The sequence below is a fragment of the Agelaius tricolor genome, unplaced genomic scaffold, assembly GCF_023055355.1.
Source record: "Agelaius tricolor isolate 1412-34295 unplaced genomic scaffold, bAgeTri1.0.p SCAF_9, whole genome shotgun sequence".
Classification (NCBI taxonomy): Eukaryota; Metazoa; Chordata; class Aves; order Passeriformes; family Icteridae; genus Agelaius; species Agelaius tricolor.
The window spans coordinates 34,878,101-35,022,279 of NW_027269269.1; the positions used below are offsets into that span (position 1 = coordinate 34,878,101).

At 41.7% G+C, this 144,179-nt stretch overlaps 4 protein-coding genes, 1 long non-coding RNA gene and 1 pseudogene across 12 annotated transcripts; 4 read left to right on the forward strand and 2 right to left on the reverse strand.

The window, feature by feature from the left end:
• The first annotated feature begins 283 nt into the window (after nt 1-283).
• LOC139593241 (zinc finger protein 850-like) lies at nt 284-12,088 on the forward strand (annotated as a pseudogene).
• Nucleotides 12,089-18,261: 6,173 nt separating this feature from the next.
• On the reverse strand, nt 18,262-46,244 carry GABPA (GA binding protein transcription factor subunit alpha). 2 transcript variants are annotated; one of them, XM_071433653.1, is made up of 10 exons: nt 46,104-46,244; nt 41,822-41,922; nt 39,220-39,364; nt 38,269-38,353; nt 32,805-33,050; nt 29,199-29,393; nt 28,409-28,465; nt 27,237-27,377; nt 25,747-25,939; nt 18,262-21,155 (listed from the first exon to the last, which is right to left on the reverse strand). In XM_071433653.1, exons 2-10 carry the CDS (start codon nt 41,896-41,898, stop codon nt 20,927-20,929), a joined length of 1,368 nt encoding a protein of 455 aa, XP_071289754.1. In that variant the 5' UTR covers nt 41,899-41,922; nt 46,104-46,244; the 3' UTR covers nt 18,262-20,926. The 2 variants fall into 2 exon arrangements, with proteins under 2 accessions (XP_071289754.1, XP_071289755.1); XM_071433654.1 differs by lacking the exon at nt 46,104-46,244 and adding an exon at nt 45,809-46,007.
• Nucleotides 19,696-21,899, forward strand: LOC139593052 (uncharacterized). The gene is made up of 2 exons (XR_011680187.1): nt 19,696-19,804; nt 20,951-21,899. It is a non-coding gene; the product is annotated as an uncharacterized lncRNA (long non-coding RNA).
• An 11-nt stretch (nt 46,245-46,255) lies between the features above and the next one.
• On the forward strand, nt 46,256-50,309 carry ATP5PF (ATP synthase peripheral stalk subunit F6). Of its 7 annotated transcripts, none has more exons than XM_071433663.1 (4): nt 46,256-46,390; nt 47,005-47,187; nt 48,430-48,554; nt 50,186-50,309. In XM_071433663.1, the coding sequence occupies exons 2-4, from the start codon at nt 47,018-47,020 to the stop codon at nt 50,212-50,214; spliced, it is 324 nt and encodes a 107-aa protein (XP_071289764.1). In that variant the 5' UTR covers nt 46,256-46,390; nt 47,005-47,017; the 3' UTR covers nt 50,215-50,309. The 7 variants fall into 7 exon arrangements, with proteins under 7 accessions (XP_071289764.1, XP_071289757.1, XP_071289758.1 ...); XM_071433656.1 differs by having other exon boundaries at nt 47,008-47,187; XM_071433657.1 differs by having other exon boundaries at nt 46,312-46,445; nt 47,008-47,187.
• Nucleotides 50,310-50,909: 600 nt separating this feature from the next.
• Nucleotides 50,910-91,367, reverse strand: JAM2 (junctional adhesion molecule 2). Its single transcript, XM_071433655.1, has 10 exons — nt 91,075-91,367; nt 69,256-69,321; nt 66,405-66,518; nt 64,774-64,926; nt 61,578-61,783; nt 59,330-59,432; nt 57,787-57,894; nt 56,802-56,817; nt 56,048-56,081; nt 50,910-55,110 (listed from the first exon to the last, which is right to left on the reverse strand). Exons 1-10 carry the CDS (start codon nt 91,127-91,129, stop codon nt 55,078-55,080), a joined length of 888 nt encoding a protein of 295 aa, XP_071289756.1. The 5' UTR covers nt 91,130-91,367; the 3' UTR covers nt 50,910-55,077.
• Nucleotides 91,368-104,432: 13,065 nt separating this feature from the next.
• Nucleotides 104,433-114,620, forward strand: MRPL39 (mitochondrial ribosomal protein L39). The gene is made up of 10 exons (XM_071433664.1): nt 104,433-104,583; nt 105,839-106,045; nt 106,269-106,408; nt 107,050-107,149; nt 108,416-108,483; nt 109,758-109,870; nt 111,389-111,454; nt 112,631-112,784; nt 113,770-113,817; nt 114,489-114,620. Exons 1-10 carry the CDS (start codon nt 104,541-104,543, stop codon nt 114,573-114,575), a joined length of 1,026 nt encoding a protein of 341 aa, XP_071289765.1. The 5' UTR covers nt 104,433-104,540; the 3' UTR covers nt 114,576-114,620.
• Nucleotides 114,621-144,179: the final 29,559 nt, after the last annotated feature.

Consider the following 144,179-nt stretch of genomic DNA (forward strand, 5'->3'; position numbering starts at 1 on the left):
GGGATTTGGGGAGACCTAGGGGCCTTGGGGGCATCCTGAGGGGGAGTTGGTATGTCCTGGGGAGAATTTGGGGAGTCCTGGGGGCCTTGGGGGCATCCTGCGGGGGACTTGGGATGTCCTGGGGAGAATGTGGGGGAGTCCTTCGGGGTTTGGGGGAGTGCTGGGGGGTTTTCAGGGTTCCATCTCTTTCCTTGAGGAGGGATTGAAGAGAAGGAGGGAGGGAAGAGAAGGAGGTGGGGAAAGAGAGGAGGAGGAGGGAGGGAAAAGGAGGGCTGGAAGAGGAGGAGGTGTGGTTTAGTAGGAGGAGGAGGCGACCAGGGAGGATGGAAGAGGAGGAGCGGGAGGCAGAGGAAGAGGAAAAGGAGGGACAAAGAGGGATCAGGGCTGAGCTGAAGCAGCCGTGCGGTGGAACCCTGCCTGTGGGATCATCGCCCCCCGCATCGCGCAGGTGAGCGGCGAGGGAGAGCTCGGCTCAGATATCCCGGGGGGGCTCTCGGTTGGGGTTTTTTTTTTTGGGGGGGGGGGATGTTTGGAGAATGAAGAAGTCCAAAGTTGAGCGGAAAGGGCCCCTTGGGGGGACATCGGGGGGTGCCGGGGAGTGCCGCCATTGGCGGGACCCTCAAGAGCGTGGAGAGGGGCAGGGGGGACTCCTTGGAGCCGCTGCAGCCCAAAGCAGAGAATGAGGGGAGAAGGGATCCCGGGAGCCCAAGAAGCCCCGGCATCCCGAAATGGGGAGAGCGAAGAGGGGGGAGTGCGTCCCCGGGGACGCCCTGGGGGGATCTCTTTGCCCTTGCCCTGTGGCACGGAGGCAAATCCCATCCTCTCCTTGTCCTTCCTCCCCCAGAGCAGGAGCTGAGCATGGAGAGCAGGGAGGACAAATCCCCGCGGCAGAACCTGGTGGAAGAGGCCGTTTTGAGCGGCTCCACGGTGCAGGCAGCCAACGGGGAGGAAAAGCCCCGGAGATCCCGCACGAAGAGGGGCTGCAAACGCAGATGGCGGGGATCTGAGGGGGAAAGAGCCAGCCTGGGCCGGGAAGGCGGCCAGAGATCGGGCCAGAGCTCGGAGCTGGTGCTCCATGAGCAGCTCCGTGATGGGGAGAAGCCCCACACGTGTGTGGAGTGTGGGAAGAGCTTCAGGTGGAACTCCAAGCTCATCGAGCATCAGATCATCCACACTGAAGAACGGCCCTATGAGTGTGGGGAGTGTGGGAAGAGCTTCAGCTTCAGTTCCAGCCTGATCAAGCACCGGAAAATCCACACTGGGGAACGGCCGCACGAGTGTGGGGAGTGTGGGAAGACCTTCAGGACGAGCACCCACCTGATCAGCCACCGGATGACCCACACTGGTGAGAGACCCTACAAGTGTGGAGAGTGTGGACAGAGCTTCAGCCGGAAGTCCAACCTGATGCGGCACCAGGTGATCCACACGGGGGAGAAGCCCTACGAGTGTGGGGAGTGTGGGAAGACCTTCAGGTGGAGCTCTGACCTAGTCAAGCACCAGATGATCCACACTGGGGAGAGGCCCCACGAGTGTGGGGAGTGTGGGAAGAGCTTCAGCTGCAGCTCCCACCTGACCAGCCACCAGAGGACCCACACTGGGGAAAGGCCCTACGAGTGTGGGGAATGTGGGAAGAGCTTCAGCTGCAACTCCAGCCTCATAAAGCACCAGAGGACCCACACTGGGGAACAGCCCTATGAGTGTGGGGAGTGTGGGAAGAGCTTCAGCCAGAGCTCTGACCTCATCAAGCACCAAAGGATCCACACTGGGGAACGGCCATACAGATGTGGGGAGTGTGGGAAGAGCTTCAGATCAAGCTCTGACCTGATCAAGCACCAGAGAATCCACACTGGGGAACGGCCCCATGAGTGTGGGGAGTGTGGGAAGAGCTTCAGGGACCATGACACCCTGATCAGACACCAAAAGATCCACACTAGGGAGAGGCCTTACAAGTGTTTTGAATGTGGGAATAGCTTTCGGTTCAACTCTCATCTTGTCCTGCACAATCTGAGTCACACAGAGGAGAGGCCCCTCTGCTGCCCCGACTGTGGGAAGGGATTCAAGTACAACTCCCAACTCATCATCCACCAACGAATCCACACCGGAGAGAGGCCCTACGAGTGTGGGGAATGTGGTAAGAGCTTCTCACAGAGCTCTCACTTGACCCGACACCGATGCAGCCACCGGTAAGGGAAGCCCTGCAAGTGCAACGAGGCAGGAAGAGCTTCGTGTGCTGCTCCAGCTCCATCCCCCACTGGAGGAACCACATTCCCTGTGATCCATGTTGGAAACACACCTGGCTGCTTCTCCTTTTGGTTGGGCCTTAATTTTTTTATCTTCTCCCTCTCTCTGCACTCCAAAAGCCTAAAGGGATGGATCTGTCACCTCAAAACCACTCAAACACCAGTGAAAACACTTCAGTCTTAAAGGAAAAGAGCTCAGCTCCACATCAAAGTGGCTTTTTCCCCGCTCAAAAAAACTCTAGCTTGTGACAAACTAACTCGATTCCACAGCCACCAGAGTGAGATGGGGTTGGGAGGAGACTGGGAGAAGTGGGATCCCAATTTGGAGAGGTGGGATGGGGATTGTGTGGGATGTATTTGATAGCAAATAAAAGTCTCAGACTTACTGCTCTCTCTCCCGTTCATGTTCAGTCCGTTGCAGTTCTGTTTGCAGAGTGCCGCCTCCCAGAGTGTCCCCTCACAGTGTCCGGCCTTGGCCTGAGCCCGCCCCTTTCCCTGCCCCCTTTCCCCTCACGGTTCCCGCCCTTTCCTCAGCCCCTTTCCCCTCACGGTTCCAGACTGTGAGGGGGGATGAACAGGGGGAGGGGAGATGGAAGAGGAGGGATGAAGGCGGAGAGAGAGCAGCGATGGAAGGAGGAGAAGGAGGTGGGGTTAGGGAGGAGGAGGAGGAGAAGGGATGGAAGGGGAGAAGGAGGTGGAGATAACACAGAGGAGCGGGAGGAAGAGGAGGGACAAAGGCGGATCGAGGCTGAGCAGAAGCAGCCGTGCGGTCGAACGCTGCCTGAATTCGCAGCCCCCACGTGTGGGATCATCGCCCCCCCCGCATCGCGCAGGTGAGTGGGGAGGGGGAACTTGGCTCGAATATCCGGGGGGGTTCCTGGGTTGGGTTTTTTGGGGGGCTGCGAGGAGAATGAAAAAGTCCAAGGCTGAGCGAAAAAGGCCCCTTGGGGGGACATCGGGGGGTGCCGGTGCCGTCCTGCCGGGAACGCCCTGGGGGGATCTCCTTGCCCTTGCCTGTGGCACGGAGGCAAATCCCATCCTCTCCTTGTCCTTCCTCCCCCAGAGCAGGAGCTGAGCATGGAGAGCAGGGAGGACAAATCCCCGCGGCAGAACCTGGTGGAAGAGGCCGTTTTGAACGGCTCCACGGTGCAGGAAGCCAACGGGGAGGAAAAGCCCTGGAGATCCCGCACGAAGAGGGGCTGCAAACGCAGATGGCGGGGATCTGAGGGGGAAAGAGCCAGCCTGGACCGGGAAGGCGGCCAGAGATTGAGCCAGAGCTCGGAGCTGGTGCTCCATGAGCAGCTCCGTGATGGGGAGAAGCCCCACACGTGCGTGGAGTGTGGGAAGAGCTTCAGGTGGAACTGCGACCTGATCAAGCACCAGAGGACCCACACTGGGGAGAAGCCCTATGAGTGTGGGGAGTGTGGGAAGAGCTTCAGCCGGAGCTGCCACCTGATCCAACATCAGGTGATCCACACTGGGGAACGACCCTACGAGTGTGGGGAGTGTGGGAAGAACTTCAGGTGGAGCTCCGACCTGATCAAGCATCAGATGGTCCACACTGGGGAGAGGCCGTATGAATGTGGGGAGTGTGGGAAGAGGTTCAGGTCGAGCACCCATCTGATCAGGCACCAGGTGACCCACACTGGGGAGAAACCCTATGAGTGTGGGGAATGTGGGAAGAGCTTTGGACAAAGAGAGAGCCTGATCCAGCACCAGAGGACCCACACTGGGGAACGGCCCTATGAGTGTGGGCAGTGTGGGAAAAGCTTCACCCAGCGCTCCAGCCTGATCCAGCACCAATTGACCCACACTGGGGAACGGCCACATGAGTGTGGGCAGTGTGGGAAGAGGTTTCAGACCACCTCCAGTCTCCTCCTGCACCAGCGGATTCACACAGAGGAGAAGCCCTTCCTCTGCCCCGACTGCGGGAAGGGATTCAGGCAGAACTCCAACCTCATCCAACACCGGCGCATCCACACTGGGGAGAGGCCCTACGAGTGTGGGGAATGTGGGAAGAGCTTCAGACTGAGCTCGCATCTGATCAGCCACCAGGTGATCCACACCGGGGAGAGGCCCTACCAGTGTGTTGAGTGTGGGAAGAGCTTCAGCTGGAGCTCTGACTTGATCAAGCACCAGAGGACCCACAGTGCTGAGAGCCCCTACAAGTGTGGGGAGTGCGGGAAGAGCTTCAGCCACCATTGCACCCTGATCCGGCACCAGAGGAGCCACACTGGGGAGAGGCCCTATGAGTGTTCTGAGTGTGGGAAGGGCTTTACGAGCAGCTCCAAACTCCTCCGACACTATTGGATTCACACAGAGGAGAGGCCATTCCAATGCTCCGACTGCGGGAAGGGATTCAGGCAGAACTCCCAACTCATCATCCATCGGCGCATCCACACTGGGGAGAGGCCCTACGAGTGTCCCCAGTGTGAGAAGAGCTTCTCCAGCAGCTCTAACTTGAGCAAACACCAACAGAGGCACCGGTAAGGGAAGCCCTGCGAGTGCTCTGAGTGTGGGAAGAGCTTCATGCATTGCTCCAGCTTCATCCCCCACTGGAGGAAGCACTTTGGGCACAGCCCTGGTCACTCACATTCCCTGTGATCCATGCTGGGAACACACCTGGCTGCTGCTTCTTTTAGTTTCACCTTAATTTCTTTTTGTTCTCCATCTCTTTGCACTCCAAAAGCCAATATGGGTACATCTGTCACCTCAAAACCACTCAAATCCCAGTGAAAACAGCTCAATCCCACCCTGGAAGTGCTCACACCCACCTCAAACTCAATGTCATATAAAACTAACTCGATTCCACAGCCACCAGAGTAAGATGGGGTTGGGAGGAGACTGGGAGAAGTGGGATCCCAATTTGGAGCGGTGGGATGGGGATTGTGTGGGGCTGGGTGTGGGGGATGTATTTGATAGCAAATAAAAGTCTCAGACTTAGTGCTTTCTCTCCCGTTCATGTTCAGTCCGTTGCAGTTGTGTTTGCAGAGTGCCGCCTCCCAGAGTGTCCCCTCACAGTGTCCGGCCTTGGCCTGAGCCCGCCCCTTTCCCCTCACGGTTCCCGCCCTTTCTTCACCCTCTTTCTCATCACGGTTCCGGCCTTTGGGAACGGGGGAGGAGGAGGAGGGAGGGAAGAAGAGGCCGAGCGGCTGCAGCAGAAGAGGAGAGGGAGAATTTTGTGGTCCTGGCGCTCCATGAAGTTGCCACAGCCCCTGGAGCATCGCCCCCCATCCTGCAGGTGCCTGGGTTGGCGGAGCTGAGCCCAAATATCCCGGGGGGTGCCTGGGTTTGGGGTTTTTTGGGGGGGATGTTTGCAGCTGGCAGGGCTCCAAAGCTGAGCCGCAGATGGACATTGCGGGGACATGGCGGGGGGGTCCCCAGGAGGTGTTTTTGGGGGGTCCGGGTGCCGGCAATGTCCTCCCAGTATGAGCCCAGTTGGTCCCCCTGTGTGCTTCTACTTTCCTCAGCACTCCCAGTATGAGCCCAGTCACTCCCAATATGAGCCTAGTCACTCCCTGCCAGATCCCAGTCACTCCCAGTACGGGCCCAGTTCCTCCCAGTCATTCCCTCTGATGATGCAATTCGCTGACATGAAGATCCCAGTTTCTCCCAGTTTCATCCAGTGTGTTCCCAGTTCTCCCAGTTTCCCCGGGCATAATAATAGTCACACCCAGCATGGTCCCAGTATAATCCCAGTTGCTTCCAGTCTCTCCCAGTATGGTCCCAGCTGCCTCCAGTGTGGTTCCAGTTGCTTCCTAGATCAGCCCAGTCAGTCCCTGTATGATGCCATGTGCTCCCAGTTGCTCCCAGTCAGGCCCAGTATAGGGGATGATGTGCAGGGTATGTTCCCAGTCACTCTCAGATACTCCCAGTATTAGTCCAGGCCCTCCCAGTATGATCCAAATATGGCCCCAGTGCTCCCAGTCACTGCCAGAATAAACCAGTTTTGCTCTACATGGTTCCAGTTCCTCTCGTTCACCTCCACTTTCCTTCCAGTCACTCCCAGTACCCCCCAGTGTACCCCAGTTCCCTCCAGCATCTTTCCAGTTCCTTCCAGTATGATCCCATTTGCTCACAAGCACTCCCAGTCAGCCTCAGTGTAGTGGCATTCACTGCCAGTATGATCCCAGTCACCTCCAGCATGATCCCAGTTCATCCCAGTATAAGTCCAGCAGTTTCCAATCATCCCCAGCATGCTCCCAGTCACTCCCAGTTGCTCCTGCCGTGATCCCAGTTACTCACAGCTGCTCCCTGTCATCCTCAGCATAATCCCAGTCACTCCCAGAATATCCCATATGCCCCTAACATGGTCTCAAGTGCCACCCGCAGGCTCCTATTCACTCCCAGTATGATCCCAGTCTCCATCAGTGTGATCACAGTCTGCCCTGGTATGGCAGTATGATCCCAGTATGATGTCAGTACAAAGCCAGTACAGTCCCAGTCACTCCCAGTACGATCCCAGTCCAGCCCAGTCCCTGGCAGTGCTGCCACTGCTGGGATCCCCCAGCCCGCTGTGCGTTCCCGCCTCGCGGATGTGCCAAGAGGAGCCCCAAGGGCTGGCAGTGCCCAGGCAGGGTCCCCAGCAAGTCCCAGTTTGGATGTGCAGCCCCCAGTTTGCCTCTCCTTCGGCCCGGGCCGGGTTCCCCCCGCCCGCAGCGGCTGGGAGCAGCCGAGAGCCCCGCGCTGCCCATCCCGACCTGTCCCGGCTCCATCCCCGCTCCTGCCGCGGCTGCGAGGGCTGCGGGAACGGGCACCGAGGGAGGGCGTCGCTGCTGCTGGGGGAGGAGGAGGAGGGAGGGAAGGGGAGGGATGAAGGAGGAGAAGAGGTGGGGTAAGGGGGGAGGAGCAGGGGGAGGGGAGATGGAAGAGGAGGGATGAAGGCGGAGAGAGAGCAGCGTTGGAAGGAGGAGGAAGCGAAGGGATGGAAGGGGAGGGATGGAAGAGGAGAAGGAGGTGGAGATAACACAGAGGAGGAGGAGGGGCAATGGAAGAGGAGGAGCGGGAGGAAGAGGAAGAGGAGGGACGAAGGCGGATCGAGGCTGACCTGAAGCAGCCATGCGGTCGAACGCTGCCTGAATTCGCAGCCCCCACGTGTGGGATCATCGCGCAGGTGAGTGGGGAGGGGGAGCTCGGCTCAGATATCCGGGGGGGTCCCTGGGTTGGGTTTTTTGGGGGGATGTTTGGAGAATGAAGAAGTCCAAGGCTGAGCGGAAAAGGCCCCTTGGGGGGACATCGGGGGGTGCCGGTGCCGTCCTGCCGGCAGAGGCAGCCTGGAGGAGCAGAGCCCTGTGTCCCCCAGGAGCCCAAAGTGGGGAGCCCAGAGAGGGGGGAGCGCCGCCATTGGCGGGAACCTCAAGAGCCTAGAGAGGGGCAGGGGGGACTCCTTGGAGCCGCTGCAGCCCAGAGCAGAGAATGAGGGGAGAAGGGAGCCCGGGAGCCCAAGAAGCCCCGGCATCCCGAAATAGGGAGAGCGAAGAAGGGGGAGCTTTTGGGATTGCTGGGACTGCCAGCAGCCTGGGCAGGGTGGGCACCGAGGAGAAGGGGGACCCCCAATCCAAGCGTGACCCCCAGCAGCTGGGACAGGGGGGAACCCCCGAACACCAGAGGAGAGGGACCAGGGACGGGGAACTCCTGGGAGGCTTTTTCAGGGCTGAATCTTGGTGTTTGGGAGTGTCATGGTTTGACACTGGCACAATGCCAGTGCCCCCATGAAGATACCCTCTCCCTGGTTTCTGCTGTGAGATGTGACCAGGAATAAGCAAAGCAGGCTCCTACTTAGGGAAGAAAGAAAACAAAACTTTATTAACTACACTGCAACTATGGATAAAAAGGAACACACACAGGGAAAATTAAAACCTTACAAATACATTTCCTTCTCCCCCCATCAAATTTCCAATACAATGCATCTATTCCCCAAATCACCAACTCTTAGTCCAGAATCACCCTTCAAACAATCAATCCTCAGTTCATCAAGAGGAGAGGAGTCCTTCTGGTACCATGGGCTTCCCCTGGAAACACAGCTGAAGCCTCGTGTGTTTCCGTGTCACTCGTGGCACCGCCCGGAGTACATCTGCCATCGTGACCTCTTCCTTTCATGTCCAGTGCTCTCCCCACTGAACACGGACCAGAACTGCTTTTAGGGTTGTCTTTTTAAGGATGCCTTGTCCCGATCCAAAAAAGGCACAGTCTCTCCTTTGGGACACCTGTCCCCACAATCTCTCCTTTGGGACACCTGTCCCCCCCATATTTTTTCACCCCCTGGGGCCAAGGGGCACCAACACTGAACCCTCTTGGCTCTGAGGCCATTGCCTCCCCCTAGAATGCAGTCTCTGTATCACAAGGAACATGGATCTGTCCATGGCTGTACAAAAAGAGTCCAGCAAAAGCCACTCCATCATCTCTTCCCACTAGGATTCTTCTCTACTCTTCCACTATCTCTCACTCGCCCAGACCTCTCTCACACTTGCACATTCCTTCCTCATCTTCCACTCTATCTTCCAGGAGAGGTCAATGATCTGTAAAGTTCTCATTCTCCGAAAAGGGGTTAAAAGCTCCTACAAGCGGCCGGCTGAACCCCCCCTTCTTCTCCGTCCCAGCCGTGCTGCCGGCACAGGCCCATGTTTATCAAGCTTCAAGGTTACAGTCTCAGGCACCGGCTCTGTGTCTCTCAGGGGGGGCTGCCCGATGGCTCCCGGTGTCTCTCTCTCTCTCTCTCTCTCTCTCTCTCTCTCTTCCACCCTTCCACCCCGGGGCTCAGGCCTACCTCTCCCGGCCACATGGCTTTCCCCTCCCCCTGCCCAGCCAGCAGCTGGGCCGGGGGAGAGACCTGAACTCTTTCCCGCCGGAGACCCAAGAGGAGCCTCTCAGGGGAGAGCCCTGCTTTTAACCCCATGTTCTCAGAGGCGGATCCATGTCCTAATGGCCAGGTTAGATGCCAATATTAAAGTCTGAATATCCATTGGCCCAAACACAACATCCCAAAAAACACATTTCCTGTCAAACCGCCACAGGGAGGTTTTTATGGAGCCCAGATGGCCGGTGACTTGTAGAGATGGACTCAGGCAGAGGGACCTTCAAACTAAATGTGTGTTGGGGAAGATGGAACAGGAAAGCCTTATAAATATGATTGTCTGGCAAAAGATTTTGAGAATATGGAAAGCAGAAGCAAGATTGAAATTAAATCCAGCTTTTTGATACCTTAGTTACTGAACAACTGGAAAACAATGGTGTAGCCTGACTGAAGGTAATCCCCTTTTGATGAAACAATTCCCTCTGCTTACAGACAGGTCCAGGGGTCAGAGCAGACCCTACTAGCTTAGCAGAAGGGGTCCAAAGAGTAGTTTTTAGGGTTTAAAACGTAACACAGTATGGTGATGTAATGATTTTTATAGGTTGTATGTAAATGCTATAGGATTTGTATATTGTACTAGATCGGTTAGTGAGAATTAGAATATTCAACACAGAAGAAGATTTATTGTATTGTAATGGGAACCTCACTCTCTTACCCTTTTTACTCCCTTACTCTCTTACCCTCTCATCCTCTCTCCCCCTCTCTTCTCTCGGGCCTGCTCCGAGCTGTGGCTGGCAGCTCCAAGCAGGGCCCTGCACCCAGGCCCTTTGCAATAAACCACAAGTTCCACAACCTGGCTTCAGAGATCTCTCGTCTCTGTCTGTCCGGACCATCCTACCCCCCAATGCTCCTACAAATGTGCTCATCCCTTGTTTTCCCCAAACCAGGATTTCCCATTGCCAACCCTTGTGAGACTGCGAGGAAGAGGAAGATGCCCCGGGACACTGAGGCAGGTGAGGAGGAAGTCAGTGCCCCTTTCCCCCTCTGTGCTGCTCCATCTCCCAGCCCAGCAGGGCCCTGGCTGCAGCACAGCCCTGGGGGGATCTCCTTGCCCTTGCCTGTGGCACAGAGGCAAATCCCATCCTCTCCTTGTCCTTCCTCCCCCAGAGCAGGAGCTGAGCATGGAGAGCAGGGAGGACAAATCCCCGCGGCAGAACCTGGTGGAAGAGGCTGTTTTGAGCGGCTCCACAGTGCAGGCAGCCAACGGGGAGGAAAAGCCCCGGAGATCCCGCACGAAGAGGGGCTGCAAACGCAGATGGCGGGGATCTGAGGGGGAAAGAGCCAGCCTGGACCGGGAAGGCAGCCAGAGATTGAGCCAGAGCTCGGAGCTGGTGCTCCATGAGCAGCTCCATGATGGGGAGAAGCCCCACACGTGTGTGGAGTGTGGGAAGAGCTTCAGGTGGAACTGCGACCTGATCAAGCACCAGAGGACCCACACTGGGGAGAAGCCCTATGAGTGTGGGGAGTGTGGGAAGAGCTTCAGGTGCAGCTCCCACCTCATCCAGCACCAGAGAACACACAACGGGGAAAAGCCCTATGAGTGTGGGGAGTGTGGGAAGAGCTTTAGGTGGAGCTCCAACCTGATCCTGCACCAGAGGACCCACATGGGGGAGAAGCCCTATGAGTGTGGGGAATGTGGGAAGAGCTTCAGTCAGAGCTCCAGCCTGATCCTGCACCAGAGGATCCACACTGGGGAACGGCCCTATGAGTGTGGGGAGTGTGGACAGAGCTTCAGCCAGAGTTCTCACCTGATCAAGCACCAGGTGATCCACACTAGGGAATGGCCCTACAAATGTGAGGCGTGTGGGAAGGGTTTCATTCGGAGCTCCCACCTGACCAGCCACCAGAGGACCCACACTGGGGAACGGCCCTACGAGTGCGGGGAATGTGGACAGAGCTTCAGGTGGAGGTCTGACCTGATCAGCCATCAGAGGATTCACACTGGGGAACGGCCCTACGAGTGTGGGGAGTGTGGGAAGAGCTTCAGAGAGAGCTCCAGCCTGATCAAGCACCAGAGGACCCACACTGGGGAGAGGCCCTACCAGTGTGGGGAGTGTGGGAAGAGCTTCAGCTTGGGCACCAGCCTGATCAGCCACCAGAGGATCCACACTGGGGAGAGGCCCTATGAGTGTTCCAAGTGTGGACAGAGCTTCAGCCAGAGGTCCCACCTGATCACGCACCAGATGACCCACACTGGGGAGAGGCCCTACGAGTGTTCCAAGTGTGGGAAGAGGTTTAAGATCAGCTCCCATCTCCTCCGGCACTATCAGATTCACACGGAGGAGAGGCCCTTCCAATGCCCTGAATGTGGGAAGGGATTCAGGCAGAACTCCACCCTCATCACCCACCGGCGCATCCACACTGGGGAGAGGCCCTATGGGTGTGATAAATGCAGCAAGAGGTTTCTGACCAGCTCCAGTCTCCTCCTGCACTATCGGATTCACACAGAAGAGAGGCCCTACAAGTGTCCCCAGTGTGGGAAGAGCTTCTCACAGAGCTCTTACTTGACCCAACACCAACGGAGGCACCGGTAAGGGAAGCCCTGCGAGAGCCCCGAGTGTGGGAAGAGCTTCATGCGCTGCTCCAGCTCCATCCCCCACTGGAGGAAGCACTTTGAGCACAGCCCTGGTCACTCACATTCCCTGTGATCCATGCTGGGAACACACCTGGCTGCTGCTTCTTTTAGTTTCACCTTAATTTCTTTTTGTTCTCCATCTCTTTGCACTCCAAAAGCCAATATGGGTACATCTGTCACCTCAAAACCACTCAAATCCCAGTGAAAACAGCTCAATCCCACCCTGGAAGTGCTCACACCCACCTCAAAAAACCTCAGTGTCATACCAAATGAACTCGATTCCACAGCCACCAGAGTAAGATGGGGTTGGGAGGAGACTGGGAGAAGTGGGATCCCAATTTGGAGCGGTGGGATGGGGAGTGTGTGGGGCTGGGTGTGGGGGATGTATTTGATAGCAAATAAAAGTCTCAGACTGACTGCTTTTTTTCCCGTTCATGTTCAGTCCGTTGCAGTTGTGTTTGCAGAGTGCCGCCTCCCAGAGTGTCCCCTCACAGTGTCCGGCCTTGGCCTGAGCCTGCCCCTTTCCCTGCCCCCTTTCCCCTCACGGTTCCCGCCCCTTCCTCAGCCCCTTTCCCCTCACGGTTCCGGCCTTTGGGAACGGGAAGAGGGGGAGGAGGGAGAGAGGAAGAGGCCGAGCGGCCGCAGCAGAAGAGGAAGGGGAGAATTTCGTGGCTCTGACGCTCTCTGAAGTTGCCCCAGCCCTGGGAACATGGCCCCCCATCCCGGGCAGGGAGAGCTGAGCCCAAATATCCCGGGGGGTGCCTGGGTTTGGGGTTTTTTGGGGGGGATGTTTGCAGCTGGCAGGGCTCCAAAGCCAAGCCGCAGATGGCCCTCAGGGGGTCTCGAAGCTGGCAGTGTCCTCCCAGTATGAGCCCAGTTGCTGCCCCGTGTGCTTTCAGTTTCCTCGGCACTCCCAGTATGGGCCCTAGCACTCCCAGTACAATCCTGGTCACTTCCCCCGCCTCCCTGCATGATCCCAGGCACTCCAAGACGAGGTCAGTCCCTCCCAGTCCTTCCCTATGATGATGCGAATTGCTCCCAGCACAGTTCCAGTTGCTCCCAGTTCCTTCCACTTTCATCCAGTGTGTTCTCAGTTCTCCCAGTTGTCCCTAGCATACTCCAAGGCACTCCCAGTATGATCCCAGTCTCTCCCAGCAGGGCCCCAGTCACTCCCACTTGCCCCCAGCGTGTTCCCAGTTCCCCCAGCACATTCCCAGTTGCTCCCAGTCTCACACCCATATGGTCTGAGACCTTCCCAGTATATCCCAGTTGCCCTGAACATTCTGGCAGCCGTTGCCAGGCACTCTCGGTTACCTCAACATGGTTCACTTGCCCCCAGTTTTATCCCAGTTGCTCACAGTTCCTCTAATTATGTCCCCAGTTGGCTCCCAGCATGGGCCTGGTAGCTCCCAGTAACCCCCAGTCAGGATCCAATCACACCCACTCTAACCCCAGTGTGATTGTAGCCACTCCCAGTATGATCCCAGTCACTTGCAGTCTAATCCCAGTTGCTCCCAGACACTCTGAGTACAATTCCATTGCCTTCAGTGTGATCCCAGTTGCTCCCTGTCAATGCCAGCATGACCCCAGTAGCCTCCAGTATGATCCCAGTAAGTCCCTGTCTCTCCCAGTTTATCCCAGTTGCTTCCAGCTTGTTCCCACTCACTCCCACCTCTTCCCAGTTGCTTTCAGCACCATTCCAGTTGCCCCCAGTGAATCCCAGCATGATTCCAGTCACCCTCAGAGTGATCCCAGTTGCTCCCAGCATGGGCCCAGCTGTTCCCAGTGTGCTTCCATCACTCCACTATGGCTACAGACACTCCCAGTATGGTCCCAGTTGAACCCAGTTGTCCCTGCTATAGTCCCAGTGACTCCCCATATGATCCCAGTCCCTCCCAGCAGGATTCCACTCGCTCCCAGTTGCCCCCAGCATGGTCCCAGTTCTCCACAGCATGGTCCCAGTAGTTCCCAGTGTGGTTCCAGTCATCCCAGTATGGTTACAGACACTCCCAGTATATCCCAGTTGCCTCCGGCATGTCTGTAGTCATTTCCAGACACTGCAAGTGGCCCCAGTAAGGTGTTAGTTCTCCCAGTATGATTCCCCCGTCATGCCCAGTATATCCCAGTTGCCTCCAGCAGGCATCCAGTCCTTCCCAGTTGCTTCAGTTTGCTTGCAGCATGATCCCAGTTTTCCTCAGTTGCTCCCAGTAGCCCAAAGTGTGATCCCAGTCACTCCCTTTCAACCCCAATATGATTCCAGTAAGCTCCAGTTTGATCCTAGTCACATGCCAGCCCTCCCAGTGTTTCCCCAGCATAATCCCAGTTACTTCCAATCTCTCCCAGTATGGTCCCAGCTGCCTCCAGCGTGGTTCCAGTTGCTTCCTAGATCAGCCCAGTCAGTCCCAGTATGATGCCATGTGCTCCCAGTTGCTCCCAGTCAGGCCCAGTATAGGGGATGATGTGCAGGGTATGTTCCCAGTCACTCTCAGATGCTCCCAGTGTTAGTCCAGTCACTCCCAGTATGATCCAAATATGGCCCCAGTGTGCTCTTTTTAGCTTTTTCAACTTCTCTGGTTTCTTTTCCACACAACCCTTTGGCTGGGATTTCCTGTGACCTTTGTTTCAAAGCTAGCTCCTGCAGCCTTTGCTGCCTATTTTTGGCTCTTCCTGGCCTCTTTCTTTTCCAGCATTTTGCTCCATCTCTCTCTGCAATTTCCACGGGTCCTTGGACTGCTTGTCCTCATGTCAGGGGTCACCATGAATAATATAACACCCGTGATGTTCGTGTGTCAGAGACATAATACATGACAAAACTCACCTTAGTCATCAGCAGACCTGATTTATTGTATCAGACACCCTTTCACAGGCAATTCAAAAACTGCTGGTGCTACACAGACATTGGTCTAAACTCTGTTGCCCCACAGACTCTTAACCGGTCAAATGCTTGTGTTTTAGGAGAGCTGTTATTTGTCCAAGCCTCTGTCAGTCAGCCCAAAGGCTGGTTTGTGGAGGTGGGCTGCATTTGTTATTTATAACTGGATTCATGTTCAGCTTGCAATGCAACAGGCAACCAAAGTACTTATTTGGGAAGGATGGGAGTAATTTTCATATACTTGGAAAAATCCTGGATTGAAAAGAGCCATTTTCAACTGATTAATTTAATTCACTAACTGCTGCTCCATCATACCTCCAACAAGGAAGGCAAAATCTCTGTGCTTCCAGCAGCAGCTGGAGGTGGTAGAAAGGAGGAGGAGAGATGTTCACTTGCCAGAAAAGTGGAACCCAACCAGGCAGCTTTGGAAGGGTGAAGGTGCAGCAGTAGCAAATGGGAAGCTCTGCACTTGGCTTTGGGACAAAACAATGTGAAGGGGCATTACAAAAATCCAGTAAAAACAAATGAGCTATTGATACGTCTCAGCACAGTTGTTCCAGACTCACTGCAAATTCAGACTGGGGGTCCCAGGCTTGCTGTTTCATGCTGGGATTTGTTCTTGCACCAGCCCCCTGCCCACACCTGTTCTGCCCCCTCGCAGTGATGCTCAGCCTTCAGCTCTGCTGTGTGTGCCAATGCATCTCCCTCCTGCAACCCTGGGACATGCTGTCTCTGTTCAGGAGCATCACTAGATTTTATAAAGAGTGCTGGTGACCTCTGGGGTGCTTGAATCTATTGTCAGAGTGACATCAGCTGGGAAATCCTGGTAGCGGAGCAGGACTTTTTTAAGAAGTTACTTTCCACCCTATAGTACATAGAAAATCACCTCAGTTCTTCTGAAATCAAAAAATCCTAAGAAAATTGTAACTTTCCATAATCTGAAAAAGCAAGCAATGACCTCCCTCTTCAAGAGCATTTCCAAGATTAATATACAATGAAGTTGTATTTTAATTATTTCTTGTCACTGTAAATTCTTCATAGATGAAATGAGAAAGAGTGAGGCACAGCAGCACAGCTGAGGGACAGAGCTCAGCACAGTGGAGTTTCCTCTTTTAGTCACACAGGAATGAAGCTTCAGCATCAGATCTTATGGCAGGTAGAGGTGACAGCGGTCATACTGAAGGGCTGGCTGCTGAGAATGTTTCTTTCCTGGTCCTTCTGATGATATAATTGTATTTTAATTTACTATTAGGACTACAGGCTCCTCATTAAAAGGCAGAGCAGTTACAACACAACACTACATCAACATGTTTATAATAATTGTTGTCACAGGCTGCCCACATGTATTACTATGCAAGAACCTAATGGATTTCATATGATCAAGGCATAAAGCACAATTGCATTTCTGAAAGCTATCCAGAATTGCTGTAGAGTACCATGGACAATTCTAGAATACACAGACAAGTGGGAAATATATCAGGATTTCTTCTTGGACAAGCAAGAATGCATAATGTGTTTCTGAATGTGTGATAGGTGTGGGTGGAGAAATCCTTCCCAAACAGGAAGATAGGTAAAAAAATTCTCAGAGACTCAGATCAGCATTGACAAAAGGTTTCTTTTCCTTGGGGCAGGAGACTATTAATTTTTTTTAGCCAAAAATCTCTATAGGTACAGCTGAGCTCATCTTTTGGGAAAGAAGCTGTATGAGATCTTACTTGGTAATATCTATATTTGCTTCTCTTACACCTATTATTAGTTTGCTGAACCACTACAACCAGGGTTTCAATTAAGATTTTGTTTAATGACTAAAGATTTACAGTTCCAGCAAGTGACAGGCATTTTTTCATTGTCTAAGTTAAGCCTTGCAAAGGGAAATTGCCTCTTTTCCATATAGAAAACTGATTGCCCTGAAGGTCATGGGGAAAAAACACATTTTTCAGACACAAGCTAGTTTAAAAGATGTTGAAAATGTCTCCTCAAAACCAGTCTGCATGCACAGCATGTCCTTTTGAAGAAAGCAAAAAGCCAAGCTTCCCAGGAGAGAGTGACTCCTGGACTTACTTTGGCACCAATGTCCCTTGGCAAAAAGGCAGGTGCTGAGCTAGCACGCTCCCTGGGACCACTGTCAGGAAAAGGGAATAATTTGCCTGCTGTACTGCCACTTCATTGAAGACTTTCAAAGGTCATATAAGTAAAAGGAAGGAAAAAAGTGCAACAACTGCCACTAGAAGCATTTAATTTTGGTTTTCAGAAGCCCAGTTTCACAAGTAAAAGGCCATTTTAATTAAACTTAGACCTTCAAAATATCAGACAGTATTTGTTTCTCCCTCTTCAGTATTTTTTAACCTTCATTTCAAGTTATGAATGGGTAAGATGTCAATACTCTAAAACTGCAAGATGGTAAAATTTCAGTTTGGTGCATGATTAGATTCTGTGGGCTCCAATAATGAAATAATGAGGCAAAATGTAATGGAGCAAGAATGTATCTAATGCACAGGGTTCCATGTTACAACCCTCAAAACCAGTCAATCATTAATTCCTGTCCTTTAATTAATTTCTTGTTTAGCATCATTCATATTAAGAATTACTTTTCCGAAGGAAAAAAAAGAAACATTATCAACCCAAATATATTTTAACAGCCCTGACATAGCAATATTAAATTCACAACCTTAAAGAATATGTATGACCTCGAAGAACAAGACACCCCAGTCCAGTCAGTACAAATACTCCCCACAAACCTGTGTTAATGGACCACATAACAGTTTCTTGATCAGGCAGCAGAGTTCCATGTCAGCTTATCTTGATTAAGAAAGACATTGCAAGCTGTTAGTTGTAATTCCCTACATTGTTTCAATAACAATTTCTGTATGGTAGGAATCCCAAAAGAAACTCACACTGGATAAATATACTAATAGCTATAAACCCAAATAATAGGTCCTCCACTAATATGATACCAGAGCACTTGTAAGTGAACTTTAAAATCACAGATTAATTTTGGTTGGAAAAGACTTCTAAGGTCAACAGGTCCAACAAGTTACTGAAATGTCTGAAAACCAGTATTTGCTGTCAATTACATGTTGTTGCTGCTAAGCTAAACATAAACATTTTAAAATCAAGTGATGTGGTAGGTATAAACATGACAAAATATTTCAGTCTTGAATTTGGCAGTCCAGATGGAGGAGTTCAAAGTATAATGAGAATATTATTAAATTGTGCCTCAGTAGAAATAAAGAGCAGTACAAACAGAATTTTATCTTGTTTTTAACATGGACAGTACTAGCAGTTTTGTTAGCAGAGCCACATGAAGTAAATGGGGCCATCTGCAGGAATGAAAAAGTCCAAAATTTACAGGTCAACGTGAACCATTCTGACTTAATCACTGATAAAAGCATAAATGGAATAATTTCACAGGGCTCCATTCTGTCCTACTACTGAGTTTTCATCATTTGTTTAATCTAAGCACCATTCTGAGATTTACAATTAAGATGTTAAAGAAAGCTGCTACAGAAATAAAGGACACTGAGTTATAGTTTAAAAGTAGAAACACATAGCCAAATATTGACTCAAAGAAGATGCATCTTCAGAAATATAAGCTGAGTTTGCCTTCTTTCTGTACTGAGCTTCTGACTTTAAGAGAAAAGAGAATAAAGGGCAAGTATGCATCTCAGAACTGCTTGTCCCTGAAAGATACTACAAATGTCTGAAAAATTAAGAAGGCAAATTAGCTGTATAACATTTTTATTTTACTATATTGACATTTTATCCACAAATACTTTATCAGAGTAAAAATAGAAAATAATTGTTTTATGGAAAATTACAAAAAAAAAGTCAAAACAAAGAAATTTGTAATAATTAGCAGAGTATAAGTGTCTTTATTTAAAGAGTAAAAAGTATGCAAAACCCCTTCTGTTTTACAAAAATTGGGAATATTCTATGTTTTCCTTCCGGCAGTAACAGAAAATCCTTTGACAATATATTCTACATCTTTTGTTTTACTGAAGACGTCAAGTTAGTCACAGATTTCTCCCTCAACTACAGACATCGTGATAATAATTTTATACCACTTGAAAGGTTCTTTCTTTACTAATTAGAACATGGTGGAAAAGCAGATGGAGCCACAACAAAGAACCCAAGGACCCTTACTCCTACTGAAAGGCTGCAAAGCAACAACAGGATGTAACCGCAAACAAAGGATGGGAGCAGAAGTTTCCCCCATCGGACTTAACCATGTAACAGGAAGAGGCAGGGGAATGAAGTATTGATACTGCTTTTCAATTTTGCTGTGTGCTTACCCACAGTCCAGTTTGATATAGAAAGCTGGTATTTTAAGCTTCTTTTCTTTTTATCCTGTATTTTAACTAAAAATGCCTCTCTAAAACTCTGCTATCTAGAACCCGTGACTTGTACTGGACTTGTGTTTAGTCACGGAACGTTGTTACAAGCAGAGCTGCTGCCCTCAAACATCCACTTCACATAATTCTTGGTTAAGCAGACCTGCATCTCCTGCACAAGATGCCTCCAACACTTGCCAATCAGTGACACCAACTCTAACAGCAAGAAAAGGGGTGATGTTGACCTTTCATGACAGATACATTTATATTTTTTGCTCAGGGCTTACAATGTTTTTTACAAGCAAAATGACATCAGCATGCTCAGCAGGTGGAGTACTGTAAGAACTCAAGGATGAGAACAACAGTAAGAGTTACCAAAAGAATCCAGCAAAAAACCTTTGATTTTATAATCATGTCAATGATGAAAAAACACAAATTAGAACTATATGCAAACCTTCTAATCAAGCAAAACCTATTTGCAGATGAGCATCCACCTACAAAAAAACTTGTCCTCAACACATCTTGAGGATACACACAAGTCTTTGTATTCTCTGCCTTCTGCCTGCAAGTGTAACCATTCCTGCTCGGCTCAAGAGCAGCAGTGCTCTTGAGAGCAGCAGTGCTCTCACTGCTCAGCACAAACACACTTTGTTCAGAATCTCACTGTTCAAGGACTTCAGATTTAAGGTTTAAGAGCAGCTCGATCCCTAACAGAATTAAAGGTCTTCCCTTGTAATTGTAAAGTGTTACCAGAGGGGGTTTAATTTCTAAAACGTTGGTGAACATCAATGCTGACATAGTAATTATGCTTTTTTTTAGCAGGAAGAGGCAAAAGCAACCCCCAAATCATACCGTTCTCAGACATCAAAAGAAGCAGTCTAACAGACACCAGTATGGAAACTCAAAAGCTGAAGCCTACTTTTCTCTGCATGTGTAAGTTTGCAAGAAGCACTGAGTAGCTCAGAATTCACGATACATCCCAACTATTTCTGACTCATCATCCAGACTTCAAATTGCACCCAGCTCTGGAGCATGCATTTGGCTTAAGAAGCTTCAAAAATATCACTTGGAAGTTCAAAGAGAATTTAATTTTAAATAAAAAGTACCTCTTTGTAGTTAATATACGTTAGACTGTACAATGATTGGGAAATTAAACCACAGTTCTCTGTAAAACTATTTTCAATTTGCTTTCTGTTCCTAACCAGGGACTACTGACTGTGATTAACTTAAGTCTTTGGATACTAAGGTTGACTACCATGCAGGTATAAGCACCTTGCAGAACACAGCATTACTACTCCCCACCAAAACAATCCGCTCTTTGGGTGAGGGCTGTTTTTTCAAGTTTTTGAATTACCTGATGGGGAATGGCATGGGGGGAAGAAGTTCACCTTTGCTTTCTGCCAAATGGCTAATGTCAAGTATGTATTTCAAAACAGGTATTTGCCCTCATATATGTATATTATGTGCATACTATAATGAAATACTCATAATTGGCTTTTCACCTAAGCCATATCTAAACCTGGATCTTCTTCTTCAGCACTGATCTCCAGTTAAGTCTAGTCTTAAGTGTCCTTTGCTTTTAAACACAGAAGCTATTTTAAGAACTTGATGCTTTGTAACATTTAACATGTCTTTCAGCTCCACTTGATTAACAGAATAATGAATATATTGTAAACTTTGAAAGCATCAAATGCCATTTGGTAGTTCAGCAGAGAACAAAAGACTGGAAAAGGCTGCATTCACACAACTGATCAGCCTGGGGACTACAGGGACTTAATTTTTGTTAAAAGTGTTGCAAAAATTACTTTGCACAGCTGTGGTCACAGGCTCCACCTCTCACTAGCTGCAGAAGTTGGGGTGATCCCTTAAATTACATTAAAATATATGCTGTTAAAAGATCCAAATTTATGCACGTCTGAATTCTTTATAGAAATTCATGCTCTATATTGTACAATCAAGAAACAAAAGACGTTTCCAATTCTGATCAAGGTAAGAGCACCAACTGCTCTGGTTATAGAGGAAAGGCCTCAGGTTCCCACTTACAGGTCCCAGTGCTTAATTATCTTTCTCTGCTTGCAGGGATGCTGTAGCCAGAGCCACTGCTGTAACTGGCTGTGCAATGCCATGGAGCTGCATCTTGGCCAGTTTCTTCTGCTCGCACTCCGTGACCAAGCGGTTCAGCTCTGCTGCGCTGTACCCAATCAGAGTCTTCAGGTCGCACACAAATTTGTACACAAACCTCTTGCCCTGCACCTTGCAGATCATGTCTCCATCATAGTAATACCTGCAAAACAGAAATCAGCAACAGAGAATTTTAGCATCTGCAATTTTCATATGCATCCATTACTTACTTAAGGTCACCAGAGGCTAAAATATTATTCTTTTTCTCACTGAGATTCTCATAATTTCATATTCCAAGATATTGCTTAGGCATTTTCTTATATGGGAAAAGGGAAGTGTTGAAAATTGTCTCTGTACCTTGGTATATTAAGGAGAAATAAAGCACAGTAATTATTTTACAGGCTACTGGAAGCATCAGTTCAGGAGAAAGTCCTAGACCAGTTAAAAAACAGCTTGTCAGGGAAGATGTCTTATAGGTAGTGCTTTGCCTTAATAAGAAAATACTGTCTTTCCCCATATTATGGTCCTTTGCTTTGCTTTTCTGAAGAAAAAAATTAATGCTGGAAACGGGTTGAAAATTGCCAAGCAGTTTCCATGCTATGAAAGCAGCTATTCTCTCCATACTGTCTTCAAAAATGGAAATAAAACTATAAAGGCATGGGTTGGATTTGTGGGGTTTTGCTGGTTTAGTTTTTTTGTTTGGTTTGGTTTTTGTTGGGTTGGGGTTATTTTGTTATAATTCATATGCTGTTAAAACTACATCTTTGCCTTTACAACTAAAAAGGGAAGTCTCTAACTATAAGTATCTTTTATATTATGTGACACAAGAATTATCAGTCTGGGCAGAAATATAGTGAGATAACAAGGTCTATATGACCCCCCCCCCCCAATAAAACACAAGTTAGAATTTTGCAGTTTTCTTGCTGTTCTACTCTCACCACAAGCTTTAATAGAATGTGTATACCATTCCTCATTAAGGAAACTTAAGTGACTGGGATGTAACTTGGATTTGATGAGCTTGAAAGCTTATGATAAATTGCAAAATAATAAAAACTCAACCAACACAACTCAAACAATGTAATTTCCTCAAAACCATCACCCAAATATAGAACAAATGAACCCAGATTTCTTAACTGTCTAAAACTCAATCCTGTGACATGTTCATAAAGCAAAGATGATTCCTGTTCAGTAGCAAAATTAAGTCAATTAAAACACAAACTTCTGACTCCTAGCTCTGGTGGAAAAGAGGTAAGTGACTAAGAATCCCAGCAAATTCTTCACACATCTCAAGTTCTGGAAAAAAAAAAAGTCTTTTAATTTCTTACTTTTGAGGGTCAGGACCTAAGCAGCAGGACCAAAGACAGATGAGAGACAGGCTGTGTAGAAAACAATGTTGGTAAATCAGTTGGTTACTGAGATCATACAAGAAACCACAGAGGTCTGTCATGGAGTACAGGAAGAGTCAGAGTAGCTTATTATTGCTCTGTGGGTAAAGACAGTGTGGTTTGTTTACTAAAGCTCTCCTTCAGCTTTTTCCTGAATGGCATAAAATTATAAAAAAGCTTCCTTTCCAGTCCTTCTCCTCACTCTACCCCTCAAACCACCACCTGCCTCCCTCAACTCCTCCATTTCCTTCTCTGTATCTCTATGCTTACTCTTGGCTGCCACTACAGCTTCCACCCAGCAATTCTCCCATGCCAGCCCTGTTCTCCAAAACATCTCTGCATCAGCTGAAGGAACTGCTGTAATGCTGTCCAGGACTTTCAGCCTCTTCCTGAGGTTTAGTTGCAGTGAGTTGAATGAACTCTGTAAACACGAGGGTGGGATCATAATTTGTGTTCAGCTTTGAAGCAGAGTCTTGTAGTACTGGGCAGAATTGGAGAAGGATGAGCAATACCCTGGTGAGTCCCTTGTGTGTGAAAGGGAACACTGGGCTCAGTGTGGAAACTGTTGAATATGACAGGGTAGAGGACATAGAGAAACTGAGCTCTGCTCACTTGGGCACTATGAAGCAGAAAAACAAAGTTTGCAATATGAAGCCATGGCATATGTCAAATGGCAGTGGTGATCATTTTTTAAAGTTTGTTAACGCAGTACAAGCCTTTCCATTTATTGTACAATCCCATATAATCATCCCTATATCAAAAATGCTGTAGAAAAATGTTTTATAAAACTGAATATACTTTGAATTACTTAGTCCACATTACTAATAGGATCAGAAAGGAAAAGAATCACAGAATATTAGATCATGTTTATATGAAGGTCCAAAACATGCAAGATTCCCACATCTCATGCTCTAAACGCTCAAGTTAAAATCAGTTAATGTAGCGAGAGGATATTTTCAATACCATGTTCAATGTACTTCTGATTACAGCATTTACCTACTCAAAAATATAGAAAGCTAAAAATACATAACATTAAATACCCATGCAAGTTCACAAAGTTACTGGAACATTCCAAGATACATGGAAACTTTGTTTCAGAATAATACAGAAGATGAAATTTTTTTCTTCAAGTCTCACCTTCCTACTCGATAACTAAACAGACTTAAACAGGATTTTTAGAACATTTACCAAGATATGTATAACAAATAAAAGCTGCTCTTCCCTTTCTGCCCCTCAGCCCTAGTTTCTATATGCCTGCTTTTCCTGAAGCTGGGCAGAAGAGCCAGCATATTTCTCAATAATACCAACATTATTTCCTGTATTAATCAATGATTGATGCAGTGATTTCAATACATTAGTAAACAAAACATATAATCATTTATTAAACTTCAGCTTGGCACCAGAGTTTATCACAGGAGCAGCAAGAGTCATTAAATATCCCTTCAGACATTCAACTGTTAGAAGACATGTCAATATTGATGCAGCTGCCAAAATGACACCACTTTGAGAATTGTGATTTCTGTAATTCTGTGATTAAAATATAAATGCAAAATTTTGCTAATAGTGATTTATGCAAACTGGTGTTTAATATCCCACTGATAAGAGCATAATTCCAAAGTTCTTCAGCTGCCTTTGGCATCTTCTGTGGAGCTTGTTGATGAAACCCAAAAACATCAGCATGGTTTACGTAATTTTTATGTATCAGAAGGTTTTCACATATGCCTTTAGTACACAGACTCACAGATACACGGGTTGGAAACATGGGAATGGTATTGGAACAATACAGGCTGGGGAAGAGCTGCACTGGAAAGGTCCAGAAACTCCTCCAGCCCTCCAACCCAAGAGTCTGTGATACTGAGAAAAAATTAACATTCTCATTAATATATAAATAATGCAAGAATAGCCATACAAGACCAGACTAAAGATCTATCTAGAACAGGAACAGACTCCAAGAGACTGAAATCAGACTCCCAAGAGACCTAAGGAAAAGCATGAGAGTAAGCATCTACCAATGCTCCTCCTTGCTTTTAGTGACCTGAGCCTCAGGAACTCTCATAAGTTGCATCTTTCAATACCTAATATGGTTAAAAATATTTGTTTTTCATTAATTTTTCCACGTCTGTCACACATAAAATAATTCTGGCATCCTCAGTGCTGTGCCTAAAGAAGTTCTAAGACAAACAAAAGGGTATAGTTTAGCTGTGTATCTCATGCCTGTCAAATGCTAATTAAACACTCCCTAAAAGGGTAAAGAAAGCCAGAATATGATACTTTACCATAATTTCTTACAGAGGGATTTTCAAATAGGAGATGATATTTTTATATAATGCTAGAGGACTTTACTTCAAAAAACACCAATCAAGCAACGGCACGTATCCAGAAGTGAAAATGCTAGTAAGTAAAACATAGGCCCTCAGTCAAAATGGAACTTCACTCATACAAAAAGAAATTCTAAACCTGCTTGAATAATTTGCAGGATTAGGCAAAAAACATCTTTCTCAAAAACAAATCAAGAGAAATATATTTAACAATATCAGAATAAGAAATCAGAAGTTCACTCTCAGTGATTTCAAAGAACGTGGATGAATTTTCAAATGATTCCAGAGACTAAAGTAATCAGGGAAAAGCAGTTTAAAATTCAGGTACTTGCACTCTTCCCCCTCCTCAAGTACCTCACCCACAGTGAATCAATAATACAAGTCCCTTTTATCAATGTCAAACTAAAAAATCTCAATGAAATGAAGATACTGAAACACTTCCATTTCTTCAGATCATTGTGATGTTGGAATTGCAACTGTTGGAACATAGCTGTCAACCGTATTTTTCAATTTAAGATCCACACAATAAGAACAATGACATGAAACAATGAATATTTGAAGTCAGAAAAGGTTCTTACATACAGAAAATGACTAACAATTATAGAGAAGTATCTGCTTTATTCCATAACAAGAGCAAGAAGAACACAGACAGTAGAACATAAAAATAAGTTGATAATTCACATTTCTGTATCTTTCATCAATAATCAATATTGTTTGGCATGCTACTAAAAGCATAAATATTGAAGATAAATAAAAACCAGGTATATTTCTGGAAGTGAGCAACCCAAATTAATGATCTTGAAAAAAGGAAATCTATTTTCAAAAGGTTATTCTACTAGCTTCTTTAAAAATGAAAAAAAAACCCAAAATCTCAAAACAAAGGCAAAAAGCCCAGCAAATACCTCTGCCCTAAGATCAGCAGGATCTCATTGCAAGGACCAGCTTCAGAAGATCTGCCTTACTAAAAACACTGCAAGTTTTGCATTATGTTAATTGAAGAGGTAGCCAAATGAAAGCAAATCATACCCCACGAGTTCCTTAAGTTTCTTACCTCAAAGCCCGACTAAGCTTCTCATAGTTCATGGTGGGCTTGTTCTTGCGCTGTCCCCATTTCTGTGCAACCAGTTCGGGCTGGTTCAATTTAAACTCTCCTTCATCACCAACCCAAGAAATACAGTCCCGAGCATCTTTGTCTGTGAGAAGTTCTAACAAAAACTGCCACAGCTGGATCTGGCCGTTGTTCCCTGTTAAAACAGGAATAACAAGTTTCACTTCAAATTGTCCTTTTCATGTTCCATTCATGGCTAAAAACTTGCAACCAACATATTAAAGCAGACCAGCATAGACTATATGATGGAAGGAAAACTTTCACTTAATGAATCCCTCCTAATGATTCTTTTGCAAACGTTTTCTTGTCATCAGTACCCATTTTTTAAAATAAAAATTAAGAATACAGGAAAAAAAATAATCAAAATTAATCACATGAATCTTCCCCTAGAACTTAAAAAAACCACAACTCCCCCAACATAACCATTTAGAAGCATATCTGTCTTTAAAATAGAACAGATTTATCAAGAGCTGCTAATTCCTCTTCACATACACATATGTGTGTAATAGCTGTTTTTTAAAAAAACGTTTGGTCTCAAAGTTTCAACATGAAATATGAGAAACACAAAAGAAACCCCCAAATTTCAGTTTACACCAATGTTGCATCTTTCACATCCAACAGTTAAGATTTTTTTCTAACTCAAGAAGCCACAGTAAAATTCCTAAATTCTCAGTGAGATAAAGAGAGTAGACCTGATGGCTGAAGAAAGAAACACACAGTATTCTTCACTAATGTCAGCCAATAAAACCTTGGCCTTAAAATTCTGAATAACATCCTTAGAGGCCTTTATGGAGTCTAAAACAAATAAAAACTCAAGGATGAAGAGAAGGAAGGATTTAACAGAAAAATTCACAACATAAAGGGAAGCAAAACAAAAATGACAGTAAGAAAAAATAAAGAAATTAATAATCAAAGAGTATGTATAAATAACAGTAATTCCTGTATTAAACTGAAAATTTAGTGTGCAGTTTTCCAGACATACATTCATTTAACTAAAAAAGAAATATGAAATTTTATAAATTTTGAAGTCACCAGACTGGGGAAGAATGGAGGAGGAGCACAACAGACAGTGCAAGTAGCAGCTAGGCTACATTTTACAACATAGAGTTTATTTTCTTTCCTTTCTACAAATAGAAGGAGGTTCAAAGCTTGAATAAATGCTATGCAGTGGTTTGAGAGGACAGATTGTTAAGTGATAGGGAAATATATCCATTTCATTTGCTGCAGGATGGAAAAACCGCAGCATCATGTGTGAGCTGACCAACCTGCCAGGGCTGCCTGTGCTTACCACAGATTTTTGAACCCATGGCTCCCTTCACAGAGACCCTACAAACCTCTCATCTGGAGCTACCAAGTCATGTCTCACCAAACTGTAATTCAAACGAATGGGTCAGTGTTCAGTGCATTAGCATGTAAAATAATGGAGGCCATACCTGTTCTGTTCCCAGGGGAACTCCTATCTTCCCCGGAGATCCTTGGAGCTCTCTGTACTTTGGCTGCTTTTGCACTGCTGTTTATCACTTTGATGGTGGTGGGGGTAGCAGGCTGTACGGATGCTGGTATAATCTGCACAGCTGTAGAGCAGAGAGTGTTGCAGAACATCAACTATAAATTGTTTGAAACAGGCATATTTTATTTATTACCTGTATTAGCATAACATCTAGAAGCTATTTTTTTCCTTTGCTAAAAAGGCACACTGCATTAAGTCACAATGCTAAGTATAATCTAAAGATCTTTTTACCTCTTATTTGAAAATTGCAGTTTTAGACTCATTGCAGAAGTGTCACATTACAGATAAAACACCAGTTTTAATTTATTATGTGTTTACATGCTTCCACAAAAGGAATACAAACTCTCTCAAGCCCTTGTTTTGTCTTCATGCTGTTCCCACATGATCTGCCCTAATGCCCTTTTCTCTACAGTCCCTGCACAAGCTCCATACCTGATATTCAAACAGCAAACACCTTCTATTGCAATGGTGTAGGAGGACATAGATGCCCCACTCAAGCTGGCTTTAACTAGACACAACCACAGGATGTAATAAACAGTATGTCTATTTAACATATAAGATGCTTATAAATCATCTGAAAATTGATTCATTTCAATAATTGATGACACTGCTTAGCTGAAAGAATGAGTTTCAAATAACTGGAAAGTTACTTTAATGTATTATTTCTAATATTGGTTTCTAAGCAAGTCACCTCTTCCACAGAACCCTTCAGTTTTTGGAAACACTTTTTTATTTGAAATTAATATTTAAATAGATCCATTCATTAATGCAATATATAACCTAAAGCCCTGAAACAACTAAAAACCTCAAATATGTATCCTAGACAGCTTATTTCAAGAAAGTGAAAAATTTACCATCCAAAATGAAAGTTATAAACTTCCATAGCTCAGGTCAAATACTACCTTTCAGCCAGTAACAAAATACAGAGAAACTCAACGTTATCTTTTGAAGTTTAAAATATGTCCTCCTCTCTTTCCCAAGGAAAATCTCTCGAGTGATTTTCTAAATGTTGCACTATCATACTTCTGAACCACAGTACAGTGCTAAACCTGCACACAGTGAATTGTGTGAATTAATGCTGACACAAGTACTTACGCTGATCAATTGTAACAGTTGCTATTTCTCCAGAGTGTTCTTGGCTAGCCAACACATCTACAGATTGGAGAAAAAAACAATAGGCTTATATTTAACCTGCAAATAGTAAGTCACCTGAAGATCAAAAACCTTATTTCATAGAGGAAAGAAATAAAAATTTGGTATTAGTTTGCAAGAGACATTAGTTTACAGTTCATGGTCTTACAAGTGGAGATATTTAACATCTGTCACTCATTTTTAGAAGGGTGTACATGGCAAATTTCCACTAGCTCCCTCCCCAAAAACCTTCTGCTATATTATGTAAATGAAGACAGAATTAGTTATTAGTCTGGCAAGTCACCTCCAAGCATGGTACATCTGAAATGCACATATATTTATTATATGCACATACATTGCATCACTTAGCAGCTGTGTTGTGTACCATCTAAGGATTTCACTTCCTGTGCTTAAAAATCTCCACTTCAATATGACACAGAAATGTACATTTAATAACTCAAAATCAATATTTAATTATAGAACTAGCAAATTCAGTGGATGCACAAACTATGAAGCTTTATAAAAAACAAAGGCGGAATAATCATTCACTACCTTCCACCAGTTATGAGGTTTGATAAAAGACAGGCAGCGTTTAGTATGCAGACAATGTTTCATGGCAGCAGACATTCTAATACCTTCTCTTATCTTGTACCGATACCCTCGTTTTTACCATCAACATCAAGTAAAGGAAAAATGACCGCTCGTAATTGGTTTCATAGTTCAAGAAAAAAATCTGGGAAAAAAAAGCCCGTACACTTTCGAAGAAGTTCCAGGTGGCTCCAGAGGATTTCTCCCCGTGGGACACGCTGGAAGAAATCTTCTTGGCTGAGGTTGCAGAGGTCCCTCCCAGGAATGCTGAGTGCGTTGAGGTCGATGTCAGTCATGCTGAACTCCTTCATCACCCACACCACCCAGTGGAGCACCTGGTCTGTCGACCACTGAACTGGGTCTGGAAAAGACAGATGAAACTGCAAGTCACCTCATCATACACTGCAAGGTTATTATGAAATAACTTCCAAAGAGTAAAGGCACAACATCAAGAAGCAGAGTTACTGAGACCAAATCTACCTGGAAAGTTGGTGACTGCACTTAAAATGGTGATGGGACGGTGTGGGTTGGTGGGGTGACGGAAAGGGTGAAAGAACGATTTTCTTTAGAGAAAGATTTTACATCAGATCTATGCCTGACATATCTCAAACATAAAAAAAGAATTTTCTTCTTCCACAGGTCTTTAGCTTCAAGAGAACAGTACCCTCTCTCACAGAAGGATACTCTCCTTCAAAAATATTGATCAGTTTGTGATTATGGCAAAATACTGCATTGTAAACTCATTCACATCATCTCAGTTTCTGCTGACAAAAACCACCACTGGCTATGTTTGGGATGGATTCATTTTTTTCCCCAGAAGTCCCTATTGTGATGTACTTTAGGCTGGTGACCAAATGGGCTTGAGTTGGCTGCAACCCATGTTCTCCTTCCTGGCCATTAGGAACACCTAACTTTTTGATGGTGACTGTATTATGGACACCTGTACCAGGAATCCTGTTGGGATAGGGATTGGGATTGTGCAATGTTCTGAAACTGCTGTATTCTTTCAAGAATATCTTACCTCTGTGCTGGGTTTTAATGTACCTTGTATCACTCTACTAAACCAGAAATCCCATGTGACATCAATGACTTTTAAGTAAATCTGATATTCAGTATTACCCCCTGCACACATGGAATATCTAGAAGAACAGACTGTCTTGTCAGACTATTGGACTCCAATGCAAGGCCTTCTCTGTTTCTCATTCAGCCACCCCAGGGAGTAGACAGGGGGTGCACACAAAACTGAGGAGGGACAGCTGACCTCAATTGACCAAAGGCACATTCCACACTACAGGGAATACTGAGCAATAAAACTGAGGACCAGGTTTTTTTCAAGTATCCCTTGCAGAGAGCCTGTCTGAGCATTGGCCTATTGGAGGTGAGTGATTCCTTCTGCAGGACCTTTTCAGCCAGACCATCAAGTTTTGGGATGTTAACATTGGATCCAACATATCAAAATATGTCAACAGGTAAGGACAAGAAACTAAAGTAGGGACATCTACTTTTCACTGGAGCAGAGTGATTATTGCTGCGGAGATATTTTTAAATTCTGATATCCCAAGCAGATGTCACCTTGACATTTTTTTAAGATTTAAAACAAATAAAATTAAGCATTAAGAAAAATTAAGCAAATTAAGATTTAGAGAAGGGAAAGTACCCTAAGTCTATAAACATTTATCTAGGAGCTACAAATTTAATTTTGGTTAACAAAGAACAGCTACATGGTATCATTTTTCACTAATGCTACCTAAAACAATGCAATGTAATCCTGTGGCAAAAGACACACCACAAGAGGGTTGATCTACCAAACATCAGTAGCAGTGAGCTTCCATCAAAAAGCTGCTAATTTGTTCTCATTGAGAGAACACAATCTGCAAAGAAACAAAAATCATTACTTTCTCTAACCACTTCTGTGGTTTCCAAGCTTTCTGCTGCTCCATTTTCTGCATTTATTTCTCATAACAATTAATATTTTCCTTCCTTCTAGGTACCAAATATTTGAATTCCAATAGCAGAAATACTTGTAACAGAAAAATATTTATAATCTCTATAAAATCCACCCAAAACATAACATAAATATAAAACAACATTTTAAAGACCTGCTAAATGCTAGTTTTCAATTTGCAGCAAACCAGAGAAGCCTGTAAGGACGAAGACATTGAACTACTACTTTTCTGGATGATTATTTATTGACTAGTCTTGACTCTTAACATCAACACATTCTGTCTTCTGAAGATTCAATAAATAATTTTGGATTTTAATGTTGAACCTAGGAGCACCTTATTTCAACCCAGGTCCCTGTAATGTCTACTCAGAAAACATTTAAAATGTTATTCTTTTTAGAAGTTTAATTTAGCACATTTTTTTGATATCAAGAGAACACTATTCTTCACAATCTACAGATCTCTGTCATAATGAACTAATATGATTTTCCTAAAAAATCTGCACTACTATGGCCCAAAAATCATTGACCTTTTGAAGCCACAGTTGTGGGTTATAGTGTTTTCTCAAAGCATCAGCATTATTAAAGTTTATTAAAAATATTATTCAACATAACAACATTGGTTTAAGTAATTTTATTCTAATATTAATGTGATAGCATGATGAAAAGTATTAGTCTGCTTCTGATAACGCCTCACATTTTTTTTGTTCAAACTTAGACATCAAATCCCTGATTATCAACAGACATAACATGAGAAAAATTGTTTCTGAAGTGCTTACCATTGAGAAAGCTAAAAACTCATGAAAAAGCATTTGCTTTAGTTATCAAAAATATGCTCAAAATATTGGCAAGCTGCATGTCTGCAAAGACCAGTGACTTGACTGGAATTCTTAAATCCTTCCAAACTTCCCTCTAGCCAAATATATTCCAGTTTTACAGGTCTGCTCATATGGAACAACTTCCTGAATATGTCTTGACAGTACATTTCTGCCAGTCATAAGAAGCAATTCAGCTGGACAATCTCCCAAACATGATATAGGTCAACATCCCACAGTTCCAGTTCAATCTTAAACAGACATGCAGAGATGTTTTTAAAGCTAACATTAAAAGAGCAACCTGCTAAGTAACAACATTAACTCAAAAAAAGATGATCATCCAGAAAAATATTTCTTTTCAGTTCTGAATCCTCTTCCTCCAGTATGATGAAGTCCAGCACAGATTCTCATACAAAATCTAATTTAACAGAATATTCAGCATCCTCCAGTCCATGAACAATTTGTTTTAGCAACTCTACAGGCAATGCCCCAATACTGCTCAATTCCACACACACCTGAAGTGCTTTATCACTACCACACACATTTTAAGGAGGGCAGGAAGAAAAGTACTTTCTAAAAACTACATTGACAAGGTAGTTATGGCAGAAAAGCACTCATTTAATGAAACTATTATGAGCATTCATTTTACTTCTCCTTGGTTTTTAGAGTAGGAAAAAATTCTTCCCTGTGAGAGGGGTGAGGCCCTGGCACAGTGCCCAGAGAAGCCTTGGCTGCTCCATTCCTGGATGTGTTTGAGGCTGAGCTAGACAGCACTTGGAGCAACCTCACCTAGTGGAAGTTGTCCCTGTCAATGGCAGGGGATTGGAACCAGATGACTTTAAGGTCCCTTCCAAGCCAAACCACTCCATGATTCTACAATTCCCTTATGCAGATTATTTGCATTGAACTAACCCATACCACAGGTTTCCTCTGCTGAGGTCCTTGAGCACCAACCCCGCACAGCACAGAAGGGACCAGCCCCCAGCTGAATGCACCCACAGCTGTGCACTGTTACCATAAGGAATTCCAAGGCGCTCCTGCTCCTTTCGGTAGCCTTCCAGCGCTGCCGCCCACCGCGTCACCTGCTCGGACGTTTCATCGGAAATCGTTGCAATGTGTTTTGTTCCATCCAAGGTTATCACTTGAGCTTCCTCAACAAGGTGAGCTTCAGCCTCTGCATGATGAGCATCTGGATCAATCACAACCTCCACGGTCTCCACAGGCTTCACGATTTCCAGGATGTTCAGCTTAGGCTCTATCCCTAAGCATGGAAACATCACAAAACTTAAAGACAGTAATGCAAATATGACAAAAATGTTGTTTTAAAGCTTTCTGATTAGTAGGGCTAGCAAACTCAGGAAAGAAGCAGGACACAGGAGTGTAATCAAATATCTCTGAGTGTCCTAAATTAAAATGACGTACTCTATTACAGCTTCTTGTTTTATTTAAGTGATGTATTTCACAGATCTTGAACAGAATGGTCAGCATGTGAGCATAAAGTACAGTATTTTGGTCTGTAAGAAATATACCATATAAAAAACCCCAAAACAGATAGAAAAAGCAACCTCCAAAAGGACCCAGGACAAGTATCCAGCTATACTCCAACCATAAGGCATTTCTTTCAGCATTTACAATATTTCCCTGATATCTCTGTAGTCTACACAAAGCAGTTAACACTTTCTTTCAGTACTCTGAAGCAGGCAGTATGTTAAACAGCAAATTAAAAGAAACCTAGAAAATTCTTCTCATCTTAGACTTCATCAGGTATTAATGTTTTGGCTTTTTGTCTGTCATCTCAGGTATTAGATCACAGAGCTAACAAGATATGTCTGTATCTATTCTGCAGCAAGAAAGAAGACATTCACTAATGCTTTGTATCACCACCTTCTCTGTTATCTTCCGAGGTGTTTTGTCCAGCTGGTGCCTCATTAATTTTCATACATTGTACAGAAGATTTTTCAAAATTATTTCAATTTTTCATTATAATGCCAACAACCACACTTATTTTAAGAGATTTTTATCAAACCTATTTTCACATAAAAAAAGAATCCTTGCAATTCTATTTTATCATGAGTTGGAAAACCTTGACTATGGTTAGGCTGATGAAAGTCAGATTCACAGAACCTCATGTGGCCAGAGTAACTTCAGTATCTTATATTGTACAGATATTACTTTGTGTCCTTCCTGTGTAATCTATATTAAAGCACAGCATGAGATGGTTCTGCAGGTAACAGCCTTAAATGCTAAATCCACAATCCAGTCAGACTTTGTAATGGAAAACAAATGGAGTATGTACCTGTATTACAAGTAAGAAAAAACAAATCTTTTTCAGACAAGTATTCCTCTAGATTTTAATATGCATTCAGCTTGAAAAAATATTAGAAAGGGAACAAGCACTATAAAGACCCTCGAGTACAAAACTCAGCAATGTGAAATCAAGGAGGTGAAAACAGATGACAGCCACTAAGTGGTTGATTAGATGAAGAAGCAAATATGAAGACTAAGGAAGACTAAGGAAACAAATACCTTACTTCGGAGAGTGTTTTATCTAGGCCCTGAAAAATTAATATGCATAATGCAGGCTTCCTTCAAAATCATACAAAAACAGGTAAGGGAAGCTACTAAGGGTTAAGATTCTATTTTTGGTCCTCAAAAAAGAAAGTAAAGAAAAAAGAGATACAGTTCATTATTGCTCAACAAAATAATTCACTGTGTGTCATAAAACTACACGCAATGAATCACTGTAGAGGAAACATCTTGTAAGTAAAAATGGGAATAACAATCTGCCATCTAACTCACTGCAACACCAGAACAACATTAATCGCCTGGGTTTGCCTGCATCTCTCCTCCCATAAGAGATGACCAGTTCCAGATTCCCATTCCTCCAACCAGAGCAAACGAGTTAGGGCAAGGCAGAGCGCCATAAGAGTCTTACTAGTAAAATGAAAAAATAGGAATGGTATTTCATCTGCTGTAGAATGAAATGCAATAAAATAACTACACTCAAGTTCAACTATAGAAGAAGAAGAAATATGTTTCATCTGTTGTCTTTGAATTTAAAGCCAGCTCATCAAAATTTGCTAGAACATTTGAACTGACATAGCAGCTTTTCTTTCAAGAAATAAGAGAGACCAATCCACCACAAGGATTAGCATCACTGATTACTCTTAGTTGAATTCTATACATTACATAAGTGAGGGGAAAATAAACATAAGTGAACTGAGAATCTCTCAAAACCTCATTCATGCAGGTAAAATATGAGGATGGAGTAAGAAGCTGTTTTTTGCCATCTGGCTCAAAGGGGGACTATGGTCAAGAGTAACAAGTCCATTTTCCTGTTAGTGATCCAAGTATCTTCCTTTTGTTTATATGCATGCTATTTGTTTTCTGATATTCTGCCCTGCCATATTTTACATGCCTTTAACAAACAGGTATCTTATGAGTTATTAAAGTATCAAGGCCTGAAAAACAACACTGAGGAGTATTCCAAAGTGAAATAGAAGTACTTAATATTCAAGTGTTTCTTTTAAGATGGAAGGCAGGGAGGGGGAGAGAGAGACAAGGTGTGATGGGGACATGGAGCAAGAAGCTCCTTGTGTTATATGATCATGAACCTCAGTTTTACATTAAAGGGAAAAAACAAAACACAGGAAGAACATGGGTGGTGGTTTTGAAATTGGGTGGAAACACCAATTTCATGTAGTGGTTTTGGTTCGCCAATTTGAGATTTCGCCAATTTTGACATTTCCCAGGTGGCACATTGAGGAGTGTGATGGGTTCAGCATCAGCCAACCACCAATGCACTCACTTCCTGCTGTGAGATAGGATTAGAAGAAAGGCAAAGCAGGTTCAAAATTTTAAAAGGGTATAAAGAAAAATTTATTAACAATAACTAAAAGAAAGAGCAGCAAGAATCAGAACAAAACCTTCAGAACACTTCTCCTCCCCCAGAACCTTTTCTTTCCCACTGACAATGTAAAGAAACAAAACTTAAAATTTCAGTCAGTTTACCACCACTAGAATAGTTTTTCTTCAGTTCACTTAGGGAGAGAAGTCCCTCTTATTAATGTTATGGAGACTTCTCCACAGGGGAAAAAAATCCAGTTCTCTCACGGCTCTCAATTTGTCACAAATAGCAGCCACCCAGGGAAATCTGCAATCTTGAAGTCCTCCCACTGCCATAAGCCTTCCCACAGCCATGTTTATGGGCCAAATTATGGGGTATTGTTTTAAAGATGAGCTGTTCAAAGGCAAAAGTTCTTATTATCTATCTCTAAAATCATCTTCATCTGTGGGAACAGAGGTCTTCTCCTGGGGGTACAGGACCACTCTTCTCTCCTTTTCTGTTCAAACATCTCATGGGATCACAGCTACTTTAACATCTGCTTACTTTAGCATGGAAGCCTTTGCTCAATATCAAATTGCACCCTTCATGTCCCCATGGCTTTCATGTGTTACAGGGAAATAGAGTCTTTTCTCCACAGCTTTACATAAGTATTCCAGCTCCAAGATCAAGGCATCTCCTCATCCCTCCCATCTGGGACTTGACTCTTTCACTGACATTGGTGTCTTCATGTTGCTCCTTTACATGCTTTCATCTTGTTCCACTCTCTCAAGGGAGGACTGAAGCACTGAAAGAGTTAATCTCTCACCCAGGGCCTGCAGATGGTCACTGGGTGCCAGAGGTGGGAACTGTGGCTGGGGCTGTGTCAGGAGCAGCTGCATGGCTGCTCTTTGGTTTTCTCTGCATTCAATTCCAGCCGCAGGGCCACTCTGCACAGGCTGCAGGGCTGCCCCTGCTCTCAGCTGCTTGATCTTGTGCAGTGGCCGTGCTGGGGGAAGGGGACCTGGTGGCAAGATCTCCACAGCCATGGCCGGGCCTGCTCCAGCCAGGGCTCCACAGGCTTCTCTGCCTTCCTGCCTGGCAGTGCTGGGGCCTGGCCCGGGCAGGACGGGGCCTGGTGCCCCCCAGACCCCCGGAGAGGGGCCTGACCCCATGGCAGAGCCTGCCTGGCCCGGCCCATGGCACTCCCTCCCCTGCCTGGCAGCCGATGGTGGGGGCCCCATGGGGAAGGGGTCCAGCCCTGCCCTACCCCAGCCTGGCTGAGACAGGGTGCCAGGGCACGTTACCTCTTTGCAAAGAAGAAGAGAAAGAGGAAGTTCCTGCACTTCTTTCGTCTTTAACATGTGTTTTTCACAGAGGCATATCCAGCTTTCCGGTGGCTGGAAGCTTTGCATCACTTCTCTAAATGTCTCCCATGCAAAACCATGGCAAACCCAAAAGATGATAGTAAAGACATTCATTGCTCACATCCTTTTGAAAAGGGAAGTCTGAGCACTGAATACTAGAAGTTACTGGGCATGAATTAAGAGCAGTTACTCTAGTTCCCTGAAGGATATTTCTATTCTATTTTATAAGTAGAAAGGTAGTACACTTCCCATTACATATGGGAAACTGAGGACTCAACCTAGCATTAGTCACCTGACACTCAGCATTAAATGCAAATTGTCTTACTGAAGACTGTTAATACAAAGCAGAAAAGTTTTCTTCTGTTTAATCCACAATGAAGCCAAAAGGAAACAAAAAGTGCACCTCATATTTTGCTCATTTGCTTTGCTGATATAACTCAAACCAGATAACTAATCTACTCTTGTATGAACTTGTCTCTGTTTAAAAATACAGAAATAAACACCTGTAGCTGTTGCCACAGCCCAATATGTACATTGTCTATAAAGACTGGTGGCTGTTTGGCTGTCCTTCCACTCAAGACATATGGAGGGGGCAAAGAAGAAAACTAGGACAAAAAGTAAAATAATGACAAAAAGTAAAACAATGAAGCTGCTAGTTCCTGAAAATCTGACAAAGAGAAATCCTGTCATACCAGAGAATACAAATAAAAACTGTGCGTTAACAAATCCATATCCAACTGGTTAAGGTTCCTCTTACACAATGGTTGATTCTGACTTCTCATCCAAAGAAAGCAGACAGTAGACAGTGATCATGGACCTTGATAAGGATTTTCAGTTAGCTACATTTACTTTCACAATGTAATTGTTCCTAAAGCACAAAAGCTCACTCATCTCACACGGGTGAAACTGCCACCTACCTACACAAAAATCTTTTGCCTGCATTGATATTTGGTCTGATATGAGTAACTACTCAACCCTGAGGAAAACCTCATACTGTAACTGATACTACTTGACTAAGAGTTGTTTGGGTTCTGGATTTGGTTTAATTTTGGTAGTTATGAAAACAATACAAAATTCCTTTAAAAAACCTTTCAAATAGCATCAGTGCATGACATTTACTTCAATTTTACTACTTAGAACTACAGTACACAATGAAAAAGACATTCTGAAGCTCTGTGACCATTCATTTATTTTCTCAATTTTACAGCTAGGAATAGGAGATTAGGTTTGCTCACAAGTATTTGTGCAATATTAGTTTGTCTGCACAACAGACAAATGTAACTGCTTACCTTGCCTAGATATTACTTGTACACTGAGTTGCACTGTTCCATCTGTTTTCACTCCTTGATCAAAAAGGCTTCGATCTGGGTCCAGCTTGAGATAAAAGCATTAAAAATTAAAAAATTAAAAATATGTATTAGTCTCATAGATAGAATAAACTTGCTCTCCTTTACATTTTAGAAACACTGGGTGCCTGCAGCAAATTTTCTGAAGAAGCATGCAAATATTTTTAGTACTGTCTTAGACATAGTACAGAACAGAAAAAATTTTACCGTATTTGAAACTTGCCACTCTGTTCTGTTTAAGATATTTTTGCCTACAGGAACATTTTTTTACCTAAAAGAAGTAATGCAATAGGAGGAGGTACCTCCACTACCTGAAAACTATCTACAGTTCCTTCTCTGAGTTTTTAACACCTTCATAAAAATTCTTATCTTTATAACAATATTCTCCTGCTGTTTCTGGAAAAGCCACAGATGTTTGATTGTAACTTCAAATAAAACACAAAACAGTTACACTGTCTAACATGTGCCAATGCCTGCAAAAATGAGGGGGGGAGATTTCTTGAGTAATGCTTTGCTACCTCTATACCTCAATAATACAGAAAACTTCTCATTTAGATTATAAACAAGATTAGAATTATGGAAGTTCTGGCAGCAACAAATGATGTGGGCTACCTCAAGAGAAAGTAGTATGGTCATCGCCCTCATTCTTACACTAGCAAGGTGCTTTCTTAACCTCACACCAGGAACTCCAAGAATATTTTGATTGTATTCACACTGAATTAGTGTGCATATATTAAATGGTCTGATGATAATGAACCTGACATGAAATTAAACTCTTAACTGCAGTAAATACTCCACATGAAGCATGAATTCTACAGACAAGGGAAAAAAGAGAAAAAGTAAGTAAAACTTTTTCCATTACAAAGTTAAATCTTTCATAACCTTTCAATTTACCTGGATATCTTGCAGACAAATCTCATGTGCATCCAAGGAACACTGCAGTCTGGGTTCCAGCAACTTCTTAAGATTTCCAATGGGTTCACTGATGTCAATAGCCTGACTCACAAATTCTGCGGTGGTGTAGCTTTGCTCGACAATGCTTAAATAGCAAATTGATATAATAAATCATTACTTACATGTTAATAGAGCAGGTATAGGACAGCTTAATAAAAGTTGGAAGTGAACTAGATAAAAAGTAGTAATACTGACTCTGAAATCTTAATAGCATGCAGTGTTGCATTGCACTGAGTAGTTTATTCAGTTATTATTTTGCACTGAGTGGTTTGTTGTGTATCACATGGTTTGCTCTGTACACCCTCCCAAGTCCTGTGGTGTTGTTTCCCCCCAGGCTGGTTCCTCCCTTCTCCCCCTCTCATCACTGTATCCCATCGGCTGTAGTTCCTTTCCTCCCCCGGGTTTAAAATCTCCCACCACGAGGTACCCGGTCTCTTTCCTCTCCCGGGCTCCCTGTTTTCTCTCGCAGAGCTGTTCTACATTAAAGCTGTGGAACTTTGGTCCCGAGCAGAAAGACCGCCTCTCATCTTTTGCTTTTGTCCTTGTTGGCATTGCTGGGGTCCAGAGCTAGCCAAACTGATCCCCCATGAGGTGAAAACTGACAACGTAGTATTAGTTTGAGTACTCCCTGTTTGAGTAGAGTTACCTACTAAATTTTAGTTTACCTACTAAATTTAGTTACCTACTAAATTTTACAGTTGTGTAATTCCTCTTTTACCCTGTCACCACTAAAAGGCTCAGGTAAATACCAAGATTCAGATCACATTTTTCAAGACAGTAAGGCATGGTTTGCATACCACATGTTGTTAACTTCCATGTAGAGTAAACTAATTTCATTTGCTTTCCCTGGACTGTATTTAAAAGATATTCAAGTTAAAAGCAAACACAGAAACACAGACAGGGAAAATAGAAGGAAAAAAATGCTCACACCCATACAGAGCAACTTTCCATGTCTTTTCACTGGTCAGTACAAGAATAATAAGCTTAACACATAAAAGGAGCAACCAGAAGGAACTACAGCAACATGGAGCCTTGAAGGAACTATTAGTCATATGACATGGTTGTCCCACACTACAACGACAGTATTGGCACAAGCATTCAGAAATGTCATTGTTATGGGACACATTTATAACAATGACCTTACACAGTCTCTTCATTTACACAGAAAGAAACCAGAATGTACACAGACACAGTCTGTAAGTGGCAAAAATACACAAGGAACTTAGAACAGTAAGAAACTAGTAAGTGGCTTTGAGTCAGTTCTCCAGAACAGGTTCTTAGAGAGTAGTTAACCTAACCAGCCTCCTCAACCTACCTGTTGGAGACTGAAATGTTATGGTATATGGCTTAAACATCTTTATGAAGGATTTCTGCCTATTATAGCAAAAGTGGGTAACCAGAACTGCACCAGTGCACCCTGAATGGGCCTCCTGACTTGAGGCCCTCAAGGGCAAATTAATAGAGAGAAGATAAAGTGACCTAAGTCTGGGCTGGGGGAAAAGAATACATTCACAAGAGTGTGATAAATGATACTCACTTCTAAAATTTTAAAAGGTATATTAAAACCTTATCAAAAATACAAGAGAAGACTGAATACAGAAAATATTACAGAACCAGGATTTTTCCTACCATGGGCTGGCTCAGCTACACAATGAATGTTTTGCCTTTTAACCCTTTAGCCCCTCCCAAAGTTCTGTCTCACCACCAAGGAGACCAGATGGAGGGAAGCAACAAGATATCATTGGGACCCTTGGAAGGGTGATATGCTTCCACTTAATATTTGTCACTCTCCCTGACCCTGCCTCCCACCTCTATTGCTTTTTTTCTTTCTCTCCAGTATTAAATAAAATATATCAATTTTTTTGGTATCAGCATCTAACCTCATTGGGTTTTAATTATGTTTTGGGTTATATTTCATACCTTCTGTGTTTGATCTGTTTTATTCTGAGAGAATTTGTTTTCTTTGCTCTTCTGTGCTTAGACCGGAATGTAGCACTATCTTACACATTAACTGATGCTCTGAGCTTCCAAACACAGTAGTGAAAATTAGAAAGGAAGCATACAAAACTAAAAATCCAGGTTGAAGTAATTAAATCAGAGGGTATCCTACTTCAGTATGTACAATTTCAATGGCCCTAACAACAGTATAGGAGATACCGAGCATCATTTCTGCCCTGTTAAAAACAAATCATCCTGCACAAATCCTGTATAACAGTAAAGCAAAGGACTAGAGACATAGAAAGGTCCATCTCAATTACAGAAGGATCCACTGAAGCTGAAAGGTTTGCAGCACACACACAAACATACTACTACAGACATGAAAATAGGAAAAGTAAAGTACTAATAACACAGCAAGAGATAACCAAAACAGTTTGGGATTTAGATAATTAAGGCTGAAGAACATGACAGCACTATACTGATTTCCTATAGTGGCTACATCTCAACTTCTGGAAAACCACTGTTTAATTAGACAAGAAACAGAAAAACAAATTAGTCAATTAATTGCTGCCTAAGGATCCCAAAAAGCAAAGACCGTACATACCTTTCTTCAGTGCACTCCTGTTTCTCAGTTCCATCAATCTCAATTTCTATCAGCTCCTCTGCCTCTCTCTTAGTCATGGCTGCAACGTCTTAAGAACAGAGCTATGAACAGAAAAGATTTTTTTGTGTAAGTCACAGACCAACAAGACTAGACAATATTTGGTGTCCTATCACACATTTTTTAAATCAAATACCAGAATAGCCTTTGAAAGCCAAAAATAAACCCAAAACCTAATTCATATTTCACAAAATATATTACTATGCCTGTTCTCAAATAAATGTTCTAGAAGCAAACATGGGACTATTAAGACATTTACACAGAGCCCAAAGCCTCCATCTCTTGGAGGCACCCAAATTTATGGATTTTTTTTGTTGTTGCTACAGGCCACCTACAGCAAAGCACATCTGAAAATCCAAACTACCTTCCCAGCATGGCTGAAAGATGCTTATTTGAGCAGCATTTTACATGAAATGCTGCAGAAGGCAGTTAGGGAGAAGATGAACGATTTCTTCATAGGCAAATAAAGTCAACAACAAAGTGTTTGTTGACTATCTCATCTTTCCACCCATGCCTCCCATAGGTGAACAGCTGGTGACATGAACACAATGAATGTATCCTGTGAAGTCCTAAACTAAAGCAGGATGTTAGTAATGAAATGAAAAGCTATTCTGTGACGACTTTCTCACTAACACTGCAGATTTTCATGCCCTGTAGAACACTGGAACCTCTTGGGAACATAAGTGGGAAACAAAGAATTACAGCACTTGGTCTGTAAGACATAGTTAGTCTGGTATTACTATTTTTCACTAACCATACACCATAACTATGAAATAGATATGATAAAAACCAAGCCAAATTATATTAACAGTTTACAATAAATAACAGCATGAATTCATACTAAAAGAAGTAGGAATTAGAAGTACACTGGAAGGAAAAAAAAACAAAACACTGGAGAAAAAGCAAAACATTACTACTATTTAAATAGCCAAAATAGAAGAGGTCACCAAGATTTCCATCCTGGAATCATCCTTTCCCAGGTACTACTCTATCCCAAACCAACTGTTAGCAAGAGTATCTACTGAAAACAAGACAATAAGGACATGCATTAATCTTTAAAACTTCTCAGAAGCAGTAGCAACCAACTATGTTTTACAGCTGCTACGTAAATTGTCTAAAGAAATTCAAACTACTCATCATCTCCTTCAAAAACTGTTTTGTAAGATTAGCTGTCAAAAAATCAAGTGCTCAATGTGGTTGATTCTGTAAGAAACTACCAAGGTTAGGAAGTAAATAAAACACCTATGAACACCTCACCACAAGAAGCAAACCCAGAACCTGTTCACAGATCTGGCTCTGTGAAAATCTCCAAAGGGCCAGTCCACTGAATAGGGCCCCAGGAATCCAATTCCTGTATCACTTAATCTTGTGTATTATTCTCATGATAAATGGGAAAGACTGAAACACAGCTTCTGAAGAATGCAGACAGGCTTAAATATCTGAATGCAATGACACCCACATAGTTACAGGTGATCTGCCAGACTGTAAAAAAATATTTCAAACCCAAGATTTGAGCAATGTCTCTTGCTGAAAACTCCCAAAGAAGCAAACTGATACGATAAAAAAGGGGAGAATGTCTTTTCTGCATTAGCAATCTGTTGTCTTATCTATTACAACAGTTCTATTATCATTTTGGTGCAAGGATTCCATAGCCTCAGAGTTTCCTACCTTCTCATAGGCAGCTCCTCTGAGCACTGACTGTTCCTGGTCCTTGCAGCAGCCAGCTGACTCCTCTAAGTCCTCCTCCTAAACTACTCTTTTATGCCATTTGTTCTTACTGGCTACAGGTGTGGCCTGTTAAGATCAGGCCTGTTCCTAATCGTTAGTAATTGGTTCCAGTTGCAACTCGTTGGGGGATAAGATTACATTCTACATTACCTTCATTTATCCATACTGTGTCCCCCTACAGCAATCAGATTAAACACACAAAACAAAGGTAAATTGTCTTTTTTGTGATGAAGGGAGTTTACCAGTAAGGTCACAAAGGCTTTAGGCTGGGATTTCTGTTCTTTCACATATTCATATGTTATTTACTGAGAAAACAGTGCAAACTTACAGAAAGAACTCACCACCTTGATAGATTTCTGCCAGAAATTATTCAATACACCTAAATGCAGAGTGATGAGAGTGAGAAAATATTACTGCCCACAGCAGCAGTACAGACTTAGTTAAGGCATTTAGAAGTCCCTGTGGATTGGACTCCAAACTGGCAGCTGGGACTAGTAACTGCTCACTCCCTCTTCAAAGGCAGTTCATGGTTGAATCTCTCAGGCTTTCAGATCCCTGGAGGGACAGGAAAGAGGAACCCAGGCACAAAAAGCAGGTGCACAAATAACAGGCACACAAAGAGGAAGAAAGATGGTTCTGCTGAGCACAGACACAAAGAAGGGAGATGGGTATGAAGAATAACAACATAATGTAAACACACAAAGTCATTAAAGTTCACAGAAGCCTAAAGGGGAAAATTATTCAGTCTTCCCTATACTAGCATGAAGAGATTTCTTACAATATAAACATTTCACATGAAGTCTAGCAGTTTGCTTCTACAGGATGATGCAGAGTTTTAAAGTGAATATAGGTTCAGATGGGACTGAACTGCCTGCCCCTTCCCTGAAGGCTGCTGAGAGACAAGAAGGCTCAAAGAGCCTGGCTTGCATGGAGGGTTCATGTGGCAGGAACACTTCAACAGCAGTACTTGTTCAAAGGAACATAAAACCTGTGGTTGATTGCTGGAAGGCTCAGCCTACTGATTTCTGCTTGTTTCTACTTTTTCTTTCAACCGAACAAGCCCTAAGACTTACCAGTTAGCCAAGAAGAAAGCTCACCTCCCCTAACATACAAGAAGGCATGTGTCAACAGAGCCTTTTTCCCTTGTGACAGCCCAGTGTTACTCCAGTATCTTTTACAGTAAGGAGAGTAGTCCCCCTGTTCTGTTTTAAGATCTATCTTTTTCCTAGAACACGAGGAGTTAAGCAAGGAATGAGCCCACTGTGAAATGGGCACAAACTCTATGAGCAGAATTGTTTGCTACCCCAGCAGGTAATTGTGAGATGGGCTCCAGCTCTGGAGCTCATGCACATAATCAGCTGATACTGAAGCCCAGTCACTGGAGTTATCTGTGCCCCAGAGAAGCTCTGGTGTGCACAGCACATGGTTCCTACCCATCCATATTATCCAAATTATAGACACCAACACAAAGCAGGTAGCAAAGCAGACAGCCTGTCCTTTACAGATCAGCTTTTACAATCATGAGCCAGTTCAGTTTTATGATGGAGATAGTGGAGCACTGAAGAGGGTGGGGGGAAATCACACCAAATTGATGCGTTTAACTTCCCTACCAACAGCCTGAAGTGAGAAAATAAAGCCAAACTGGGAGCTGTGGCTGTGCAGCATGTACCTGGCCAAACACTAGGAAGCAAACTACGCAAGATCATGGGATCAGTTAGGTTGGAAAAGACCTTCAAAATCATCATGACTGAACGCCATGAACATCAACTGAGCAGCATGTCACCTACAGCATGGCACTAAGTGCCACATCCAGTCTTTCCTTTAGCATCTCCAGGGATGGTGGTTCCACCACCTCCCTGGGCTGCCTGTTCCAATGTCTAATCACCCCTTCAGTGAAGAAATTGCTCTTACTGTCAAACCTAAACCTTCCCTGGCACAGCCTAAGACTCCTTTATTACTGATTTGCGGAGGAGCAGAGCCCACCTGGCTGCAACCTCCTATCTGGGAATTGTAAAGAGATACAGGGTCTTCCCCGGGCCTCCTTTTCCCCGGGGTGAGTCCCTCCAGCTCCTCCTGATCAGACGTGGGCTCCAGACCCTTTCCCAACTCCGCTGCTTTTCTCTCGACTCCCTCCAGCCCCCTTAATGTCTTTCTGGGAAAGACTGGCCCAGAACTGGACACATCACTCGAGGGGCTTCTCACCACTGCAAGGGGAGAGCCACAAGACGCCACACATCCTGTTAAGCTTTCAGCCAAAACAGGGTTTTTACAAGCGGGGATAAGTTTCCAGGCGCCGGGGAGGCCTCGCGATCCCCGCGGCGGGAGCCCTCGATCCCTGATCCCAGGGGCCCTTCCCCGCGGCCGCCAAGGCGCCACCTCCCCGTGGGCCCCGCTTCCCGCGGCGCCTCCGCGTCGTTGTTTGAACCCGAAACGGAAATGGGACCGCGGAGCCGCCGGGAGAGAAACGGAAACAAAACACGGGCCGGGCCGCGCTCACCCGCCGCCGCCACCGTCCGTCCGTCCGTCCGTCCGCTCGCCCGGCGCACCGACACGTCCCGCCGTCCGTCTGCGTCCAGGAACTCCCCCAGCTCCGGGTGCAGGACCGGCTCCGGGAGCGGGTCCAGGAGCGGGCTGCGCCAGAATCGGGGCGGCGCGCAGGCCCAGCGCGGGGAAACGCGCGACACCGCCGCGCCCCCGCACGAACTACGGCTCCCGGCAGCCCCCGCCGCTCCGGAAGGCCCTGAGCCCCTTTCCCTCAGTTGGAGGCGGCTCTGTACGGGGACGGTGCGTGCTGGGCTCTCCCAGGGCTCTTCCCGCGGCTCTTCCCGTGCTTAGCCAGGTCCCACGGGCGCTAAGCGGGGCCGGGCGGTGTGTGCGGCTGGGGCAGCCCCGGGTGTGCGGGTGCAAGGGGCGGGGGGGGGGGGGGGGTGGTGGCTCCCGGCGCGCACTGCGAGGGCGGCGGGGCCGAGCGGAGGCAGCGGCTCGGCCAAGGTGACTCTGGGGTTGGCAGTGTCTTCTTTTTTTCCTACTTAAACAACGCGAAGAGCGGAATTCACGGTTTGTCTGGGTTGTTCTGTCGCGGTACCGAACCGGGTCGCGGAGCTGCAGCCGTGGGATCACGGTGCCCTCGGGTTCAGTGATTGCTGGAATTTTCCCTCCCCCCCTATGCTGTTTTAAATAACCTTTGAATACTTCTCTGCTTTAAAGCTCAGCTCCAAAGTACATTTTTCTTTTTTCTTATGCATTTATCTTAACAATATCTTAAAGGACATATTTTAAAAATACTTTTCTGTATTTTAATAGCTCCAAGCTATTTTTTTCCTGCTTTTTAAATGCATTTATTATATCGCCGAGACTAATTTTTTATTCTTCCTTTCGTGTTTTATTAATGGTTAAAGTAGTAGTGCCATCATGATCCTGCGGCAGATCTTGCGGCTTTCCTCCCTTTTCCACTCCGCTGTGTCCGTTCACCTGCGCAGGAACATTGGGCTCTCTGCCATTGTCTTCAACAAGGCAAAAGAGCTCGACCCCGTCCAGAAGCTCTTCGTGGACAAGATCAGAGAGTACAACACGAAGAGCAAGTGAGTAAAGGAAATTGTCTTAAGGGGAAAATCTGTTGGTTTTGACATAAAAACATCAGACCTGAAGTGTTTGATACTTCTGTAGGCTGGTCCGTAAATATTTCAGGTGTGTTTTCCTGCAACACTTATCGTTTTGCTATTGGGAAGGGTTGTTCTTGCATATCTAATAGAAGATACCAGTTTTTTTCCCCTTAAAAAAGAAAAAATCTGATGCCATTCTTCTTGGGTAGTTAAGCCACACAGTTAAGGCCTCTTGCACACTGCATGAATGTACTGGTATGTTAATTTTTACCCATCTACGTGCTCTATAAATAAGGGGGGGGAAAGCTAAACAAACCCTTTCTTTTGTTGTTTTTTTTTGGCTGGGGAAAACAGTTATCCTGCAGTCTTGTTTCCAGAAGCTGAATGGAAATAGCCTCCAAAACCAATTAAGAATTAATGGAATTATCAGGATAGTCCATTTACTTAACTGCTTAAGTTAATAAGCAGTTCCTTCAAATGGAATCTTAGTTTCTTGTAATGTTTGGATGAACTGCTGACCAGGAAACAAAAACTATAGTAATTCTGTGTAATTTATTCTTGGGAAGTATTCCTGGGAAGGAATTAAGATGCTTCTTAGCTCAAGTGATAGAAGATGTGTCTATCCCTACCTACTAACTCATCTGTGTAGGGAGGCAGATATTTGGTGGTTTTACCAATCCTAAGCATGGATCCTGTGCTGGTACAACTGAGTGCTGGCAATCTAAGGAGTTACTATTTTAGTTATCTGATGCTTGAATGCCAAGAAGCTCCTGTTGTAGAGGGGATTTTTGCTTCTTTAGTGTTTAAAATGCATTTTCTTGGCAAGAACAGTTAAGCTTTACTAACTGAGAAAACTAGTTCAAAGACAGAAGAGGTGCAAATCACAGTTTTGTTAGGAATTCACACCTGAAACAAACAAAACTATAAGCCAGGAGAGCCTCCATACTCATCAGTGGTTTTGCCTCATAAGGCTTGGATTTTCATCCCTGATAATTGGATTTTCTTCACTGACAGCAGAAAACCTTTACCCTGAGAATCTTGTTTGTGTGTAAGGTAAGGAGGCCCTAAGGTGTCATATCTTGAGTTTTGGAAATATTTTAAATTATTTCCTTTGACTGGCTGTTAAAAAGGTTTTAATTTATAAATGGGCTTGAAAATGTAGAATTTTCCATGTTAAATATTAGAACTGAATTGTTAATCACAACGTTTAATGTTTATTAGGCAAGCTGGAGGGCCTGTTGATGCAGGACCTGAGTTTCAAAAAGATATGAATGAATCCCTTGCAAGACTCCAACGGGCGTATGGTGAGGGAGATCTCACCAAGTTTCCAGAATTTAAGTTTGAGGGTGAGTTAACAATCTCACTGAATTCTAATTGCAAGTAGAGACACGGGTTTCTTAAATTCCCCTTTAGTTTATATTTGTACCATTAATTTTGTGTAAAATGCCCTCTGGGAATCTTATGCTTTTGCACAGTTCACATTTGTTTCCGTGTGACTCCTATTTTGATTATTTGCCTTTTCTAGCGGGGATGTGGTCTTCATTATACTACAAAACTTGCAGTCAGATCAGGCTATCTTGATTGTCCTTCAGACCCCCTAAAGAGAGAGGTCAATTAGAAATAGCCTAGGGATTGTATTTTTCTCATCTTGCCAAAAAGATCAGCAGAATGTAATGTGAATATCAGTTAGTCTTAACATCATCCAAACTGTGACTTTTTGGATTTTGTAAGCTCCTCTGGAAAGCCACTGATTTCAGAAAATTAACATAGGACTTAACTTCCTTACTTATGAGTATTTTGTGGCTAAATTATATTAAACCTTTTTCTTCAGCTATTTGGATATGATTTCTGTTTAACTGCTCTAAGTTTGTTTTAGTGTGGAAGGGAAAGGGCAGACAGCATGACGCTTGGTGGGTATCTGGCAGCCAGCCAGGGCCAAGCAATCATAGTCAGCAACTTGTAGTTCTGATCAGACTGTCTGGGAATTCCAATTTACACTTGGAACACACCTGAAAATATTTTGGGTTTTGGTAGTATTTCAGTTGGGTAAAGTTGGTGTGAGGTTGTTACTGGTAGAGATAAAACAAGAGTACCTGTAAAGTAGGATCTATGGTTTTTCTGTTTTATTTTTCTACAATTTTAGGGATGTAGTTTCTCTACATTCAATTTTATTTTTGTGTCATATGTGAAACTATGCATATTAAAATTGTACTTGTTTTTGTAAGGAAAAAGAATTTGTGTGACCATAGGAACAGAGCAAAATACAGACACAACATGACTTTGTTCTTTTGCCACTATTGCCTATTCTTGATCTAATTTCAATTAGGTTTCAAATTATACTTAATATGAGTAATTATATGAGTAGGAACATCAATTTTTTTTACCTTAGAGATGCTTACTATAAGCTGACCCTTGCCTCCCAGACTTTGTATTAAAGACAGCAGGCATTAGGAGCCCAAGTGCCCAAAGCCCTAACCTTTGTGAGCCTGTACCTTTCACATCAAGAATTCCTTGGTCAGTGTTTGCACGTGGAGAGTATCTTGATGAGTTGAGTTGAAATTGTGTGCTCCTCTCTGTTAATATACTCTGATGGTACACTAATGAAAGGGAGAGAAGAGAGATTACTTGTTCTTAGAGCTGTGTTGGAAATACTTGTCCAGTAACGTTCTAGTTGACCTCTTCAGGTTCTCTGCTGTCTTCTCCCCTATCCCAGGTGTCACTAAAAGCTGTTCAGGCAGAATATTACTGAGGCTTAGCCTTTATACATAACTCCTTCAAGGTGAAAAAGACCTGTCTCCAGCCTACTTATTGTTTACTGCTGCCCACATTTAATCAGTCAGGAGGGGGTGTAGACTGCAATGTACTGCTTTAGCTTGCCAATGTAATAGTTTTCTTTGAATTACAAATTAATTGTGGTGTTTGAAGATGGAATAAAAAAAGACTAATAGGAATTTTCTCTCTCCCATTCCTTCTGTAGAGCCCAAGTTTGAGGAGACTCCAAAGTGATCTCTGCAGCTTGTACACCAAACAGCAATGTACGGCCATGGAGTTGTTGAACATGGCACCGGTTGTAATTTAATAAATGTAGTACTTCAGTTTGATTTCAGTGGTGTGAAGAAGTTCTTAATTGCATGGTGAGTGTAGCTAGCTGTGATCATCAGCTCTTACATGACAGAGGCAGCTGAGTAGTGCTGCTCAGTGTTAACTGCAAAACTCCTTTGTGTGCTATGTTTTAATGCTTAGATATTATAACACTTGTAATGATACACCAGGAAGGAACTATTTGTTCTGGTGAGTTTATCAAAAAAGCTTCTGCAGAAAAAAAATCTCCATGAACTTAAGTCTGTAGCAAAGCCCTACAATAGTGTTGGAGGTGCACAGTCAAAAGCATAGGCACAAAAGCCCTAATTCTACACTGCATCAATGAACACAAAAGTGATGAAGTTAATCTTCCAGAAGAAAAGGAAATCTGCTAAAGAGGTTGTAAGGTGTGAATTTCTGCAACTGAACTATTGACACAAACACTTCTAGCTTCTGAGGAGCTATTTATTTATAATAATTATATCTGAGAAACTACATAAACACTTTGACAGAGTCTTCATACTACAGTTTGAATTGTATTGACATGATTTTTCTTCAGAATGAAACTACATACGCAGTCACAGAGAGAGAGACTTCCACATTAAACACTAAAACACTGCTTGAGCTTTTATTACAGGAAGATTTATTTTGTCAGCATAGAGAGTTTACTGCTACACGCTTTGAAATTGTATCAGATTTGCCAAAGTCATCTCTTAAGTCCTAGTACATTAGAATTGCAGGAGAAATTGAGCTCTTGACAATGGTTGAGACACAAGCAGTGAGATCATCTATGAAAGTTATTTGAATAGATTGTTCCAAGCTGCAAGAATGAATCTTGTATTGCTGCATGTACATATGAACAAAATGAGAAGCTTTCATACAGAACTAAATTGAATATACGAGTTAATTTAAGTTTATTTGGGGTTTTTTTTTTTTTTCAAATACCATCACAGCTAGGTTGACTAAATATTGGTGGTTTTTATTTTCAGCATGTAAGACATGGAAACAATATTTACAGAGCAGAGGCCAAAAGATCCCTTGATGTTGTGGTTTTAACCCCAGCCAGCAACTAAGCATCCTATAGCCTCTGGCTCACTCCCTGTCCCTTCCCCCTACTGTAGGGAAGGGAATTAGAAACAAAATTCATGGGTTGAGATAAAGCACTTAAATAACTGAACCAAAGTAATAATATGGGAAAAAGAGAGAAAGAGAAAACCTGAGAAGCACAAGTGATGCAGAGCACAAGTGCTCATCACCACTCACTGACTGATGCCCAGCCTGTTCCCCAGCAGCAAATGGCTCCTCCCAGCCAACTTCCCCCCAGTTTAAATACTGGGCATGATGTTATATCCCTTTGCCCAGTTCAGGTCAGGGTACTGGCCCTGATCCCTTGTGGCTTGAGCACCTTCTCACTGGCAGAGCATCAGACACTGAAAAGTCTTTGAGTCAGGGTAAGTACTGCTGAGCAACAACTGAAACATTATTGTGTTATGGACATTATTCTAATATTAATTAAAAATAACAGCTCTGTATCAGCTACTAGGAAGAAAATTAATTCCCAGCTGAAACCAGAAAAGTATCAGCTGCTTACTCCATACCATTTATGTCATGCCAGATCCCACACTTCCCAATATACCAGCACCTTTCCCGTCTTTTTATAGATGCACACACAGATACCATTTCCTTAATCTGTAGACAATCCCTGTAGAAGTCTATTGAATTAATTCAGTCTATGACTTTTTGCTTGTACAGTTGTGACTTGTGAGTGTCATGAACAGTCTCTCAGGGCAGGGAAGAGGGTGTCTGGTGTTGGATTGGTGCACATTGAAGCCAGTTCTGATTCCGTCACTGCTCTGCTTGTCCAGTTACAACAGAGTTCGTTCTTAATACGGCAGTTGAAGGGGAGCTGGGTTCACATCCCCAAAGCTGGAGGGGTGGAGACAGGCACCATGAGGTGCCCAGTGCAATTGTGGACATGCAGCTGACATAGAAGTGCTAATACACAGCATTTCACAGCAATTAACATCAGACAATGCACGGGCTATTCAATGAAATCAATGCACAACCCAGACTTGCCCATCCTTCCATCTTAACAAGTATGCCCAAGTCCTTGAGCAAAAACAATCCCACAGATGAGTTTGCCTTTGCCCAAGGCAGGGATAACCCAGACTGTCTTCTGCAGCACAGTTTTCACGTGCACTACAGGAACTTTATTCTCTTCTACATTAAAAGTTTTGATTGGGGAGGGCCAGCCCATTTGGCAGATCTAGTGCTGACTCACCAGGTGGCCTTTGCCAATGTGCATCCCAATGTTTGAAGGTTGCCCCTGGCCATTGCTTTCAGTGTAGTCTAACAGTCCATTGGATCATGTGGTTTTCTCAGCTGGTTCATGATACAATATACCCACTAAATGCCATGTTCCTTGGCCCAAGCATCTGTGAGTTTTCCAAGTATTTCTAGTTTATTCTGTTGAAAAGGTGTTGCTTGGGTGCCCATGTAAAATCATTCTTCTGAATCACTTGATAAAGAGGGCTTACAATCAGACTAGTTAGGAATATACATTTTCAAAAAACCCACATCTAAGCTTACCTTTTGAAGAAATGGATTAGAATTTCGTCCCATAGGATCAGGAGTAAATTTGGCCCTTCCACTCTGCCTGGGAAACCATCCACTGGAGATGGGAGTAGCAGCTTTCCTGGAAGAACCCCTATCTGGGATTGTTTTCCTTACAATTCATGTCTCTAGGGTCATGGTAGGTCTCCCATCCCAATTCTTCATGCCTCCTCTGTGGTCTCTCAGCTAAGCCCACAGGGTATCCCATGGTGTGAACCTTCCACATCCTCCCTCTTGGGCCAATGCTTACTGTCATTAGCATGGGTCTGTAGAGGTGAGGAACAGAACATAACGTCTTTGAACTGCTGAATCTCCTGGGACAGTTTATCTGATAGTTTCTTCACAGTTGAGAGAGGAAGAGAGGTCGTCTTCATATTCCCAGAGATGGCAAGCCACTGTATCCGCAGATGGTGGTGTGATGTCTTTTCAGATTAACATTGCTATTGGTTTGGTGTATACTCTTGGTACTCTCTACAAACTTCCACCACAAAGGACTTGGTCTGGATCTGTGGGGAACCTTGTATTGTCCAGGTCAAAATAAATCTCTAGCATGGCTAATTCCCTCAAGTATTGGATATCTTTCCACTTGCATGGTGACATGTAATATCATTCCTGTAAGGATACCTTTCCTTCAGGCTTGACAGGAGTCGCTTCCAGAGGCTGGGTACTTGTGTCTCTCCTGCAATCACCTTGTCAATGCTTGCTTTCTTAGAAAGTGATTCCCTCCCTCTAATTCCAACCTGTTAGTCCCATTATCCCAGCATTGGAACAGCTAGGTGGTAGTATGCGCATCAGGACAACAGCTGAAGTATTTATGTATATCTTGCAGCTCACTCAGGAGTAAGGATTGAGTGGTTGTCTCTTGTTGGCCTGTTACTGAAGTTTGTGTAGATACAGTACATGTCAGTGGGGTTTTGGTTGCCACAGATCATTTCCTAACCCTAAAGAAGGCCTGAACCATATGCAACAACACACTGATTGTTACCAAAACGACCAGGTTGGTTCCAAGGGTAGTCACAGGATATGCAAAGTCTTTAAAATTCTCAAATGCTATTGTAATCATCCTGGAGGGGAAGGAAGGTGTTTTTCCCATGGGTTGGCTCTCTGAGGGTAAAAGGCAGTAGATGTAACTGTGGATAGTTTCCAGCAGATGGCTCCCAAAGGACCAGACAGGCTCATGACCAGCCATTCTATCGTTTCACAAGCCAGTATAACATAGAACAACACAGTGATAACCTTAGCCCAGGCCTAGAGCAAATGAATCAATATGATGACCAGCAACTATTGAACCTATACAATGAAGGCTTATAACAAACTTGTTTTAACATGCTCTAGTCAGATCTGGTTTTATCTCAACCTTTTGAGTCCCACATTGGGTGCCTAAAAACGGCCAGCAGCTCAGCCCCATGTGGCTGCTTGCTCACTGTCCCCACTCCAGCCCAGTGGGAGAACTGGGGAAAAAAAAGTAAAACTGATGAGTTGAGAAAACAACAGTTTAATAATTGAAACAAAGTAAAATAAGATACTACTAATACTAATCATAATAAAAACAACAATAATAGGAATTGTAGTGAAAAGGAGAGAGAGGAATAAAGCCCAAGAAAGGCAAGTGATGCACAACAGTTTCTCACCACCCAATGACTGATGACCAGCCTGTCCCCCAGCAGCAGTTGGCTCCTCCTGGCCAACTTCCCCAGTTTAAATACTGGGAGTGATGTTCTGGCGTGGAAGCAGTCACCAAGCACCAAGCCTGTTTGAGTTCCAGAAGTGTTTGGACAATGTGACAGGCACATGGTTGTGATTCTTGGGGTGTCCTGTGCAGGGCCAGGAGCTGGACTTCATGATCCTGACGGGTCCCTTCCAACTCAGCTTATTTGATGATTCTGGGATTCTATGCATATCCCTTTGGACAACTCAGATCAGCTGTCCCAGCTGTGCCCTGTCCCTGCTTCTTTTGCACCTCCTCACTGGAAGACCATGGGAATCTGAGGACTCCTTGACTTGGAGTAAGCACTACTCAGCAGCAACTAAAACATCAGTGTGTTATCAACTTTATTCTCATATTAAATCCAAAACACAGCTACTATGAAGAAAATGATCCCAGCTGAAACCAGGACATTGATACTTTTGTATAACAAGTAGTAATTTGATGTCCCTCACAGAGGCTGAAATCTTCTAAATAACAAAGGACTTGGTATGCTTGAAATCCTAAATGAAGCAAACAAGGTTACAATAAATAATAGTTCAAAGATTTTAACCAGGTTAATATTAGTGTACATTTCAGAAGAAACTTAGGCACTGAGCTTGACAAGAAATGTGTCTGATGTACTGTTAGTAAATATTCTTTTCTGAGATGGGAGGTCTACAAAATGCACTCCACACAGAAGTAGCAACCTATTCATAAACACAGGTATCAAACAGCTCTGTTCAGAGCATCTGATTTTTAAGTGCAATAACAATGATAAACAGATACCATAGCTCTTCAGAGCTTTATCTTTTTCACTCAGAGCAAACAGTTGGTTTAAGGAAATTTCTTATATACATACTAGGTCAAGAATTAAGCTTATGCAATTTAGTATGTTCTGTTTTGATTAAGAAAATGGGTGGTGTTCAGGGATCTTTTAAGGTTACATCAGTATTACTCATGCTACTTTAACTCCTCTTGTTCTTAAACTCTAGATAGTGATATTAAGTCACTCCTAGTTGAAATTTTACTTAGAACTCTATTCCTTTTGCACCAATCTGAAAAGCTGGAACGATGTAGATGTAGTTAAAGCCCTTTGAGCCGACTCAAGGAAGGGGAGGTGGAAGTAGTAAATTCAGCTTCCATATTTAGTCAAATCTTTTGACCCACATTATTCTTAGAAGAGTTAGGGCCCAATCTTTCTCTTACTGCTGTCTTGGACTGTGTCTCAGTTAGTTATTCAATATGTACAAGAAGATGCAAAGTATGGAGCAAAGAGCTGCAGCCTGCGTTGCACGTAAGACCGTGCAATAGGAAGCTGTAAATGCAGATAAAGTGTTGCCAGGGACGGGCACAGCAGGAGTGAGGAGTTTGTGTACATGTGGAAAGACATTACAGATCTAAGGAATTTTGAAAATATCTAAAGCTTTTAAAACATACTAGTGAACACAAAAGACTTGCCTTTTCACTTGTAGATTGATAGTTTGTCTTCTTTCTGTTAACAAAGCAGGAAAGGAATACAGGTTAAAAAGTGACTTTTCTGGTGTTGGGTTTACCCCTTTGGGAGCCTTATAAATGAATGCATTTTTCCAGATTTCCAGCAATCCTCAGGAATTTTTCCCCTACTCTTAGAAAAAACTTACAATAACAAATCCATTGAATGGTTTTAGATATCAGTCATCTCATAAACCATGGCCAAACAGCTTCTCTAGCTTGTCTTTCCAAGTCTTCCAGTTACATTTTTTGCCTACCTCATGGCCAGAACTAAAATAGCTTGGGGAATTCTGACTTGCTACTAAGAAATTTGAGTGAAATAAATCTGTATCAAAGGAACAGACCAGGTACTGTCAGAAAGTTTCTACCAGTTATATTTTTACAATACACTTCCTGAAATAACTTGGAGATATGGATATGAAAGCAGTTCAATTTGGTTCTGATTGTCTTTTGTCTAGTTTGAAGAGGAGACACATAAATAGCTGAGTTAGAAGTGTAAGCTGTAACTATGTAAAAAGACATATCTCTGTGTATTTACCACAGTAATGTAATGATTCACTTTCTGACCAGCACACTGGTTTCTATTAAGGAAACCAGCTAGTGTGTAGGATCAGGTATATCTCAGTGTCAAGAAAGCTATTGCACAAAAATCACATTAGAAAGGCTGTAAAAATCATGTAAATGAGGTTTGCAGTGATTTATGTACTGCTTGCATACTTACTGGGAAGAACTTTCCTCTGAAAAAGAAAGGAAAAAAAAAGAATTAGCACAAGAACAGTTTTCTAAGCTGTTTTAAAGTTCTTTGAAATAGTTATTCCTATAATATTCAGCTCTTCAGTTTCTAGAAGGAGTTTCTGAACCAAATGTCTCTTTTTGGTGTAGTGAGTTTAGGCAGATGAAAGATTAGGTTTCAAGGGTAAATGAAGCTCCAAGTGAACTCTAAGGAGCAGCTCTGTAGCCTCTGGTAATTTCAGGCAGCTGACCTTTTCAGATCCCAATGTTTAGCATCTATTGTTGCTGTGCTCAAGCCTATAGGTACCAATGTAAAGGCTACAGAGAGGGTTGCTGGATGTCAAGCTTTATACAGCAATCCCTAAAAGCAAACTTTTTCCATGACCCAGAGGAAGAAGACAGTTAATTTAGTTTCCCTTTCATCAGAACTTAGTTGGTCAGGCACTGTTGACTAAAGCAGGTTTAATTTTTCTTTTGCCTTTCTTAGACACTCCTTATCAAAACTAGGATGGAGAGGTTCCAAGAACCGGAGTCAGGCTCGTTGCTTTCCCTAGGTTGTTGTTTGGTAGCCTTAAGCAACTGCACAAACATCTCCATGTCATTTGCAAAGTACCTTTTGCAGCTGATGTTGGCAGAATAAAAATGTCTGCAAAAAATATTGCTGTTTTAATGCTCTCCAGCTTTAGTACCATGGAGTTAGACCCTTCATGGAAGGGAGGGCATCATCAGAATCATAAAATCATGGAACGGTTTAGGTAGGAAGGGACCTTAAAGATCATCTGGTTCCAACTCCCTGCCATAAGCAGGGACACCTTCCACTAGATCTGGTTCCTCAGGACTCCCTCCAACCTGTCCTTGAACACTTCTAGGGATGGGGCACCCACAGCTTCTCTAGGCAAGAGAGAGTGTCATGGAAACACTGCTAAACAAAGACATTTTTTGACTCAAGGAAGCAGTGATTTTATTCTACTTACTTGCAAAGTAGCCCTTTTTTTGGGCATAAAATACTCCAAGGCCACACAGTACCATCACCAGAGCCACAATTACTACAGCCACAATGATACCGCTTACATTAAGGTCATCTGTAATTATAAAGCAGAAGTCCTATGTTCTAAATTGTAAAAATTTCCACTGGCTGGATTTTTCCCTAATTACCACAGGCATTTTTGTATCTATAGGTGGGCTTTGGCCCAAGATGCATAAGTTAATTAGTAACAGTTAGATGTATTTAAGCAGTAAAAAAGCACTAATGTGCCACAGCCACTTCAAGAGAAGTGCTTGGTACATATCAGCTGCTTAGTTTGGGTCAAAAGTAAGAAAAGAATAAGAAGGGCCAAGGGATACATATTCCTTATCATATCTACCCCAGATAAGTATTACCCAAGTCATATGTCTCTGAGGAAAAACATCTTGACATTTTTGTAAATGTTAAGCAAGTTTTTTCATAGTTAATTTGCTTAACACAACTGAAACAGCTGATGGCAATTGAGTTCCACTTCTAAAGAACTCTTCAAGTGGGTTTTTTTAAACGCAGTGATTTTAAAATTTTTAAATAGCAACGCTTTAAAAATACAACACAATAAAGCTGAGTTGCCTGAAGTTAAACTCTACACCAGGCTACTGAAACATCTGGCCATTTTCATTTTGAAGGTGATGCCTTGACTTCAACCATGACAAAGACCACACCCATATCCTGATACACTCACTAAGAGCTTCAGACTATCATTCATTTTAGGAAAACCAAAATTATCAAGAAGCAGAAACATTTTCATAGGTTTTTGTTATATTTCCAATTATTTGGATCCCAACTTTAAGCATTTTTTAATATATGGTTGAGATTTTTACCCAAAACCTAACAAATTTTTGTACAATTTAGGCTGACAGCAATTTAGGACTTAGTGCATATTTTCACAAAGTGATTCTATCTCAGTAGCTTGAGGAACATTTGCTCATAATCCACCAAGAATGCATTAAAACCCATGACACAGTGATTTTCAGGTAAGTTCCATGAAAGCACCATATGGAACTTTGCAGTTCCATGTGCTGCTTTACAGAACACTTGGAGAGGATCTTCCCTGCAGTAGTTACTAGAATTTGCTACCATTTTTTGGTATGATATCTGCAAGAATCAGTTGTGTATTTTGCAAAAAAACCCCCTCACACATTTTGGGTTATTACAAACTGTTACATTAAGATTTCCCATGAATGAATCCCAAAAGGGAGGCTTTATGTGAAGAAAACACCCCAGTAGACTGGAACACTCTTCTGTAAGCCTTCCACAAAAGCATTTGGAAATATTAAAGTTCTCATATGGCTGATGCTTTTCTGTGAATTCAGTGTTTAGCAATCTAAAAGCTAATTACTGTGATGAGGAACCTATTATTTCTCCTCCCCCCAAATGCCACAATCAAATAAAAATATTTAATTCAATCTGGTCTTAGATTCTTAGTTATACCATGCAATTACATAAATCCTACTGCAAGACTTTCTTCCACCATTATTTTCTTTAACACATACCAACTTGCATTCGCTTCACTGAGCATTTTTGAGATAATCCAATCCCATTGGAGGCTTCACAGAAATACTCTCCAGTGTCATTCTTTGTAACTGTATTAAACAGCTGTTAAGAAAGAGTACAAAACCATTATCAGAACAGGGGAAAAAAATCCTGTAGGATAGAAATTTTGACATGTCAATGTAGATTTGTTTGTTTTAAACAAATGAAACCCAAAAAACCCTGAAGGCAAGTAAGAAATTCTGGTCCATTTCAACCTTGTAACAGCTCCCTAGTCACATTCCCTGGTCCTTCAACTTCTGCTTGTTGCCTAAGAGGTTCCTTTAGATGACATTTAACTCAGTGGAGTGTATCTACAAGGAAATTAATTTTTAGTGGACCAGAAATTTCCAATAATATCCACGTTTTCAGATATGGTCTAATTTTACAATAGCTGAAATCAAACAGTTTCTTCATTTTATCAAAACAACAACCCCATTAACTGATCCTTCAAAAAACTTGACACATACTGCTTACGATGCATTGTTAACTGAAATTTTTCACAAGTAAAGAGTTTGGGTGGTTCTCAACCCTCCAAAAATGCACTTTGTCTTCTTCCAACAGAGAAATCCTAAATGATACTATTTATCAAATACTACTACTGTAAAAATGAAATGAAAATGAGAGTGTAGCAGGAGGACATCTCCCCCTCCTACAGAAGAGCTTATCTGTTACTTGTTAGTTGGTGCAATAACTCAGAGCATCTTGCTCTCACATGAGCCTCACAGGAGCCTTGGTGAAGTAACTCACTCAGGACAGTTTATCTTGTAGTGAATTATTTCATCGCCATGGGACTGATGCTTTCAGCTGACAGTGAACATCTTGCTGTGGAAGCAGATATGGAAAGACAAGCTGGAATTTCTGACATACACTTCACTTTACAAATTATAAAAGCTACACCATATTTTCACAAAGCTGAAATCTTTTGCACATTCCCTGGAAATGTGTGGGGTCTCCCCCCAAAGTCAGGACCCCACTTTGTGGTTTCTCTCCTTGGGGGCTGAGTGTAAGGACTCTGTGTAGGCTATCAGTAATTCCGTGGTAAGTTACACTGACTCCTAACCTACACTATTTCCTTGCTAGCTGTAATATAGGTACCTTAATGTCATGCACTGTTTTATGTAATCTACTAGTAGTTCTTTTATTTTACACTGTGTAATAAATAACTGTTTAAGGACTCTTGTCTGTTACTTTCTGCCAATTCAATAAGTAACTCATTTTATAATAGACCTAACTGTCCACTCTTGAGAACTTGTGAGCCAGAGCGATTTAGGTGCAGGTCACCTAAGTAGAACTGCTGCAAAAAATCTAAGCCTAAGGCAGGGCTTTTCTAAAGCTCTCACTTGATCTGTAACAAAGAGATGGATAGAAACTGACCTCATGTCAATTCCAGTATTTCTAGTGTTTTAATTGTTAGACTTTTTAACTGTTTCTTTTTAATATATGCCATACTTTGATATTTTCAGAAGTGATTAGTAAGTTTTAGTAGTCCACCTAATTTCCATGATGAGCATTCAGAACATCCGAATGCTTAGTCATACTTCAGTTTTCATGTTTGATTTTGCCCAAGAGTAGTGTTCCTAGAGCAACTCTTTACTTCTGAAAAATCTCAGCTCCCTAAGTAGCATCAAGTTCTTTTGAAGGATCAGCTAATGGGGGAAGAATGACAGAGACAGCCAGCTCTGAAGGAAAATAAAACCTCACACCACAACCCACAAAATAAACTACAACTAAAATGTCCCAACTCATTCCCCGTGACTTCACAGGTCCTGGATGGGAACTTGTAAATGGCACTGGATTGCAGAGATTCTGTACTGCCCTGAGTGCTGCACTCCCCTTGAAGTGTATGAAGCTACTGTTCCAAATTTTAAGGTTCTGTCAAATATATCTATTGCCATACCAAAACCTCTTTCTCACCTGGCACTAGTTTACCAGCTGACAAGGTAAAATTTGTCATGCATTTCTAGATTCTCAGTTATCACTACTGCAGCCTTGCACCTCACCCACTTTGTGTATCATTCAATGTCTATGGCTTGTCACTGGTTTGAGGCAGAACCTCCTTCTACATCTCTCAGCACATTTCAGCATGACATTGACCTCCAACAAAGACCTTGTGAATTTTTGGATTTAGACCCCTGTGCATCATTTTACTGAACAGTAAATTTGGTCTCCTTGATAGCTGTCTATGACAGAGTTGGTTATTACACTTACCAGAGTGCCAGACTTTTTATTCATGGTGTAAGTTATGTTTGCTGCTCTAGCACTGCCTGTTGCTGTCTTCTCCAGCAAGGCAACACCATTCTTGTACCACTGGTACTCAGATGGAGGGGAGCCCTCAGTTTCCTTACAACTCATCTGCACGACCGTTCCTGTCATTGCGGAGCTGGGTACCTCACACACTGGAGTAGTCGGAGCAACTGGACAGTGAAATTGAACTTGTTACACATGTACTTATACTGTCCACATCTGTCAGAGTCTGAAATAGTTCATGCCTCAAACATTGATATAAAGTTTTGCCCATTATAACAATGTATAAAGAAGCTACAACCAAAGAAGCCTCCCTGAAGATACCTGACTGGGACTTTGGACTGAAAGTCAAAGTGCTGAGATTAAATAAAGTGAAAACTCATTCTTCAATCACCTGAAACAAGCAAGTAAACAAGGAAAAGAATGTGAGCCATACCCAGCAGCCATGCTAAGAATCATCTCAGGCTTGCTTTGGGTGAGGGAGGCTGTCACTGATGGTGGAGACAGGAATGTGACATTTGGAACACAGCGAGGTTCATACAGCAACAGCCAGAGTTTATTGATGTGTGCCCTCTTTGTGAGGGCTTTGAATTTCCTGTTCTTACAGATGTTATTGGTCAAAGGTCTTAACTCTGCCCAGCTCACTGGCCAATGATATGGGTGCATTCCTGGTTCAAAGGGATTGGCTGGGGTACCCTTGTTTGAACTTGAATTCAGCCTATCAACTTAAAACCTGGGGCCTTATTTACTCCTTATTCTCTAACAAGCTAGGCTGGTCGAGTTGGTATCTGCTATGGCCTAATTATCTGTGCAGCCATAGACCAGCTATAGCTGTCACAGTAGCCCACTGACCCATTTGTTGGGAGCAGGTTTGCACAGATTTTCCCCCCAGCCGAGGTGGGGGAGGAAGTTTTGGTGTGTTGTAACCTCTGCTCAGGGGCAGGGAACCCATCCTCCCTTACACAAATTGGCTATGGAATCCCCAGCCTTGGGAAGGCCACATCCACGGGACATTCACGTGAGAGAGGCAGCTGAGGGGGTGCCTTAATCCATCAAAGGCTCCCTAAAGTGCTCCCCAGTGTCATTGCTGAAGCCTTGCACCACAGGACTGCACGTGATGCAGCAAACCCAGAGTCTGTTGTAAGCGACAGTGGCAAACTCCCCCTGCCTCCCAAGGGAGGTGTCTGGGTTTTCCTACCTAGCCTGAGTATATATTAACCAATCAGATTCTTCTTCACCACCAAGAAGACCAGCTGGAGAGGATCAGTGAAACATCATTGGGATCCATGGAGTGATGGTATTTTCCTTATTCTGTCCCTGTTACTCTCTGTCCCTCCCACCTATTTCTTATTTCTCTCTCTCTCCTTCTCTCATATATTTACTATTAAATAAACCCCATACTATTGTCACTGGCATTTGGTCTCGTTTGCACCTTGATTTGGGCAGGGGCATTTCTAAGAACTTTACTAATGGGATCATGAGAACATGAGAGCAGGCTGACAGTCATTGTGAGGAGCTGAGCACTTGATAACTACTACATCAATGAAATGAAGTGTAGGAGAAGGGCTGGAAGGCACAACCCTGCTACTGAGAGCACAGTAAAATTTATGAGTTGCTAAAAATGAAAGAGGTGGTTACTGCCAGCCTCCCCCCACCATATGCTGTGTCATCCTCTCTCCAATCTGTTCACTTTCATCCAACCCCAGAGAGTTTGTTTCACTTTGTTTCTTGTATGCAACCCCTCGTTCACAGACAGAGATGGGATAACTTGGAATCTGTAGTTCAGCAATTGGCCCCTTCCCTACCCTAGTATTTAAAAACAGAAGTGAAGAAGAGGAAAAAAGAGTTTTTGTATTAAAAGGAGTAAATTTTTGAGACGTGAATGTCAGAAAGATTCACTGAGATACTGGCAGTCATCACAGGCACTTTATAAACCCCAGTCTGAGGACCAAAACCAATTGGGTACTACATGCTAGTTTAAATTAAAAACGAACATTCACCCACACAGATGCAGGAGAACTGTTTGTTCCTTCACCTATGAAGATGAACATCTCTTTTTTGATTTTTAATACGTGAACAGAAAAGAAACTTAATTTTTTATTTTTTGGTACTTAACATTATATAGAAGAAAAGTAATGGTGAAGAGGCACCCGTGGAACATTAAAAGAACAACTGATACCTTAACTAGTATTGATTGTTTTTTCTTGGTTGATTTTAAGATAAAAAGCAGAAATAAAGAAAACCAAATGAAATACTAATTCACATTAACTTTCAAAAAGGTTTGTAAGCCACACATATCTTCCCCCACTCTTTCTCCTTTGACCTTGAAGACTTCAACTTTAAATTAAGAAGCCACATTTAAAACAGGAAAGCTGTCGAGAAAGTAGAAGAAATTGGGGTTACCTCATTGTTAATGCTAATCAGAAGTTCATGCATTTATCATCTTTTATGAAGAACTTTATGTATAATTTTGAATGATCAATTATTATTAGTTTTAATAGGACAAATATAGAATCTACAAAAGCAAGTATTCTCTTTTGTCCCTGTACAGGTAAAAAAGGAAAACTACTGGCCTCTACCACTCATCCAGTGCAACAAATACCAAACCCAAGGTGAGAACAATGTGCTCAGTATTCACTTTTCCATAAATTCCTTAACTGGGAAAGAAAACAAAGACCCACAAAGAACAAGTGCTTCCCAGTAGGCACCACCATCTCTCCTGTAAATAAAGTCCACTCATTGCCAGCTCTCAGGCTGGCATTGCACAAAAACTCTCTCCTTCCAAAACCAGGACGAGACTGTAGCATCTTGGAACGAACTTCTGCTTATGAATATTTGATAAGTGTTGACAGATGCTGACTTTCCAGTGCCAAACACCATAATCATCTTAGCCAGATTCTCAGTCACTGAGCGGCTTCAGTTTTGAGAACTGAAACTCACTTTGATTTAATAAAACCGTAGTTATGTCCCTTTCTAATGCAGGTGTGACTTTTGCCAAGCTGTTTTGTGATGTTGTAGAATGTTCAAGTGTGTTTATAAACCCAGCCCGAAGAAGACCCAAAAACCCAGCAGCCACACACTGAGTGGGCAACCCTACCTTCAACATCCCAACACCCCATCATCCAGTTTCATTAAAAAGCCTAAGTAGTAAAGTTTGTACCCAATACTGTGAGAGTAATAGTAGCCTCTCCCAGGCGTTGCCCCTCTTCACTCTCGGCACTGATTTCACAGCGGTAAGTCCCAGAATCCCTTCTAGTCACGTTCCTAATTCGGATTCCTGTATTCAGCATCTCTGCTCGGCCTCGAAGATCACCTTCAGGGAGAACAGACAGAGAGGTTTCTGCTCTTTGCTTTTAGAATCATAGAATCACAGAGTTTGGATTGGAAGGGACCTTGAAGATCATCTTGTTCCATCCCCACTGCCATGGGCAGCGGCACCTTCCACTAGACCAGGTTGTTCCGAGCTCCGTCCAACCTGGTCTGGAACATTTCCAGGGATGGGGCAGCCACAGCTTCTCTGGCAAGCCTGTGCCAGGGCCTCACCATCCTCACAGGGAAGAACTTCCTTTGTATATTTCCTCTGCATATCTAACCTAAATTTCCCCTCTTTCAGTCTGAAGCAAATATCTATGGCTCATTGGCTTATACTGAAATCATGTACAATTTATTGATATTTTACGTCATATTGTACATGAAACTATTGCTCATTTGTTCAGTGTTAGTTACCTATCAGCAAAGAGCAATATGTAATCCCCTTCTGAAAACAATATGAACCTTCTATTTAGTCAAAAAAACCACCCTCAATTCATAAAACCTCCATCTGCCATACATTATCCACTTCAAAGATGGAATGCATTTTTCTGCAGGTGTTTCAAGAAAATATGTATAGCAGTAGTGAGGTGACTGAAAGACATCCCTTTCCACTGGAGACATGGCAATCACTAACTTAATTACCTTAAAGTTGTGAGTGAGACCACAGCAGAGTATTTGACATTTTAACTTGGCAAGAAAAACTTGATGGATTTAGCAAAAATACTGTCATCAGACTTCTAACAATAACGAAGTTTTTGTAATTGTGCAGCTTATTATGAAAGTTACATGCACACACAGAAGCATGAGTTCCAGTGTTTCTCTAAATTAAATATATGCAGAAAAAAACCCAAGTTCATCAAGGTCAACACATCTGCAAGCTCTACTAACTAACAAAATCTCTGTACTTCTATTTTACTTCTCAACCTTCGTTTATTGTGTTCAATGTAACAGAGACCCATATGTTCTCCAACACATAAAGCTTAAGTAAGTCCTTTTCAAAACATACAAAGAGAAATTCTTCTTCTGAAAAGAATACAAATAATTTATAATATACAGCTGAGTTTATATTTTATGTATATAAAAATGCTGAATTATTCATATCTAAGCCTCCTGCTTTACAGGAGGCTTCAGAAACCTCTTTTTAGGATAGGAGTGCAGAGCCTGCAGTAGTTAGGGGAATTTACATCTGCATGTAATTTCATTGTTGAAAAATCACAAGAAATCTGCAGTACCATTTTTTTTTAGTCTTTAATTTTATTCTATTTAACTTAATTAAAAGGTAACTAATAATTGATGATTTTAGAAAGAAATGCCTTTTTTTTCCCCAGAGAAGGATTCTCTTTCTCAAAACGACAGCTCTTCTATATGAACAGTTAAGAGCCTTCTTGTTCAGTCTTATTCTTGGTGTTGTTCCCCAAGAAAGAGTCAATAGCTATGCTAGAGAATGACATGTTAAACCATCCCTTTGCAGTACTGTACCTGTAAATTCACTATCGTAGTAGACAAATGAGACTCCTTGAGATTGGATTTTCTTCCACTCTATTCTTAAACTCATCCCTTTCGAAAATTTGTGTTTGCAACTAAGAATAGCCTCTATAGAGAAGAAAAAAAAATAAAGACAAAAGGGAAAATTAGAGATTTTAGTATTGTGTTGATATACATTCAGGCTCCATAAAATTCATGTTCATCCTTCAAAAGAACTTGTACAGTCGGCAATGGCCAGATCTACTTCTCAAAGTGATGCTTCTCCAGATTTACACAAACACAGTGGGGAAAAAGAAACCAGTAATTTTCTTATACTTCAGTGACTTTTGGGTCAAACTTCAGATGCTGGGGATTCCCATGCTGGATAGGGTTTATTACTTTCCCCATCTAACATGGGAATATCTACTTTATCAATTACATTTTTTATTACTACCCTCATTTTAGTTTAAACAATTCTGTGCAGATCATCCCTAAAAAGGGGGACTCTGGCTTTGTTGTAAACATATTTTTGAGTTACCATTCTGAATTCAGTATCAATAGCTTTTCGGTTTAAATGTATAATTTAATGGAGATGAAAAATATTGCAGTAAGATGGTTAAAGAAACAAATGCAATATAGACCTTGCTACCTGTAAGCTACTAATTTTCCAATACAGGCCACAATATTCAGAGCAAAAGCCTTTATAGTTTTGACAAGGCCTGTCTAGCTTTCATAATGCCAACACAGACTGCTCAAACATAATCAACCATCATGCTCCTTTCCAGTCTAAACAAATGAGGCTGGAAGGTAATTAGGAGCTACAGACAGATCTACTTCCTTGCCCTTCAGAATCTGATTTCCTAGGTCTGCTCTGAAAAGAAAAACCCAGACTGGTAGCCTTGGTGATACCTCACAGGGGAAAAAAATATCCAGACTTGAAAGAAAAATTGAGGCAGGAGGGTGTTCCTTGCCAGAAACATGTTACACGTGCACTGGCTGTTTTGAAAAAAACATACTGTGCACTCAGGAAGTCTGAGGTTCCTGACTTCAGGTTGAGTGTATGGGTGGAGGCTTCCTGAATCTTAAGATTTGCTAGTTTCCTTCCCACTTTGTTTTTTGTATCCTTCTAACAAAGAAAAACCATCATTCAAGCTCAGCTTGCCTTTGCTACTGGCCTAGTGTCAGCTGGCTTGTCAAATGAGCTGGTCTCTCTTAGCTGACACAGAGACAGCTCAGCTGAAGTGTTCTCAGCTGAACAAGTCACCTCTGTCTCAAATGAGCTGCCCCTTTCTTGCATCCCACATGTTTTTGTTTCAGAAAAAAAACCCTAGCACTGATGCCCACCCACTAATCTTATTCAGAGAAAAGGAATGCATGGAAGAAAGGGAGTGTGCACAGAACAGAGAGATAATAAAATTGTCCCTAGTTATAGCTCCCCTCTGCCACTTTTTTTCCCATAATAATGGAGTCAGTGAGAGGTATTTTCCAGACTTGCATTAAAGTAGGTCCACAGGATACTGTGCATCAGCACTGGTACTGCTAGGCCTGCAAAAGCCCTCTGGAATCTTGGAGAGATCTGCACAATATTTAATTTGGATTTACATCTGGTCTGGAGGCTATCATTGGTGATAGAATTATAGAATATCTCAAGTTGGAAGGAATGCCAAGAATGAGTGAGCCCAAGCCCCTGCTCCTTGCAGAAATACCTAAAACAAAACCATGACTAGGAGTGTCACCTAGATGCTCCTTGAGCTTGGTACCATGACCACTCCCCTGGGGAGCCTGTCCCAGTGCCTGACCATCCTCCTCTACAGTCAGAGGAGTTAGAGGAGAAAAGGAAAATGCATTTCAGACCAGCTGCACTCAGTGGAATAGCTGTCTATTGGCCCTGCCATCTCTTAGTGCTGCTACACATGGAGAACTTGGCTTGGCATCTGGGCTGTGCTAAACTGATTCCATTCAATGCACAAATAACAAAAGAAAAAATGCAAGCCATATACCATATAAAAAGACAGAACCTAATCAAGCTGTAATATTAGCTGAAGCATTTCTCTCTGGTTTTGGCTGCCTTGAGCTCTAAATGCATTCTGTCAAGAGAAGAATACTTAACAGAAGTCCAGATGACAGTTTTAGAGACCTCTAAAATATTTGATTATTACCTCAAAATGCTGAATAATGTTTAAAGCTCAGAGAACAGTTTTTTTGATCCCAAATTCCCACCTCTCTCCACTCTAACCAAATATAAAAAACAAACCCACATAACCCACAAACCTCACACTACACTACTTTCTCATCTACCCAGCAAAGAGGTTTTCCTCTTTGCCTCTGTAAGTTCTCCACCACATTTTTGGATGTAATTTGCTGTTTTATATATGACACACACATATATATATATATATATATATATACATATATAACTCTGTAAATAGCCATTACAGCTACTGACAAATAAAAATAGCCATTAAATTATTGTTACTTACAATTAAGTAACTTATATCTGTTCTTTCTAGTCCTTCACTTTTCTGTCTTGTTATTTATAAAGATATTTAATATTTCTCCTTTCCATCAGCTCCCATAATATTGTATGGAAGGAAAGCAGGCAGAAGTTACAGGACTGACAAACAAGTCATAGAACCACAGAACAGGTGGGGTTGGAGAGGATCTCTGGCAAGCACCTAGGTCAACCCCACCTTGAGTAAGAGAAAATGGGGACAAGACCAAGATAACACAGAATCAGTGGAGAGAGTAGGCACAAGACCCCTCAGGAAAGAGGAAGAAAACCTCAGTAGCTGCACAGCTTCTGTATATACAGTTTGCATATATTGTGTATATATTAAAAATTATCACAACATTGCCCATACTGTACCTTTAAACTCCTCTGCTTTTACATTTTTGTTATCTGTTTCAATGGAGATTCCAGACACATCAGGATCTGCAAAAAAAGACAATTCAGCAATAAACATTTGTGATTTCACACAAAGCACATTGCTACAAGCAACATTTTTGAGACCTCCTCACACTGCACAAGTTAGACATTCACTACAAGAAAGCGTACAAACAATGAGCTAGACCAGGGCTGGCCTTGAACAGTTCATCTTTTTTCTCCAGGTTCTGGCATGTGTAAAATATAATTAATTCTTTTTTACAATGCCATAATGATATTAACATGTAAGAAGTTCTATATAACCAGTAAACATTTTATGCTATGGTAATGTCTGTTTATAACTGGGGAGACATCTATTAATCCATAAGTGTATTTTCCATAACATTCTTATTACAAGGCATGCATATTTTCTGATGAATAACACTTACAGTTTCTACAGGGTAAAAGTACAGTAATTGGCAATTATCTCAAATTCTTCTTGAAATGGGAAGGAAGATAATGAAGATTTATTAACTCAAAGAAAGAAAAAATCTCCATACACTCTTGGATATCTTATTGTTGGGGGAGCTGCAGGGGGTTCTTCTAAAACAGACGGTTGAAGATGGAATTGTGTGAAACGAGGCAAGTATTCTATCTGAGAACCATTTATTGGTAGTGAAAAGGATGTTGCCTTACTAAGGAATAATAGAAAAGACAGAAAATGAGCATGGAGAAGGAAGAAGAATGGGCAGAGAAAGAGAGAGGGGGCAACTGGGAGGAAAAAATGGGTGTCAGCAGCAGAACCTCAGAGTGGGCTGTGGATGTCCAGCTGGCAGGAGGTGTGGGCACATGTCCCGTTGGGAGAAGCCTTTGCAGCTCCTGGAGCAAAGGCACAGCTCCTGCACAAACAGGCAGCCAGACATGAGGTGAGCAGGCACTGGAGCAGGAGGGGCAGAAGCCTGGGCAGGGTCATGGTGCAGACCATGGCGACAGGCTAGGTCAGCGACGCAGAGCTGGAAGCAGGTGGCTCAGGTGGGAACAAGGCAGGCATGGGGCAGGAATGCAGGCAGGCAGGACAGCTGGAGCACATGAGAGAGACCAAGTGGTAGGGCTGGACACAGAAAGTGGTCAGCAAGTGTCCAGCCAGGGAGGGGGACAGCAAGAGAGTGAGGGTAAAGAAGGGCCAGTGAAGGCAAAAACGGTGGCAAAAGAACCAGCTAGTCAGGGCTAAATGATGAAAAGCTCCGAAGGTTGTGACACAGTTACTTTTATACCCTCTGGCTCCTCCCAAGGTCTGCAATGCTGAGAGGAGATCATTGGCCCAGTCCAACATTCCACTGCAGCCCAATGTCCTTTCACCATCTGATTGCAGAACCTCTCTGGAGGTCAGTGTCCTTGGTGGCCTCCTACTGACTGCCCATTGTATGTGAGATGGCTGCCAGGCAAAGGCTCCTGGGAGACAGGGCTTTCCATCTTCTCCTAGCTGCCTCCTGCTGGTAGTGAAAGATTTTAAAATCATAGAAAAGTCGGGGAGCTAGAAAGAGAGTTAGGCTTAGTAGGCCCTGGGAAAATGTTAAGGGTAGGCCCTCGGAAATGTCAGGCCTTGTGTTTGCTAAATCATGTGAAACTGCACCTCTGTAATCAATATATGATAAATGATATGATTGTTAGATGCGATGATTACTTAATAATTAGATGTAATTATTTAATCATAAGAAGAGTCATGAGAAACTATGTTTGAGGGTTTGAGGGAGATCACGAGAAAGCCATGCTTGGATGAAATCAATGTATACAATAGAACAATGTAAATTTAATAATTAATATGTAAGTTATATAACGATAGAATACAAAACATGTTCAGCTTGAAACCATATTGGAGTCAGATTTGGATCTGGGTACCCCTGACACTCAGAGCTCTTAAATAAAAGCACCTGCATATAATCATTCCATGATTATGTGTTCCTGAATGCTAACACTGCAAGTAGCACTTGTACAGCCCCTCTCCACACACCTCTGGTAATTTCAAACAATATTGAGACAGAACTCAAAATCTAACTGATTCTTCACACTCATGTGTTGGGAACACTAAATAATCCAGAAAGAACAAGTGAAATAACCACTAGACCTACACCAACCCCCACCTAGCTACCAGGAGTTGGGCACAGGTATTACAATTAATCCACGTCAGGTTAGCAAGTGCTTAACAGCAACTGAACACAGTTCTTTACACAGGGCTACTTTTTTGGTTGTTTTTTTTTTTTTTTTTCCCCAAAAGCATCTCAAGTTCTCTTGGTTTTGAAGTACTAGTTTTGAAGACAGCACAGACACTCCTAATGTGGTCTATTTCCTCTGTCTGCATCAGCCAACTGAACAATTGCTATAGTGGGTATGGACAAGAACTGAGAACCTGTTTCCATCAATGTTTAGAAAGCTGACTTGGTTAAAAATAATCTTCTTTTGACTGACAGAAACCAGGAAAATAGCAAGATTAGATGTTCTTAAGCACACAAGACCCCCTTTGTCCATCCCTAAATTTTAAATTTCTCTTTCCCCTGCTTAATGGGGGAAGAGTTGCACACACCCCAGCCGAGCAGATGAATATCTAGTCTTGACCTGAAGACACAAACAAATTAACAATCTCTTGATTCTTATGGCTTTCTTTTAACAGATGATTACTTTTGTTGAAGTTAGTGCCTCACTAATGCCTTGAGTGAGTCCATTTGGGCTTTCAGTGCTCAAAGATTTGTTTCTAAGATACCATCATAGAATCTCAGAATGGTTTGTGTTGGAAGGGATCTTTAAAGGTCATCTAGTTCAAGCTCCCTGCAAATGAGCAGGAACATCTTCAACATGAGTAGGTTGCTCAGAGCCCTGTCCAGCCTGACCCTGAGTATTTCCAGGGATGGGGCATCCACTCTGTCTTCGGGTAATGTGTGCCAGTGTTTCACCACTCTCACTGTAAAACCTTTCTTCCTGACATCTAGTCTGAATCAACCCTCTTTTAGTTTAAGCCAGTACCCCTTGTCCTAACCCACAACAGGCCCTACTAAGAAGTTTGTCTGCATCTTTCTTATAGGTCTCCTGTAAGTGCTGAAAGGCTGCAATGAGGTGTTCCCAGAGCCTTCTCTTTCACAGGGTGAACAACCCAAATTTTCTCAGACTATTTTCACAGGAGGCATGCCATATCCCCATGATCATTTTAGTGGCCCTCTGGACTGGCTCCAACAGGTCCATGTGCTTTCTATGCTGGGAGCCCAGAGCTGGATGCAGCACTTCAGGTGGGGTCTCACCAGAGTCAGGCAGAGGGACAGAATCCCTCTCTTCCCTGGTGCCCATGGGGCTTTAGAGGCAGCCCAGCACACAGGGGGTTCCTGGGCTCCCAGTGCAGCCTCTCACCCACCAGCACCCCCAAGTCCTTCTTGCAGGGCTGCTCTGTTCATCCCCCAGCCTAGACTGATACCAGAGGTTGGCCTCACCCAGGTGGAGCACCTTGAACTCAGTCTTTTTAAACCTCATGACATTCCCACAGGCCACTTCTGGAGCTATCCAGGTCCTTCTGGATGACAATCAAATCCTTCAAGTGCAGCAACAGCACCACTCATCTTGGTGTCATTAGCAAATCTACTGAGGGTGCACTCGATCCCTTTGTCTATGTCAATAATGAAGACATTAAACAGCACTGATCCCATACACCAGAGTACCCTATCACAGCTTTCTTCTCAATTAAAGATCATTCCTTACAGTTTAACTCCAACACAACACAGGGAATTGAATCTTCATTCATTCTGTTCCTATGGCCTTTTTCCTCCTTAATTTTCTAGAGTTTTTTTCAGCATCCTTTAAAAATACAAATTACAGTTCTACAGGTATCTATAACCATTGCCTCTGAGCCATGGAGAAACACTCAGAAATGGTATCTGAGGCCCTGGCACTGTAGCAAGAAGTTCATTCACTGTATATTGTGGTGGCTTGACCTTGGGTGGCTGCTGGACACCCACACAACTGCTCTCTCACTCCTCCTCCTCAACATGACCAGGGAGAAAATAAGATTAAAAAGCTCATGGGTCAATAGAAAGACAGGGAGTCATGGAGTTTAGTTAGCAGTTACCATCACAGGCAAAACAGACTAAATTTAGGAAAAAAGAATTAAATTTACTGCCAGTTTAAAACAGAGTAAATGCAGCAGTTGTGGGAATGTGCTCTTCTCTGCTGCTCCCTCCTCTGCATGCTCTCCCCTACTCCAGCATGGGCTGCTTTCTATAGGTCACAGTTACTGCCAGGAGCCTGCTCCAACATGGATTCTCTGTGGTGCTTTCCTGCTATCTCACATCCCCTTCCAAGTGCACGTCCAACAATTCTTGTGTCTAAAAGAACACAGCGTCACCTCACAGTGTAAAGTGAGCTTTCACATGTGCACATGACCAAAAGACCCAAATTGTTTATAGTCTGCAATATGTTTCAATTTTATCCACTTTATGTTACCCCAAAAGTTATAATCAGAAGTTTATAATTTGAAATAAATAAGACATGAAGAATTCTAGCAATGACATTTATGTACTCTGAGAATACTGAAATAGCAAAAAAATATTTGCACTACAAATAGCACTTAGAAATTTTTCCATCCCTCCAAGAAAGAAAACTTTCCTACTGAACTTTAAAGAAAGAAATTTTAAAAATCCTCTGTATAAGCCCCCTCACACCCTGTTGAAACCAGAGCAGGAAACCATTTCTCCAGCTCCTCCCAAAGCAATCATTTCTCCTGCAAGTCCATACATTGCCCAGCTCCTTATTTTTTGTTCAGGCTGGGTCTAGAATAGCCTGGAATCAGTAAGTAATTTTCTTTTTAAACTATTAGGTCCTATTTAGATTTATGGGAAAAAAAACCACGTGACTTTTACCCAAACCATATTTCTAGAACAATACCCTTCTTGCCCCCTCTTCCCCCATATTCTAGATGCCAATAGTTAACAATCACATTTATCTATTGAAATAACATCTTCCTTCATGATGGGGAGGAGTATTTTATTCTGAGACTGACAGCACCTAACGCTTGATAACACCTCAAAAGGAAGCCTTTCTAGGTGTCCAGTGTGTGGATAAAACCATTCATAAATTATTGTCTCAACAGCCTCTTCTGATGGCTCTAGTACATGCAATTCACCACTGTATTACATTCTCTGTTTCATGGGCCCAGAAATTTCTCTCCTCCTCATTAATACAGGTGTCATGCAGTTCACTGTCATGATCAAAATATTCACAGAATAATAAGCCACAAAAAGAAAACACATTTTATGACTTCTGGGGCAGGACCATGGTATTTACCTTCCACTATGGAAGTCATTACAGAATTACTTTGCATGCTTTTTATTGGGAGCTTGCAACTGCAAAAAGTCTCCATATTTACCCTTACATCAAGGGATTAATAGAATACACGAAGATTCTATTATACAATACAATTAAGTAGAAAATATGAGAAAGAGGGGGAGAAAGGGAGAGAAAGAAATTCAACATACACACAGCCCTCCTCCTCACATACACAAACCACACATATACACAACCCTTTTCAAGAAGCTGTAGAGTTCAAACAGTAATGTAAGGCAGTGCAGAGACAGCTGACCATATTAAAACCATTATATATTCTGATCAAGCAGAAAGATAGGACAGGTCCTTAAAGTTAGAGCATCTCTCCGCTCAGACATCCTTTGAGACATGTCTGTGTCAAATATTCAGAATCCAAGTCTTCAGCTTTGGATTTTAATTCACCATATAAAGAGCTATAGTGAAAAGATGACATATTACTGTACCAGTAAACCTTTTATCCAGGCTGCTTTTTAAAGACCAGAAAAAAAAAAAAAAGAAAAAAAAACCTGCTTTTACATATCAGTAGCTATGTTTGTTTAGAAGTGAACTCCAAAAAAACACACTTTCCACTTGATAAAGGCTCACAACTGTAAACTGAAACTACCAGCTAGACGGATCATTAAGGAAAAACATATTAGTCAAATCAAATGAAACAGTGTGCCTGGAAGAAATTACATGAGAACAGAATCAAAACAAAGTTATAAGTACAAGAGAAAAAACAGTCTTGCATTTGTTTTGCCAAGTTCTAAACAACAGGTGGTCTAAAGCAAAGTTTAACAAAGGGTTTCTGAGGATACTGTAAATTTAGGAAGTCCAGCATCTCAAGAATAAAGCCAATTCTCCTCCTGAAGTCCCTGAAAGAGAATAAGAAACCAGACATCTGTTTGGTGTTAGCATCCTTCAGACGTGACCACTTCAGGGTAAATCAGCCTCAGCTACACGATTAGGTGCTGATGCAAACTTCTCAGCCATGGAACCACCCACCACAAGGCACTCAGATGATAGCTGGAGTTTTGCCATTGTCATGCCATTTAAGCACACCTGTTTTGGCTCCCTTCTTGCCATGCCTCACAGGATTCACAGAATGACTAGGCTGGAAGAGACCTTGAAGATCATCGAGTCCAACCCATGCCCCAACACCTCAACTAAGCCATGGCACTGAGTGCCACATCCAATCTTTGTTTAAAAACACATCCAGGGATGGTGACTCCACCACCTCCCCAGGCAGGCCATTCCAGTACTTTATCACTATTTCTGTGAAAAACGTTTTCCTAATAGCCAACCTATACTTCCCTTGATGCAGCTTGAGACTGTGACCTCTCGTTCTGTCAGTTGCTGCCTGGAGAAAGAGACCAAGCCCACCTGGCTACAGCCACCTTTCAGGAAGTTGTAGAGAGTGATAAGGTCACCCCTGAGTCTCCTTTTCTCCAGGCTGAACACCCCCAGCTCCCTCAGTCCCTCCTCACAGGGTTTGTGTTCCCAGCCCCTCACCAGCCTCGTTGCCTCCTCTGGACACGCTCAAGCATCTCAAGGTCCTTCCCAAACTGAGGGACCCAGAACATCTCACTGCTTCTCTCCATCTGGTCTCCTTGGTGGTGAGGGTCCCCCACCAAAAAGTGTAGAATCCAATGGATAATTATACATTTGGGCAGGTGGGAATACACAGGTACCCTCCCGGCGGGGGCCAAGTTTGACACTGTCCCTTGCAAGACTGCAGATCTGTTGCATCATGTGGGATCACCTGCAGTGCAGGGTCTGGGGACCCCTTTGGTGGGGGGCCTTTGTTGAGCCATGACACCCCCTCAGCTGTCCCTGACACAGATGTGGCCTTCCAGGGGTGGGAGGCCCCAGAGCTGGGCCAGTCTGCCCGGTGGAGGATGGGTGTTCACTGCATCTGGCCAGAGGCCATGCCACACACCCAAAACCTCTCCTCCTTCCCTGCCTTGGTGTAATAGGCAAAAGTCCTTCATAAAGTTGTTTAAGCCATAAACCATAACATTTCAGTCTCCATCAAGGTCCCTTCAATCCAAACAATTCTGCAACCCTGTGATTAAGTTAACAACATAAACACAGCATTAAGACCTCAAATTTTGAACAAGAGCTAGAGGAAGTTATCCCCCATCACTTGGGGGAAAATAGGCAAAAGAAACTCAATTTCAGTCACTCAGTTACCTTAATCCTTAGCTTTGTGGGGACTGTTAAGTGAAATCTGGAAAGCCAGCACACCCGTCATGGTGTCTTAGTTTTCAAGTTAAGGGAAAAAAAAAAAAGGAAAAAAACTTTAAAGTAAAAGTAACTTAACAAAAGACTTTTGTTAAGACTTTTGAAGTTTTCAGAGCCAATTATCTGATGTTATCAGTGGGAGTCCTAAGAATTTAAGGTTAATTTCATTTCAGACCCCCAAGGACAGTTGGCTCTGGAAACAAAAAACTTGAAGTGCTTGTAGAGAAGAAAGTGGAAGGGAAAAAAAGTCAAGTGGCACAGGGCAAGAAAGCAAGAGATTATTTAGGTCACCCTTTCTGAAAAACTGAACACAGAGGTACAACAATTTTAGATAAACTCAACAGCCTCCTGAGTGCTTTCAGTAGTCCCCGACACTGAATGAGTACTGCATGAGAGGGGGAAATACTGAGGAAAAATTATAATTTAATGTTTTATAATTAATAATCAAAATGTAAAATTTAATTCCCTTCAATGTTTATATTGCTTCCTTCTTTTCTACTCACACAGAAGAGAGGAAGGGTTTGAATGCACAGAATGCGCAACTTGCAAAGGTTCAATGTAGCATGGAGTTTATTCCAACAGAGAGACACCACAGAAAGCATATGCTGTTAGCCAAATAAATATTTATAGCTTGCACTTTTGCAAGTCTCAAAACACCAGTACTCCTCTTGTCTCCATGGCAATTCAGAGGGAGCTTCTGCAAATGGGGGATGGGGATTTAAACTAGTCAGGCTCTCAGAAAAGGCCTATTTTCCAGCCATCTCCTGGTCCTGCCCAGCAATGGTTTCCACAGCAACTCATTGGCAGCTCAAAGACAGCTTGTAAATGCAGTGAGAGCCTATAGCTGCTTCAGCTCTTGCTTATTTTAAGATGCATCAAGATGCTGAGAACATGTGTCTAGTGCCACCATTTTTCAAAAGACTGTGTGAATAGGCCACTGGTGTATAAGCCCCTTACCACTGCTGTCCCACCCCCCTCATATCAAACAGTGCAAAGCTGAAGCTGAACAAACAGATTTCCTTTTGCATTTCTAGGGGGTAACAATCCAGCAGAAACACTTCCCTGTGCAAACACCTGGTGAAACTGCATAATGTTATTAAATGTGCAAAATAAAGCTTGCAAACCAGTGTGTTCCTCTGAAGTCAACAGTACCAAGACTGATTTACATCAACAGCAAAATCAGCTCTGAAACACAAGAGAGTTGGAAAACCAGAAGAAACAAACAATACCCCACCACTCCCCAAATGAACACAACCATTCTGGCCCCCAATTTGCGATAAAGTTCTCTGAAGTCTCCTATAACCTTTAAGTGACTTTTGCTGGAATTGCCAAACAATGTGGAAAGAATAAACACTTTCATGAAGTCACCTCATTTATAAACCTATAAATACCCCCATTATTTATCTTAAAATCCTGAAAACAGATTTTGTTTACTTTCAAACTGTATCAACCAGTATTACTTTCAATTCCAGTATACTCCATATGAAATTGGAGTCCTTGCCCATTCAGAACAAGTGAAGTCAGACAAGTTCCCTTACTATTGGAGCATGTTTCCAGATATTTAGGAGGAACACCTTGACAGTATAATTTAAAATTGTTCTAAGTAAATACATTGGTAAAGTGAGGAGGTGTCTCATCCTGTAGTTAGTCCAATTAATTTAAGCTGGAACCAAATTTCTTGGGCATCACAGAATCATATAATGATTTGGGTTGGAAAAAACCTTAAAGATCATCCAGTTTCAACCTGTCTGCCATCCTCAGTCCCTCTCAAATGGAACTTCTCAACACCTTTTTGATTAATCTCAATATTTTTACAAAACACACATAACAAGAGGATGAGTACATACAACACTGTATTAAGTTCTGGCTTCTAAAGGTATAGGAGTAGCTAACTAACCAGAATTGTGCACAGCAAACATCTCAAATAGCAGGCAGGATAGCTAATTTGTCTAACTACAGACAAATGTCTCATTTGCAGCAAAGTACAATGACCAAGTCAGCATTGCCACATTATATCCTACTGTGTTCCACCAATGAAGGAGATAAAACATCTGAAATAATTTCAAATTTTTTAAAGCCCCATTCTCTCTGAAGCAAACACTGACCTAGAATATACTCCTATATGCAATGTGTGTAACTCCTTGAGGTGAGTTTTTAAAAGGGCGTTACACATGCCCTTGTTCAAATATGCCTTGTTCAAATCTCATTCAATTTTTCTGACTTTGGGACACACTACTGTGACTTCATTCTATTTAACATGCCCATTTAAAAGAAAAAAAAGGGTCCTTCTAACACTGGTAGGCTGCTCTCTAAATACTCAGCAAGGGTCTTGTGCAATGCTTTGTGAGTTTAGGACTTCTGAGGTGTTTCCAGTAACTGGGGGTGGGAGTGGTGGTTTCACTTGTGTAAATGTCACTTGAACCATGAATTTTAGGACTGCATCCTATTAGACAGCACTGAACTTGGTTTGTAAGCTTTTTGTCCTCCAGACTAAAGACCAGGTTCTTTGCCAATACGAGCAGGGAAAATGATTACCAGTTCTCACAGCTAAAAGAATATTGTGAACCCTTCCTAAAATCCAAATGCAATGGCCAAATTGCTCATCCCATTTTCATGCACAAGTTCTTTTACATTGCCAAGGTTGCTCAATAGTCCCTTCCTGGCAGAAGCAACTAACAGCTGTGTTTGATGACCAGTATCTTCAATCAACTTTGTAGCTTACAGTATGAATGCATATTTTTAACTTTAATTCTACAGGCCTTTAATAGATAATTTAGTTGTTTAATACTAAATTTTATAGAAACATCTTCTGGCATATTTGAACAAGACAAGCTACTCTAATTCCATTAAGGCTAACACATACCAAGAGAAGCTACAGCAAACAGAAGATGTTTTTCACACTCTAAGGAGAAGGTTGATTAGAAGAAATCCTCCGGAAGGTAGAGCTAGGAACAATAGGTCACAGTATAAGAGATGCCAAGTTTTCCTTAAAGGGGACAAAGAAAATTAAAAAACCCAACTACAAAACACTACAGTCTTCATCACAGTAAAATCTACACAATCAAAGCAACATACAGGTTCAGATTAGAAGACATTAGAACAACACTGGAAAGTTACACAGGAAGCAGGAATAAACAAACTCTATGCCTTATCTATTTTTAAATCAAGCATAAATTTTAACTCAGTGATCATCACAGCTTTCCACAGGAAAGATGTTTTAGGAGCCACATCCTCTGAAGTGTTTCCCTGATTAAACACTTGCGGCTTTGCATCAGAAGAAGGGAAAGCTCAGTACATGAGCCAATATTCACAATTCAGTGGTTAGCTCCTTCATGAAAATGGGATTAGATGATCTTGTCTGCAGGTACTTACACTAAGCTGTTGCACTGTCACAAAAATTGTCTTAGAGTGATTTATTACGATAGTGTATTCCACAATCCTCAGGTCTGTGCCCAAAAATGGGTATTGTATCCTTAAGACCCTCTAGCCCAAGACCTGGTGTGTGGGGGACCAGGGGGATGAAGAGTTTTGCTTTTGTACGAGCATTTTTAAAAGCTCCTGCCCAGAATTTTCATGGCTCTGTGCAGTGTGGGTTTTGCTGGGCTGGTTTGGTTTTTGGCCCAGGCAAAAAGCTTTTCCTTTCCTTGGCTCAGAGATGCTGCAGTAGCAGCCTTTGGGCTGCCTTAAGGTGAACTGAGCAGCTCCTGGTCTCAGGACAGGGACATTGTGTCAGCAGGAGTAGAGCTGCCCTACTCCGATGCAAGCCAGACTCCATGAACCACGCCGAGCTGGGAAGAAAACACACTGAGAGGCCCCAGCCCAGCTGCTTTACCTGCTGGGATCTGCTGTACTTTGTCCTGGGGAGAAGGCTGGTGACAGATGAGCCACTGGGCCTCCGTCTGCTGCTGGAACTGCTCCCTGAAAGCTTCTGCCTTCCCAAGATGGAAGCTGACACCATCCTGGATTGCATGTTGAGAGCAGATAATCTCTGGCATTTTGGGTCTTTGTTCTAGGGTGTGGGGGGTGAAATCTAACAGTTTGATATCTAGCAGTTATTTACTTTTTCCTTCCTTGTGGGCATTCTGTTTGTTAATAAACTGTTGTGTGGTTTTTTTATTTTCGTCTATTAGTATTCATTTTCTATTGCTGGAAAGGAATTGTTGGAACCTTTTAGAGGAGGCAACTCATTCCAGAGTGTTCTCCTTTAAATTGTCTCAAACTGAGACAAAAATAAAATAAAAAAAAAAAGTCAGCAATCCTGCTATTCTGTAAAAAGACAATAAAAATATTTTTTAAAGCCATGATTTTTTTTAGAGTAAACCATATGTAATTAAGGATTCTGCCCCCTGCATCACTACTATCTCCATCACAACTTCCCTGCTTAAAAGTCTGGTGGTCAAAGTGGCTTTCTGCAATACCTCGATAACACATATAATATCATCAAATTTAGTTGTTTAATACCAAATTTTATAGAAACCTCTTCTGGCACATTTGAACAAGATTGAAGCCACTCTAATTAAGGCTGACACTTGCCTAGAGAAGCTAGAACAAACAGAGGATGTTTTTCACACTTGAAGGAGAAGGTTGATTAGAAGAAATCAACATTACATTTCTAGAATACCTGTTAGAGTCAATAGATCAACATATTTTATTAAGCCATGCCTGCCATATAAGCATATATGCTGCTTTAAGCTAATGTTTTGTCATGTACTTTGCCTACTTCTGCCTGTATTCCCTTTATAACCAACTGCTCATGGCATATTGATGCTCTAGAAACTTGGGTGACACAATTATTGCTTAAAGTTTCCTTTACAAGTCACAGAATCATTAAGGTTGGAGAAGACCCCCAACCTTAAGTCCATCCTGTGACCAGTCCCTATCTTGTCTCTCAGACCAGAGCACTGAGTGCCACATCCAGCCATTCACTGGACACCTCTAGGGGTGGGGACTCCACCACCTCCCTGGGCACCCCATTCCAATGCTTGAGATCACTTCCCAAGAAGAATTTCTTCCCAATGTCCAACCTGAATGTTCCCTGACACAACTCAAGGCCATTTCCTGTTGTCCTGTCACTTGTTCCCTGGGAGAAGAGCATGGCACCACCCAGCTACACCTTCCTTTCAGGGAATTGTGGAGACTGAGAAGTTGTTCCCTTAGCCTCCTTTTCTCCAGGCTGGAAATTCCCAGCTCCCTCAGCTGCTCCTCATCAGACTTGTGCTCCAGACCCTTCCCAAGCTCTGTTGCCCTTCTCTGGACATGCTCCAGCCCTTCCATGTCTTTCTTGCAGTGAGGGCCCAGAACTGGACACAGGATTTGAGGGGTGGCCAGGACAGGAGGATAATGATTGCCCTGGTCCTGATTACATTAAGGCAAAATAATACCACTTTGACTGAAGAACAGTCCAAGGACTATACTGGGAAAAACTTATTCAGGCATCAGCATAAATACTGTGATTACAAAATAAGGTCTTCAGAGTTCAGCTCTAAATTCACAGAACAGTTTTGTTTTTATAACAGGATCTAGGCACATTTAAAGATTTATTCCCACTGTTGTTGCAGGGCTGAACTTATTGCAATGAGCCGGGATGGTACAGAGCATCAGCAGTTCTAAGAGTGGCCAAGAAATCAAGAAAGGGAACAAGATGGCTTGTTGAATAATACATTGCTACCCAAGAAATACCCAAAGAGAAACCCATTGCCAACTCAGTCAAAGTTCAACAGTTTTGCTGAAAAAACCTTTGAAAAATAAGCCTGTAAGTTTTTATTGTTTATGAGCATCAGGTGTTATTTTAGGGCAGAAACAGAATAGGTTCTTTACAGGACAAAACTAATTACCCTTATACAGGAAAGATTATCCACTTCAGAGTTCACAGATATGTAATGCAACTCTTTGTATGCAACTCCTCATAGCCAAGTCTACACATTTCTTCTACTTAAACAGTCTAATTTTATAACAAAGCCTCTTGTCCTATTTAGCCATAAAACTTCCTTGGAAGATTATGTGTCCACCCAGCATATGTATCCCATCCCACAGCAGAGGCAGCTTAAGAATGAACTGTCTACCCTTCAGTCAACAAAACTGGCAATTTAAAATTACCAGATTTTTTTTTACATGCAAGAAAGGCACAGGGGATTCAAACAATTCAAACACAGCATACACATGCAGGATTGAAACTTTAACAGTAACACAAAGCAGTAGAAAATTTTTCCCATTTCAAAACTGATTAGCCCCATTCCAAAACTGAGAGTGCTTAAGTTACTAATATATCTACACTGAATATACTATTTAAATAGTGTGCCTTGTGACAGAGCTAGCTCAGGAAACATGTTCTGCACCTGAAAGTCCATACCTACAAAAGAACTGGCTGTACCCCTCCTCTTTCTCTGTTCACATAGCTTTCAAAAGCTTTGAATAAACTTTAAATATATGCAATTGCTTACAGAGGCATCACTTCATTCTTCTCTCACAAAAATCAGTCCTCCCAACAGCTACTTATGCTAGAAAGCCACTGTCTTTCAGCAACTGGGCAAAGCCTCTGTAGCGCTGTTTTCCCACCCTTCTTACCCCTTAGAAAGGTGGCTAAGAATTTAAACATAACTGGAAAGTGAGTAGGAACTGCTTGTGGATTGTTCCTGTTTTGACGACCCAGCTAGAGATACCACTGGAACATAAATGAAATAAGAAACAGTGTGCAGTGGCAGGGAAAAAGCAGAGCTGAAAAAAATCTTTAGTCAGTCTCTATACATATTGCTAATTCCCTGTTGACAGAGCCTCCCCAGATGATTTTTTATCCCCCAAAACAGAGTCTGAAGACAACTGCTATAGGAGACAAGTACATTAACTTCTGCAAATACCCAACTTCACCCTTTCCCCTCCCCCTCTTCCTCCTCTCAGCCACATCTTTTGTCTCATAAGTATCATCATTATCATCTCTTAGGCAACAAATGGAAGAAAATTCCCTGAGAGAAAGAAGAAAAAAAAAATCCTAACTTCCAACATTTTTTTACTCATTTTTGCTAGCTACTAGAAGGCTTCAGTTCTGAGACAGGGCCTCCAGAGACAAGTACTGTCTATGCATTCTAGTGGCAAACTGCTGTCTGCCTCACATAATAGGCATTAAAATGCTGTTTTTCTGCATGTTATAGATGGGTAATGCAATGGTTAGCTCCCACAATTAAGGGATGAATATTATGTGTATGCTAAGAGAAGTTTTATTGATGTATAGTTATGTTATTGTGATGCGTTCTCCCCATACTCCTCTTTCCCCTCCCATTTTATTGTTGTCACAGGATGGCCTTGGTAGTCAGGGCATTTGGGGGGAGGGCAGGCTTGTTGCTGTGGGGCACAGCATGGCAACACCTGACCTTCAATCAAATTGCAAGAAAGGAGTCTCCACCAATGGACAGAGAAGGAGAGTGACTGATGGACTTTGGGAGGGGCTGGGGTTACCTGATGCAACACCGGGAGTATAAAAGGTGGAGCAGACATTTTGTGGGTTAGCATGTGGTGGTTTAGTTCCATGCTCCCAGCACTGCTCTTTCTCCTTGTTCAGTCATTTGTTGTATTTGTTAAGGTTTATTAAACCTTTGAAATCTTAAAGTGAGAGGTTGTTTCTCGCACTGCATATATTTTCCTTATATTTTTACAAATGCACCAAACACAAATGCTTGTCCAACTCTAACAAACATACACAAGTCCACATAATACCCCCAAGATTGTCTCCCAGTTCATACTGGGCACTTTCTTCAGGCTGAGATACAATAATTTTGGCTTATATATAGTACTAATTTGAGCAAATGTAATTTCTCAGGAATTTTCCTGAGAAATTACCTCCAAGTAATATATTAGAAATTTGAACAACAAATATAGCCTGTTTTGTTAAAATTATCTAGTATCCAAAAAACATATAATACATCATTTATCCATCCAGACAATAATATGTTTTGTTCCCCTTTGAATCTGATCCAGTGGTTTGGATGGGGTCAAAAGCATTTTCAATCCTTAAGATGTTAATCCATCTAAGAGCAATGAAATTTATCTATTGAAACTTCATACTTGTAGGGTATGTTCTTTCCAGCTCAAATCTCACCATTTTGTACCTCTTTAAACAATCAGAATCAAATTGTAGCTATTTAAATTCAAGTTTTATTTTCCCATCTCTTACTGAAAACTGCTAAGTTTTGAACTTCTAAAAAGAAATAATTCAAAAAAGGTTCAGTGCCAGATTTTTTTTTCATGTTTCCCTTGCAAATAATCTTTAGGAGAAATTGGATGCCTGCTTTAATTTTTATTAACCAGAAAGGTTGACGACTTACAACAACTACAACTAAGGTTCAACAACTACGACTGATACATTACTTTCTCTTTTCAGAAATTGCCATTTTCCCCTTCTTCTTTCTCCAAAAGCTCCTCCACCTCCCACTGTGTTAGAAACCAACAAATGAACAGGAGCAGATGTTCAGCTGCCAAGCTTACTTTCTGCCCAGTTAAAGAAATTTTATGTAAGCACTTGAGTGCTTGATGATATATTGTGAGCATAGAGGTCACAAAATCAGTTGGAGTCCTCCAGGAAAAAAAGTGACTTTGGAAATACAGGTGAGCACAAGCAATGGCAGTCATCCAAATGCTTCTCCAGCCTCATCTGCTGTCTCATTCTTTGAAATTCATATTCCATTCTCTAAAAAAACCCAACCATTTAGATGAAGGAAACAAATAATTTGTCTTGATTACAAGACACCATAATATTTGCTTTAAGCTTCCTGAAGTTGAATTACAGAACAATCACAGTGCTTTGAGGAAGATGTGACAGGCAGAAATGTTTTGCTGAGTTTTGATGGCTCTTTCATAAGTACCGGGGATGGGAGAAGATGTGCTAGAAAGTAAAACTGTAACAAAGTTAGCTTAACAAAAGTGGGGTGGGAGAGGGGGTGAGCTAACCAGAACAGAAGGAACGACTTGAAACAAAATTAACAGCTTCCACATAACCTTTCCCTCAGTTTCCATTAAAGTGCTCTCCCCGTGGTACTGAACTAGAACTAAACTAGCCCCTGAACTAGACAGCAAGAACTTGTAAACCATCTCTTTTCCCACATATATACAAAACTGCCACAAAGTTAACATGGTGGAGAAAAAAAACCGAAACAGCAAAACAAGAAAAAACAGCAGTAAGACAGCTCATTGTACACATCCCCAAGGACACTATTTTATGCAAATTTTGTTTTTCCTGATATCCTTATATAACTTCAAAGGAATTTAGCCATTCCATATGGCCCTGTCAAACAGTCTGCAAGGACAAATACATATGTCTGCCTTTGCTTCAATTGCTTTAATAGACAAGATATTTATTTTCTAAGTAACCTTCCTTTACATAAGCATTTGTACTGGAGTCACCTCTAGCATTTCTAAGGGAAAGTATATGACACTAAGCCTTACTTTAAGAAAAGGGTTCCTAAAAGGGTTCACCATGTGCAGGGAGCAGTCATCTTCAGAAGTGCTCCAGCACAAGGATTACATTTTGAGTGTTGATGGATTCTAAGTAGATCATACCAGATGGAAACTTTTACATGCCAGCTGCAGAACTATACTACTAGCTGTTCCTGGCTCTCTAACAGCACCACCAACCCAAATCTCTTCCCCCTCAAACAAAGGAAGCTTGCTTCCTGCTACTACAGAAGGTTCACATGCATGTCACCGTCTATCTTCAGTGAAGAAATACTACTATTATTTACTCCTGTGAATTTATGAGGAAACTTAATTTTCTTAATATCAGATGTACAAGAAGATTCTCCCATACTTCACAAGAGGACTTCTGTCTTACAGACTTCCTCCTAGTGACCACCAGCACCTGAGAAGAAATTAAAGCACCTGGGGCACCCTTGGAGGAAGGGTAAGTGAATGCTGTAATGTTTTTAGTTCACTTCTTTAAAAACAGGTCTCCACACACCCCAAATAACATTTGGAGTTAGCCAGTGAACACAGACAAGTTTGGTTGCTCTAGGTCATGAAAGATGAAACCAGGTGTTCTGTTAAATCAATCAACTGAAAAGATGATGTCAAAATTCAGCTACTTCTGTATTCTCACCAAATCATTTGCACTGGCATCAGCCAGTTTCTGAAGCAGAACCTGGCAGCTACCAAAATAGGCTGCAGCAGGAATTACAGGTGCAATACAGGAAATAATCACAAAAATATCTTTCTGTAATTCAGTTAAATAGCCAATGGGAAGACCTCATCCAGGCTCAATTAGGTCTGTGAATCACAGTGGTAGCTTTATCTGTCCTTATTAATGCCAGATGCCCTATGATACTCACAATTACCAGAAATATGTATCCTACAACATGAACAAAGAATTGTTGCAACTTTAAAGCTGAGAAAACAGGACCTCAGAGGCCAAGCAATAACAAAAGCAAATCCTCCTCTTGCATTCATCCACCTTAAAAAAGAAACAAGGAATTGCAACTGTCCTGATGTAACATTTCCAGGCATGTTTCTTGTCTCCTTCATACAGTGAGGGAAGACAGCCACCCTCATTTTCTCTTTTGGGCATTCAATAGCAGTCTGTGGGGCCAGCAGCCTAGAAGAATGATACCATGGGGGCAACCAAGGAGGAGCTCTCTCTGCCTCCTCTCTGCTGGAGAGAGACAGGAGGGAGACAGAACAGCAGCACTTGTGGCTGAGCCGTCTCAGGAATACAGAGCCCCTTTTAAGCAGCACACCCAGGTTTAAGGAAAACAGCATGACTTGCTGTTTTGAAATGCAGCAAAAGCCATGATTTCTGAGAGAGATACCAGTAACTCACAGACAGCTTCTTCTGAGCGTGAGGATCTAAGCAAGAGGGTGAAATTTTGTAAAGGTCATTAAATAAGCTAGCGAGAAGCATGTATCCCTTTTAAAGATAGAAATAGTCTTTCCTGCCATGTCAATTTGTGTCAGTTTTAGAAGCATATGGGTATCTCGTGCAGTCTCACCACAGTCATAAATGGAAAATGTTAAGCTGAAGACTAGAAACAAACATTGCCTTTTTGTACTTAGTTTTCTTATTTGTTTGTTTATATATTAGCAGTTTATTATCCTCCTACAACTTATGTTGTAGTGTCTAAGAGTCTGTGCATGCTTCTAAACCTTGAGCAGCCTTTAGCAAAGAAATACTGCTTCTCACCTAAACCAGCAAGAGAATGAACATTCAGTTGATGCCTCTTCCCCCACTCCTCCTCCAAAACCAAGCTGTCTGCTTTATAGCATTATGTTGAACAGATATTACTAGAGAACTACGCAGTCTTAGAAATTTAAGAAATCCCATCTCACCTGAATATGGCCTAATTTAGAAATCAGTTCCTACCAAGCTCATCCAGCAAACAAAGAGGGTTCAACCAAAGGCTGAGGATTGACAATAGCCTCAATTTTGAGTACATCCATTGTGTATCACATATAACGAAGAAAGCATAGTTTAAACACTTCCACTGTCAATTCCTACAGCAACACAGTCATGCTTTATGATTTTTTTGTCAGGCTTGGGGGGGGGGGGGGGGTGGGGGGGAAAGAAACCAAAGGCTTCTTTGGTCTAGAATCTCTGTATCTGAGTGAAAGATTTCTGAGAAATAAGGAGCGGGGTTTTCTTGAGCCGAAACAAATAAACAAAATATCACCTTACGTACTGCTCAAACTACCCCAGTGAGCTCCATGAAATATTTAGGTAAGACTACTATTTATTGCCTCTGCATTGTCCTCACACACACATATTGTACTGCATTTGCTTCCAGCATTACCACCTGAAGTCTAATTTCAATATGCACTACTATTAAGAAAAATCACATCTAGATGCTTCTCAGAAAGGCCATTTGGTCAGCACACACTATCTCCTCCCATGGAGCCATGATGGTTAATAACAATTTCTGTACCTATTCTGTCTTGCCAACAGAGCTCACAAGTCTTAGGCTGTGGCACCTTTTACAACTTTGAGATGTCAATTCCAGAAGCTTGTGCTGAGAGAGAACATGATTAAAGACTCCCAGCTCCCTTACTTTCCCTAAATTAAAGGTGGAAGGGAAGATTAGCTCACAGAAACCACAATTTCTGCAGGTCATCAATATTTCTCAGCAAGTCCTCAATGAAAAGCAATTCAAACATCATCTGCCTTGGCTATGCTGATACCCTGTGATCAACTTAGACAGCTTTTGATCTCTGCAGCTCAGCTACCAAGAAAGTTCTCAATACCTGCTCCACAATTTAACCACAGAATTGCAGAACCATTTAGGCTGGAAAAGATCTCTAAGATCATTGAGTCCAACCTTTGACCAATCACCACCTTCACAACTAGACCAGGGCACTGAGTGCCATGTCCAGTTGTTTCTTGAACACTTCCAGGGATGGTGACCCTACCACCTCCCTGAGAGCCCATTCCAATGCTTAACAACCTTCTCCATGTTCTTCCTGATGTCCTCCTCTGACTCAGCCTGAGGCTGTGTCCTCTTGCCATGTTGCTGGTTGCCTGGGAGAAGAGGCCAACCCCTATGCTGCTTGTGAGGTATCGACCACTCCTTCCTTTCCCTCACTGGTTTCTGCCCATTCCCCACCATCTCCAGAGCACATGGGTCTGCTCAGGAGAGAGACCTGAGCAGACACATAGGACACTGCTCAGCCCATATGCCTGACTTGGACACCTGAATTACTCAGCCTTATTGCTCATGTAAACACACTCCAGCCACAGGAGCAGCAGCAGACTTCTGGTTGCCTCGATTTCTTCCTGGGTTTCCTCTGGCTCCCACAAACAATAGGCATTTGCACACCCATGCACCTACGATCACTTTCTTCACAAAAAGACTCCTTATCAGCACCTTGCTTGTAAACTTGCTTTCCACCTAGTGTTTCTTTGGAATTGGGACAGGAAGGGAAAAAAAAGCCCACCAAGAAGAAACCTCCACGTCTGATAACAATGCAGGCACCAGACTTTGATGCACTGTATTGCATGCTCTATCATTTCCTTAGCAGTCAAAGCCAGCACTGCCAACAGACAACTAACCAGGAGGCTGAGCAGCCTGAACACACTGAAACCTGTCGCCAAAAAAAAATCACAGCAGCTTCACCTGCTCAGATATATCATGCAATTAAGAAGAAATGAAGTTTAAAAAAGAAAAAGAAAGCCATGTTTATTATTATTATTAGTTACTATGTGAAAGAGAATTTCTGCACTAGCCATTCATTTAACAGCCCAACATTTCCATAAGGTCTTGTAGGAGAAAAAAGAGAGGAAAAAAAAAAAATCCAAGCCTAAGACCTATCAGACATGCATAACTTCAAGTATCTCGACTACAGGACTCAGGGAAAAAAAAGGGAGTTTACATACACAGAGCTTTCTGGTAGGTAATGTTCTGTTAGGAGGAATGAAAGGTAAACCTTAAAATATACCCAGCATCAGTACCATGAATGTTCCACATCTACAATGGATTGAGAACCCACCCTGGGCTGGTCCTAGGTGGTCATTTCATTGGAAAACAGTGCTACATAGTCTTTTCAAAACACTATTTTCATGTACTGCCCTTTCCCCAAACATCAGTGAGACACAAAAAGCATAGAACAGAAGCACAGTAAGACATGATCTGAAAGTCACAGCCTTATCACAGCTGGCTCTACTAACAGTAATGTTAATTCAGTGGTTCTCTGCAGGTACCTGCTGCACATATGTCTTTTTCCTATTATTTATGCATGCTTTCCGGCTGGGGAATCTTTGCTCAACTTATTCTAACCGTACCCTTTTGTTTTAAAGGAGTTAGGAGCATAAAAATACTGGAAACTTAAGTCTGTTCCAAAGATGCAGCACCCAGTGCCGGCAACAGAAAATGCCCTCCCGCCCCTTGTTCATTCACCTTGCAAAGACCACCAGAAAAACAAACTATACTGCCCGCATCCTAAAGTTTCCACGGCGGCAGACGGCCGCTGACTCGCACTTAGCCAGGCCGGCCTTAAACAGGTTACATCTGCGCGAAAACATGGAAAAAGACACATGGAAAGAATCAGCGCGCACCGCCCCGGCTGTGGCGGGGGACGCGCTCGCTGGCGTTTCGTTCTTGGGAGACGCGGCTTGGCTCCTCTCGCTCCGGGATGAGGAGGGAAGCGGCACCTCTGGGAGCCATCCCCCTCAATACAGACACACAGAGATTCCGCGGGGACCGTCCCCCCGCAGCCCAGCGGGTCGGGCAGCCCCCCGAGGCGGCGGTATCCCCGCGGGACAGGGACACTTACAGCTCAGGAGCCGCAGGCAGAGCAGGAGCAGCAGGCGCAGGCTGCGGCTCGCCATCTTCCCGCGGCGGCGGCGGCGTGGGGCGGTGCCCGGGGCCGGGGGCTCGGCGCCCGCGGAGCTCTCGCAGCGCCCGGCCGTGCTCTGCCTCCTCCGGAGCCGGAGCCGGGGCCGCCCCAAACTTTTAACGTGTCCGAGGAGGCGTCTCCCCGCCCGGAGCGCAGGAGCCGGGGCTTGAGGCGGGGATGTGCCCTGGCCGCCAGCCCGCCCGGCCGGAGCGGGGAGCCGCGGCGGGCTGCGGTGCCGAGAGCATCCCTCTCCTCCGCCGCCCCCGCATCCCGGGCACTGATGGGCTGTGTTGGATCCAGTTCTTCTCCCCGTTTCGTTGATTTATTTATTTTTAAGCGGGGACATCTTTATAAACTCAAGGACATTTGTTGCAACAGAATAAACTTTTCGTTAGGGAAAGATTTAATTGCTCAAAGAAGAGCGTTGTCCCTGTTGGTGCGTTTCCCTCAGGAGAATCCTCCCCAGGAGGGAAGTAGGGATAACGGGGTGAAATCACGGAACAAACATTTGGATATTCCGGCTTCCCCCAAGGAGGAAGTGGGGATAACGGGGTGAAATCACGGAGCAAACATTTGGATATTCCGGCTAACAAAAAAACAAGCCATGTGAGGGCGAGGCGAGGCGCTGTTTTAAGGCGAAAGAAGTCTCAGTGACTCCTTGTGCCTCTCTGTACAGAATCCCACCTACAGCAGGAGATGGGTCACACGGTGACCTTCAAAACATTGTTATTATGTTATTGTTTTGTACCAGACTAGGAGAGTTTTTTGTTACATACACAAGTGGTGTAATGGTCCTTTAAATTTATGAATCAAGGAAAATTACTCATCTTAACTGTTAATAGTGCATCTAAGTAGTTCCCAATGACATCTTAAAAATGCATTACCACTGATGTAAAGCAGTTCTATAACAAGAAAAGTATCACAAGTATGTTTTTTTGGTAATCAGAACAGCAATGTCGGCTATATTTTGTTAGAGGGCAACAAAATGAAGAAAGATCATTTATAAATAAAATCTCTAACAGCTATTTTAATGGAGAGCAAGGAATTAGGATGCCACAATGCTCTTCATGGCAAAATCTTCTTAGTTTATTTTTCACGTGGAAAAAATGTATACAGAACACAAGTAATATTTATTTTAAAAAATCTACATGCATATATGTATGTATGTATGTCCAGTATATATTACTGGCATCATGACATGCATTTAATAAAATCAAAACTGTCCCATTGAAAACAGAAGAGTTTTTTGTGTGTCCCAACACATGATAGCTTTAGGCAAGTACAAAGGTTCATTGATTTCGGTAGGACTGTTTTACTATTTAGTCAGACAGTGATGGAAATGCTGCCTTGATATAACATTTAAATATGGCAAGAGTCTGGTGGGAAAGTTATAAACATGGGGAATGTTAAGAAATGGCAGTATGGAATTAAATTAAAGTATAGGCAATAGGATGTTATTAATACTGATGGTTGATGAAAAACTAACATGCCCTGGCCGTGTGTGCTGGAAGCCCAAACCCCCCCTTTCCCCCGTGTGCTGGGCTCATCCAGAGCCCCGTGGGCAGCAGGGCAGGGAGGGGATTCTGCCCCTCTGCCCCCTCTGCTGAGACCCCACCTGCAGGGCTGCATCAGCTCTGGGCTCCAGCACAGCAAGGACAGGGACCTGCTGGAGCCAGGCCAGAGCAGGCACCAAGGGGATCAGAGGGATGGAGAACCTCCCTGGTGAATACAGGCCAAGAGATTTGGGGCTGTTCAGCCTAGAAAAGAGAAGGTTGCATGGACAACTCACAGCAGCTCTCTAGTATCTGAAGGGAGGCAGGAGAGGGACTCTTCATCAGGAAATGTAGTGACAGGACAAGAATAATGGGTTCAAACTGAAAGAGGGAAAACTTAAGTTTACAGATATGGAAGAAGTTCTTTACAGTGAGCATGATGGCATGGATTGCCCAGAGCAGCTGTGGCTGCCCCATCCCTGGAAGTGTTCAGGGCCAGGCTGGATGGGGCTCTGAGTGACCTGGTCTAATGAAAGGTGTCCCTGCCCATGGCAGGGGGTGGAATGAGATGGACTTCAAGGTCCCTTCCAACCTAAAGCTTTCTGCAATTCTGTTATTCATTAACACAGCTCTTATACTATAGCAAATCCATTTAAATGAGAAGGTTTTATACAAGCATGAGGTCAGCCTAAAGTTCCTTTCCTCTGTTCACTATTTCATTTCTCTTGCAGGTGAAGCAAATTCCTAGTGTTTCCTCCACATTTCTCTGACTTTTTCTAGTACAGGCCATATTTTCTTTCCATTCCCTTGTTTTATTTCAGCAATAACTAGATCATGGTTTCTCCGCTTGCTTTATACAACTACAGGAAACACCAGCAGCTAAATGTTAGTATTTTGAAGGCATTTACAGAATTACTGGAAAAGTGGTTGTAATACATATAGTTCATTTAATATATACAATTTTTCTCCATGTACTTTGCTCAACAATTGTATTCTTAAAAATACTGTTAAGTACTTTGTTAGAAGGGTACAAGACTGCTATCCATATTTTTTACCTTTTAAAGTTGGAGTAGAAATGTTTTCATTAAATAATGCCTAGACCCCAAAATGGAAGAATTTGAGATGCTCAGTTTAACAGTTATTCTTGGATAACTTTCCACAGACACTCCTTTTTAGACTAATAAAAATAGTCTATAATTAACATCTACACACAAAATGCAAGTCAAGAATAGCTATCTTATTTTGTGATAGCTGTTCCAGACAAGTTCTTTGTATAGAAAAGCCTTGAAAAACTGAATGTAACTGCAACATGATTTCAAGATTTGGATATTTTGTAGCAATCCCAGGAATTAATAAAATGAAAGACTGACCTTATTTTATTAGGCAATATTTTAGATAAATCTACATTCTTACATTGCAATGGTATTCTTCCTCTTTTTAATGAAACTTTCTATTGCAAATGTGAAGTGCTGATGATAATCTGTTCTAATAATGAGTTTACCTCTTTTATTATTGCACCATCACTGTGTTATGGTCCAATTTTTAGAGTTATTAGAGAGGCCTCTGCTTGAATTAAGGTGCAAACAAGACCATATGCCAAAGTCAATAATATGGGTTTTATTTAATCAGAAATATGAGAGAAGGAGAGAGAAGGAGAGAGAGAAAGAAAGAAATAGAAAAGAGGTGGGGGGACAGAAAGAGAGTGACAGACACAGATGAAAGAAAATATCACTACTGTGTGAATCCCAATGATGTTCTGTTGATCCTCTCCAGCTGGTCTTCTTGGTGGTGAAGGTCCCCCCTGAAAAACATAGAATCCAATGGATTAATGAACACCCAGTCCAGGCCAGCTGAGAATGCCCAGGTACCTCCCCTGGAAGGAGGCAGTCTCTTCCAGCAGACTCTGGATCTGTTGCATCATTTTGCATCCATGCAGTCCGGTGGTGCCAGGCCTCTGGGATGCACTTTCAGGATCTTTGATGGATTATGGCACCCCCTCAGCTGCCTCCCATGTGAATGCCCCGTGGATGTGTCCTGTGGGGTTGGGGGTTTCACAGCTGGGCTGGTTTGTGTGAGGGAGGATGGGTGTTCACTGCCTCTGACCAGAGGTTACACCACACATCCGAAACCTCCTCCTCACCCCTCGGCTGGGGGGATTCTGTGCAAACCCAGCCTCTGTGAGCTGTGGTCTCCCCCAGCCCAAACCCAGCCAGGGATGGTTCTCAGCACAGCAGCTGGGTTTGGCTTTCTTGTGGATGAATTCATTTCCCTCAGCCTTGTTTGTTTCTCCCCAGACTTGATATGATTGAACATAATGTTGCATTTATCTTATCTAGGCTGCTTAACTCACAGTGCAAAGTTCCAGTCAGGCATCTTCAAGGAGGGAGGGGCTTCTGTGGTTGTAGCTTCTTTATACAGTTTTTGCTATACAGGGCAAAACTCCTTCAGAACAATGTTTAAGGTGTGAACCACTTCAGTCCCTGACATGCTGTCGAAGAGTTCTGTTCTCCTCACCTAACAGGAAAACTGTTTTGAAAAATAATTTGTAAAAATTCTGTGAAAGACCATAAGCCTCTGGCTCTTCACTTGGGAAACATTTTATCTTTCCTAGCTGTAGGAAGCTAAAAATGAATAAAGATAAATGAAGTTATATGAAGACAATCCTCTTTTTGGTGATTTCTCCACTCAAAATATATTTCATTTTGCAGGGGGAACAAAATCTCCCAAGATTTATTTGCATGCTGATTTCTAGAGTAGCTTTGATGTAAAATAACAACAACAAAAAATCAGTATAACAAATTAGAACTGCTAAATTTGGTTGCAAAGGTGTTGCAATGTTGATACTCAAACACCTATCACAGATACATTAACAAGGAAGATGACTGATTCCTCTTCTTGAAAACCTGCATGGAAGAGGGGCAAAAGCTGTGCAGTACATGAAGAGAACTGGCTGTTTAATTAGCACCTCGAAGAGTAAGATGCTAATTTCTATGGAATCTCTTCTCTTTTATGGCTTACCTACGCCAGACTAGAAGATAGTTGCAGGAGAGATAATGAATGTTCATCCCTGCACTGCCATTAAAAATAACTTTAGAAAAAAGTTTAATGAAAGACAATGTTTCCCTAGTCAGTCACATTCAGGCATATCTCAAGTTCACTCATTGAATTTAATTAGATTAAATAATGCAACCCTCATTCCATGTAAGAAAGCACATATTTTTATCCTGTTGATAAGCAGGTAGTATAGATGTCTGATGATCTGGGAGTAGCTGTTCTCTTATTTGCAGACTGAAATGCCACTCAAAGCATAAAGGATTGCAGTTCTGTGCTGCTTCTCCTTTTTCTTCCTGTGCTTTCCTACCATGATTGCTCTTTAAATGTTTTAGTGTCTCTTGGTTCATCTATAATAGAAGATGACCCAGCAAGTTTGGGGATAACTGTGCCTGATAATGATGAGAAGCAGTGGGGAATATGTAGAATATGGAGACACAAAGGGAGAAAATGAAAGACAGAAAAAAAAGCGTTCCTGTGCATGAGCATGCCTATCATTCTTTATATGGACAGTTGAGAGCTTACTGTAATTGGAACTCACATGGTTCAAGCTTTCATCAAGAAGACACCTTTGAATATTTTTCCATATTTAACGAAGAAGAAACAGATTTTTTCATATTTCTAAAAAGAGAAATGTTATCTTTGAGATGGTCAGAGATGTCATTTGAAATTTGGTGCCATAGCCTGTGCATAAGATCTCTGTATGCATCTTTTTTCCAAGCACACTAAGTTGTTGTCACATAAATTTGCTCTAATAAATGCTGAATACAGTAGCACACAGCTGTGAAGTGACCATTCTGATGTGATTCCAGGCATAGCTATGGGACAAGTTGATGGAAAACTATTTTGTAAAACTGCTAAAACAGACTCCATTGAATTTAGCTTAATTGCCAATATGCATATTTTGCAATCTGTATCACAAATTATTTTTTCTAAAATCCATTGATTGATGTGCTATGCATTTTTTGTGCAGCTTTGACTGCCAGCTGCAGTACATTGAATCCATCAGCTTGAGAGCCTGGTCCTTTAGTGTAAAGAATAATCAGCAGCCATATGTAAGTGTGTATCACAGGCTGATATTTCCAATTTAAGGGACCCTTCTTTTCCTTTGCAATTTTAGTTATCACCACACTGTTTTTTTTACAATGTCCTGGGGTATTGCTTTAATGGCTGTCCCCTCCCCTGGTTACAGAAGGCCTTGTCTCCTTTTGAGTGGCTTTTTATTACTTTTTATAGCTGCTTCATGTGAATTGTTTTAACTCACATCTGGGGGGAAAAAAACTGATTTATCTGACAGATTATCTGCTTGTTTTGTAATTTGAAACTAAAAACTGAGCAAGTATATTTTTGAGACAAGAAGTAAAAAAATATTTTCAGATACTTTTTTTTTTTCCCCAAGCTGTCATTGATGGCTGTTTAAAGACAGAGCATGTCATGGATTAGTTGCCTGGCTGTAATGCAATGGACTAGAGTAGTGATAGAACACTGTATTGCTATTAGACTGTAAAAATATTTCATACCTAATGGGACTGCCAAACTTCCACCAAGAAGGCCACAAAATGTGAGGGTAGAACAAGTAAAGAGCAATACAAATTACTTGTTCTCAGTAGTGTTTTTCAGTGAAACCTTCTACAGCCCACCTTCATTTTCTGGAATGTCTTGTATGATTTTATCTTGGACTTGCAAAGTACAGAATCAATGCCTTTTTCTTTTTTTTTTTTTTTTTTTTTTTTTTAACTGAACTTGCAAGATTACTGCCACTGAGTAGGCAGCTCAGTAGCAATTAAAGGTACATTTCCAAAAAAGATCCATCACATAGGATGGCCCTGTTGGACACAATTCAGCCTAAACAACAGTGGACAATGCTTTAGCCACAATGCTGCTGGTGGACAATTCAGAATTATTTTGCCACACTGTTCATAATGCTTTACTGCTCACTAGGTCAAAGAATGCCTGGATGGCAGAGCCCAGAGTTCTGGTGAGTGCTGTTAAATCCAGTTGGCAGTTGGTCACCAGGGGTGTCCCCAGTGCTCAATATTGGGGACAACCCTGTTTCATATCTTTGTAATGATCTGGACGAGGGGATCGAGTGCATCCCCAGTCACTTGCAGATTCCCACCATTGGGTGGGAATGTCGATTTTCTAGAGGGCAGGAAGGGTCTGCAAGAGGAAGCAGGACAGGCTAGATCAATGGGCTGAGGCCATTGGTCTGAGGTTCAGCCAGGTTCTTCCCTTGGGCCACAACAACACCCTGCAGGACAGGCTAGGGCAGAATGACTGGAGAGCAGGAAAAGGACCTGGGGGTGCTGGTTACAGCAGCTGAATGGAGCCAGCAGCACATGCCCTGGTGGCCAAGAAAGCCAATGGCGCCTGGCTTGTGTCAGAAAAGGTATGGCCAGTGGGACCAGGGCAGCAACCATTCCCTGCACTCAGCACTGGTGAGGCCACATCTCAAAACCTGTGTTCAGCTCTGGGCCCCTTAATTCAGGAAGGACATTGATGTGCTGGACCATGTCCAGAAGGGCAATGAAGCTGGGGAAGGATCTGGAGCTCAAGTCTGATGAGGGGAGGCTGAGGAACCTGGAGTTGTTTGGCCTGGAGAAAAGAAGGCTGAGGGGAGATCTTATCATTCCCTACAGCTACCTCCCAGGACAGTGTAGCCAGGCTGGTCTCTACTCCCAGGTAACAAGTGATAGGATAGGAGAAAATGGTCTTAAGTCATACCAGGGGAGGTTCAAGTTGGATATTACAAAAAATTTTGTCACAGAAAGGGTTGTAAAGCATTGAAACAGGCTGCACAGGGAAGTGGTGGAAGTGTTCAGAAAATAAGCAGATGTGGTACTTTGTCATACAGTTTAGTAGACGTGGTGGTATTCAGTTAAAGATTGGACTTGATGGTCTTGGAGGCCTTTTCCAACTTCAGTGATTCCATGATTCTATAATTCTATTGTGTTATGAAGAATACACCTCTTAAGATGTAGTTACACTGCATGTTGTCTTACAAGGCTGTTGCTGCTTCTGGCCATGGATTACTGCTCTCACTTTGCTTGTGCATGAAAATTAGTATAAGAAATAATGTTAATCATATGAATAAAACATTATCTCTCAGCAGTACTCATCCTGCAAATTGTATCACTTCAGCGACCTTGCGTTCAGTGCCTTGTACAGTGCTGCTACAGTTGTTTACCTAGAGGATGAGCAGAGAGAAACAGCCAAGAATGGCAAAGGGAGGCTCAGGAATTTTTAAGCCAATTTTACTTCTGAAGTAATTTTAAGTGAGCTCAGATCTGCCTTTGGGACTAAGAAGCTGACAAACAGTCATGGTTTGTTGCTTACACACTTCTGTTGGGTCACATACCACGGCATAAGAGCAATTGCAGGGTTCCTGTTGCTTCAGAGGGAAACCTCATACTTTCTGACCATTATAAAATAATAGACATGGTTTTCCTGAAATTTAAAGGGCTTTATGAAGACTGGTAGAATGTAATTATTCTTGGAGAGTTCTGTTGAGTGATCTCTTCTTTGTTTTTCTTTAGGCATTGAGGGTGGGCTGCCCAGGCTCCTTTGGATGCAGCCCAGGACACAATTGGCTTTCTGGGCTATGAGCACTCACTACTGGCTCATGTTCAGTTTTTCATCAATCATCACCCCTAAGTCCTTCTACACAAAGCTGCTCTCAATGAATCCTGGGTGAAATTTCCAGCACTTTTGGACGTATTTTGATTTTCTCTGGGTGGTGCAGCTTTGCACTGTCATTCTGTTGGCTGAGGGTTACCAAAAGGCAGATAACCTTGCTCCTCTCTGTAGTCTTCAGTGTGCTACAAATCCCAGATTTTTTAAAATATACATTGTGCTTCCAGAGCTACACCAAACAACTAAAAGGACAGAGCAGATATCCTACAATCATTTTTTCTGAAGATTCAGCTGAATAAAAAGTTGCAAATACTTGTACAAAAGAAGGTTTAGAGATTAGGAAGTGCCAGTTTAATATGGATATGTATGATAAAGTGTGCAGTATTAAGTAGGACTTTACTCCTGTCAGTCAATACTCCCTCAGAGTTACAGAACAGAGTTGGTTCTGTCTCTCATTCTCTGAACATTCTGAATTATCTACTTCTAGAATAAAAGTGTTCTTTTTATACCCTACTCTAGTAATCTTGTTTTGCTTATGGTTTTTTAACCATTTAAACCAAAATTATTTGTCATGTGATCATTGACTGCATATGATTCCTTGAGTTAATAGGAGAAATGGTGTAGTTGAGCTGTATTTACACAATTCTGTGTAACTTCTATGTTACATTCTATGTAACTTGTATTTAACTCATTTTACAAATGAGGAAGCAAGATGACTGAGTTGCTGAAATTCTTAACCTATCAAATAATGTAGCCAAGGGCATAAATAGGTACCTTACTCACACCCCTGGTTTTATGGATGAGAGCCCAGGTAAAGAGGGAAGCCAGTGCCGGGTACCAAACCAAGGGGACCCAGCTGTCCCACTGCTCCACAGATGTGTTTCTACAGTGGAAAATGCCATGTCTTTTATTTTTTTTTTGATGCTGAGTTTAATTACATGCTTTAGCTCTTAATGACACTAATTCAGTGTCACTGTCTGACATTGGCTTCATGATGGCTACTTATATCATTGCCAGCTGAGGATTGCAATGAAGACCATCATCAGCTAAACTATAAAGCACCAAAATGAACTCTTCAGTTATCTTATAAATTTATTTTTTTTTTAATGTGAACCATGGTTTTCCTACTTGGGTAGCAGCTAGTTGCTACTGGCATTCAATCTTTTGGGGAGGAGGGACAGTTGGGAGGTGTGAGGGGTTGGCCTTGGCTGGACACCAAGTGCTTCCCAAACCACTATCACTCCCCTCCCCAGCTGGATAGGGAAGAGAAAATATAGTGAAAGGCTTGAGGGTTGAGAGATCACTCACAAATGACCATCACCAGCAAACCAGACTAAACTGAGGGAAGTTCATTTAATTTATTGACAAATCAGAGTGGGAACTGAGAAGTAAAAACAAATCTTCCCTCATCTCTCCCTTCTTCCTTGGGTTCAACTTTACTCCTGATTTCCCAACTTTACCTCCTATCCTCCTCAGTGGTGCAGGAAGATGGGGAATGAGGGCTACAGTCAGTCTGTCACACATTGTCTCTGCTGCTTCTTGCTCTTCATGAGGAGGACCCAAACTTTTCCAGGGTGGGCAGTGGAACCTCTGCTCTGGCACTGGGAGTCCTTGATGTCCACAGGGCTGTTCCTCTCACACATTCTCAGTCCTTCCTTATCTGCCTACAATTGCTGCTGAAGAGTAACTCTTTTCCCTCCTTAAATCTGTTATCCCTGAGCAGTACCACTATCACTGATGTGGTACTTAATTTTGGCCAGCAGTGGGACTGCCTTAGATCCAGCCGGCTCTGTTGGACACCAGGAAAGCTTCTGGTATCTTCTCACATAAAAATACAGGGGTGCTCCACTGTAGCTCCCCTGCTCTGCTTCTCTGTTGGTTTTGCATCATGGAAGTGATGTTTTGGGAGAGGCTGCTAGCAGCTTCTTTCGTGTCTGATAGAAAATTAACTAGTGGTTGACTTTGGGAATTGACACTGTTGAACCACTGGAAAGCTGTACATGCCCCTGTGACAAACACATGTTAAAGATGAAAGAAACCCGTGAACTTTCTCTTCTCTCTCCCAGCCAGCAAAGAGGTGACATGGCTGGCCCGGCCCTTGTCTCGCCAGGCTGGGCTGGGCAGCCCCTGCTGCAGGGTGTTGGAACCCAGGAAATTCCTCTGGCTGCCCTGGAGGGCTCAAGCCCTTGCCTGGGGGGGCTCAGAGACCTTGGCACAGAGCCCAAGACCCCTGTGCCTTTGATTTAGCCCTTGGAAAAAACAATTACCAACTTTTATATGAAGAATTACAAGTCAAGAAAGTTTAAGCAGAATAATGGTTAGTTTGTCACGGGGTAAAAAATAGATTTTTGAGGTTTTTAGAATGGGGGCTTGGGGTCCCAAGATGGAGGAATTTGGGCGTGCCTTGTTCTTTTTCCTTCTTCTTCTTAGCCTCCATCTTCTGGGTGATGTTGGCATTTTTAGATTGGTTTAGAGTAGAAACTCACTGTCTAACATAGGTGATAGGTATTGGGAAGTTATTGTAAATAGTGTACATGTAGTTTTTAGTATAAAAAGACAACACCACCCTGAAGGCGGTCAGTGTGCCTCAACCCGACCTGCCAGACAGACCTCAGTGGGTCGGAGAAAGAATGTTATAGATAAGAAACAATAAACAACCTTGAGAACAAGAATAGAAGAGTTCTGACTCCTTCTTCGACTGCTGGGCTGGGAAAAGAGACTTTCTAAGGGGGAGGTTGAAGAGGCATCTCGGGGTCACTCTGACCAGCAGAGATTCTGAGAGTGGGGCACCCACTGGGACCCTGCTTTTGGCTGCCGGGCAGGGGAAAGGAGAAGTCCAGGTGTGTGGGCTGCTGAGATCGCAGTCGCTCCCCAGCCCCAGCCACAGTTCCTGCCACAAGCAACTGAGCCCAGCCTGGTTAGTGACCATCTACAGGCCCTGGGTAAGATATTAACTCCTGCAGTGCTTCAGTCCTCCCTCAAGTGAGAGAACAAGACCAAAGTGCAGACACGTAAAGAAACAACATGAAGACACCAATGTCAGTGAAGAAGGAGTCAAGTCCTAGATGGGAAGGATGAGGAGATGCCTTTAGTTTTAAGCTGAAATCCTCTTGTAAAACTATGGAGAAGGACTCTTTCTTCCCTATAATGCATGAAGGTATGGGGAGATGAAAGGGTTCAAATTGTAGATATCAAGCAAAGGCCTCCATGCTAAAGTAAGTAGATGTTAAAGTAGCTGTGATGCTATAAGAAGTTTGAACAGAGAAAGAGAGAATAGTGATGAAGATCCTGCACTCCCAGGAGAAGATCTCTGTTTCTAGAGATGAAGATGATTTCAGAGATAGATAATGAGAGCCTTTGCTCTTGAACAGCTCACCTTTAAATCAGTACCCCAGAAGTTGACATGGCCCATAAATGCAGCTGTAGGAAAAGCTTGTGGAACATGGGAGTGATTTCATGACTGCAGATTTCCCCGGGCAGCTGCTATTCATAGAAATTGAGAGCCATGAGAGAATTGTTTTCTTGTATAGAAGTCTCCATAACATTAACAACAGAGACTTCTCTCCCTAAATGAACTGAAGAAAGGATACTCTAGAGGTGGCAAACTGACTGAAAATTTTAAGTTTGTCTTTTTACAGTGTCAGTGGGAAAGAAAAGGTTGTAGGGGGAGGAGAAGTGTCCTGAAGGTTTTGTTCTGATTCTTATTACTCTTTCTTTTAGTTACTGTTAATAAATTTTTCTTTATACCCTTTTAAAGTTTTGAGCCCGCTTTGCCTTTCTTCTAATCCTACCTCACAGAAGGAGACGAGTAAGTACATTCTAGTGAGTACACTAGTGATTGGCCAGCACTGAACCCACCACACTAATTAGTGAATTGGCCGAAAAATCTCAAATTAGCAAACCAAAACCAGTACACGAAATTGGTGTTTCTGCCTGGTTTCAAACTGAAAGTGCCCCATCTTCCCAAAGCCTAGCCCTGCAAACCCAGTGCAGGTGGGCAGTGTTAGCGAAGGGGAGCAGACAGCCAGTAGTGGAGGTACAACATTCTGGGATCATGTTGCTGCCTAGAGTAATGCTCAGAACTACTCTCCAGAGCACTGGAAACAGCACCCAGACTGTCAGAGCTCACACAGTGTTTGGACAATGCTCTCAGAATCACAGACTGGAATTGGGAGATCTCCCTGGTCCAACCTCCCGCTTAAGCAAGGTCATCCCAGAGCACATGGCACAGCAGATGGTTGTGGAATATCTCCAGTGAGAGAGACCTTCTCTGGGCAAACATGGTGTGAATTCACAAGCTCTGTCTCAGGCACATGGTGGTGGGATTCTTGGGATTGTCCTGTGCAGGGCCAGGAGCTGGACTGCAATCACAGTCATAGATTCATAGAATGGTTTGGGTTGGAAAGGACCTTGAAGGTCATCTAGTTTCAAACCCTTGCCATGGACAGGGACACCATTCACTAAACCAGGTTGCTCCAAGCCCCATCCAACCTGGCTATGAACAATTCCAGGGATGAGGCAGCCACAGCTTCTCTAAGCAACCTGTACCAGGGCCTCACCACCCTCACAGGGCAGAATGTTTTCCTTATATCTAATCTAAACCTAGTCTCCTTCAATTCAGGCCATTTTTCCTTCTTCTGTCACTACAAGCTCTGGTAAATTGTCTTGCCTCTCTTTTCTATAAGTTTTCTTCAGGTGCTGGAAGGCCACACCTAGGACACCCTAAAGCTTTCTCTTTTCCAGCCTGAACAGTCCCAGTTCTTTCAGCCTTTCCTCCTGGAAGCGGAGGTTCTCCATCCCTGTGATCGATCCCCTTGGTGCCTGCTCTGGCCTGGCTCCAGCAGGTCCCTGTCCTTGCTGTGCTGGGAGCCCAGAGCTGATGCAGCCCTGCAGGTGGGGTCTCAGCAGAGGGGGCAGAGGGGCAGAATCCCCTCCCTGCCCTGCTGCCCACGGGGCTCTGGATGAGCCCAGCACACGGGGGGCTCCCAGAGCCCATGGCTGGGGCATGTCCAGCCTCTCACCCACCGGGATGAGATCGTCCGATGATCGCTGCGGGGCCCTTCCGAGGCAGAATACATTCTGTGGCTCGGGGTTGCGGCGGTGGCACCGGGACCAGGAGGCTCCCGCCGCCCGGCGGCCGCGCTCGGCACAGCGGCGGAACGGCGCGGCTGCGGCCGGTGTTCCTGGCGGAGCCCGGGCAGGAGGCACCGGGGCTGCTGCGGGAGCATGGCCGCGCCGTGGGCTGCCCGCGGGCTGCGGGCCGGGAAGCGTGAGTGCCGGAGGGAGCCGGGAGTGCGGGAGGGAGCCGGGAGTGCGGGGCCGCGCCGAGCTCGGGCTCGTACTCGTACTGTGGCCGTGCTTTCAGGGGCTGAAGGGGCCTTTTTAGGCCGCGGGGGAGTTGGCCTGTGTGAGGGAAGGGCCTTTGCAGCCGGGGAGCGACATTAACCTTTGCATAGGACCAAGTAGTTAGGGTTAGAAGAGACTTCTGGAGATCATCCAGTCCTGCCAGGGCAGGGTCACCACGAGCAGGTGACACAGGAACATGTCCAGGTGGATTTGTCTCCAGGAATGTCTCCAGGGAGATACTCCACACCCTCCCAGGGCAGCTTATTCCAGTGCTCTGCCCCTCTCCATGGAAAGAATTTCTTCCTCATGTTGAAGTGAAATTTCTTGTGTTTTAGTTTATGGCCGTTGCTTCTCATCTTATTGCTGGTCACCACTGAAAGGAGTCTGGCACCAACCTCTTGGCACCCACCTTTGAGATATTTATGTGCATTAATGAGATTTCCTTTCAGTCTTCTCCTCTCCAAACTAAACAGGCCCAGATCCCACAGTCCCTCCTCACAAGAGAGATGCTTGAGACCCCTCATTATCTTTTTGACCCCTTTTGTTGCCTCAGAGTCTCCTGTTGTGACTTTGGGCAGGCAGTGCAGGGTCCCATCCTGCTGGAGCTGCAGAAGTGCTACCTTGTAAATACTGAGACCTGCAATATTGAGGTGGGTGATCAGTAGTGTTGTAGAACCCAAAACCTTATAAAGAGGCTTTGAAAACTCAGAATGGGTCACAGAATGGTTGAGGTGGAAATGGACCACAGTGGGTCATCTGGTCCAACCTCTCTGCTCAAGCAGGATCATCCCAGAGCACATGGCACAGGACTGCATCCAGGTGGTTCTGAAATATTTCAAGTTAGCGAGACTCCACACCCTCTCTGGGCAATCTGTTCCAGTGCTTGGTCTGTTCCAGTGCAGGAAAGTTCTTCATGTTCATGTGGAACTTCTGTGCATCTGTTTCTGCCCCTTGCTTCTTGTCCTGCTGCTGGGCAGAGCTTGGTCCATGCTGTGACCGTTCCCTGCAGACACTGGCAGACACTGATGAGGTCCCGCCTCAATCATCCCTTCTTGAGGCTGAACAGCCCCAGTTCCCTCAGGCTTTCCTCATTACAGGGATGCTCTGCTGGACTCACCCCAGAGTGAGTCTTGCTTGCTGTGGGATTATTGCTTACTCAGTGTCTCTCCTGTGCCCAGGGTACATCTCCACCCCAGCTGTTCCTCGGCTGACGCCTGATGAGGTGGTTCGGATGCGAAATGAGCTCTTCACCAAAGAGAAAGAGAGACAATTGTCTCTTCACCCACGGATTGAGAAGATTGAAGTGAAATACACCGGGAAGCCGCACCCTGGCAGTGTGTTTGTCATGAACAAGGCTCTGTCCACGCCATATAACTGTGCCATGCGTAAGTGGATGCACTTCTGAACTAGCCCCTCATGGTTAAGGTAGTGCTGCCAATTGAAATAGAAACAGTTAATTTTTGGAGGCTTATTTCACAGTTCATCCTTCCAGGTCATTTACAAATATGAAACTTGCAGTTGTTAGAAATGCAGCAGTCTGAACTGCTGATCCTGAAAAATATGGTTATTAACTAACTAATACTTTGGGGATTTAAAAATTTTCTTTAGATTTAAGCGAATGGCATTGCAAGAACTCTGTTCTGGCTTTTGTGGATGGTGAAATCTGGGACATGTACAGACCCCTGACCAAATCATGTGAAATTCAGTTCCTTACCTTCAAAGATGAAGATCCAGAGGAAGTAAACAAGGTAAGTTATTATCTTGTTCCATTGTAGGTGACCCTGGTTCTCTGTACCTTGTCTCATTGCACGTAGCTCTAATTATGACCTCTTGATTCTGTGTGCACCTTTCAGCTCCATGCCTGTCTGCTTTCTTGAACTTTGTTGTCATTAGAGTTCAGACATTTTTAATGTCTTTTTAATGGTGCACCATGGCTATCATTAGCTGGACTAGTGTGTGGGCTGGGTGGTGAGTTATTGGCTTTCCTTTCAACTCTTGTATTATTCTGGGATTTCAGATTTAAATATCTCCAGGGTTACATCTGGCTTGCATTCTAATTGCAGGTTTTTTTTTTAAATTCGATTCTGTTTGGAGAATCATCTCTGAATAGAAGTTTAAATGCTAAAGAAAGTAATCATAGAATCATGGAAAAGCTTGGGTTGGAAGGGACATTAGAAGATCATCCAGTTCCACCCCCTGCCATGGGCAGGGATGCCTTCCATTAGACCAGGTTGCTCATAGCCCTGTCCGGCCTGACCTTGAACACTTCAGGGGTGGAATGCTTGGGTTGGCAGCTAGGTTTGTGCATCATCCAGTTAAGTTTTGGGAGATTTTTTTGGACTAATTAGCTTCTAGGCGTTAAATTCCTGTTCTGAAATTCTCTTTGCAGGCATATTGGCATTCCTGTGCCATGATCATGGCGTGTGTGCTAAAGAGAGCATTCAAGGATGAATACTCGGTCAACCTAGTTAAAGCTCCAGAAGTGCCAGGTGATAAAAGTGTTTTATATTGATTATCTTTTGCTGCTTCTCAAGTGAGTGCTTAATAACCAAACCTAGAAAAAAATTACTTCCAATGATTGATGGTACACATTGATATGTATATTACATGCTGTTGTAATTGCCTTTAATTTATAATAACCACACTGAAAACAATTTTGTTATCAATATTCAGAAAATAGGTCAGTGTGGCCACTGGGTTTCAGACCACTCAGGATTTCATAGCTGAAATTAGTAACTAAACCTCTGTATTGTGAAGTGACATGAGCAAGGTTTCTGGATGTGATGAGACATGTTTCTGTGGAATTTGCTCTAATAATTGCATAACCTTGTCCATCACTTGAGTTTCTAAAAATGATAATGTCTACACCAAACTGGAAGATTACTGAGGTACAAACAAGCTTAGTAACAACTTCTGCTCATCTGTGATCTGATTAAAGATTTAGAAAAGTGAGAAAATGCACAATAGAAGAGATTGTTTCAATAACCAAACCTGCATAATTATGCATTTAGTGTATGAGAAGGTTGGTTGTTGGCCACGCGGAGTGCTATAACTGCTTCTCTTTTTAGCAATTTTAGCATTTGTTGTGATTGATAAGTACAGGTAAATATTTGAGTTCTACCAGAATTTGGAATAATCTTGGATATACTTAGCTATATCATTATATGGCATATATAGAAATAGTGTGATCTTACTGGGTTCATAGATTGGATTTCTAAATAGCCATAACTCAATATGCACAAAAGAGTGTTCTAAGAACTGTCAGATAAATTTGAGTTGCCTTTACCAGAAATCTGTGCATTGCTTGTGTCATGGATTAACAGCTCTAATATTGTCTGATTTCTCTATGCAAAAAATTCCTCTTTATAATTTAATAGCTCACATTTATTGTATCAGGCATACAATGGAAAAACAGTGAAGTATTTTTAAAGTGAGTGGTTTTGGGTTTTTTTGCAGTGTTAGATGCAGTTTTGTGAAGCAGTTTATTTTTTCTGCTCTTTATTGGGATTCTCTTATACTGATGTTACATTAAAACTCCTTTCAAATTACTTTTTCATTCAGTGAAGTGAAATTAAAATAACACAAGTTCAATCTGTCATTTTATAGTATAGTCAGAGCTGAAAACTTTTGTGATGAATTTCTAGAAGTAATTCTGTTTTTCTTCTAATTTATTTTGTTGTAAGAATATGGTATGATGGTGAAATGCATATTTTGTTTCAAATATTAATATTTTTATCTCTGGATTGGAATTGCAGTGATCTCTGGAGCTTTCTGTTATGATGTGGTTTTGGACAGTAAACTGAATGACTGGAAACCAACAAACGTAAGCACTTTGCAGGCATAAACCCTGAAGTTCTAGAGTTTGTGTCCTTGTCCAGTTGTACTTTTTTGATAGGGGAGAAGAGACAGAGCTTTGTTTCCCTTTTTGTTAGTGCACATTTGGAGTAGTCTTTGGGAGCTGATCTCTGCATTTGCCACACACTGGTGCTATGGCAGAGTGCTCTGACGTTTCCTTTCAGACAAAAATAAACTTTGTGCTGTCATCCACATGCTTTCAGGCTTTAGGTCTGTGGAGCTAGAGAAAATTCTAGTCTGAAGTACAAGTTCAGAAACAGTTGATGGGGCTGTTGGGACCTCAGTGCCATATTTGTTACTGTACAGGTCTGTTCCCCCTCAGCTGCTCTTGCCTGGTAATGTGGATGCAGCCACAGCATTTTTGTGAGTAGAGTTTCTGAAAATAGAAGCGTGTATAAGGCATATTTTCTGGTGATCTACAGCAGAATCAGTTTGTTGTTGAATAAAATCTGTGAGCACATTCAGCTGCAGCTTTCCTTAATAGCTTGCTTATGTTTCATGCTCTGCAGTAAATCTAATAATCTGAATGCTCTAAATCTCAGAACCATTTGTGATCACAAATATTTTACCCATCTGGGGCCCATTCTTGTTCTTGTGCCCAAAAAGCAGCAGAGGGGTGTATGGCTAGCAAAGCAATATTGGTACAATGCAGAATTTTTCTTCAATATGATCTTGTGGCTGAAGTAATTTGGTTAGAAATATTTTCTACATGACATTTTAAATGTAATTCCACCTCATAACCATTTCTTATTTATGAATAAATCTGAATTACACAGAACCTCAGATTCTGGTCCAAGGTGACAAATTTTTATTTATTAAATATTCAGTACCTTTTTTTCACTTTGATCTATCATAATAGAGCTTATTTATAAGTGAAGACTCTACTCTGGGAAACGAGTTATAGATGAGTATTCAACAGTAGCAAGACTGTGTATGTAGTGCCATGTAGGGAAAACCTACTATTAAACTGCCTACATGGGCAGTTTAATTAATAGATACTTTTTTTGATGGAAAATGCCTATTTCTCATTGAAATGACTGAGCATTGAGTCTGTTCATTAAAAAACTGATGATCTATAGTGCTCTTATGATAATAGTAAGACACTCCTACAGTAAAATTGCTATGTTTAGGGTTTAAAGTAGATGATCTTTGTTGCTTTGACTAATTTTTAGTATTTGTTGTGCTTTATCTGTTCACTACAGCTGTGAAAAGGTGGTTACAGTTTTTATGTTCTTTTATTAGGACAACTTCTGTTCTCTTACAAGGGATGCCAAAAAGCTAATCCATCAAGACCTGCCATTTGAAACACTGCATGTTGAAGCAAAAGTAGCACGTGAAATGTTTCAGCATAATAAGTGAGTGTCTGAATTTGCCTTTCTTTCAAAGAGGCAATTAGAAATCAAGTCAAATCTCTGCTTGGTTTTATAAATCTAAAATAAGATGTGAAGTAAGAAGGTGCTTCTCCCACTGCTCTGAATGAGCTTGTCTCCATTCTCTTCCCACCAACTTACTCACACCAATTTACTTAGCTCTTGTTCTCTTCAGAGGCCAGCACCAGGCACCTTCACTGGATGTATTTTCGTGACAAACTGAAAGACTGAGACTTCTTTTGTTCACTAGTGAGCTTCAAGATTCCACTACTATTAAGTTGAAACTCTGGTGCTTAGCCTTGACATGGTAGCCTTTTCTGAAGGAGTTCCATATTTAAAGAGATGTATATTTTTCATGTCCTGGTATCTTCAAATGAAGATTTAATGAAATGCAGTTTTTGAATTGTGCAGGGGAAAATGGGTAAAATACTTTGGTCTGTGCTTTAAAAAAAAGGTTTGTTCAAAACCTCCTGTCTTCTTTGCTGAAAAGAATACCTCAGCCATGTTTCTGGTCCACAGCTTTTTCATCATGGAGAGATGCAGGGGAAAATGAGAAATAATTTATCATTTTGTGAACCAAAATTAAACTACAGTGAAGCTAAAGTTGCAAAATAGCAAATGTTTTAGCTTAATGCTGAAGGTTGTTTTAATGTGACATATGGATCATCATCTCCACTTTGTTGGCTGCCTTGACAGCAGGTGGGAGCTGACTTTTGATGGTCCCTTTAGATTTTGTGTATGGAAAGCCCAGAGAACACTTCCCTGTCTTGCAGGCAGCCAGCTGTTAATGGCTGCACATTGCATCAGGTCAGTTCAGCTGGTGTCATGGTGTCTTCTAGTCTTACAGGTGACCTGAAAAACTCTTATTTGTAGGAGTAGGTTCATTGTATCTTTCTGAATAAAACTGGTGTGGGAGTGTAGCCCTCCTATAAAATATGCACAGAATAGACTGGAATAGATGTTCCAATAGGAAGGGACCTACAACAACCCCCTAGTTCAGCTGGCTGACTGATGTGGGGCTGACAACTTACAGCAAGTTATTAAAGGCATTGCCCAGATGCCTCTTAATCAGTGACAGGCTTGGGGCATTGACTACCTCTCCAAGAAGCCTGTTCAGTGTTTGAACACTGTCTCCTAAGGAAATGCTTCCTAGAGTTCAGTTTGAACCACCTCCCAGCGCAACATTAAACCATTCCCAAACATCCTGTCTCAGGATCCCATGTTGGCTGTGCCATGATGATTGCACTATTTTTAAAGTGCCTTTCAGTTGTGCTCAGTAAAATCTCTGTAATTTTTCCATGAACTGAGGTTAACTAACAGGTCTGTTAATGAAGCATGTCAATATGTGTTCTCATTAGGAATTTAAACCAGTCTCAAAGCTCACATAAATAGAAGCATGATTTTTTAGGAATTTTAAATGAATTAAATTAGTTTCTGAAGTGCTCTTATAAGAGCAAGGTGTTAAAGGTGAGGATTTTTAAAATAATTTTTTTTCTTGTCCAGGTACAAAATGGAGATGATAGAAAGAAAAGCTGCTGAGAATATGGAAGGAATTGTACCATTATATAGGTAAGCAAAACTGAGCTCCCATTCTGTAATGATTCACTGGAACATTTAAGTATATTGCAACTACTCTCTGCAAGTGAGAAGAGCAAGTTACTTGGGATGGTTTTAAATGTAAAGATCATTTGTATTCATTACTGTCTGTGGTCTTTCTTAAGTTGGTGTGGTTTGTTTGCTTGGTTTTTAAATGTAACTATTATTTTGTGATACTATGTTTCTATTTCTTGTTATGTTAAGGGTGGTAAGTGCCAGAGAAGTCTTACTGTTTTCAGTGCTTTTACATGAAAACTAAACAAATCTCTAGAGCTTGACAGACTGAATAAAATACAACCCAAATACTGGTTTCAAAACAAGAGTTAGCATTGCATAATGGATTTTTCTTTCAAAGTTGTCAAGATCTTCCTAACTTGCAATCCACTGTTTTGTAGTGGTGGAGATGAGAATAGAACAGCATCCTGGGGATACATTGTAAGATACAGAGTTCTTAGTCTGGAGGCAGGATAATTGTCTGTATCTCAGGCCATTCTCTGTCTTAGGCTGTTGTAGGATATTCAGTTGTGTAGATGGCTTAAGAGTTCCTAATTTGTTTTTGTTCTACCTTAAGGAGCATCATCCATCTAAGGGAACAGATGTCTTTGCAGTGGTGGTTCTTGAAATTTTAGAACAATGTTGTGTCATTCTTTCCTTCCTCCCACTCAGATTTGCTCAATAAAGGGGAAAATGGGCTTACCTATTGCTTTCTGGGAGAGGTTCATTCTCAGTATTGGCTGTACTATGCTGTGTCTCTTTTCTCAATTGATTTGCAGTTTTCCAAGAACTGGAAAGAGAAATAACTGTGCAGGTTGTAAACACTGTACTGTGTAAAACTGGTGATCTTGGAGACAAATGTTTTTCTGGTGAATGACATCCCAGTTTTAGCGCCAACATGGCATCAAAGACTTTCCTAGACTTGAGGTTTAAATTTCCTAAGTTAATTTAAGGAAATTGTGTGACCTGTACTTTTGGTTTAGGAAACTTCAAAATGCTGAGCTGGAGATTTGTTTAGATTTAGTTTGGGATTTGTGTGGATTTTCTTTCTGTTGATTGGAATTTACTAATCAAAAATAAAACCTAATCTCCTTGTATTTTGCTCCAAATATATTTGGCATATAAACTGGGTTTGTTTTTTTTTGTTCTCCCCAGGTTTGGTGACTTTGTAGATGTCAGTGAAGGTCCTCATATTCCAAGGACAAGTTTCTGTTTCCAGTATGAGATAACAGCAGCCCATAATCTTCAGACTGATCAATCTGAATTGATAAGGAGATTCCAGGGTGTGTCCTTGCCAGTCCATTTGAAGGTAAGTAATCCATTTTGCACAGGTTTTTCTTCTTTAAATTGGAGCATTTTACCTGTGTTTCCATTTTGTTAGGTGCTATGTTGGTAGCTGAATGGAATTCATAGTTGAGAGCTGTAGAAAGGGAGTGCCCCTGATGGTGACTGTGTTGGATATTTGGGGTTCATTTTCCTGAAACAGTAGTGAATGTGCAGTCAGAACTAGAAAAGTTTGCATGAGAGGGCCCATGATGTTATTTTTTAGTATGGAAGGTGTTGTTTTGGCTGTATAATTTCTGCATGGATATTTCATTCTGCTTGCCTAAGTTGTGCATGCCAGTCTTCTGACATCTAGGCCACTGACAGTGCTTAAAAGAGCAGAACTTTGTGTTTATACTCATGATAAATATACCATTCAAAGAATTTTATGGCACCAAAGTAAAAAGTAGCAACAACAAAAAATGTCCAAGCTCTAATGAGTCTTAAGCAAAGAACTGAAGGTGGAGGCAGAAGTCTTTATTCCCATTCGTGTTGACTTACATGATTTTGACCTTGTTATCTAGCACATGTACTATTGTCTTAGTTGGGGAAGTTTTCAAGGGTTCCTCAGCTGATCTCTGTGTTCCCTTCCTAAGCATAATTCCCTTTTTTTCCCAGTTAATTCCTCAAGGATTCCACACAGTGAATGAATCATAGAACCATAAAATGGTTTGGGTTAGAAGGGAACCATACAGTTCCAATTCCCTTTCCATGGACTGGGTTGCTCAGAGCTCCATTCAACCTGGCCATGAACACTTCAGGGATGGGGCATGTGATGGGTAGACATTTATTCAAGTCCCCCACATGAATATGGGCAAATTGGACACCAAAATTTTAAGTTGTTAAAATGGAACATTTGAACTGGGCATTCTTATGGTTTTGTGCCGTCATTTCTATACACTTGTCAAATCTATTCTATGATAAGATTATTTTTTACCTCTGCTAACATCATTTAATGTCATTTCACACAGGCTCACCACACTGTGTGGCACAAGCTGCTGGAAAGATCAAAGAGGCTGGTAAGTCTCACTAGAGGTGAAGTACAGGTTACCAAATACAAAGGTGTATGCTCTGATAGAGGACACTTCAAATTATTAGAGGTAGGTAGTATACTCAAGAACGTATCTTTAGGAATGGAAATATTCACAGGTGAATGGAAATAGAAATCTAACTGCTTGTTTATTAGAGAATGTGGTAGCACTGTTTCTGAGGTCTGTTATTAAAAAGCATTGTGCCATTTAAAAAACATGTACTATTTGGTTGATATGATTTATCCAATTAAAAAATACTTCAAGGTAAATGGAACTATAAGATATTATAACCCACATATAACCAAATAACCAGTATCAAGACATATTTAAACATAGGAAGTCTTTGTAAGAATTAAAGAGCAGCTGTTGTAGAGCCTTTTGATCAACAATTTTACTTACTTGTTTGGCAAGAGACAGAAAAAAAGGTACTTCATGTCTTCTGAAACTTGTTAGCCATGTATATGTTCTGAGTCTGCCCCATGGCATCTTCCCTGAACTTAGTTTGAATATTCTTGTTCTTCAGGTTGTTTAATTTTGGAGATAATAGTCTTTGTAGATTGTCCTTTCTTGTTACAGTGACAGTATGAAGGGAGGGTTTTCAGGATCAAGGAGAGTGAAATAATTTTTAAAAATATAACAAAATTGATATCTTTCTGCAGGTCACTGAAGAAGAATATTTGGAAACAGCAGCACAATGTCTTGAGGCAAAAGATGGAACTGAAGAAGGAAAACATGTATCAATTTAAATTAAGTTGAACCTCTAAATGTACATAATAAAACCTGTATTTTTACATGGCTGGTTTGTGCCTCTTACAAAAATGTCTTGGGTAATTAATTTGAATTCTGTGATGTAAATAATAGATAAGTATAGACACAAGTATACACAAAAGGTTTCAGTCCCCTTTAAAGGTTTCCTTATAGACAAAAAGGGTGGGTGGAGGGAAGTTAATTTTTTATCTGCAATAACCTGCAAGTTGCTCCTGTCCTTACCTTGGCAACAGTAATTGCATGTGTCCATCCATATGTTGATGCCTACTGCAACCAAAAGTTGAGACAAATAGTATCTTAAAAAGATAACCTTAAAAGTATGTAAAGGTATTGCCACTGCTTTACCAGTACAAAAATAGTAGAATGTAAAAGCCAGAAAGTTCTTGGAGTTTAAGGATTTCTTTCTGCTGCACAAGTGCTGTTAATTTTCCAGAATAATACCAAGAATTTAGTTCATTACTTGGATCCCTAGTGTACTAAGATTTATTATGCATTTTCTTAGTTTGATATTTAAATATGGTAACTTCAGTTAAATTTTGCAAGGGGGTTTTGTTAGATGATGTTTTCTAATGTTTTGTATTTTCATTCCTAACTCATTAGAACTGTTCTCATTATACCAGAGGAAATTTTTATTACTTTTTGAAGTGCAAATATCTTCTCTGAATTTCATCCCAATTATTATTTTTACCATTAACTGCATCACATAGTTCCTAATCGGTTGACACCACAGTTTTGTGAGAGCAGGGTAGTAGTTCAGTAAAATACATTTAGGTATAACCCATGTCTTCTCAGGATACTTGGAAAATGGATGGGGTTTTTTTCTCTTGATTAATATTGTTTATAATGGTATCAGATGCTTATTTTTTAAAATAAGATTGTGGATTCAAAGTTTACCTTCAATGCACACATATGCATTTACACATTCTGTATATTTTCATTAAATTGGACTTGCTGGAGTGTACTTTGGCTTTGAACATGTTGTTCTGGTGCTGTTGAAGAAGCAGGCATTGTTTCTCGTCTTAAGAAACACAAAAATTTGTTGTGTTGTTTTCTTGGGTTTGTTGTGGTTTTCTTTTAGTTTTGCTTGGTTGGTTTATGTTTGTTGTTTAATTCAGTACTTGCCATCTTTGATTAACCCAAGGCTGGTGAAATTTTGCCATCTGAATTTTGGGATCCAATCCAGGTGGTCTGTTTTGAATCCTAAGCTTCTTTACTGCAACCCAGCAAGCCCCTGATGTTTGCTTGCTATTTTGGGTATCCAAAATTCCTCCTGTATTCCACCAGCTGCAGAGGAAGGTAAGATGGAATATACCTCTTAGGAATATACTTTTTTTAACCCTGTCTGGAATTTCAGAGTTTTTCTGGCATGTTCTTTTTCGTGAGGCTGGGGAGAGGGGTTTTTTTTTGTTTGTTATGTTTGGGGTTTGAGTTTTTTTGGTTGGAGCAGCAGGAGAGTCACCCCACAGGTGAATCCCCACAAAAGGGACTTTTGCAAGTGTGCGACTACAATACTGAAAACATTGATGTCTGTAGCAGACCCTTCCCTGGAGGTCGTGCATAAAATGGTGGAAGCTCAAACTTCTATACAACTCTGTGCTGTCTCACACCTTGACTTCCATGGGGTCTGGAAGACAGGAGAGATGTAGCTGGAGGATGCCTTTGAAAAGCACCAGGATCCTCACAGAGTACAGCAACAGTTAAGAGAACTGGGCAAAGATGTTCATTTCTTTCTTACCATAGCACATTTTGAAACTGGAATGCAGATTGAAGTCTGCTCTGCCGATGTGGGATTCAGAGCCACATGTGCAGAGAAGAACATCTGTGGTTTCTGGGGGAGATGGCTCATGTAGTGTTTTGAGCACTCCCTGCCTGATCTGTATTAAGTGGTGGCACTGCTAGAAAAGTCCTGAACATTTCATAAATGAGCATGAGAACAAATGGAAGCAGTGTTCAGTGACCCTGGCAGCCACAGAGCAGCAGGGAGATACAACCCTGAGCTCTAGGCCATTTGTTTTAGCACTGGCTGTTGGTGCATAAAATGCTGAAATTGTCTGCTGAGAAGGCTCAGCAGCAGCTGAGCCAGAGTGATGCTTCCTTTCTCTTTTTGACTTAGGTTTTCTGAACTTCAGCTGAACTGCAGGGTGACTCCAGCCTGGCTGGCTCTTGGGGGCTGTGCTCAGACACACACCTGCAACTATCACTGTGTACCAAACTTAAAGATATGGGGTTATCTAAAATACCAAAATGGGCATGGCAAAGCTCTGACTGAGTGTGGATTCTGGATGTTTGTGCACTCTCCTGCCCTCCCTGGGGCCTGGCCCAGTCTTCTCCACTGGAGATAGTCAGAAGACACCATCACTGATCAGTTCAAAAAGAGACAAGAAAGTAGATGTTATTTTCTATACTGAATGCTATAGGAAACTGCAGGGATTAGGGGTGGATAGATGGGCAAAAGAGACTGCAGAATTTAGCCAAGTCCCCTTCTTGGCTATTTCTTTTTATTAAATTTCTGTGTGTAAAGAGGCAATTTTTACTCCGCAAAAGAACTGCAGAACCAGCTAAAATTAAGGAAGTGTCTAGGAGGACAGTGCTGCAAAGTGGAGAAAGGGGAGGGCAGGGTCACTTAGGCCAACATACATGAGCAGAAGCTGATACTGGCCAGATTCTGATAAGGAATAAATAAGAATTTTTTTTATGGTGAAAGTGGTGCAACACTGGAACGTGTTGTTCAAAGAACTTATGAGTACCTGAGCCTTGGAAGTGTTCGAGGATGGATTGGATGGAGCTTGGTGCATCCTGATCTAGTGGAAAGTGTCCTGCCTGTGGCAGGGGGTGTGGAACAGGTTGATCTTTAAGGACTCTTTGAACCCAACCCACTCCAGAATTCTATAGTGACAGGGGAAAAGGCCTGAAGCCTTCTTCCTTGTTGCACATCTCAGCAGTAGTTTCATGGCTTCTCACATTCAAGTTGTTGCTCCTTCTATGTCTTGTTTGAAAGAGTTGAAACTTTTAATTTTTCCCTTTTCTTTACTGGTTTTATCCAAAAAAAAGAAAACCCTATATTAAGGTTAAAGCTACATGGTGTCTTGATCCTAAGAGGTGGCAGTAGGAAGGTTGAGCAGTATCAGCTGACACATATAACCAACTGAGAAATTTTTTTCCAAAGAAATACTCTGTATTTCATGTTATCATGGATTTTGGAGATAGAAAAGGCAGTGGGGATGTAGTATGACTTATTTCATAACAGAAGTAGTTAAATACTCAGAAAGAGTTGGGTTTTTTTTCCTTACCAGGAAGTAAAGGCCTTCCCTGGGAAATTGAACACATGCAAGTGATGAAAACAATCATCAGTACACATCAAGTCCTTTCATGACAGCAACCAGTACAAGTTTCCCTTTCAATTTTAACTTCTGTCAAGGAGTAATCCTCTACTGCTTTTTGATAACTTATCTAGCACTATTCCACTCATCACAGTACTTTGTTATGTTTGAACCCAGTGAACTTGCTACATTTATTTTATTAGTTTTTACAGACACAGGAACGTGGCAGCATAAAGGTGTTTGATGGGAAGAGTTGACAGTGAGTATTTCTTGAAGAACACCAACCATCTGAAAATGGTAATGCTATCATGCTGTGGTTTTTCACAAGACTTAACCCCAGTCATGGACAGCATTAACATTTTTTCAGAGTGAAAAGAAAACCTATTATTTTATTATCTGCTAATATAATATCCACAACCTAACTATGTCCACTTTTCTGGGGAACCAGCTGTGCAGAAAGAGTGCACATAATTGATCTAACATTTGACCATATATATAATGGCTATCTATTTCATTAAGTTTGCAAGTTACTCACATTTTAAAGAGACAAAATGTGAGTGAACAAATACTTGATTTTTATGGCACGAATAAGAATCAGGATGGTGAGGGGAAAGATCTGTTTTCTTCCTTAGGACACCTTCTCTTGACATGTGTCTATACAGGATAGGTGCTCTAGGATCATCTTTGCTTCAGCAAACCAATTCTGCTGAATGTGGCCTCAAATGGACATGGAAATCAAACTGAGCTTCAGTGTCACACAAGAAATGAGATTGTCTCTGGACTCTCCTCTCTTTTGCCACAATATTCTTCCTGCTTTTAAAGTCATTTTCTCTGGAAATTTAATAGGAGTATGCTTTTCTTTACCAAAATGCTTTTCTTTACCGAAATATGCTGCACCACTTTGGGAGTTCCCTCTCAGAGTTATGGCTATGACTTTGGAAGGGATAAAAGTGGCTCTTCCTTTTTTGGTGGTTATGGCCCCCCAACTGTATGCATCCTGGGAGAGCCACTTAACCTAGAGACTGATTTGGAAAACATTTATGCCCTGCAGCAGTTCTGTCTGAGTGTAAAAATCACATTCAGTGAGACTCTTTGTATGGGACACTTTTTTATGAGACCATTTATTTCTGTAAGTTTCTGTGGTCTGGAGTGCTCTGTGATCATCCTTTGTACTGGGGATTCACAGGCAGAACACTGCTAACAGAAAGAGGTGTTCATATTGATACATGACAAACATTAAACATATTTCTTAATTTATGGTGAGTACTTTGAGTTTTTTAGTTTTCCCTTTTGTTCTCCCATCAAATTAATGTTTCATAGTTAAACTATTCCCCAAGCAGATTTAAGTAGAGATAAGACAGAGTTTTAAGGACTGGCTCTGTCACTCAGGTTTTGTGACTGTGAGTATTCAGGAACTATTTTGACCTTCCACAAAATAAATATAACAATACTTTCCTGTTTCTCTACAATTTTCTATGACTTCTTGAAGTTTGTAATGCACGGGTAATCCTTAAGAAAACTAAAGATACTTTCATTTTCTCCTAATGACCCATTGACCCATTTCTCCTAAAGAACTGACAATGGAATCTCAAAGAAACATTTTCTGTCAGTTTTTGTCTTATGTATAATTAAATTCTATAGAAATTAATAGAAGTTGTACACACCAAAAGTTTAATCCATCATTTTTCTTTCCTAATAAAAATGAAGATATGAAATATTTGTGTATGAAGTAAAACCAAAAGAGCTAAAAGTTGATAAAGTAAAACACAGGTTGTGTTCAAAATGTTACACGTTTGACATCCTAGTAAGGATTTGCTAATACACAAAGCTGCTGTTTTTTCACTGCTTTTCCAGACTCTATACCCAGCAAGCATGCCTGTATGCAGAACAACTTTTCTTTTTACATGTAGAGCAGAGGTTTTTTCCCAGCATAACACTGACTGATTCATGATTTCTGTTCTCCTCCCACAGCTGTACCAGTTTGTTCCGTGTGAATTCTGGTAAGAGGCATGGTACAGTGTTAATGCTAATGTGTAGGAGTCAGTCATAGGTAAAAACCCCTATCACGATTAGCATTAACAACATACAGCCAGCAGAACTCCACAGACTGGAGTATGAGACATAAAGAACTCAAAGCACTGGGTTTTCCCCTTGACATACCTAAAGAAAAAAAAAAAGAAAAAAAAAGAAAAAAAAAACACATCAAGAAATTATGGCAGAGGATGGAGAAATATCAGAGAGGGAATTATTGCAGTTAAATACACAGGAACCATCTGCTGTACATTTAAACCCAGTCAAACTTGCCATTGTTTAAGTTAGAGAGAGAGAACCAGAGTGCACTGAGCTTGCTGTGAGCAGGCAGAATACAGATTGCAGCATGGTCTTCCTTAATTTTGTATCCCTTTAGGTATCAGTTAATGAAGACTTCTAATATAAACCCAGTTCCTCAAAATGTTTTAAACTCCCCAAAAAACAAAACCAAAAATGACTTGATCTACTCTCATTTAACTAAGAAAAAATGCCTCTCAGGAGAGCTGACTCTTTAACAGGATGTTTGAAACAGAGCTAAAACACAATCATACTTTCATCAGTATACAAGGTTGATGATTAGGCAACAAATATTCCTTTGGATTCTGGTATAAATGAGCAAGCAGAAAGAAAACCTTTTGGACAGATGTCTAGAATCCATATGCAGGGCTCCTACACCCTCATACCTACCTCTAACCAGTACATTAGAATGAGATGAATTAATATAATTGCCTATGCTGTACCATTTGCTAATTGCTCCATAATATTAACCAGTCCATTAACTGATGCTTTGACCATAAAATTAATGTGCTGAATCTTTTTGACCAAAGTTGAACACTTTTTTTACTTATTTCAGCCTATTATCAGTTCTCCTCTGGAAACAAACAAGGAGATACAGTTTTAGAAAACAGCAATTTCAAATATCTGCAAAGAAATCACATCATGAAATAGAAATACACTCAGTAAAAGCAAGGGTAGAGAATCATCATTATATATTAAACTACCTGATTTATTTTTACAATTTTCTGTTACTTACATCGGTAATAAGGGTTGAATTGTTGAGACAGTCTTTCCAAGCAGTTCTAAAAAGGCCTATGCAATGCCCATTTAGTTCTCTGCTAAGTGTGTCTTGATTGAAATATATTTTTCTTTATCTATCCTTCTGAAATAAAGTATCAGCTCCTGTGCAGAGTTCATAAATAGTTGAATCTTGTTTGTTTTCTCTTTGGTCTCCCAGTAACCGCTTAAAAAAAACAAAAAACAACCACTTTTTTGTTGTTTAATCAAAAAGTAACAAGAAAGCTTGTATGAGAAATGAGGCATTATATATGAGGCAGCTTTGGAGATCTTTTTGTGTATGTAAATTTTAAGAAACTGATGTACTTTTATAACTTCCTTACTGTTACTAACACATGTTTTAAGGGGAAGTTAAAATGTCATAGTAAGAGTGTGATCTAATTTAGAGATTTTAGGGAAATTACCTTTCACTTTGTGCCACTCTAAATGAAACCAGCCTCGTACATGGCTGCATTATGTGAGTGTCAAGCAAAAATTCCAAGGTGAATATAAAATTTTTGGTAGGCAGAAAAAGGCGGTTTAGAAATTTCCAAACCTCAGGTTTAAAGTGATGATTCAGAGCTCTGTTGAGTGTTCAGAGTAAACTCCCACTAAAGCTGGGCACAGAGAGCTGTGGTGTAAGATTTGCATTTGTGGGCAGTGAAGTGAACAGTTTTTAAACCTGTGATAAAATGTTGTGTGTCTGCTTGTGGTATGTGTTTGTAGGATGAGGGACAAAGGCCAGGGAATAGGGATAAAAGATCCAGGTTAAGAGATTAATTTTTGGGGGGGTTTTAGTTTGTTTGTTTTTTGTTTGAGTTTTTGTTTGTTTGTTTGTTTTTAAGGAAGAAAGCAAACCTGTAATTTCTGTCAACTAAAGGTTACTGTCTTACCAAAATTCATTCTGTATGGAACCTTCTTTGAGCAGGGCTTTGAATTTGATGATCTGCAGAGAATCTTTTTAACCTAAATTATTCTTGAATTCAATTATTGTGCTTTTAATGTCCCTAAGTCCTTATTCACTTGATGTCACCCAGTGGGGAAAGGTATGTATGATGGGCTCAATGCAAAACATCACTTCCTTCTGTGGAAACACTACATTTGTCTTCATTAAACTTTGGATAAGGATCACTTTAGGCAATAGGACAAGAGCTTTCATACCAAAAGCTTCTGTCACCTCCAAGTCTACTGCATCTAGAATATTTGTAGAATATGTTTGTTAATTTGCACTCTCTTAAATGCATTCCAGGTTGCTATTCTTTACACCATGCTTCCAAATTTTAATTATTTAATGTCTTAAATGGGTTTTGCTAAAAAGCAAAAGTTTTTATCTGTGGTTGGCAGCAGCCATTTGTGATTGACAAAATGGCTCTTTTTTCTCTTCAGTCTGCCTGTGTTCAGACTTGGAGAAGAGATAGTTTTGAAACAGATCACTTAAATAATCTAATAATTGTTTCTCTAGAAGCTGAATGAGTGCTGGACTTGCCCATGCCAACTTCCGGCAGTATTGTTGAGCAGTGATAGAAGTGAGAGACTTTGGGCAGCACATGGTCTCTGCAGCTTTATTCCAGAGCCAGCCCTTCCTGGCAAAAGCACAAGGCCATAACCACAGATGAGAATTTACTTTGGGGATTTACTACTTCCATGATCTTGGATTTATGTAATGGAATAGTTTTGCCTAGGCTGCTATACTTGCATTTCAGTCTTGGATTTAAAAGCTGCATAGCATCTCCAACACTGCAAACTGTCTGGCTTCTGTGTGCTAAAGGCAGAAATACAAATCATGCTTTATGAGGAAGTGGTGAGAAATGACACGTGTTTCCTCTTGCTGAACCTTTGTAACAGCCTTTTGTACAGCTGTCAGGTTTCTTTTACATGAACAAATACCTGTATTGCTCCCTGCTGTCTTCTCAAACAGCTCTAAAAATGTGGCCTTGACATCAGTGGAAACAGCGATCCTCAGGTTTAAATATAATGAAATAAAATCCTCTGTTATTCCCCTTGCAACATTAATAAAGAAAAAGCTCATAGGATCTGGTCTGACTTTCCTCTTCTCTTTCCCAGCACTGTCTTTCTTCTTCTGTAATCAGGAATAAAACATGGATCCTTCCTATCTTATCTGCTGACCTCTGGTCATTAGGTCCCATCCACTCATCTGCTTCTCTGTTCCTTCACCTGTTGCAGTGACTTCAGATAGGTGTGTGTTTTATTTTCATTTGCAGACTTCATGTCTGCTTTCCCTGCTACTGCCTCCATGGAAGCTGTCCAATTAAAAAGTCAGATTCCCTTCAGAAGTATCATCAAAAGTATAGTTCAAAGTACTTAGTTGAACTGTGACAAATGCTTCTTTCCCCAGCTGTACATTTGGACATTTTTGTATGGTACCTAAAGGTTCTGAGGGGACTCACTGTAGTCCACTGAAGGATTAGAAGCATCCAGCTCATTAGTCAGGTTATGTGAATCTTAGCCAGTTTTGCCTCTCCAGTTCCAATGACCAAACTCTTATTTACTTATTGCCCAACTGGAGGGGCTTCTTTGTCACAAATCTGGAATAAAATTCAACTTTTTGTCCCTGGCTTGATAGGAAGAAGACATGCAAGCTTTGCTAGTACTTCCCAACATATTTTTTTTTTTTAATGAAAAGCATGTGCAGCTTAGGAAATTAATGCCAACGCTGCAAAATTCAGTAGCCAGTTTAGAAAGATAAAAGGTGTTCTCCAAACAGCAAAAATAATTTAGAAATTGCCTTTTGGGAAGCCTTATCTGCTGATGCTTAGGGTTGTGCTCTCACATCTACTGAGTCCTTTTCTGGTGGGAGGAAAGGTAGTTCACAAAGGCTAGAAATCTGCAGTTATAAGTATATAAACTCATGTATAAGTATGTAAACTCACAGTCCTGTTGGAAGAATTGGACTGTGATGGACCCCAAGCCTGATGCTTTGGTAGTGAGAGAGTGTCTTTTGAATCTTTATTGCTCTGCAGTCATGGAAAAACACATTGTTTTGTAAAAAAATAAGACCACAATGGAATGTACCAATTTCAGAGGTGTTTTTAGCTTTGAATAGCAGAAATCTAGCTTTGACTGAAAGAGAATTAGAGTTAATACAATTAAAAACTCTATGAATGTTTTAATCACCCACGAAAGGCTGTTACATATAAGCAGTATACAACCATCCATTTTCAGATATCCTGTTTACATTTTCAGGAGGTTTTTAAGTCTTCTCATCTAATTTCTCAGAAAGCAAAGCTATTCTTTTAAAAACATTAAAAAAAATATTGAATTCAGGTTTTTAAGATACTGGAAGAGCTCCAAAGATATGTATGTAGATAGAAAAAGCTTTACTCTGCCAAAAACATTTCTGTATAATAAAACATACCTCCACTTAGTGGCTCAGTAGCTGGATAATCTGTTTTTTCAATACTAACTTTCAGCTACTTTGCTTACTCCTTTGTAAATTAAGAACTGCCATATTGAAAAACCAGTAGAATAAATTATTGATCCCAGATATTTGCTGCCAAAATTTGAATCCAGAGCAAATTTTTATCATCAAATAAAACCTTAGAGTTTTCGCCAGACAGGTATTAATGATGAGCATGGAGATCCTGTTTTGTTGATCTGATTAGGGATTTCAAGAAAGCTATGTTGAATTCTTATATTGGTATTTGGATCATGTTAATTTAAAAAAATAATTAAACGAACCATTGTAAATGATGTAAGTCTAATGGGTATATTTTAAAGAAGGCATTTCTCTGCTGCTTATTTATGAAATGAGGACAAAAACTTGACGCATTATCCAAAACTACTTCTTTGATCAAAATTTAAAAAGTCACACAGTTAGTTTTCCACACCTCAAAATGCCTCTGACAAGCTGTAGACAAGACAGTAACTGCAGATGCATCATGAAACTCTTCCAAGTAGGCAACTAAATGCTGTAGAAATTCTATTCCATGCTGCATGTTCTCCTAAACTATTGACCTCAGAGCAAAAGGAGGAGTGCATGAGCCAACAAGCAGCATGCAGGCACCTTTCCTGTGTGAGCTGTCCCACCAGATAAATGAGGTCACCTCGAAGGTGAATTCAAAGCCAGCAAGGGAACTGCCTTTGCAGTCTCTGGATGGCTGGAGGCATATTCCATAAGGATGCCTGCTAGAGTATTTCTGCATGTGTGCAAAAGTTTGAGGTTCAGACTCCCTGACTCTTGAGTCCTCTAAGCCCTGCCCCTCCCTTGGCCTGGTCCCGTCTCCTTCAGCACACGAGCGTCTCATTTTTAAAAAAGGAGTGCATACAAAAATAAACAAACACCAAAGAACCAAGCTAAAAAAACCTACCTGCTATGAGGCAGTGTCTTTACACAGAGATACAAGCAAAACCAATGCAGCAAGAAGGCCACAGACTTCCTTTGTTCCATCTCACAGGTTAACCATGATCACTCAGCTTGGCTGTTTTTTTTTTTTTCCTTTTTAAGGAGAGAGAGAGCGAAAGAGAGAGACAGAGAAAGAAGGTAAATGGAAAATGAGGCAGGAATAATTGCCTCAGAGATGTGCTGGTCTGGCTGGCTCCTGATATCCCGTCAGCATGAGTTAGGTGGAGAAAGCCTCTCCAAACAACTTGAGACCCTTTATAAGTCATGAAGGTGACTCATAGCTAACCGACTCGCCTTGCTTTTAGTAAATCCCCCGCTTTCCTTTTCTTAGAACAGAGCTTAAAAAAAAAAAAAAGAAGAAAAAAAGTAGAGAAACCCCAAGGAAAACAGAAAACTCCAATCAAATTGAGGACTTTTTAAAAATGCACCATGTACTTTCCTTGCCTCAGACACCTTGACATCAGCCTTTGAATTGAGTAATAATCATAATAATAAATGAAAATGATTGTTTAGTGGTGCTGGTACACTTAAACAGGTTGTGGGTATGTTGTGTGAGAGAGTTCACTCCAGTATCTTCAGACTGCAGAGGGAGTTCACTGTGGTGAGGTGTTTCCTACTTTTCTCTATATTCCTTTCCAGGGCTGTCCTGCATGGAATTTTTGTGTAACAATTAACCCTGGCAGATCTAGGCAAAAAAACCCCAAACTCAATAAATGATCAGAGACACTGGACAGCTGTAGCTGGAACAGCTGCAAAACCTCTAAAACCAGGGACATAATTTAGTGAAATTAGGGTGTATGTGGGGGACTGTAAACCAGTGGGTTGTGGAAACCTGTTACTGAAATTATATAGCATTTTTAACACCATTGAAAGACCACTGCAGATGACTGGAAAGACATCTTGGTTGGTCTAAATGGACAGGAGATACAGTATTATAGAGTCCTGAGGTTCTGAACATATTCCCTGAAAAATCCTGTTTATTTTAATTTCCAGCAGCAAAAATGGTGGCTGCAACTGCCTGATTTTTCTCAGACACTGAGGTTTGTATCTTTTAAAAAATTAATACATTTTCACTGTGAACACAGGATCTTTTTGCCTTGAGCTTTGGAAGTTCTATGATGCTTTTAATAATATTTTCTTTCAGATCTCACTAAGATGGCTGAAATACAATAGTTCCATTTACCAGCCACTGAAATATAAGGAAAAAATTCCATCAAATCCCATCTTAAACATACTGTTGTTATCTTTGTTTTAGGTGTGTGATTACAAATGTCTTAATTTTCCCCAGTAAGCCCACATAAGTTTCTGGTGTTTGCCCTTCCATGGTTCCACCAGACCCTCATTGCTCATTAACAATGGGATAGGGTTTGACTTCCGTGGTTATAGAGACGAGTTTGAAGCTGTGGCTGGAGCAGTGGTGTTTCCCTGACACATCCCAGGCAAAGCAGCTCTTGGAAACACAAACAATTATGTCTCCCAGGGCCCCTGCTTTGGGAGCACTGCTGGAGGAGAGGAGGGTGGTCAGTGGGGCTGAGCTCTGGTGCTCATGCCTCTGGATAGGTGGGGAGGCCATGGCAGACACCTCTCTGTGCTCTTCCTGCACCTGTGCCTTGAAACAAGGCTGGATTTCTCTTGGGCACTTACTGAGGAAAAGGAAAAAAATCCTGAGCTACTTGGTCCTCTTCCCCAGTGATCTTCTCCCATGTGATACTTGATGTACGGCCAAAACTTGGGGCCAGATTTTATGGGAAGGAAGTGTGAGATTAGACACTCAGATTGTCTCCAACCTGATCATATTACAAGACAATTTCTTAATTTTTACCACATATTCTTTTTTTTTTTTTTTTTAACTTGTTTGATTACCTTGATTTCAGTATAAATTGAACACCTATATTCCTAAGGAGATCAGACTTAGGGAATTATTTTATATGTCTGTGACCATATCTGTTGGTCTCCTCTCTAATAACTTGAAATCAGGGATTAATTTGAACACATTTGATGATGAAGGGGCATTTTGAGGATATGAAGCTCCTATAATTTCTGTTACAACAAATATGGAGATTAGACAAGCTGTTATTAAAATTCCCTTTTGTGGCAAGGATGGGAATTGGATTTCAACTCTTATTAAATATCACAATTTTGCAGTTCTACAGGCAATAAGATTTTGTTCATTTTGCCACTCAAAAAATGACCAAGTTTGTAAGGGATTATTTTAAATGCATGAAACCACCACTTGGTACATTGATTGATACATAATGTTGGGTTAAACAACATATAAAATCCTAATGTTGCTAAGAACAATATGCACAGGTAATTTAGCAGGATAACTGTCAGCTAGGTATTGATGCCTACTTAGGGTTAGAGTGTTTAGGGTTCTGTACATGCATTTGTTTGAAGGCAGGTAGAAAAGCAGCTCCAAATGCTCAGGCCACGGATGCTGTGAGGTGGTCTGGTGGCATTCCTGTGGTCTGGGGTGCTGCTGAGGCTGTCCCAAGCTCTCTTCCTGCTCCTCTGGGTTTCCCTCCCTAAACTCTATTTTGCACCTTTCAGCAATTATTAACATGGTTCTGCACTTGAGTATGGCGCAGCATAATTTCCAGGGAGATTAGGATAAACAAAATTTGTATTTTCAGTTGTTTTCATATGATTCCAGTGGCTACTCTGAGGCCCAAAGCAATATCACCTTGCAGGAATGTAGTAAAGCCCTGGAGTCTTTATTGTTGTCCAGCTTCCATAGAAACATAAATCTCCTGGACGACAAGGCAAAGATGCTTAGGTTTCCTGTCTTCTATGAGCAATGTATTCATACAAGGAATCGACTCTAGTCCAAAACTTATGGGATTCAAAGTGAGTTTGAGCTGAGTATGACACTAGTCAGACCCATAACACTCAGCACTGACTTCACTTGAGGTATCAGTTAAGGCTCAAAATAACTTACCAGAGACAGGAGCAAACCACAATTTGGGGTCTATTAGAAAATAGACAATGGAGGAGGTGGAAATGCTAGGTTTAATTTAAGTTGCTTAAAGACAGAAGTACTATTTTCAAACAGGGTTTCTTCATGAGTAACTGCAGAGCTTTAAAATATAGGTCACTGGGAAAGGTAACAAAAATCTACAAGTAACAAGGTTCCCTTTTTATTAGCTGCAATTTTTTTCAGACTGTCCAGACTTATCTTCTCCCTTTTGAAATAAGTTTTGTTCCTTAATGAGGCTTTTTCCATTGAAAATTTCAAAATTGCTAAAACTTGTCTTTGCAATAGAAGCTGCCTGTAAATTTTGATTTTCAGTACCCTTTTAATATTTTCATGGAAATTTTGACATTTATTCGACAAGATATTTTTGAACAAAAGTTCCATAAATGTTACCATTTCAGTTAGCAAAACTGTTCCATATGTTTTAATCAGTTCTTGACACACTGTGTAGTCTAAAACATTTGAGATGGATGTTTGAAGCTTTTTAAAATCATCTCTCCCCCTTCTCCTGTATTCTTTTGCCGCAGTTTCTGGTACTTCAAGTTGTGCAATCCTGGGACTTAAAGAAAAATGTATTGCTTTTACAGGAAAATATGTTTTTCTTGTGGACACCAAAATTCTGCCCAAGTTACTTTTTAAGTGCCTTCTACTGTGATAATGAAATTGTACTGATGAGTCAAAGAGAAGACAGAATGTGATTGCTCAGATCTATCATCCTTTACTGGTGGAGCTTTAAAACTGATGAACAGTGCCTTCTCTTTCTTGTCCATCTTCTTGTGCTTGCAATGGAGATGCTGCTTTCTAAATCCCCCACAAAAGCAAGCTGCTCTGCAGGACCTCCTTGGAACTTGTCTTTTCTGAGGACCTAGACCTAGATCCAGTGCCCCAGGAGATGAGCAGGCTCAGGAAAACCTTGTGGTCCTCCTCCATTCATGTCAAAATGGACAGTGAGGAATCCAGGAGCACGTACCAGAGCAATAGGTAGGTGGTGCAGATGGTGGAGTGCAGCTTGGAAGGTGTTCCAGTGGAAAACTGGACATCAGAATTTGAACATGAACTCCAAAGTCCCCATGGCCAAGCCCTGGAAAGACACAGCAGTGATGGAGAAAACTGCTTGAAAAGCTGGATCCTATTGTTAGCCTTCAGAAACATACAACCATGAAAATGATCATCTGTTGGTGCTTTTATTAAGAGCTCTGGGTGTCAGGAGTATTCAACTCAAATCTGACTCCGACCATACATCCGAGATGAACATGTTTTTATATTCTATCGTTATATAACTTTCATGTTAATTATTAAACTTATATTGTTCTATTGTATACATAGATTTCAGTCAAGCATGGATTCTCATCGTTCCCCCTTAAATTTCTAACATAGTTTCTTATGATTCTTCTTATGATTATACAATAATTATATTTAGTTACTAAACAAACATCTAACAATTATATCCTTTATCATACTGCTTATGGAGGTGCAACACAAAGCCTAACATTTCAGAGTCTATTTTAAGACTTTCCCAGGTCCCCACTATCACTATGGAAAACAGATTTCTTCTACTTCTTTAAAGAAAAGACTCAGTCTCAGAAAGCAATGGAAACTGGAACTAGTAAGCAGGTTTTTTTAATACAAGAAGGAAATGGATATTAATGTGAATTGCTTTTGAGATTAACTTTACATGGCAGAATGGGCTATAGTCATAGAATACACATTTTAATGCATCCTGGATAAGTCTAAATGTGACTGAATATAATTCAGGTATAGTTAAAAAGATGTTTTTTAATGCTGAATTACTCTGTGTAATTTTTAAGTGCTTGGAATTGCATCCAGACATCAAAGAATAATGTTTGCATTTATATCCTAATGTTGTTTTTCCTAACAGAGTCCTCAACTTACAGTTGGAGCTTGCATAGTTTCTGGATGTTTTCTTTATTACAGCCTTTCATTCTTAAAGGAGAACCAGGCTTTCAGTAATTTTAATTTCTAGCAGACTCTGACGCAGTCCTTTATTTTTCATTATGTTTATCATCCATGCTTTTTCCACTTGGTTTCTAGGAAGGAAGGGACAATGTAGGACAGGTAGAAGAGAAATCACTGCTGGGCTTGGCAGGAGGAAAAAGGAGCAAGGAGAGGGAAGTGCTACCTGTGTAATGAAATAGCAAAAGATGCTTTTGTAGTAGAGTGCAGAAAGGTTGAATTTCCACATCTCCTCATGAAGTATTATTCGAGCTTTCCTGTTCAGCTGTATAATGTAGTCTACAATTGCATTAGGCATTGAAAATAGGCCTGAGGAAATTAATCACCCCAAAAATGTGTTTAGTCCAAGCTGGGACCACAAAAATATGTCTGTAACCTTAAGCAGGGATGTTTTATGTTTCTATTGCTTTTTTTACCCTTGGTGTTGGTAGGCATGGAACAACATGACACCATCTTGGAGAAATGACCTTCACAAACCCCTTAGGTCCCTCACTAAGCTAAATCATCTGGTATGTGTCTTAGTAGGGAATCACAGCTAAGCTTCAACCCAAAACTAAAAGAGAATTTTTTCTCTCATCCTAGCCCAACTGTTGCACGTGTATTTTCACAGAGAAGGTGTAGCCACATTTCTCTTCACAGAGAAAATCAAGGCACAATTCTTCCCAAGAATATTCTTATCTCATTTGCCGTGCCTGTGTTGTGCCAAAGTAGAATGCACTGTGGAGATTGTTTACCCAAAGTGATGGTGTTTTGTTTCCTTGGCCTATCAGGGCCAAGCGTGTGTGTGTGTCAGGACTGTCAGCTGATAGTCACGAGATTCAGTGCTGTGTGCAGAGTGGAGTGCTTGGCAGATTCAGTTTAGATGTAATGTAATATAGTATAGAATGTTACAGTATAATAAAGTAATTAATTGCCCTTCTGATAAGATGGAGTCAGATGCATCATTCCTCATTCCTCCCTCGTCGGGGCCTTCTCAATGCAGCCATAAGAAGGGGAAACTCTGACTGCCTTCACTGCTGTGGAACCTCCTTCTATCTGTAGGCCATTTACTACTGTGTGCCTTCCTTGTGTGGCACTTGAGAATAAGTACCCTGAGTAGTCAGAACAATAGTTGTATGATTTTTATACAAGTTACACAGAAAAATGTGCCGGTCACAGGTAAATGCCCCCAGGGGCAGACCAGGTATCAAATCCTTCAGTTCTCACTTCCTTCTGAAAAGTCAGAGTTAAATTTTTGGGAATCAGAAGAACATGTCCATAGATTATTGATCATTAAGCTGAAGAAAATGACAAGTCTGTGGAATTTATTTTCTCAGAAGTTTTATTTTATTACTGAGGGTTGTAATTGTGGGCTTTTTTTGCATAAGCCAGGTTAGTGCTGTGAAAGAAATGCTGTATTCTCTTGTTCCCACTTTTCCCCAAATAAGTAGTTTTAGATGTGAAATTGGACCAAGGGACATCTGCCTTCAAAAATAATCACTAACTGTTTGAACTTACTGAAATATTATTATTAAATTCCAAAAGTACATGGCCACATACCCTCAGCAAAATGTGGGCAGTAGAACAGCAGTTCAGAAGTTATGAGAATATAAGACTGAATACAAAGCAAAAGAATGGCAAGCCTCTTGTTTCCTCACAAGAGAAGAGTTGGCAATATTTTAGGGGCTATCTGCAGGTTTTTCTGAGTGCTGCTGGAAAGTCAAAAATCCTTTCCCTGAAATAAGAACTATTTTGCCTTTAAAGATGATTTGCATGTTGCTCCTTCCTGAGCTGCATCTGTGTTCTCTTTGGTGGTTGTGTTTAGTCACTTTGCCCTGTGGTCAGATGCAGTGAGATTAGGTTGATCTTGTAATTGAATTTCCTTCCAGCCTGGTGTTATTCAGTGGTTCAGGAGAATTCAGGTAGAATATGGCACAGATAAAGAATTTCTTGGAAAAGAATGAAAACTCACAGGTAGTAGACAAAACATTCTGACAGAAGATGAAGTTAATGGTACATATTTTGGGTTTTGAATCTTGAGTTTATGATCACTGCTCACCTCTTGTTATGGTGTAAGCTAAGGACCTCTGTCCTGTCTTCTCCCCTTTGTACCACAAATTTTATCCATATGGAATATTAGGATACTTCTAAGTGAGTGTCTACTTTTATAAGCCATTATCTGCAGAACATTAGGAATCATTAAGAATTCCACAGTGCAAGGTATCCTTACAGCTCCAGAATTTTTCTTTGTCTAGATGTCTAGGAAAATTTAGGTAAGGATTATGAATTTGCATTGTTTTATTCACAGCTCCTAATCTCTTGCAGTCTGCCCATCTCTAATCATCCAGCAAAAGCCTTCAGCAAGAACTAAATCAGAAATATCTATCATGAGTTGGTAATTTAGAGCTGGGTCTGAGCTCATGGCACATCTCTGTTTCAACAACATACTAGAACATACTAGGCTGCCAAATCAAGAAGAAAAACAGATGTTAATTTTCTATGCTGAGAGACTATGCTAAAGTTTTGTATGAGAAAAATATTTTGTAGCAGTTAGAAAAAACATTGTTGTAAAGAACATGAAAACACCCATAAATGTTTTCTGTGGATAAATAAATTACCCAATGAGTAGAACAAAAAGTTCATAAAGAAAAAAACCCTCCCTCCCAGCCACTGCTGCTTCCCACTGAGATTGTTTTTCTTTGTTGTAAGACATGCAAGGTTACAAGTGTGTAAATATAACGTGTTCTGAAAGGGTTAATGGAGTTTATTTCCTTCTTTCATACTCACAGGAAAATGACTTAGGTCAACTTCCTGTACGATAGAGAGCTGTATCACACTGTGAAACACTCAGCTGACAGTTTTATGGCAAGAAGGAGCAGCTCTGTGAGGTCTTCAAAGACAGTAATGTGGGTGGGGAATTTTTACAAGCTCTACAAAGTTCAAAAATTTCTGAAGAAGTCAGTCTTCAATCAATGATTTTTCCTTCTGTAAAGTACATGGGATTTTGTGCTTTTTTTCTCCATGATGAATATTTCCTCCCCAGGATACCCTTAATGACAACATTGGTTGGTACTACAGAGACATGAGATTAATGAAAGAAAAGAGATTGCCTGGTAATATGGTAGTAAGTATTTTTGTGTCAGAGAGGGATGTTGAATAAAAAATTACATGTTTAGATGTATTCTATGCTTTTCTGTGTTCCTAGGAAAATGGAATAACTTTATAAATTGTTCCACAATTGTATTTTCTCTTTAAATGTTAGTAAGGTGTATTAATAAATTTATTAATAAAGTAGCAGTAGCAATAGAGTAAGAACAACAACAAATAATTTAAATAATTTAACTCATTTGCTGAATCATAGTCATTAAAAATTTTCATTAGATACAAGCACTCTGCATTTAAGAAATGGGTGAATAGGTAAGTAAAACAAAAGCAACACATAAACAAATGGAGAGGGCTTTCAGGGAGGTAACACACCTCTGAGGAAGGTTTTTAGGCAGGAGAGTGTCACAAAGTCGTAGCTGGGAGCAGGAACTCATTGGGTAGGGAAGATGTCACTATAACCAATATCACTATAACTTCACTTCTATTTAGCTTTTTAGAAGAATGGAAAAATGGGGTCTACCTTTCCTGGGCTGGCATCCTGGGAGCTCATGGCTGCAGGGAGGACAGGGTGTTTCAATGCCATGAGGAGCTCTAGGGCTCCTAATCACAGCCTTCTCTAAGTGGCAGTGGCAGAACTAGAATAATCAAGCCTTGAGGTATAACAGCATGTGGTGCCAGCATCAGGTTGTCTTGGGAAACCAACTAGTAATTATGTACCTAAAAATCATGTTATTACATCACACCTAACATGGCCTTCAAAGGAGAGGCAGTGGTCTTCAGTGGGGCCATCACTTTTATTTTGAGTCACAGCCTCAAAAGATTGCTTCTCTGTTGGAGGGAGGGATGAAGTAATATGTCTGTCTTGTTAGAAAGAGAGCAACAAAACCCCTTGTTAGAAAGAGAGCAACAAAACCCTGAGAAAAGTTACAGCTGCATGTACCAGCATGTTCTCTCTAAAAAAGGACATGGTAGCACTGAGGACTGTGAGATGAGAGTCCTTCCTTACAAAGCCAGCCATGTGTGGGGTTAAACACTTGTGTCTGTTAATAGTAGGATCTGGATCATTTACATTTCTGGAACTACAGAAAAACAAATTACAATACCACAGACCAGAGCTTTCCTCAACACATATGAGCGAGAAGTAGCATTATACCTAATAAACTGGCTGACAGTGTGACAGTGTAGCAGAGTCTATCTATCTATCTATCTATCTATCTATCTATCTATCTATCTATCTATCTATCTATTTCCATGTAGGTTGTAGTTATATGACTATTCCAGTATTTCAAGTTGCCTCAGCCTGAGAATGGCTAACCTGGACATAGGTCACTGCATGAAAACGAAGTGAGATTCCTCAAATGTGATGCAGTTGGAGGTCTGGGCAAATCAGTGGCTGCTAGAAGCAGCCATCAAATTGTGGGCAGGTATAAATTCCAATCCAGAGAATCTCTGGCACACAGGAGTGGTTGATCCCTGGTATGAAGTGCAAAGCCCAGGAGAATGGCTGGCTTCAGAAGAGACTCCATAAAACCCTGCATAGTGGGGCACAGCAGGGACCGAGGTTCCAGCTCCTCCAGAACTGCTGGAGTTTTTGCCAAGGCATCTTAAAAGTCCTAATTTAATTTAGGGCAGTTTGGGCCTGAGGCTTTAATTTAGGGCAGCTTGGTCCTGAGGCAGTCCTAGTGGAAGGGAAGTAATAGTCTGGAGCCAGAAGCCTCAGTGAGCAGAGCTCACTGGGAGAGATGAGGTGCAGGAAACCAGGGGAAATGCTGCTCCCTACTTAGTAAAAGTTTTTTGAAACAGAAATGTTTCCATGAGGCCTATGGTCATCAAAGAATTGCACTATGTTTCTGGATTCTTGACCAACTGTATGTGATGTCTCCAGGTGTGAAACTTTGGTCAGAAGCAAAATGCCAGCATATTCATTTAGAAGTGTTAAACCTTTTTTTTTCCTGTTCCTTCATGTATTCTCCATTTTAGGATATTTTTTCCACTTTCTTTGTGTGCAGCCATGAGGGCTTGCAAGCTTCCCTGAATGAAAACTGGAACTATGATGTTATTACAGAATTCTTGAGTCTGAGTTTGCAGAGGAAAACACCCAATAACCCACAACTTCAGTGTTGTTCTCTGCCCAGTGAAATGTAGCCACAACAGAACCTCATTCTTTTAGCTTGTGCTCCTTTACCCTGCATTCTCATATCCTGCAGGAAAAACAGGTGTCAGAGTAGAACAAGGAAGATCTGGTATCAGCCAGGACATTTACCTCTGTCATTTCAGCTCCATGCAGCAGCTATCAGCTACTAAGCACAAGTGAAACTTTGTGGGACACAGTCCCTTCTAATGATTCAAAACATCAGACAACTGTGTTGCTGTGCATTGGGTGACACAAAGAGATAAATTGGTATGAATTTCCAGTTTTCAGCATGCAAAAGAACATTTATGTGGCCAGAAAGTTTGCTGCCAAGGCAGAGCTGTTGAGATGGACAGGGATGATCTGTTGGGAGAGATGAGACAGATCAGTAGCTGTAAAACCCCTTAACCCAAGGGAAGATAGTTTGAAATGAAGAAACTGGTTGCAAGCAAAAGTCCATTCCTCCTAGGACATGTAAGGACCTTGCTCAGTCTGCCCTTGGAGGTTGAATGTAATCATTGTAAGTGTGTGCATTAACATGGATTTATCTCTTTCGTCTCCACCCCAGACCATGGTGGTCTTTGGTGTAGGTCCTCAGATGACTGTGGGCACTTCTCAGAATGCTAAATGTGTTGATGAATGATTTTCAGAAAAAATAAGACAACATCAGATGGAGGATCAGTAGATCTGTAAATTAATTTATGATTCCAGAAAACAAGGTTACAACTCACTGACACACATGCACATACACTTCTTGCCCCAGATCTTATAATCCCTTTCTATAGGGTGTACCTACACTCTAGCATAAAAAGAAAACCTTCAGGTATTAAATGTTACATATTTCTCTGAAATTTCAGCCTTTGAAAGATGAATATTTATAAAGGACAGTCCAAAACTAATAACAAGAAGTGTGTCTAGTATTTTCTTGCCCCCCATGTAGATATACTATTTTCAAAGTGACATAGCTTCATGCACAAAATTTGAATTTCTGAAGTGACTCATGAAATGTATGCAGGCTCTGTTTATGACTTCTTCACCTTCTTAAACAAAGAATGCCAAACCACTGAACGTTAGGAAGCATTCCTACTTAATTTCTTAGAAGTTTTTGCTGTTCCCCTTTCTAACGAAGGCTGCCGTTACAGTCATATGTCAAGAATGATTCATATAACACAAGATAAGTTTACATATGCCTAACTTTGTGTACTTTCACTTATTCATAAACTTACATACTCATTCTTGTTTTAGATTTTATTTTAATCCTGTATAAGGATGTGTGTTCATTTACTTACAGACACACCATTTATCATATTGCATGGACTTTTGTGCATAACATATATTGCCTGGATGCTTTATTTTTGAAGAAACCAGACACTTAAAAATGAACTCTAAAAACTAGCTTGTCCAGATACATGTATTTTTGTCTCCTGTATGTCATACTAGAGGTATATGGCTTTATTTTACATTTACTGTCCTAATTTTACTGGTTCAAGCAATTGATAGTCATTTGTATAGTAATTAATTTGATCTTTTGCACATGGTGACCTCACAGATTTCCAGATGTTTGCCAACACAGGCTACTGGATATTTCAAAATCCCAGTAAGAGATAACTAGGGCAGAGTTTAACTATTTCATATGAAAACTAGAACCAAGCAGGTCTGGATGCATGGAAAAGGTCAGTTCTTGCTCAAGATTTACTGCATAGGCAGGTGAACAAGGAGGTTTATGGAGTCCTTTGTTGCCAGTGATGTTCCAGGGACAATAATTTTAATGGAATTGGGACTTTGTACAGGAGCAGGGTGATTCTGAAGTCCCTTTGGGCTTGAATGCAAGCAGGTTTCGGTCATTAAAAAGGGATTAATCTCATGAGATGGACTTTAATGATATTGATATCTGTGTATGTGCTAGATTCTCTGTACAGTCTGTAAGTGGGAAGAAACATACTTTTTTGGACACACTTCATCTGGCCTGGTTTAGATTTCTACTTTAGATGGAGATGACTTGTAATCTAGAAGACCTATTTATCTCCATGACTACTCAGAAAACCTATACATTTACCTCAGATACTCAGGTCTACTTATGCTAGACACTACATTTTTTCAGACAAATTCCTGGAGCCCAGGCAAAGTCATAGATTAAACAGAAGAACCCAAGGAAGTGCACTAATCTCAGCATCCTCCTGAAGCAGGGGGTTATATAGGTATAGTAATTGAGATGAAATATTGATTACCAACTTTAGCAACATGAACACAATTCCAAACTTTTTGTAGAGTTATTCGAAAATATTTCAGGTGTGTATTAACAAAATTGATTTATTTTAAACATATGATGTGGCAGATGAATACATGCATTTGCTGTAACATGATCCAAATAAGTCTCCAAGATTCCACAGTTAAAAAGTACAGAAAATGTCTGAAATCCATTTATGAAAGCTACTACATGGACTTTATCAATTTATGGTTTTATCTACAGCTGGCTCAAAAACATCATCTGAGTAAATGTGCCTGTAATGACCTCTATTTGCCAAAGGCTGTAAATAAGGAGAGAGGCTGGGAATCTTCCGGCACAGTGAGGGCTTTCTCAACAGGCAGTGATTGCAGTTAACTGATTAGTTTCTTATTTATGGAGTGCAATGCAAGAACACTTATCTTGATCTAAACATCAAAACTTTCTGTGGATGCTTATATGCAGAAGTCCAAATTATGATACCCATATTTGAGCCCTTAAAGGCTTGTCATATTCAGATGATCGGATTTGTTTGGAGTTAGTAGACTGGATCCATAATCTAGACCTAATCAGAACCCTATGGCATTGCCATAATTCTAGCAATACCACAGCCATAAAAAGGTGGATAGGAAGGAATTTACTCATAGCTTTGCAGAAGTACACATTATACCTTTATTTAAATGTGACACTAAGGACCTCCTCTGATGTTGCACTCCTACCACCTGGTGAAATAGGTAAGACAATACACATGGGTATTGAGTGCAGGGAATGCTTTTCCTTACATTCTGAGCTGTAAACAAAGGTTACTCCACAGCTCAGAGCACTGGCTATGAAAGCAGTTGCACCACTTGAGTGTTTCTGGCATTGCACGCTCCTGAAAGACTCTGCTGCTCCCCTCTTTCAAACAGGAAATGCCACTCAATTTTATCAGATTTTTAAAAACAGGACTGTGTTTTAGCCACAACATTTTCCCTATGAAACAAAATGACTATATTCTGACTGACTTCTGAGACATGCACATGCACAGGGGGAAAAAAGTAATTATTTTTTAAAGAAGACTCTAACTTGGATTTCAGCCAAAGTTAAAATCAAAGAATCATAGAATATTCTGAGTTAGAAGGGGCCCATCAGGATCATGGAGTCCAACTCCTGGCTCTGCACAGGTTACCCCAAGTATCCCACCATGTGCTGTCCGAACACTTCTGGAGCTTTGTCAGGTTTGGTGCTGTGACCATTTCCCTTAGGAACCAGCTCCAGTGCCCAACCACCCTCTGGGTGAAGAACCTTTTCCTCATATCCAACCTAAACCTTCCCTGACTCAACTCCAGCCATTTCTTTGAGTTCTGCCACTGGTCACGAGAGTGAAGAGATTAACTTGTGGAGTAGGGTGACCTAGAAGGACTTGGAAAAGATGCTTCATTCCAGTCATTTACATCAATGGAAATCTGGGATTCTCAGTTCCTTCTGGGAGATAGGCTACTAAGAAAGGTAATTTGTCCATTAAATATCAAACACATGAGTGATATTTAATTTAAAACCACAGCAATAAAACTTTTGCATTGGCATACATGTTCCTACTTATTTTCTAAAAGCAGTATGAGTTTTCCAGACTTTTCCTTTGGAACAGATTTGCTAAGAAACTATAAAATAAAGCTAAATAGAAATAAATGTGTTATCATCTGGAATATATAGTTAAATTTAACACTGATGGAGTAGGAAGCCAATTTTCTTGCAGGGTATTAACAACGAACAGTGGTTACTCATTAGTTGAATGGATTCCTAAAAATAGCTGGTTATTCAAACCCATGCTAACTAGTTCCTTGTGATCTTAATACTGAAGCCCATGGGACATATACCATAAGAATTGCAGGTTTCATTTTGTCTGAATATTATGTAAAATTAATAAAGATTGACTTGAGAGAATGAATGGATTTATTCATGCTGTTCCTACATATATATCATAATGTTGTGTCTGTTGAAGACTCTCACTTGCTTCACTGTGAATTTGGAAAAAGCTGGATCCAAATATATGAAGACAGAAAATGTGAACTATTTCTAAGAATAAAGAGTTTATATATATGCACTTACTCAGAGACACTGAAAACATGCTGTTAAACTAAATAGAAAATCTTGTGTAATCTTATTTTTTGTCACATGCAACTGTTACTTATTTTTTATTTTCCAATGTCTCAACAGCTAGAAAAATGATGTGGGGACAGATTTCTCTATTTGAAGAAGAAAATCTCATCTGGGATTTTTTAAAAATTTTAATTAATTTTGGAACTCAATACTATCGTTTATTCAAAATTAAAAACCAGGTCCCAGAATTAAAACCTAGTTGAAACTGAAAGAATTTGGAGTCTTACACAAGTATCACTTCTTCATGTTTCTTTTCAAGAAATGAATCGGATTTTTGTAGTGGCCTGTGGTTATTTTAAGCTGAGAATCTCACTAGTGTGGGGATGGTTTTACAGTTCTTTTAGGAATGTTATAGGGAAAATCTAAAACCTCTCGCTTTTACACTTTTCATGCTGAAACTTTGTGTTTTAATAGGAAATTACTCACGGTTCTTACCAGCCATAGGGGAAGTTTGCTCCCAAACTTGTCTTCTGCTCTCAGAGAGGATGAAGTGATGCCTTCCCTTCATTTCTCCTGTTCTACAGGCCCACTATAGTGGTTGTGCACACAGAAGTGAGAACTACTCTGTTCAACATGTCAGAAGACAGTACATCTATTTTCTTTTTGTGAAGCATGAATGTAATGATACCTGTTCTCACTACTGATTTTTTTATTAGTTCACTATTAATTTCTTGAATACACTTCAAATTCTTTTATTCCACGAGCATGTTCAGATAAAATATGCTCAGCAATTTTCAGGTATTTCAGCAATATTCAGTGTGTGTTGAATTCTCCTTAGGTTGACATGAAGTGTCCTACACCTCACTTTCCCTCCTAGTGGCCTACTCAGCAACCCTGCTTCTTTGAAAAATATTTTAATGAGCTTTGGAAACTTTCCTGTAGTCACAGAAATCCTGATAACAGCACTTGACTTCATGTGAAAGAGGAATTCCAGCAAACCTAATGGGACTATTCAAAAGTTCAAGGTAGAATAAATCTGTTTGTAGGATCAGAACCTGAATTTCTGCAGGATCCATGGAGATTCACCATGATGCAGATGAGAAGACAGTGAAATGATTTTTTTAGATCCCTTGTAACAAACCCTTGAGAAAGGTTATTACCCAAAGAACATTTACATCTCATTTTTGGCTGGTCATCTGCTTCCTTCTTGGGACCTGCACCTGCAATGAGTAATTTTTTTTTTGTATTTTAAGGCCTCTAAATCACGGATGGAGAGGGAAGGCAGTGAGATGACTATTATTTCCTTTGGATAACTATATGCCATTAAGTTCCCTTATAATTCCAGCTTTTTCTTGCATCCCAGGGTGGAGTTGTTTTACTGTGTGATACATATGAATACTGTTCAGTGATCATTCTGACCATTAAATGTTTTCATCTCTTGAAATCTGCTTATGTTAATTTTTGCAGATCTTCATGCTTTTGCCACAAAGAGAAAAAAAAAAAAACCCTAAATCATTTTGCCACCAAACTACAGGCAACAATTTAAAAAGAATTATTAATTTGGTATATATTTATGAATAAATGTATCCCTTTGCTATTACCACAGTCTTAGAGCTACAATGAAGCAACATGGCTTATGCAGAGCTGACTTAAAATACCTACAGAAATAATAGCAAATGAAAGCTTTGACTTAAAAAAGCAACATATTTTTTAGTGATTTTAAGCCCAAGGTGTCTGGAACAACATCTCTGGCTTTGGCTAGGGCAGGTTGAACCACAGCTATGATTCATCCCGGCAATTCTCAGTTGATTTTATACATTGAATGGGGATTCCCACTGAACAAGGGTAATTCTACAAGAGTGGTTGAAAGTGAATTTCTGCATCTCAGCAGATTTCTGATTTCAGCCCTGTTGTGAAGATCAGGACTTTATCATCCTACATGTGCATCTGCTGATGTGTTCACTCTGACACTCACGTTCCCTCTACCTAAATCTGGAGGGGCACTGAACTGTGCAGTGGAGGGGCATGGTACCATTTCCATGTGAGAGTTGACTTCTTACTTTCATACTGTTTTCCTCCTTGTCTGTGCCTTCTTTTCCTTTTCCAAAAGTTTTCATCAGAAACAATAAAGAAAAACTCTTTTCGATCTCACTGTCTTGGCTTCTTGAGTTTTTTAACCAAGACACTTTCAGTCATTTACCAGCAGTCCTGGTTAACCCAGAAAGGTCTCAGTTGACTGGAAATTGGCAAATATGTCATTTATCTATAAGAAGGGCTGGAAGGCGTATAGGGGGAGCTACAGGGTTGTCATCCTGACCTCAGTGCTGGGGAAGGTGATGGAGCAGGCCATCCTGAGTGCAGCCACACAGCATGTGTAGGACAGCCAGCAGATCAGACCCAGCAGCACTGTTTGTGAAAGGCAGGTCCTGCCTGACCAATCCAATGGCCTTCCATGAGAAACAAGGTGACCTGATTAGTAAATGAAGGAAAGGATGAGGGTGTTGTCTTACCTGGACTGTAATAAAGCCTTTGCCACCATTTCCCACAGCATTCTCCTGGAGGAACTGGCTGCATATGGCTTGGACAGGTGTATTCTTCACTGAGTTAAAAACTGTCTGGATGACCAGGCCCATGGAAATGGAAATCTGTTGATGACATTCCAGGTTATAGCAAGAAGATTAGCATCAAGTTTCTCAGTTTGTCTTGAGAAATTTTTTACTTTTTTCCATCTAGAGCATGGGTAGGCATGTTAACCTCTCTGCTGGGAATGGAAAAACAATGACATAATTGTGCGTCCTTGGCTTTCAAAAGACTTATGTATAGGTGATAATAATAATATATGGGTGATAATACTTTGGTTTAGATTATTGTTGCTAAAGATGTATTTGCTTTATTTTGCTCCTCCAAAAACCCAAATATTTGGCTAGAAAATGGACATCTAAAATATAGCATATGGGTTTAACCCATGCTACCTCAGGCAGGCTGTTTTCATTCCCTGCAGAGATTGCTTTTCTTTCAGGAAGGAAAGTATATTTCAGTGATCTCAATGAATACAATAAGAAAGATGACTGACTTCCTCTAACTTTTACTTGAAGACAGTGGATAAGATACTTCTGGCAGCATCTGCTAGATCTGCCACACTCAGCTGTGTTGGAAAAGAGTCTAAAAGAAATGAGACAATAACACACAAAATACTTAACTTTTGTAAGAACAAGCACAGCTTCTTTAAGGGCCCTGTTCTTTAGGAAGTGTTGCCTTCGTCTTCTGTCAGCTATCCATGGGATTTAGTATCTGGGAAAATGTCAGCATGCGGTCTACAGGACAGTCATGCAGGGGGTCACCTCCTACTCCACACCCCTGAAAGTGCAAATGGTGACAAAAGGGAGTGATGGGGTTTACAGGCAGGTTTTGTTGGATCTGATTTGTGCCTGGGGCAGATATTTGAAATGACAGAGCAAGCTTGATGTGGTCTTAAAATCATCCACAGTTCTCTTTGTAAACCTTTAGAAAACAGGTGATATTAAAAAAGTTTGCAGGAGGGTAGGCACATCACAAAGGGAATCTAGGGAGTTATAGACACTTATCTTTTATTACCAAAAAATACCAAGACAAATAATAAAACAAGTAATTTATAAACCCCTACAAGTTTAGATTAATTAAAGACAAATTGAGTCAAGCAGTTTCATTCATGAAGGTGAACTTGGTTTTGTGCTAGGAAAGATGCTTGATTTTACATCTTTTTGCGCTTTCTTACATGACATTTCCATAAGTAAACTGTAGAAAAAATATCTAGATGAAACTGCTGTAGAGTGCAAAACTGGTTGGAAAACTGTTCTTACAGAGTATCAATTAATGATTCTTCACCAGAAGAGGAGAATAAATTTTCATTAGTGTCCATGATGAAGTAACAGGGAGCATGACTTATATTTAGAGACGACGTGAATGAAACTAGAAGACGGCATTAAAATTCAAAGTGTTCCTGGTAAATTTCCAAAAGAAAATTCAAAAAAGGTGCTATTCAATAAAGACAAATGCCAGGTTGTGCCTTGAAGGTCAACTTTCTGGTATATTTACCATGTGTTCATCAACCAGAGTATTTCTTTCAATCCTCATGCTACACAAGAATACAAAACAATTAGAGAAGATTTAAAAATGAACAGCAACAATAATTGACCTCCTAAAACATGTGACCTATAAGGAAATCTTGAAGGATCTGGAGTTGTTTAGTCAGGAAGAAAATGAGAGAGGTAGCAATTAATCAGTTTTGAAAACCAGAAGAAAGAGGAAAAAAATAATCTGTTCTCTGTGTTCTTGATTGTTAGGATAAGAAATAACAGACTCTGAGGTTG

Bases quoted from the DNA above. Each gene is read 5' to 3' on its own strand.
- GABPA (XM_071433653.1), bottom strand. From the start codon at position 41,898: ATGACTAAGAGAGAGGCAGAGGAGCTGATAGAAATTGAGATTGATGGA. The intron at 29,394-32,804 runs GTAACAGTGCAC...TGTCTTTTCCAG, and splicing joins GCGCCTTGGAATTCCTTATG to ACCCAGTTCAGTGGTCGACA. The intron at 25,940-27,236 runs GTATGGCCTCCA...CTGTTTTAACAG, and splicing joins TTCCCCTGGGAACAGAACAG to GGAACAACGGCCAGATCCAG.
- ATP5PF (XM_071433663.1), top strand. From the start codon at position 47,018: ATGATCCTGCGGCAGATCTTGCGGCTTTCCTCCCTTTTCCACTCCGCT. The intron at 47,188-48,429 runs GTGAGTAAAGGA...AATGTTTATTAG, and splicing joins GAGTACAACACGAAGAGCAA to GCAAGCTGGAGGGCCTGTTG. The intron at 48,555-50,185 runs GTGAGTTAACAA...TTCCTTCTGTAG, and splicing joins TCCAGAATTTAAGTTTGAGG to AGCCCAAGTTTGAGGAGACT.
- JAM2 (XM_071433655.1), bottom strand. From the start codon at position 91,129: ATGGCGAGCCGCAGCCTGCGCCTGCTGCTCCTGCTCTGCCTGCGGCTC. The intron at 69,322-91,074 runs GTAAGTGTCCCT...CTTTTTTTGCAG, and splicing joins CTGCCTGCGGCTCCTGAGCT to ATCCTGATGTGTCTGGAATC. The intron at 59,433-61,577 runs GTAAGTGTAATA...CTTTCTTAACAG, and splicing joins ATAAAAAGTCTGGCACTCTG to CTGTTTAATACAGTTACAAA.
- MRPL39 (XM_071433664.1), top strand. From the start codon at position 104,541: ATGGCCGCGCCGTGGGCTGCCCGCGGGCTGCGGGCCGGGAAGC. The intron at 111,455-112,630 runs GTAAGCAAAACT...TGTTCTCCCCAG, and splicing joins GGAATTGTACCATTATATAG to GTTTGGTGACTTTGTAGATG. The intron at 112,785-113,769 runs GTAAGTAATCCA...CATTTCACACAG, and splicing joins CCTTGCCAGTCCATTTGAAG to GCTCACCACACTGTGTGGCA.